This window comes from Pinus tabuliformis, chromosome J (assembly GCF_031772625.1).
Source record: "Pinus tabuliformis cultivar Carrire ecotype Pingquan chromosome J, CPIR1, whole genome shotgun sequence".
Taxonomy (NCBI): domain Eukaryota; kingdom Viridiplantae; phylum Streptophyta; class Pinopsida; order Pinales; family Pinaceae; genus Pinus; species Pinus tabuliformis.
Window position 1 is genome coordinate 297,651,480 of NC_142295.1, and position 144,179 is coordinate 297,795,658.

Below are 144,179 nucleotides of genomic sequence, written 5' to 3' on the forward strand. Positions count from 1 at the left end.
GTAGTCATAAGAAACTTAGCAGCAACCCCATCCCCAAGATTATGAAAGAGGTGAAAAAGGCAATTTTGGAATCCAGCCTTGATGATAAATTAAAAAAGAAATTAATTCCCTCTTGTGAATGCATCCCAAGGATTTATGGGTTACCCAAGATCCATAAAGAAGGAGTCCCTCTTAGACCAATAGTCAATACCATTGGATCCCCAACCTATGAGCTCGCTAAGTATGTTGCTAAAATCCTCAAGCCCCTTGTCGGAAACACTGATTCTTACATCAAAGACTCCCTTGACTTTGTGAATCTTATTAAGAATGAGAAGATAGAATGTGATGACATCCTTGTTAGCTTTGACGTAGTGTCCTTATTCACCAAGATTCCTCTTGAAGAAGCCATTCAGGTTATAAAAGATGTTACTGATCCTGGGACTGCAAGATTGGATGAAATCTGCTTGCAATCAACAGTTTTCACCTTCCAAGGAACATATTATGAGCAAACATCTGGAGTAGCAATGGGATTCCCCCTTTCGCCAATCATCGCCAACTTATACATGGAATATTTTGAAAAGAAAGCCCTGGAATCTTACCCCTTGAAGCCAGCATGGTGGAAGCGATTCGTCGATGATACCAATATAAAATGGACACATGGTAAATCAGAGCTTGACAAGTTTTTTATTCACTTAAATTCCATCTCTTCAGAAATAAAATTCACTATGGAGCTTGAAGAAAACATGAGCATTCCTTTTTTAGACATTCTCATCATGAGAAAAGAGGATGGCTCCATAGGGCATAAAGTTTTCAGGAAATCAACCCATACAGAAAACTACCTCCATGCTGATTCCCACCATCATCCAGCACAAAAATTTGGTGTTCTAAACACTCTTGCTATCAGGGCCCTTCGAATTTCTGACACCGATCATCTGAATGAAGAAAAGAAGCATTTAGTCTCAACCTTCAAGGGTATAGGCTACAAAGAAAATGAGATTAAAAGAGCAATTCAGAAAGCAGAGAAAAGGATGTTATCTCATGAACCTAAGGCCCAAGATCAACCTGAGGGTGGTAGGGTTTTTCTACCTTACATTCATGGGGTTACAGATAAGATTGCGAAAATCCTAAGAAGGAAAAACATAAGCACGCAATTCTTAGCTCCTGGAACTATTAGGCAAGGTATGAGATCTGTCAAGGATAATATTGATAGACATCAACTTAAAGGGGTCTATAAAATTGATTGCTCATGTGGAAAAAGCTACATTGGTGAAACAGGTCGCTCCCTGCAGACCAGACTCAAAGAACATGGAGCTGATATTAAGAATGAAAGGTCTCGTACTTCCGCCCTTGCAGAGCACTCCTCAAAGACTAAGCACCATGTCTGCTTGGAGAGCGCCTCGATTATCGCCAGGGAAGAGCAACACCATAGACGAAAGATCAGAGAAGCCCTTGAAATTATCAAGCACCCGCATAATCTCAACAGAGACAATGGTATGGAGATTAGTGGAAGCTGGCTTCCCCTAATCAGAAAAATCTAACTCGTTTTATTAATTTAAATATTATAATAATAATAATAATAATAATAATAATAATATAATAATAAGATTATTATAAAAATAATATAATAATAATAATAATAATAATAATAATAATAATATTATAATAATAATAATAATTATTATTAATATTATTTCTAATTGTTATTATTAATAATAAATAATGATAATAATAATAATAATTACAATTAATATTAATAATAAATATTAATGATCAAACATTTATTATAAAAATTAAATATTAATACAATATTCTAAGATTAATATTTTTAACATTAATATCATTAATATCATTAATAATAGAAGAAGAAGAAGAAGAAGAAGAAGAAGAAGAAGAAGAAGAAGAAGAAGAAGAAGAAGAAGAAGAAGAAGAAGAAGAAGAAGAAGAAGAAGAAGAAGAAGAAGAAGAAGAAGAAGAAGAAGAAGAAGAAGAAGAAGAAGAAGAAGAAGAAGAAGAAGAAGAAGAAGAAGAAGAAGAAGAAGAAGAAGAAGAAAGAAGAAGAAGAAGAAGAAGAAGAAGAAGAAGAAGAAGAAGAAGAAGAAGTATTATTATTTTAATTTTAATAATAATAATAATAATAATTATTAATATTAATTCCAATTATCATTAATAATAATAATTAATGATAATAATAATATTAATTACAATTATTAATGATAATAATAATATTAATTACAATTAATATAAATATTAATGATCAAACATTTATTATAAAAATTAAATATTAATACAATATTTTATTATAAAAATTAAATATTAATACAATATTCTAAGATTAATATTTTTAACATTAATATCATTAATACTTATTATTATTAAATTATAATTCTAATTATTATTATTATTTACTATAGAATTATTATTATTTACTATAGAAGAAGAAGAAGAAGAAGAAGAAGAAGAAGAAGAAGAAGAAGAAGAAGAAGAAGAAGAAGAAGAAGAAGAAGAAGAAGAAGAAGAAGAAGAAGAAGAAGAAGAAGAAGAAGAAGAAGAAGAAGAAGAAGAAGAAGAAGAAGAAGAAGAAGAAGAAGAAGAAGAAGAAGAAGAAGAAGAAGAAGAAGAAGAAGAAGAAGAAGAAGAAGAAGAAGAAGAAGAAGAATTTTAATAATAATAATAATAATAAATATTAATTCCAATTATCATTAATAATAATAATTAATGATAATAATAATATTAATTACAATTAATATTAATAATAAATATTAATAAATATTAATGATCAAACATTTATTATAAAAATTAGAAGAAGAAGAAGAAGAAGAAGAAGAAGAAGAAGAAGAAGAAGAAGAAGAAGAAGAAGAAGAAGAAGAAGAAGAAGAAGAAGAAGAAGAAGAAGAAGAAGAAGAAGAAGAAGAAGAAGAAGAAGAAGAAGAAGAATAATAATTAATATTAATTCCAATTATCATTAATAATAATAATTAATGATAATAATAATATTAATTACAATTAATATTATTAATAAATATTAATGATCAAACATTTATTATAAAAATTAATACAATATTCTAAGATTAATATTTTTAACATTAATATCATTAATACTAATTATTATTAAATTCTAATTCTAATTATAATTATTATTATTATTTATTATATTAATAATAATAATTAATAATATAAGTAATATTAATAATAACTATCATATTATAGTAAAAGTAACTAATTATTAAAAGATTATTATTAATTAATTTAAATTAATATTAATAAAAAATTTTAATTATAATAATCAATCTTATTTGAAAAAAAAAATTAAAATTAAATTAATTAATTAATTAATTAATTAATTAATTAAAATAATCTGTAACAGCCGACTCTCATCAATCAGATATTGAGAGCCGATTTTCATCTCATTTTACTCTCCTCATTACTATTTAATCTCTCAGCTAAGCTCTTCTTCTATCAAGCATTCAAGTTGTCCTCATGATGGATCCCAGTTGGGATTTGAAACGTTGGCAGAAAATGGTTCTTACTGTGGATTCTCGGGTAACTAAGTCAAAAGCAATAAACCACAGAGGTCTTAAATCCTATGTTTGTTATCTAGCTATATCGTACATCTTGAATTGATAAATTCCAACACAAATTATTAGGCAAAGACATATTCTCATATTAATTAATCAATATTTTTAATTTTTAAGTTAATCTAAAATTTAATATCAGTATAACTAATATTTTAGTTTTTATTTTTTTTCATCCAATCTGAAAATTTTCATAGTAAAAGCAGAAGTATTTACAAAAAAAAAAAATCTGTGATCATCCAAGTTTCTATATACTTGCCTTTTAATATAAACATTTCAAAATAATAAATGTTCATTTGGTTGTTTCCAAGTATTTTTTCTTGTTTTAGTTGCATCACACTGAACATTGAAGTTAGGGAATGACATGAGAAAATGTTTGAATTTGAGTATTTTAGTTGGACATGCAGATTACATTTACTAACATATTATTTTTTCATGAATAATATCATGTCTCGTTTACATGTACCTTGTTCTCAATTTTTTTAGTTTGTGAAGTATATATTTTTGTGTGTTTGAAATTTATTGCACTCTACAACCCACCTCTCTACAACCCAGTATGGGGTAGATGTCAAGCGAAAATGTTTAACATTTAACAAATTTAGCATTTTTTACAAATTTAATCTAATGTCAATGCAAGCCATAATTAAAAATCAATATAATTATTATGTACAAACAAAAGACAAATTCAACATTTGTTTTATAAGACAATGGGAAGTGGAATTTTGTTTTTGAGAAAGGGTGAAATAATTAAAGTAAAATAATTAATCTAAAGATTTTGAATATAATATTTTTATTTTAAAATATAATATAATATTTTTTATTTTTTAATAAAATTACTCATTTTTTATTTTTTATTTTCTCGATTAAGACTAAATCTATTAAGTAAAAAGTATTGTACAAGAGGATACATCCCAAAGATGCAAGAAACCGGCAACCGGAAATGATAGATCTATCAACCTCGGTTTCGGAGAAGGAGGTAAGCAAGCAAGGAGCTACAACAAGTCACTAGAAGCTGAAAGAAATATAGCAAACTACCCTGAGAGGGTAGAGGCTTCAACACGAAGCTTTTTCCCTTTTCGTTTTTTGACTTCAACCCAACCATTTTGTGGTGGATGAGCGATTACAACTTGAAGATTGGGATCCTCCACCGGGGATCCCTCCTTGGGGAAGCCCTCCTTTTCTGAATCCGATGAGGAGGACAGATGGACACGTTTCTGAGCAATAGCTGAGTCAGAGGAAGGCGCCAGACCATCTGTGGAGGGGGCCACGGAATGAGGGGCCTGTTCCAATTCTTCATCGCTGTCTTCATCTTCAGAGCTGGAGGAACCAGGATCCACCACTGGAGGAGGAGAGCAGGGAGTCCAACGTTTGGACTTGGGCTTGGAGGCATTGGCCTTGTTCTTTTTTGCTGGGCGAGATGGGCATGTATTCTGCAAATGCCCAGATTGGTGGCAATGGCGGCACCGAAAAGCAGTATTCTCGTAGTCCAGTGTCTGGGTCTAGACAAAGTCGTTTATCTTAAGGTTGATTTGTTCTGGAAGACCTTTGCTCAGGTCTAACTCTGCGCATAATCTTGCATATGAGTAGAGACCTTTAGCTTCCCGCCATAAATCTCCACTGAGGAAGCTGCCCAAGGTGTCTCCTATAGCTCTGAAGACACGAGTATTCCATAGGTGGGCAGGTAAGTTTGGAAGCCGAATCCATACCGGAGTCTTGGTAATGACTGCAGTAGCTGGATCGAAATCTGGGAACCAAGGAGTCAAGAATAGCCCTGCATTTCCCATGAACCAAGGGCCCTCTTCTAAGGCCTTTTCATAGTGCTTACTGTTATCAAATAGAACAATGAAATAGCCTTTCGAACAGAAAAAGATCTTACAGTGATGAGTCCAGTTTGCATGGATCCATGCGTAGAGATCCTGAGAACGCGGCCACAATCCATTAAATCTGCAGATGATGGCTCTTTCAGCAAAATCTTGAAGATGGGAAGCCAGTTCTTCATGAATGAGTTCAACAAAAGGAACTTCTTCGATCTTGTCGACCAAGAAGACCTTAGATTTAGGGGCTTCCGGAGGTTTGGGGTTCTCAGAGTGGACTGCGTCTTTGTATGAGAAAGGCCGGGTAGAGGAAGATTGCCCCACTGCACCTCCTCTTAAACGAAGGGTCGCCACCACCAAGCTGTTCCTGGAAATGCTGTAAGCAGAGAGAGGAAGAGGGTCTTCAAGTTGTTTACCTTGAGAGAGAAGTCGCAGAAGGCTTGATGGAATCCCCAATCTGCACTCTAGCTTCAGTTTGAGTTCCTGCACCAGATCTGAAGGGCTAACCCATTGCATGATGGTTCTGCCTGAAGGCTGAGAAATTAGAATCTGAAAGGAGTCAGATACAGGCCTTGATCCCATGCCAAGATGAGTAACATCCGCCCCATTCAGCGCCAGAGAGTGCAGAACGATCTCGGCTTCTTTAGGCTGGCTATATCTGTCTGATAGCACACTCTGTACTGGTTCTGTTGGTTCCTGTACAGAAGAGCAATCAAAAAATCTCTCAGAATTTATCTTGCTTGGGCGAGCGGCATTCCTGCAACTCACGGTTGTTAGATCTGGAAGATCATGCTCAGGCCAATCCTCCACTGAGCCTTGTGAGTTATGCCGGAGACCTGCAACCTTTCCAGCACATTCCTTTTGGGCTGAGATAGAGATCAGGCCCCTGTTAAGAAATAAATCTGGGATAAGCATTTTGTCAAACACTTGCCCCGCAACCTTAGTGGTTCCGGACTGAAGAGGTTGCCGAAGCTGGTATTGGATTTCCAAGCTCCTGAGAACCCCCACTCTCCATCTCCTTTCTTTATGGACCCTGATGGTTGCAACAACAACAGGGGCTTCAATAGTCGAATCTGAACAGTTTCGAATGAACAGATCTGCCCTTATGCACGGGATGGCTCTTCCCAGGGAATCCCCTGCCGCTTCTTTCTTCAACCTCCACGAGGTAGAGTCCATCAAAGGCTTCCCGCTGTGATCAGCAATGGCTTTCTCCAAAAGCCCCTTCGAGCCTGCGTGAACCTGCGGGCCAAGAGTGTCGGCGAACAGGGAAGAAACATACGGTATCCTCCATGCGACTCCGTTGAAAACGCATCGAAGGCCATTCGAGCAATCAGTAGAACTTCGAGGGCGGGGGAAGGGGCCATAAGGCCTTGGACCTTCGGAGATCGGATCTGATGCCATGAATCTCTTCACCTGGATTTTCCACCAATTACTCATTTTTTATTGGGTTGAGAGGTGTTCTCTAATAGAGGATGGTAGAGATGTGCAACCTTATAACAAATAGAAATAACCCTATAAATATTAATAATAATAAAAAAATGACATGTGGTATTACGAATCCATAGTATTGACCCATGGTATTCATGTGGAATATCAGGAAGTTGATGTTTTTATGAATATGATCGTACTTGGAATTTGTATGGATCTCTTGGGTGGCCCTATGTCTTTTTGTATGTTTTATTTCTATCATTGAATGGATTAATACAGAATGTGTATATATGCATAGAAGCAACTTCCTAGAGACTATTTGGTGATTAAGGAAGGTGTTTTTAAAAGTGTAAGGTTAAACAAGATTGCACAAAGTACATAACAATAGTTGTTTCTTCATTTTAATGACATTTTTGATAATCACTTTAACATAATATATGTAATATATTCCCTTAATTTATGTGTAGTAATGTGCTATAGAACTAGAGCTTGGATAAATGTAGGACGGTAAGTTTAGAAATGAATAAGCTTAACTATGAAAGTGAGTTGGGGTGAGAGGAGGAGGTGAGATAAATATGAGATAAAATGTAATTACTACATTTTATCTAATATTTATGCCTACCTTCATCCACGTTTTACTAGCTTGCCACATATATTGGTTAAAATATAATATTATAATATTATATTTTACCTAATATTTCCCCTCAATTAGTCCACTTTTAATTGTAATTTTTCTTTATATGAGTAAAATTTAATATTAGGTAAAGTATAAACTATAATATTATATTATATCCAAGATTTCCTCCCACTTGATCCACTTTTATTTTAAAAATCCTTTATATTTGAGGTTCATAAGTAAACTTAACTCCTATTTAAACTTTTGATCCCTATGTGTCAAGACTCCACATCATACTTTGGTAAATATATTCATTATATATATAAAAAAGTTAAAAATTTACATGAGAATATATTTGATAGGGTTTCAATTACCATAGCATGGTGACTATAATATTAAGATTGTATGTACGCTTAATTACATGGTATGATCACTGTTTGATTTTTTGGGTTATCGGATTAAGATTCGAGTACTGTCATTTAATGGCTTCATTAAATATTGCCCTACGTTGGGATTTCAAACCTATCCGTTTGCTATCGGTCTCAGTGCTTATGCATTTAATCTGCCAAATTCTTTACCGCTTACATCTGGCTATGCTTATCCGTGGTGTTGATTTGGTTATGGTAATAAATTCCTGCTCTACCCTGGTACGAGGCACGAGCAAGCCTGTCCCTCCGCAGCTATTTCTCTCGGGCTCCTCATGGCATCAACGGTGGAAGACCTGGGTGTTTGATCCTACAGCTAAGATTTTTCTGGAGGTTTGATCAACCCTACTCTCGGGTGCTACACCTCATTTTTCATTCCTTTTCCTTGGTGTCTGCTCCATTTCCACCTCTTCTCTCGCAGGCTTGTTCTTTATATCGATCCAGAGCTTTGAACAAGATGAAAGAATTACAGGTGCAGGGTTATGGCTTTCCCTCCAATAGATGTGTCCCGAGTAAGTGTTTTTACATCGGAGTTCTGATATATTTTCTTATTACAGAAGTTTATCTGTCACCTATTTACTCGCTCTACAGCTAATAATGTTCACAGTGCACTCTGTTTGTAGGGGTTATGGCTATGAACCCGGGGTCTTCAAGCTGTCAATGCATGGTGGTTACCTTGCATGTCTCCATCACCTGAGGGCTTCCGTGTAAGAATTACCTCTGGCTTGATGCTTATTCGACAAGAGGGAGTCCTATAGTTATTTTGGGGCTAAAGTCTCAGCTCTCAAGAGTTTTTCTATTTTTCTTTTTCCATAATTTGAAGTTAAAACGGAATCAGATATTTGTAATAATATGTCGGTCCATAGTGGTTTAAGAGATGTATGTATTTGTTTTCAGGCAGCGGGTCTTGAGACATTGATCGCGCCGGCATAATTCGATGTTTGAGTTTTTGGAAAAATTTACATTATCTCTGGTAAGACCTGTAAATCTATTTTGACAGTCTTTGTACCTGTAAATCTATTTTGACAGACTTTGTAATTTGAACTCGTTTGGATTTTTCCTCATGTTCTATGGTTCTGGTTCCACATGAAATGTGTTTTTGAACTATTGTTCGAGGTGTGAATGTTTTAAGCTTGCAATCCTTTACATTATGCATGATAATCCTGTTCTTGGTTTCTGTTCGGTTGATGTGGGTAATACTGGCTGTGGTAACCACGAGTCAGGGTTTCCACTTACTTTCTAGCTTACCGAGAATTATATGCAGCTCTCTGATAACAACAATTTAGCAATTGCCCTTTTTGAAATTGGATTATCTATGCTTTTTCGTTTTTTTAGATTAAGTACCTAGAAAACTCAGTTAACTCATTCGAGGGTTATTCAGTTGTTCCGTTACTGTGGGGTTCCTTACCCATGTAGAGTTTAGAGGATCTTACATAGTTTGAAATTTATTTATCGGTCAGCTCCTTTAGTTTGCTAGCCCAGAGTGGCTTTTAGGGTAAATAACCCTATATTCCCCACTACAACGACCCTTCTTGATTGCATCACATTGACTTTCTGGGGTCGAACCTTGGTTTTTAACCATGGTAACAACCCACATTTTTGGGATTCTAGCATTATCTGTAATCTTTCTTTTCTGATATTCCTTCTTTCTGTTATATGGTCTCTTGGTTGCATTTCTAATTTACAGTTCTATAATTTACATAGTCAACCAAATAAATGTTTACCATTTCATTACAACATAGCTCTACTATAATTAATTTACTAAACATTAAAATATTTGTACAGTTCATAACTCCATAGCTTGCATGACCCAGATTATAGAGACTTTCCCATTCCAACAGATAATGTCTTTACTGTAAAAAAAATACTAGTGCTTAAGGTGACTTTTTGGTCCCAATTCTACCATCTTGCTTTCTCTGTTGAAATAAATGCTAATAATTATCCTACTATTAATATTTTCAAGTATCTTTTCGACATTGAGAGCTCCAACTACATCCTTTTAATCTCATAAAAAGACACATAATTTAGTTATGCGCAACAGATTAGTTTCCCAGAGGTACCACTTACCTGAGTCGGGATTCAAAGGAAGAACTCCAGTGGTAGAGATCAATTTTGTTTTCTACCGCTTGTCAACCTCCCCTCCGTGAGATTTGTCTTTCAGGACCAAATCTCCCCCCCAAGCTTGCTCGCAAGACCTTTGTCTTCTGCAAGTTGATCACACACAGGGCTTATGCTATCTGGTCATCACCAGACTTAGCAACTCTTCCCTTACCACTTGACATTTCAGCACAGTTTTTCCTACACCCCACTTCCTTTTCTTTGGAAGCAGTTCACAGTTAGGGGAGGTAGTTAGGGTTTTTCCGGCAACTGCCTTTTTCTAACTTCCTCCTATGAGAAGTTACAAAATATGCTAATACTAAAAATCATTTCTCATTTTCAATAATTAACAATATTATTCAACTCAAACCAGCAATAATAATTATTCAGTTTTTTCTTACTATGGTAAAATATAATATTTACAGCTTTTCCGGGGACATTACATCTCCCCCTCTTGAAATCAAACATCGTCCTAATGTTTTCCGACCACAAATAGCCATAGATAAGCTTCTCTCATGAGTTGTTCATCCTCCCAGGTGGCCTCATCTGGCCCAAAGTGCTGCCATTGCACTTTAACCTGGGTGATGGCTCACTTCCGCAACGTTACTTCTCTCCGATCAAGTATATTTAGCGGCTCAACCAAGAATTCTCCTTCCAGCTCGACCTGTAACACACAATACTTAAGTCAGTTTTTCCTTTAACAAAAAAATTGGTTGGCCTTCCTAAGATATTTTCTTACCTGTATGTCATGCCAACTGACTATGTGCTTAGGATCATAAACGTATTTTTTTAATACTAACACATGAAAGACATTGTGGACCCAAATATGACTTGGCAAGGCAAGCTGGTATGCCACCGGCCCAACCCTCACTAAGATTTGAAATGGTCCACAAAATTGGGGTGCCAACTTGGCGCACCCACTCCATTGTAATGTACTCCTTTTAGCTCGAATTCTCACATACACATGATTTCCGACTTGGTATTCTCTAAAATTCCTCTTTCAGTCGGTAAAGCTCTTTTGCCTATCTTGTGTTTCCTTTAAATTGGTTCACACCTTTTTTACCATTTCTTCCATCTCTTTTAGCATTTCGGGGCCTAGCATTAGTCTGTCCTCTAGTCCTGCCCCAACTGGAGGGTGTGTGGCATTTCCGTCCATACAACACTTCAAATGGGCTCATCTGCAAGGATGTATGATAGCCATTGTTGTACGCAAACTCAACTAAGTGCAGATAGTCTTCCCACTTGGATGGTTGTTGCATCACATATGATCTTAGCATATCTTCTACCACCTGATTCACCCGCTCTGTTTGTCCGTCAGTCTGAGGATGATAAGTGGTACTGAAATTTAATTGAGTCCCCAATCCTTCAAATAGAGTTCTCCAAAAGACTGATGTAAATTTTACATCACGGTCAGAAATTATAGTTTTTGGTAACCCATGAAACCTAAAAATGTTTTGCATAAAAATATTGGTAATCTGTGCCACTCTGAAAGTGGACTATATTGGTATAAAATGGGTTGATTTGCTTAATTTATCTACCACCACCATGATAGAGTCATTGTTTCTCTTGGATTTGGGTAATCCTGTTATAAAATCCATAGAGATGGTTTCCCACTTCCACTCTGGAATTGGTAGCGGATGTAGTAACCCAACAGGGAGCTGATGCTCTATTTTGACTTGTTGGCATTCTAAGCAATGTGCCAAATATTCTGCTACCTCTTTCTTCATTCTCAGCCAGTAGTACTCCTTCCGAAGTGTTGTAATCAGCTTTTGGTACCCCGGGTGTCCTGCATAAGGACTCTTATGAAATTCATCTAAAATCAAGCTTTTAATGTTACCTTGGTTGGGTACATATAGTCTTTTTTTGTAAATCAGCATGTCAGTAGCATCCATCGCGTATCCTTGCTGATATTCGTGGTTGGTTGAGTTTTGAACTTGCTGTCCTATTTGCTGATATTTCAGATCTTCATCTACTGCCTTTTTAATCATCTCATTAAGAGTAGTATGCCCCTCATGGCAAGCAATTTCGTAGAGGCAATGTACCTTTCAACTTAAAGCATCAACTACCCGATTTTATTTCCCCTTCAGATGTTTAATCTCAAAATCAATTCTGCTTAAGAAATCCACCCACTGTGCCTACCTAGCATTTAAGGTAGGCTAGCTAAAGTAACTAGTCAAGTTGTGATGGTCCATCATCAACAAAAAAAGAATTCCCATCAGATAGTGACGCCACATCTTTAAAGCGTGAATGACAGTAGCTAGCTCCAAATCATAAGCAGAATATTTTTGCTCATGCTCCTTTAGTTTCTTGGACTCATAGGCGATTACCTTACCTTCTTGCATTAATACTCCTCCTACTCCTTCCTTACTCGCACCTGTGCACACAACATAGTCCTTTCCTAAGTCTGCTATGCTTAATATGGGCACAGTGGTGAGCAGATGCTTGAGCTGTTCAAAACTATTTTGGCATTCTATGGTCCATTTAGAAGTTTTTCCCTTTTTCTGCAGGGACATGATAGGATAAGCCACTCTCGAGAATCCTTCTACAAACTACCTATAATAACCCGCTAATCCCATGAAGGATCTTATATCCGCTACGTCCTTCGGTACTGGCCATTCCATTATGGTCCTTATCTTCTCGGGATCCACAACGATTCCATCTTTAGTGATAATATGTCCCAAGTACTGAATTTGTTCCTTAAAGAAGTCACACTTGCTATATTTGGCATATAATTGATGTTCCCAGAGAGTTTGCAGTACCAGACTGAGGTGTTCCTTGTGTTCTTCAATATTCCGGGAATATATCAGTATATCGTCAATAAAAATTAACACAAACTTGTCTAAATACTGATGAAATATGTTGTTCATTAAGCACATAAAGGTCACGGGGGCATTGGTTAACCCAAAGGGTAATACCATGAACTTGTAGTGTCCATAGTGAGTTCTAAAGGCAGTTTTGGCTATGTCTTCCTCTTTGATTCTAATCTGGTGGTATCCTGATCGCAAATCAATTTTTGAGAACACGGTTGCTCCTTTTACTTGGTCAAAAAGTTCATCAATACGGGGTAAAGGATACTTATTCTTAATTGTCAATTTATTCAATTGACGATAGTCCATGCACATACGAAGGGTCCCATCCTTCTTTTTGACGAACAACACGGGGGCTCCCCAGGGCGACACACTGGGGCGGATGTAATTTTTATCCAACAGCTCCTGCAATTGCATTTTCAGTTCTGTTAATTCTGGTGTGCTCATTCGATAAGGAGCTCGGGACACGAGGGCTGCTCCTGGCATCAATTCGATATTAAAATCTATGTCTCTTTTGGGTGGTAGTCCTGGTATCTCTTCAGGGAACACATCTACAAATTCTTGAACTACTACAATACTTTCCAAAGTGGCAGTTTTGTCTTTTGAGTTGGCATAACCAACTTGAATGGCATAAACCTAACATCTTTTCTTGATACACTTTGCCAATTGAGAGGTAGTAATTGGCCGAATCTGCACTGGCCTGAAAATACCCTGCATTTCCTACTTTTCTCCTAGTTCATTTTTGTAGCAGATAGTTTTTGTTTTACAATTTATAACGAACCAGCGTCTTTCCAACCAGTCCATATCGATTAGCACATCATATTAACCAAGGGGAAGTGTTTTGAAATCTACCATCAAAGGCTGGCTTGCTATCTTCAATGGGAAGCTATTGACCTTGGATAACACATGCCTCTTTGCCCCTGTTGCCAGCTGTACTAGCCAAGGGTTTTTAAACTTGACAGTTTGTAATTTACATTTTTCCACAACCTTAGGACTAACATAGCTTAATGTAGCTCCAGGATCAATTAAAACAAATACAGTATGATCAAAGATCTTACCTTCAAACTCCACCATAGTCGGCTGGTATTCTCCTTAATGATCTTCGAGAGAAACATTAATTTTCAGTATACTCCGGGCCATGTCACCTACTATAGATGCCTCATGGATTTGGGAAACCTATTCAGTACCCTTTTGGTGAGGACAATTCTTAACGTAATGTGGCCCTCCACATCCCCAACATTGTACTGGGGGTCTCATTGTCCCTTTGTTATCAATTTTACCAGATTTCTCATTGAATCTGGATTTAGTGGGTGGCTTCAATCTGAGCTTGTTTTTAGGCAGGATTCTATTGTTTTTCTCTTTGGAAAATCCTTTGCTAGTACTACCACGATTTCCCTTGGTGCCCACAGCCATCTTATTACCCTTCTTATCAGCCCACCTCTTTCCCAGAATTTCTCCCTTCTGCTTGCTTTGTTGATAGCATATCCTGGCCTTTCGTATAACCTCATCCATCGTTTTTGGGTTATCAAACTCAATCCTTTCCCTCATCGCCAAGGGTAAACTGCTAACAAACCATTGTACCTTAGCCTTTTCCTCCCATATGTAAGGTACATATCGGAGTAGGGAGGTAAATCAGATGATAAAGTCATCCATTGTTTGTTGTCCAAGCCATAGGTCATAGAATTCTCTTACTTTCTCATCATAAAATTGTTCAGTCAAATATCTTTCCTTGAAATATTTTTGGAATGTTTCCCAAGTTATATTTTTTTCACTCACCCCTCGTACAATCTTGACCTCCACCCACCACAAAATGGCCAGCCGCACTTTGAGATTGTGATCATATTAATATAATTGGAAATATTTATTTAAGTTAATCAACCAGGCTTCGGCTGCCTCCTCCAGTTATCCATCGAAGAGTGGCGACTTTATTTTTCAAAACTCCCCTTGTAACTCTATCCACTGCCTTTTTGATGTTGGGTGTTCAGAGGCATTATCGACTTTTCCTCTCGATTCTCTTCTGTTTCTTCCTTGTCTGTGTGGTAGCCCTGTTCTTCTAACACTCGTACCTGTTCAGGGCTGGGGTTCGGCTGGCGCTAATTCTGCTTGTCAGACAGGCTTTTCATGATTTTTCTTATTCCATAGTTGATCTTGCATTGCCCTCCCGTAGGCGGGCCATCTCATTCTTTAATTCCTTGATTGTCTCTAATATCGTAAGATTGGTGTTGCGGGCCTCCTCCCCTAACTACACCCATATTTCAGGATTGTTCCCAAGGAATGTTGTAGGGTCTGGGCGAGTCACATTCCTATGTGGAACACTGTTCGTTCTCCTCATAATCTGTTGTCATCCAGTTTCCTATTTTTAGCAAGTTAGAGGGTTAACAACAGGTAGAAAACAAAAAGAAAAATGATGACCGATTTTTCTCACTTTGTATATATTCCACAGGCCATAGTTTGGTAACCTGGGCTCTGATACCACTTCTCAAGACTCCATGTCATACTTTCGTAAATATATTCATTATTAAAAAAAGAATTAATATGTACATGAGAATATATTTGACAGGGTTTCAATTACCATAGCATTATGACTATAATATTCAGATTGTATGTACACTTAATTACATGGTATGATCACTGTTTGATTTTCTAGGTTATTAGATTAAGATTCGAGTACTTTCATTTAATGGCTTCATTAAATATTGCCGTGTGTTGGGATTTCCAACCTACCCATTTGCTATCGGTCTCAGTGCTTATGCGTTTAATCTACCAAATTATTTACAGCTTACATCTGGCTATGCTTATCCGTGGTGTTTATTTGGTTGTGGTAATAAATTCTTGCTCTGCCCTAGTACGTGGCACGAGCATGCCTGTCCCTCCACAGCTATTTCACTCGGGCTCCTCATCGCATCAACAGTGGAAGACCTAGGCGCTTGATCCTATAGCTAATATTTTTCTAGAGGTTTGATCAACCCTGCTCTCAAGTGCTACGCCTCATTTTTCATTCCTTTTCCTTGGTGCCTACTCCGTTTCCACCTCTTCTCTCACGGGCTTGTTCTATCTATCGATCCAGAGCTTCGAACAGGATGAAAGAATTACAGGTGCAGGGTTATGGCTTTCCCTCCGATAAATGCATCCCGGGTAAGTGTTTTTACATTGGAGTTCTGATATATTTTCTTATTATAGAAGTTTATCTATCACCTGTTTACTGGCTCTATCGCTAATAATGTTCACGGTGCACTCTGTCTATAGGGGTTATAGCTACAAACCTAGGGTCTTCAAGCTGTCAATGCATGGTGGTTACCTTGCATGTCTCCATCACCTGAGGGCTTCCGGGTAAGAATTACCTCTGGAATGATGCTTATTTGACAAGAGGGAGTCCTCTCGTTATTTTGGGGCTAAAGTCGCAACTCTCAAGAGTTTTTCTGTTTTTCTTTTTCCGGAATTTGAAGTTAAAATGAAATCAGATATTTGTAATAGTATGTGAGTCCATAGTGGTTTAAGAGATGTATGGTTTAAGAGATGTATGTATTTGTTTTTTGGCAACGGGTCTTGAGACATTAACCGCGCCAGCGTAATTCCATGTTTGAGTTTTGGGGAAAATTTACATTATCTCTTGTAAGACTTGTAAATCTATTTTGACAGTCTTTGTACCTGTAAATCTATTTTGACAGACTTTGTAATTTGAACTCATTTGGATTTTTCCTCATGTTCTATGGTTCTGGTTCCACATGAAATGTGTTTTTGAACTATTGTTTGAGGCGTGAATGTTTTAAGCTTGCAATCCTTTACATTATGCATGATAATCCTGTTCTCGATTTCTGTTCAGTTGATGTGGGTAATACTGGCTGTGGTAACCACGAGTCAGGATTTCCACTTACTTTCTAGCTCACCGAGAATTATATGCGGCTCTATGATAACAACAATTTAGCAATTGCCCTTTTTGAAATTGGATTATCTACATTTTTTCATTGTTTTAGATTAAGTACCTAGAAAACTCAGTTAACTCGTTCGAGGGTTATTCAGCTCTTCCATTACTGTGGGGTTCCTTACCCGTGTAGGGTTTAGAGGATATTACAGAGTTTCAAATTTATTTATTGGCCATCTCCTTTAGTTTGCTAGCCTAGAGTGGCTTTTAGGGTAAATACCCCTATATTCCCCACTAGGCCCTTCTTGATTACATCACATCAACTCTCTGGGGTCGAACCCTGGTTTTTAACCGTGGTAACAACCCGCATTTTTGGATTCTAGCATTATCTGTAATCTTTATTTTTTGATATTCCTTCTTTCTATTCTATGTTCTCTTCGTTGTATTTCTAATTTATAGTTCTATAATTTACACAGTCAACCAAAGAAGTGTTTACCATTTCATTACAATAGTAGCTCTGCTATAATTAATTTACCAAACATTAAAAGATTTGTACAGTTCATAACTCCACAGCTTGCATGGCCCAGATTATATAGACTTCCCCATTCCAACAGATAATGACTTTACTGTAAAAAAAATACTAGTGCTTAAGGTGACCTGTTGGTCCCAATTCTACCATCTTGCTTTCTCTGTTGAAATAAATGCTAATAATTATCCTACTGTTAATATTTTCAAGTATCTTTTTGACATTGAGAGCTCCAACTACATCCTTTTAATCTCAGAAAAAGACACATAATTTAGTTATGCGCAACAGATTAGTTTCCCAGAGGTACCACTTACCTGAGTCAGGATTTAAAGGAAGAACTCCAGTGGTAGAGATCAATTTTGTTTTCTGCTACTTGTCAACCACCCGTCCTTGACATTTGTCTTTCGAGACCAAATCTCCCCCCCAAGCTTGCTCACAAGAACTCTGTCTTCTGCAAGTTGCTCGCACATAGGGCTTATGTTATCTGGTCGTTACCAAACTTAGCAACTCTGCCCTTACCACTTGACATTTCAGCATGGTTTTTCCTACACCCCACTTCCTTTTCTTTGGAATTAGTTCACAGTTAGGGGAGGTAGTTAGAGTTTTTCCGGCAACTGCCTTTTTCCAACTTCCTCCTATGAGAAGTTACAAGATCTGCTAATACTAAAAATCATTTCTCATTTTCAATAATTAACAATATTATTCAACTCAAACGAGCAATAATAATTATTTAGTTTGTTCTTACTGTGGTAAAATAAAATATTTACAACTTTTTTGGGGACATTCCACTATGGTAGAGATGTTGTAATGTTTAACATTTGACTTGGTGAAAATAAAATAAAAATAAAATGAATAAAATTAAATTAAAAACATAAAATTAACAATTATATTTATAATTAATAATTAAACCAGCCTAAATACATCTTAACTCTAGATCTACCAAGTGCCTAGAGTGATCAAATTTCTAGAGATGCAAACATCTTTTAAACTAAAAAGAGATTTGATCCTCTCGGGGCTTGGTAGATCGGGAGTTAAGATGGATCTAGGCTCTATGTGAGACAAGATAACCTCCTTTGTTTAAATTTTAATTGACTAAATAATTTTTATTTGTATTTATTTATATTTTTATAATTAAATTTGATAATATATCAAATAAATTAATGCTTGCATTTTTAAACTGAGAGTAATTATTTTGTATTTTAACACATAATTGTTTTACTAAACATTTTTTTTTAATATTTTCAACCTTATTCTATAATTCTTTAAATAACTCTATAACACATACAACTATATAAATTTGTTGTTACTGTTTTTCTTTTATTTAAATAATTTAAATAATGACAATGATATTACCTAAAAAGAAAATATCACTATTATATGAAATGATTATACTTTTATCACAAGTATTTTTATGATTTGTTAATAACAAAATATCATCCACATAAATTAACAATAACAAAACATAACTTCTTATGTGAATTTCAAAGAATTTTTTTTGGGTAAAATATAAATTGTCAAACTTTGTTATATAAATATGAATATAATATTTTGTAAAACAATGTCATTAAATAATAATTTTTTGTTACCTTACATATGTAAAAAATTATTATCAATCTTTTCCATAGCATACTAATATCAATTTAAATATCTCTTAGCATTATTTATCTGTATCATGCTAACAACTTCTATATGCAAATTTTGAAACATAATAGTTAAGTTCAATATGAGAGAATAAAAATAAAACACATGGAATAACAAAAGCTTTAACTCAACTATATGTCACCAATGTTATTATATATTTGACTAATTTCATACCAATAAATATGTAATTCCAATTGCCCAAAGTTAAATACACTCATGTATATTAATAAATTTATTAAAAATTTAAAAAAAAATATGTAAAAACATCTTTAAATTTTTCTTTAAAACATCACATAAAATAATTAACAACTCACACCATTACTCACAACACAAAACTACACCTAGAAAACAACAATACATTACACAAATAATTTACAAAGCATAATCATTTCCAAATTTAAGGTTTCACACATCTGCAAAAAACACACTATTTACCAGTCTTGAAAGACCAGTTTATTTATTGTAAAAGAGTTGAGTAATTGAGTTTCCAAATGTAAAGCTTTCACCAGTCTTGAAAGACCAATTTATTTATTGTAAAAGAGTTGAGTATCTCATAAACAAAAACAATGTATATAAAATAATAATGATAATAATATTTTTTTTTAATCATAGTTTGATTAAAGGGGACTATTTTCTACTTAGTAATATCCCATCACAGAGAGGAAAGACATTATTTCTTAGTAAGGAAAGTTGAAGATCGTTCTTTGTTGTCTTCATTCAGTGGAGTTGTTTCTGATGTAGACTCAATTACTGGTTCCACCGCCAGCCTCAATCAGCATTGCCACCACTTCCCTCATTGTTGGTCTGTCAGAAGGTGCCACACTGGTGCAAAACAGAGCAATTTTCAATACCAGGACCATGTTATCCACCACCCTCCTTTGGCTCAGATCTAATCGACCATCAAAAACTCCAGAAGTCAGTAGTGTTGTCTGAATTGAATTCCTTACCCACGTCACAAGGTCTCCTCCCTGCTCAAGTGGTTGTAGTGGTTTTTTGCCCGTAATTAACTCGAACAAAACAACTCCAAAACTGTAAATGTCACATTTTTCAGTAACTTTCATTTTATACGCATACTCTGGAAACCAGAGAATAAACTGCGTTAGAACCTCATTACAGTAATAACAAAATATCTACGTGCATAGACTGAATAATACAACTGGTAAATTCAAATCTGGTGATGTCACTAAATTTTTAGATTTCATCTCTATCACTATTTAGTTATCTTTAATTGTAGATTTTGATTACTATAAAGTGAAATTACAAATTCAAGTATTGATTCTCCTTAACTAAATTGTAGAGTTGGGTTAATGAAGTGTGAAAACACAAATTCAACTATCCACTTTGTGGCTTCCCTACCATGACCTAAATCTACAATTTCCTTGAAGTGATTTTACAATTTCCTCTAAATTTTTTTGTTAAATGTTCCATAAGTTATTTTCCTTCCATTAAAATTATTTGTTAAATGTTCCATAATTTATTTTCTTTCCATCAATGAAGCTTTCCTGATCTACTTATATTCTGTTCCTCAATCAGAAGCTTTTGCTCTCTTTGTTAAGTGATATATTTGAAGTTGATTCAATATTTCACTAAAAACTAGTTATACAAAAATGTTTTACAGCAAAAAATGGCTTATAAATCTAGATTGTAAAAAGAAAAGATATTCTAGTGATCCTGTAAAAAGAAAAGATATTCTAGTGAAGATATTCTAGTGATTCTGTAGTTTTAGTTTTGCAAAAAGAAAAATCATTAGATTTAACTATTAATACCTATGGATCTACCAAATATCAAAAGATAAAATCATAACCACCAAGATCAAATCATAACCACTAAATCTAAATGGTAAAGAGAAAAGATATTTAGAGCCTAATGATTCTGTAGTTTTAGTTTTGCAAAAAGAAAAATCATTAGCTTTAACTATTATGAATCTACCAAACATCAAAAAATCAAATCATAACCACTAAATACATCCGATGGAGTGCTATCTGTAAGAAATCAAAGAATTAATCTCAATAAAAATATATTCAATAATATACTACAAGCTAGTATCGTCATTGTTGCAGTAGTGACTCGTGACATTTTTCTTGAACAACTCAGGCTTACTATGATTTGATTCCACTGGCAGCCTTAACCACATCGATTTTAAAAGGAATCCATACTTTTGAAAGTCTTTGTGCACACACATCAAATAATTATAACAGCCAATATTTGATAATGCTGTTTAAAGTTTATAGTTATTATTCATTTGAATAGTGTATCCTTTACAAACAAACTCAATTACTTCAGCATGATTTGATTTTATTGCTAAGTCTAAGAAGGCATACATACTCTACCTTGTTTTAGTTTTGAACCATTAGGCTCATGAGGAAACACATGCTCTTAACCATTAGGCCCACTCATAAATATTATTCAAAATATTAAACCCAAAAATTAAAAGTTTATATGTAATGTCAATGTAAATTACACTTCCAAAAAAAATAGGACTAGGAAAATGTGCATAGATTCAAGTGTATTGAAAGAGGTCATTGTTGCTTTCTCAAGGGTAATTACTTCCATACCACCATTGAAGTTGTCTATTCTTTGGATGAGTTCTTTTACTCATATCTTTTTATCTAAATTTGTTCTTCTAATTCTTCCATCATAGACATGACAATCTAGTCTTTCTCTCATTAGCTCTATCACATGACTCTACCATACTATATCAACTCCTATGTCTTAGACCTCATATGTTTTGTACATTTCACATCGTACATTCTGCATGAACATTATTTTAGTCAATATGTTCTTGTGTGTGAGTTTCTCGCTTAACAATAAAGGTTTTATTGTTTTCTCTAATTGAAATATGAAGGACATAATTGTCCTTAACTAAGTGTCTTCAAGACTTAGCTTAAATCATACTACTAAGAATATACTTGAGTTAACATACTTTATATTATATATATATTTTATATCAAATCTTGTGATGTATTAAATTTTTAGATTTCATCTCTATCAATATTTAGTCATCTTTAATTGTAGATTTTGAATACTACAAAGTGAAATTACAAATCCAAGTATTGACATTGTGGCCATAATCCAAATTTACAATTGATTCTCCTTAACAAAATTGTAGAGTTGGTTAATGAAGTGTGAAAACACAAATTCAACTATCCACTTTGTGGCTTCCCTACCATGACCCAAATCTACAGTACAATTAAGCTCAAGCCTCCTTTTAGTGAGTCTACAATTTCCTTTAAATTTCTTTGTTAAATGTTCCATAAGTTATTTTCCTTCCACTAAAATTCTTTGTTAAATGTTCCATAATTTATTTTCTTTCCATCAATAAAGCTTTCCTGATCTACTTATATTCTGTTCCTCAATCAGAAGTTGATTCAATATTTCACTAAAAACTAGTTATACAAAACTGTTTTACAGCAAAAAAAAATGGCTTATAAATCTAGATTGTAAAAAGAAAAGATTAGTGATCCTGTAAAAGGAAAAGATATTCTAGTGATTCTGTAGTTTTAGCTTTGCAAAAAGAAAAATCATTAGCTTTAACTATTAATACCTATAAATCTACCAAACATCAAAAGATAAAATCATAACTACCAAGATAAAATCATAACCACTAAATCTAGATGGTAAAAAAAAAAAGATATTTAAAGCCTAGTGATTCTGTAGTTTTAGTTTTGCAAAAAAAAATCATTAGCTTTAACTATTATGAATCTACCAAACATCAAAAATCAAATCATAACCACTAAATACATCCGATGGAGTGCTATCTGTAAGAAATCAAAGAATTAATCTCAATAAAAATATATTGAATAATATACTACAAGCTAGTATCGTCATTGTTGCAGTAGTGACTCGTGACATTTTTCTTGAACAACTCAGGCTTACTATGATTTGATTCCACTGGCAGCCTTAACAACATCGATTTTAGAAGGAATCAAAACTTTTGAAAGTCTTTGTGCACAGACATCAAATAATTATAACACAGGCAATATTTGATAATGCTGTTTAAAGTTTATAGTTATTATTAATTTGAATCGTGTATCATTTACAAACAAACTCAATTACTCCGTAAGTTGGTGTAATATACTCAAGAATGCTCTAATGCTCTACCAGGGCTGAAGAAAGTGTAGATTTGGAAATCTCAATAAAAATTTAGAAATTATTGGAATAATATATAGATATAGATATAAAGTTTTATGAAAGGGATTCTAATGAATGAGCAAGTTTACCAAACCAGGATACATATAGATCAATTTTGAAGGGGATTAAAGATATTTATATTCATTCTAATAAATTATTATTATTATTATCTAATTTTAAGGTCATAGCTAAGGGATTCACTTCCCCATGATTTGACTTTATTGCTAAGTCTACGAAGGCATACATACTCTACCCCCTTTCAATTTTGAACCATTAGGCCCACCAGGAAACACATGCTCTTAACCATTAGGCCCACTCATGAATATTATTCAAAAGATTAAACCCAAAAATTAAAAGTTTATATGTAATGTCAATGTAAATTACACTTTCAAAAAAAATGGGCCTAGCAAAATGTGCATAGATTCAAGTGTATTGAAAAAAGTCATTGTTGCTTTCTCAAGGGTAATTACTTCCATACCACCATTGGAGTGGTCTATTCTTTGGATGAGTTCTTTTACTCATATCTTCTTATCTAAATTCGTTCTTCTAGTTCTTCCATCATAGACATGACAACCTAGTCTTTCTCTCATTAGTTCTATCACATGACTCTACCATACTACATCAATTCCTAGGTCTTAGCCCTCATATGTTTTGTACATTTCACACCATACATCATGCATGAACATTATTTTAGTCAATATGTTCTTGTGTGTGAGTTTCTTGCTTAACAATAAAGATTTTATTGTTCTCTCTAATTGAAATATGAAGGGCATAATTGTCCTTAACTAAGTGTCCTCAAGACTTAGCTCAAATCATACTACTAAGAATATAGTTGAGTTAACATACTTTATATCATATATATACTTAAAAATTTCTATTTTTCCCTTTTCCTTCTCATTTCATTGTTGAAAATGCAGCAAGAAAATGTTAGTTTGACTTGCCTTGGTCAAACTAGAGAGAAAATTTGAATTTATATTTCAGCAAACAACTTGGATGAATTGAATTCGTTTGAGTGACATGGCTTGTGTCACCTAGTTAGCTTACATAATTTGAGTTGGAAGACTTTTGTTTAGTCTAGTATGAGTGATTGTTAATATCTAGCAATCTAAATGAGTAAAATTGAGTTATTGTAAGTTAAACTAGTTCTAACTATTGGAGGAACTCATGGATGGTCTAGTAGTGGGGTGTGACTTCAGTCACAACTCGGTGATCAACTAGTTAACTAATTAATCAACCCAATATAACTATTGCATGCAGAGAATTTTAGATTGAGATCCCAAGGAAGTGTCTTATCAGTTGCAGACTATTATGACCTATACATGTGGTGCATGCAGTCAGAGGATGAGCCTAGATGAAATGTGCAATTCCTCGGATGAAAATTCTTATGAAATAGGGGCTTAATTCCTCATTAAATAAAACAAGGAAGTAGGAACTTGGAGGACACGAAAATTGGCTAAGTGTTGGCCAAAGTTAGTTAGTCAGGCACAGACATAGCTTATACACTTGCAAAGGTTGCTCAGGCTTGAGTAAGCATTATATTTCATCTCTATTCTTTCATTAATGCAATACATATAATAAGGAGGAGTTTTGAGAATTTGTTTTCCCCTAGATAAATATTTGTGTATGTGTGTTTAATCTTGATGCATGTTTATGATTTATGCTTGCTATCGTGAATTGAATTCCGCAAATGAGTAGAGTAGATTTGTGTCTTCTGTTTTTGTAAATTACATGAGCAATTTCATATCTACACATTAAATTTCTACATGGTATAAGAGCAGGATTCACAGGAGAGCAAAGAATTCGAAGTTGCTATTACAGGAGGATGGAATTTGCAAGATCAATTCTTTAGAGCTATCATGATGGTGTTCTATAGTCTAAGGTTTGAGTATACCCTTGAGGGTGGCTCGAATTTTGTTGCTTTGAAGGACTACATGGAGGTGATATTGTAGGACAATGGGTTGAAAGAATTTGTCGAGATTGACATTTCAAAACCAGGATCATCTGATGTCAAAGACATAGCAGAATGGAGGAAGTGTGTAGCTAAGGCGAGGAGAATCATATTGGAGGGTGTAAAGGACCATATTGTCTCCAATTTCCATTGGAAAGAAACCTCGTATGCAATGTGGCATGCACTGAAAGATTTTCTCCAGAACAACAGTGACCACAAGAAACTGGCACTCAATGATAAGCTTCGAAATATCAAGATGCAGGAGAACAATTCTATTCAACAATACTTGAGAAAGTTCACACAATGTCGTGATGAACTTGGTGGAGTTGGAGTTACTATTCAAGAGGATGATTTGATAATCCTAACCCTTCGAGGCCTTTCCAAGAGCTAGCATAGCTACCAAGAGTTGGTGAATGAGAGGGAGAAACTACCAAACTAGGAGCACTTATGCTATGATTTGGTACAAGAGGAGATAAGGTAGAACACCGAAGATGGGACCTCGTCCAAGTATGAGGATGAGGAGAATTGTGCCTTGGTTGGAAAGGAAAAGAAGGGGAAAGGGAAAAAATCCCAATCCAAACCAGAGTCCAATCAAGGGGGAAAGAAGAAGGACTTCTCTAAAATAAAATGCTTCAATTGTCATGAATTCAGGCATTATGACATGAAGTGTCCACACAATAAGACAAGCAAGAAGACCTTAGGAGGAGTGGCACATGAAGCCTTGGATTTACAATTCAATCTTAATTTCACCCTTATCGCATGCCTGATGAGCATAGTGATGGGGAGTGTGTGGTAGTTGGATAGTTGTACCTCGTTCCACATGACGGGAAATAAAGAATTTTTCAGTGACCTGGAGGAGAAATACCTCCATATGGAATTCGAGATGGGAGATGATGGAAGGTATAGTGTGACCGGTATTGGTACAGTTACCTTTCAGAGGGATTTTGGCTCCCCTCTCAATCTCAAGGATGGCATGTATGTTTCGAGCCTAAAAAAAAAAAACTTATTACAGTTTCTATGTTGGAAGATTGTGGCTACGATGTTATCTTCAAAAAAATTGAAAGCATTCTTAACACACATAGCCACGAGACAAGTGAAGTAGATCAAGGTTCATGTAAAGACCTTGTACAAGCTAGACGTGGAAGATTATGTTGCATTAAACACGGAGGTAGAGAAGATGCAGATCCGAGATGTCAGTGAAATATGGCATAGAAGACTTGGCCATTTGTATGATGGCACCCTAAATATTATGCAACAGATTACCATAGACCTCCCCAAAGGATCACTTGATCAACAAGATACATGCAAAGGGTGGACCTTGGGGAAGTACACAAATTCCTCATTCCATGATCGAGATAACAAAGCATATGTAGTCCTTGAAAGGATCCACTCTGATGTTTGTGAACCTTTCTCGACAACTTCCACTACCAGATAGAAATATTATGTTATCTTTGAAGATGACTTCTCACAAAAGTGTTGATTCTTCGTCATGTGGAAGAAGGATGAGAAATTCTCCAAGTTTGTAGATTTCAAAGCACTGGTAGAGAAGGAAACCAACAAGAAGTTGAAGGCTCTCATGAGTGATAATGGAGGTGAGTATGTGTTGAATGAGTTTAAAAATTTGTGCAAAAGAAGGCATTTGACGGGAGTTAAACACCCCACAACCCACAACAAAATGGAGTGGTTGACAAAAAGAACCATAGTTTTGTGGGAGTAGCAAGGGCAATGTTGCATGACCAAGGCCTACCACTTCAATTGTAGGCAGAGTCATGCAACACAGTAGTATACTTTCAGAACCAAAGTCCTCATCGGATTCTAGGAATGATTACATTGGAGGAGGATTTCTCGGAGAGAAGGCCAAATGTGTCTCACTTCAGGATATTTGGAGAATTTTTTATTGCCATGTGTCCAAAGACTCTAGGAAGAAGCTTTATCCAACAACTAAGTTGGGGATATTTTTGGGTTACCTAGAAACTCCTCACAATTACCGTGTGTACCTTCCATCCCTTAAGATGATAGTTGTTCGAAGGGATGTGAATTTTGATGAGGAGAAGGCAATGAGATGTCCTCTTGAGAGGGAGCTTTAGTTGCAGGCAGATCGAGAGCTTTGGCTCTAAAGGAGGAACCTTGGGAAGTTGTGGAGGAGCCACAAGTTGAGGAGCAGAGAGTGGAGACATCCACTCAAGAAGAAACATCCAAAGAAGGAATAAAATGAATCAGAGAAGCTGAGAGGTCGATGCATGATGCTAGAGAGACTATGGGAGCACCCACTTCTCAACGCAGGTAGAGAAGGTCACCAGATTGGTACACAAGCTACATGGCTCTAATGATAGATTTAGTTAAGATTTAGCCATCCTCTTTCGAGGAAGAAGTAGAGCAACTAGTATGGGTTGATGCAATGGTTGAAGAGTATGATTCCATTGTAAAAAAAAATGTTTGTGAAGTGGTCCCAAGACCAACAAACAAATTAGTGGCAGGTTCGAGATGACTTTACAAGGTAAAGCATGCAACAGACGGAAGCATAGAGAATTATAAGGCTAGATTTGTGGCCAAGGGATTCTCTCAAGTTGAGGGAATTGACTATGAGGAAACCTTTGCACCAGTTGAAAGGTATTCATCCATTATATCTATACTTGCTTTGTCAGTGCAGATGGGGTGGAAGATCCACGAGATGGATATGAATAAATCATTCCTCAATGTAGTTATTGATGAAGAGGTGTACATTGAGCAACTAGAAGGTTTTAAGACCTTTGAGTGAGATTCTCATGTGTGCAGACTCAAGCGTGTATTGTATGGCCTCAAGAAAGCAACCTGTGCTCGATACACCAGGATCGACAATTATCTCACAAGGTTGGGCTTCACCAAAAGTGAAGCGGATGCAAACCTTTATCATATTATTGTTGAATGTAAATTATTGATTATTATGTTATATGTTGATGATTTAATTTTAACTAATGATGAGAAGTTGATTAGATCTTGCAAGGAGGATCTTGCAAGAGAATTTCAAGTGAAGGACATGGGGCTCGTGCACTACTTCCTTGGATTGGAAGTATGGCAAAGAGATGGGGAACAGTTTGTCTCTCAAGGAAAGTATGCTAATGAGATATTGAAGAATTTTCACATGGAGAATAACAAACCCATGGAGATACCTCTAGCCTCCAGTTGGAGAAAAGAGCATGCTACTTCAGGTGAACTAGTGGAAGCTAGCATCTATCAGCAACTTGTGGGTGCATTAATGTATTTAATGAACAAATTAATAGATATGTGATATGCAGTAAAGCAATGATTAGGCCTACCAAATAATTTTTTAGGGAAACTAAGCATCTTCTACGGTAACTCAGAGGAACCAACCAGTTTGGATTATTGTACAAATAGATAGAGGGAGTGAAGTTGTGTGGCTTCACAGATGCAGATTAGGCAGGGATTCCATCAAACAGGAAGAGTAAATTAGGAGGAATTTTCAATGTTGGTTCTACAATGGTTTCTTGGTACAATAGGAAGAAAATATCAGAGGCACTCAACTCAGGAGAAGTAGAATACATGGTTGCAAGTTAAGTAGCATGTGGGGCGATCTAGATGAGCATGATTCTTATGGGACTTTTTTGTCAGATGATGGATCCTACTATGATATACTGTGAAAATCATAGCTACATTAAGCTCTCTGAAAATCGAGTCTTTCACAATCGATCGAAGCATATAGATATTTGGTATCACCATCTACAGGATTGTGTGTAGAGGAGGATCATGTTGCTTGATTACATTCCAACAAAGGAACAAGATGCAGATATTTAGACAAAGGATTTGTCAAAGGGTAAATTCGAGTTCCATAGAGGTAGGATTGGGGTATATGATAATCCATTTCTTTCTGAAAGGGACTATTGAAAATGTAGCAAGAAAATCTTAGTTTAGCATGCCTTGGTCAAACTAGAGAGAAAATATGAATTTCTATTTCAGTAGACAACTTTGATTAGTTAGCTTGACTAACATGGCTTGTGTCACCAAATTAGCTTAGATAATTCATTTTGGAAGACTTTAGTTCATTTCAATATGAGTGATTGTTAATTTCTAGCAATCTAAATCAGTGAGATTGAGTTATTGTGAGTTAAAATAGTTTTAATTATTGGATGAACTAGTGGAGGGTCTAGTAGTGGGGTGTGGCTTCAGTTACAACTCAATGATCAACCATGTAAATGATCAATCAACCCATAATAGTTGTTTCATGAAGAGAATTCAAGTTACCCAGTTGAGATGGAGATTCCAAGGAATTGTACTATTAGTTGTAAATTATTTTGAGGTGTCTAGGTGGTGTATGCGGTCAGAGGATGAGCTTAGATTATTTACGCAATTCCTTGGAGGAAAATTCCTATGAAATGGGGGCTTAATTCATCATTGAACAATCCAATGAAATAGGAGTTTGGAGGACAAGAAAATTTATGGCAGTGTTGGCCAAAGTCAGCCAGTCAGGGAGAGAGATAGTTCAAACACTTGCAAGGGTTGCCCAAGCTTGAGCAAGCATTGTATTTCATGTCTATTCTTTGATTAATGTAATACATATAGGAAGGGGTTTTGAGAAGTTTCTTTCCCCTAGATAAATATTTGTGTATGCGTGTTTAATCTTGATGCATGTTTATGATTTATGCTCATGATCGTGAATTGAATTTTGAATATGAGTAGAGTAGATTTGAGTCTTTTGTTTTAGTAAATTACATGAGAAGTTTTATATCTACACATTAAATTTCTACACTCATTTCATTAAAAGATATTAATCTCATCCAAGTTTGGCTTATAAAAGCTTCATCCAACAAGGCCTAGTTATGTAAATTGAAGGACAATGTAAGTCAAACACAAATGAAGCCAAAAGGTTGATGTGAAGAGCATGAAAAGTTAGAAAATTTAAATTGATAAAGCTAGATCTATGCCACCGTCTTAAAAATGCCCTTACCTCTAAGTTCTATGCTAAAAATAGGGACTAAAAAATAAAAGAAAAAACAATATAAAAAAGCGTCGATGTAGTAACTCTAAGTATACCTCCCTATAAAAAAGGTGTGCATGTACAAAATAAAGATTCCTAGTTGTAGAAAACTAGTTTGACTAGATAGGAGATATTTAATATATATGAATTTGAAGGTTAATACATGAAGTTTTTCCCCTTCCATAAGTTATTCCATTGTCTTACCTATTTCCATTGAGTTCCCGAGGAAATACTTCCTTACTTATGCATTGGAGCATGTAATAAGAGTAAGGTTGTACCACCATGGTAAACATATGAAAATTATAAAATTAACTTATGTTATGATGTCGTTGGAAAAGATCACTTATTATGAATTAACTAATGACTTGTGTTGACACTTGATTTACTATTATAGATGGGTCTTCCACATTCAAATCCATGAACTTGCATAAGGATCCATGGTATTTCCTTGGGATCCATGTACCAGCAATCACAAAAATATGTAAACATCAAGATATCCATCGCACTTTTTAAGATCCATGACATTGGATTGGGATATGTTTCACTACTTAAGGATCCATAATAGTGTAATGACATCGTTATATAGGTGTCCACATCATCACTTTAACTCTAGTAGCATATGGATTAAACATGATACTATTGAGGTGGTCATAACATGATATCCTAGCACACATGTGGAGTGCACCTCCTTTGGACCTTTTGCTCTCACATGGGAGTGATTCTTAATTTCTTAGATGGGGTATTTACTTGTCGTGTTTGTGAACACCTCTCCTAGGTGCACTCTTTCTCCTAACTAACATGTGTGAGGTTTTTAAATCCTTATAGAAGGGTGCATTTCATGTTTTATTTTCTGTTCACATGTGTGGTGGTTCTAGAGCCTACCACAAGGGAATGCCTAATATATTACTTTCTTCTCTCATGTGTGAGAGTCCTCTTGGTTTCTCTCAAGGTTTCTCTCATGGTTTTAACTTCACATGTGTACTTTGACCCTTGATTGAGGAGGGTACCCTTATGAATGAGGATTTAGTAACCACTTATGATATTCTCTTTTGGTTTCACTTGGGAACAAGGTATTTGGTTCATGCTTTACTTAAGCACATGGTATGACCACCTCATATTGTTTCAATCACATTGCAATTCATGTATGGGTTTAGGGAGTGCCTCACATATATAAAGTGGTGCCTCCCTCTTTTCTTGTGATTAGAAACTAATTGGAGAGGATTACTTGCTCAATATTTTTGTGGTATATTCTTTATTTTCCTGAGTGAATTTCCTAATGTGATTATAGAAGAGTCTAGTTATGCATATTTTCATTGAAGAAGGAGATATTACAAAAAAATCAATGCAAGGTATGAATTTTTTTTATTTGATTTTTTTATTAAATTTCAAGCTAGGTCTAATATATTGGGGGTGAATATCCCTAGGGTTTAATTCCTTACTTAGGTATATCTTTAAAATTTTAATTTTCATAATACTTATGTTAACCCCTGTATTATTCTTACATAGTTCATATTTCTATGTTAGATGCTCACTAAGTAATATTCCAAGATGTATGGGGAATTCAAACACAAATGATAAGAGGATATTTACTTAAATAGTAGCTTAGACCCCATACATCCCAATGTGTTAGGAACAATATCATATAGAAAAATAAAATAAACATGAATGCCAAAATAAAACATAGACTAAAACAATACAAAGAAAACACCAATATGTGTGGTTCAACCAATTTGGTCTACATCCACGTAAAAATATTGCATCCTTCCTTTTATTCCATACAACAAAATGAAGTCATACAGCTTGCAACACATCAACTACAACATCCTCTTTTCTTTCTCATAGTCTCCTCACTCTCAATGGAAATTCTCTCTCAAAAATAATACAGGCACAATACAAGTTGTTCATAAAAGAAGTGTTTCCCTCTAGCTCAAAAAACCTTAAAATAACTTCTAATGTCACATCTATGACCTAATGATAAATGATCTAGATTGGCTATGAAATTAAAATATTTTATAAGGAAATTTTTCCAAACAAATTATATCTTGGTGTGTTTCAAGGAACCCACACTAGGGAGGGATCTAAAGAATTTTCACCACCCCCCATGGACCCCCTTATGACAATAGTAGTGGAACTTCCCCCCCACATCTACCATTAAGGACTAGGGTACAAGCATGACTATAAAACAATACCTTTAAATCAAGAAGATAATAAGGCTCCTAAACCAATAATCTCCCACTTGGAGACTAATTACAACAATTCCATTGTTAGTGAACCTATTGGACTATGCTTCAGCTTTAGACCTAGCAAGTTTCTCATCTTCACCATCATGCTTGAAGACCAACTAAAATTGAGTGGAAATCTATTTCTCAATTGTTATTTCTTTCATTAAAATTTATACAACATTCTAGCTAGTATGTATCTTTTCCAACTTTAACTATCCATTCATCTTCTAAAATTGATTTTACGATATGGTATGTAATTTGTAAGTTGTAACGCGGGTTACCTTTGTTGGAGGAGAATTACCACCTAGGGTAGTTGTTGGGTCCCTATAATAGTAGTGATTACCCCATTACTATTGTAGTTGTATCCCTTATTAATATTGTTGTGCCCCTATTGTCCCCATATTGTTATTATTGTGCCCCATAGAATCCCTCTATTGTTATTTTTGTGGCTTTATATTATTATTGTTAGGTCGGTTGGGTTATATTTTGACTCCTTAGACTCCTATATATAGAAAGGAGGTTTTGTCATTTGAATCATCCAAGAATTGCTCATTTATGTAATGTAAAGGAGGTTGCCCCCTCGAAGAGGCTAAATTCTAAGGCATGGATCTGTCTTTTCCATATTTTTGTGAGCTGGTTTCATAACATTTGGTATCAGAGCTTTGGATTCTAGGGTTTCACTGCTCCAAATAAGTCATCGTGGCATTTTCGCTATAACTTTTTTTCTGCGATGTTTCAGAAGCTAAAAAAAAAACCCATTTGAGAATAAATCGCGCTAAATCTTGGTTCCAAATTTCAGAGATTTTTGTGCTACATTTGCGGAGATATGATCTAAGGAAATTGGTATTTTTGCAGACTCCTGAATTACATTCCAAATAGGTGACCTGGGGAAAATCGTCATAACTTTCTCTTTGAGCATCAGATTGACCTTCCACAACTGTAAATATGGAAGTGTTGTTGCTCCTATCCTTTCACAACCTACAAGGTTGAAACCACAACAATTGGAAGAAAAAAGAGCAAAAGGGCTTTGTTACAGTTGTGATAGAAAATATGCTAAAGATCTTAAGTGTGCTAAGAATAAATTATTTTACATAGATTGTGAAGAGGAGGATGAAAAGGAACAAGAAACATCAAAAGAAGAGGATATACACTAGGAACAAACCCTAGAGAAAGAAGAAATGAATCTGACCATATCTTGTAATGCATTGGCTAGAATTACCACTCCTCAAACTATCAAGATAGAAGGACTTATCAAGAAGAAAAATGTAATAGTGTTGATTGATTCAGGTAGTACCCATAATTTTATTCATTGTAAGATAACCAAGGAATTGAATTGCTTCCTATATCCAGCACCAGAGTGTCAAGTGATGGTTGCAAGTGGAGGAACCATAAATTGCTCTAGAAAGTGCCATAATATCAAGCTATCCATGGGAGAATATGTATTGAATAACTCAATGATTTCCATTCCAATGGGTGGTGTTGATGTTGTACTAAGAGTCCAATGGCTACAATCCTTGGGTACAATAGATTTTAATTTTCAAGAACTTTTCATGAAATTTTGTTCAGAAGGAAAGGAAGTTGAATTAAGGGGTATCGTAGGGAAACCGAGAAAGATAATCATCTCTAATGGAATGACAAAGCTTCTAAAGAAAAAACAACGAGGCATAATTTCACAATTATGTTTTCTAGAGGTTCCCACATTGAAATCATCTATTTCTCCAGATCTCCAAAAATTCTTGGACAATCATTCCAAGGCATTTGAGACTCCCAAAGGCATCCCACCTATTCTTGATCATGATCATGCTATTCATTTGATTCTAGTAAGTTTTACTACAAACATCAAGCCTTACAACTATCCCTATGCCCAAAGGAGTGAAATTGAACGTATGGTTGCAGAAATGCTAGAGGCTGGTATAATTCAACCTAGTCAAAGTTATTTCTCTACTCCAGTAGTATTGGTGCAAAAAAATGATGGATCATGGTGCATGTGTCCATATTATAGGGATATCAACAAGCTCACTATTAAAGATAAATTTCCCATTCCTGTCATTGATGAATTATTGGATGAATTGCATGGACCAATTTACTTCACCAAGTTGGATCTTCATTTAGGATATCTTCAAATCAGAGTGAAGACTGAAGACATTCTGAAAACAACATTTAGTACTCTTAAGGGTCATTATGAATTTTTGGTCATGCCTTTTGGCCTTATCAATGCACCTTCTACATTTCAAGGTTTGATGAATTCCATTTTAAAACCATTCCTTAGAAAATTTGTCTTAGTATTTTTTGATGATATACTAATCTACAACAAGTCTGGGAAGGATCATGTTCAACATGTTGACAAGGTTCTCAAACTATTGGAGGAGAAACAATTATATGGAAAAATCTCCAAATGTTTCTTTGGAGTATAAGAGGTGGAATATCTAGGTCTTATTGTATCTCATGAAGGTGTTAAGGTAGACCCTAGCAAAATTAAAGCCATTAAGGAATGCAAAATCCCCACATACATAAGTCATCTCCAAGGATTTCTCAGATTGACACGGTATTATCACAAGTTTTTTAAGAATTATGGGAGAATAGCAACACCTCTAACAACATTATTGAAGAAAGATGCATTTTCATGGACTCCAGAAGCAACAAAGGCCTTTGAACATCTTAAAGAGGCAATGTGCCAAGCATTGGTCTTAACTACGCCAGACTTCACAAAAACCTTTATTGTGGAATGTGATGCTTTAGGAAATGGAATTTGTGCTGTTTTAATGCAAGATGAAAGACCCATTGCTCTCGAAAGTCGTCCAATCAAGGGAAAGTTCTTACACAAAGCTATTTATGAGAAGGAAATGTTGGCAATACTCCATGCACTTAAGAAATGGCGACCCTACCTAATGGGAAGACACTTCAAGGTAAAAATGGATCATGATATACTTAAATACTTTTTAGAACAAAGATTATCCTCTGAAGAGCAACAAAAGTGGGTCACAAAGATGTTGGGTTATGACTTTGAAATCATCTACAAAAAAGGAAAGAAAAATGTGGTGGCAGATGCACTCTCAAGAAAGGATGAGGATGTGGAAGCATTGTTGTGCGCCATTTCTATTATCCAACCAGAATGGATAAACGAAGCAAGGGAGGAATGGAAGAATGACGAAGAAGTGTGGGCACTTATTTGAAAGTTACAACAAGACTTCAGTATGTCTGATACATTTAGTTGGCAAAATGATTTGTTATGGTACAAAGATCACTTATACCTCTATAAGAATTCCCAACTAAAACAAAAGATTCTTATGGAATTGCACACTTCTCCCTTAGGAGGGCACTCAGGATTTTTAAAAACTTACCACAGGGTTAAGAAGGAATTTTTTTTGGGAGGGCCTTAAATCAGATATTCAAAAGTTTGTGGCCAAATGTTTGGTTTGCCAACAAAATAAAGTTGAAACAATTAAGACACCGGGTCTATTACAACCTTTATCCATTCCAAGCCAATGTTGGGGGGAGGTTTCAATGGATTTTATCACAGGTTTACCCAAGTCTGAGGGAAAGAGTGTCATCATGGTGGTAGTTGACAGACTTACCAAGTATGCACACTTTTGTGCATTATCACATCCATTTAAAGCCAGTACAATTTCTACTGCATTTATGGAAATAATTCAAAAGCTACATGGAAACCCAAAGATTATTGTAAGTGACAGAGATCCCATTTTCACTAGAAATTTTTGGACAGAATTATTTTCTTATCTTGGTACTCAGTTAGCTCATAGCTCATCTTATCATCCTCAATCTGATGGGCAAACTAAGATAGCAAACAAATGTTTGGAAGGATATCTTCATTGCTTTGTATCTGATAAACATACACAATGGGTCAAATGGTTGCCTCTGGCTGAATGGTGGTATAACACTTCCTTCCATACAGCAACAAAAATGACCCCATTTATGACACTTTATGGATATCAGCCACCATCCATCACATCATATTTAAGAGAAAATTCTAAGGTTCAAGCAGTGGAACATCACATCGAACATCAACAACATGTCCTCCAACTCTTAAAGGATAACCTCGTGTTGGCATAGAATAGAATGAAACAATAGGCAGATCGACATTGCAGTGAAAGAAGTTTTGATGTAGGTGATTGGGTATTCCTACGGCTACAACCATATAAGAAAATGTCCCTCAAGCAAGCTAAGAAGGATAATAAACTATCACCAAAGTATTGTGATCCGTACAAGGTGTTGCAAAAGATTGGTACTATGGCATACAAATTGGAGCTTCCTGCAGCTTCTTGATTGCACCCAGTTTTCCATGTTTCATGTCTAAATAAGGATATAGGTGACAAGCTCCCAGTTTAAACAATATTGCCAGAACTTGAAGAGGAAGGAAAAATTATATTGGAATTAGAAGCAGTCACAGAAACAAGAACTTGATAGTTACAAAATCGATCAATTTCAGAGTATCTTATCAAGTGGAAGAACTTATCCTCTGAAGATTCCACATGGGAGGATGAGAATTTTATACAGAAGCATCTAGAACTACTGAAGCATTGAGGACAACACTTTTTTGAAGGAGAGAGGCATGTTGGGTCCCTATAATACTAGTGATTACCCCATTACTATTGTAGTTGTATCCCTTATTAATATTGTTGTGCCCCTATTGTCCCCATAGTGTTATTACTGTGCCCCATAGAATCCCTCTATTGTTATTTTTGTGGCTTTATATTATTATTGTTAGGTCGGTTGGGTTATATTATGACTCCTTAGACTCCTATATATAGAAAGGAGGTTTTGTCATTTGAATCATCCAAGAATTGCTCATTTATGTAATGTAAAGGAGGTTTCCCCCTCGAAGAGGCTGAATTCTAAGGCGTGGATCTGTCTTTTCCATCTTTTTGTGAGCTAGTTTCATAACAGTAATATACGTTTTGTGTTAAAGGCATGATAACACAATTCCCAAAGGGGAGAGGTGCATTACTACTTGTAAGCACATAAAAAGAAAAACTTTGAGCTAAAACCCTGTTTTTTTTCCCAAGGTAATCTTCTGGAAGTTTGAGCAAGGTCCATTTGATCCTCTCAAAGTTTCCTATCAAAATATCCATGGTATTTTCCCTTGGTATTGGAAAGGGATAGAGGTTATAAAAGGAGAAGAAGATTGAGCTACTAGTGTGTGATTTTCTTGATTTGATTGTGTCTTGTTTCGAATAGGAGTGCACTCGGCATGGAAGGAGGCTCAGATCTATTCCTCAATGAAAGATATAAATAAGATATGAACAAAATATTCAATACTTCGATTATGATTTGAAGATATATTGGTTTGATGAATATTTGAAGGACTTAACATCATGCTTTTGTTGAAGATATGATTGAGAGAATGCAGAGAGCAAAGAGCAACAAAGGCTTGATATCACTATGTTGTTTTGACATTATATGGAGAGATTAATGTGGTTTCTAACAATTTCTATGTAGAGATACAAGTATGCTAGTTTATTTTGTAGAAATTAATGTGTAGATATGAAATTGCTCGTGTAATTTACTAAAACACAATACACAAAACAAAGTTACCGATCAAACGAGAACTCTAGGAAACAACCCCCAAAAAAACATGAAAAAACAAGGTGAAAATGAAAAGTGTTGATGCTGGAATAACATATTTTTTTTCAGAGTAAATTTTCAACTTTTCTTAAAAATGGCAGTAAAAGTTTTTTTTTGTGTGCAAAAGATACCCTTAAAACGAAAGTGTGTTGATGCTAGAATAACATTTTTTTTTTCATGGTAAATTTTCAACGTTTTTTAATAATGACAGCAAGCTCCTCATACTCATGCCTTCTGCTCAAGTATCTTGTGATAGCCTTGAAATCATCATTTGATTGTTCACTGCCAACACCCTCCTAAACCGAAAAACAATAAAGAAGGGTCTTGATACACCCGACTATTTGGTTTTATGGTGGTTGGTTGGGTGTAGCACTACACCATTCTGTCTCCAACACTTTTCCATCCCCCAAATCCACAACTTCCGCAATCACCAAAGGTGCGAAGCCGCTTGTCCCTCCGGGGGCAAGGATCCTTTCACTCCTTTTGCTTCTATTGTATCTTCTTGGCTTGCCTCTTAGCAGAATGACTAAGCCCCTTCTTTCCCAAAGGTGGTTGAGTGACCTCTTAGATAGATGTATCTAAGTCCTACAAATTAAAGATAAAATATCATGACTCCAAAAAACTTCAAATTTTCAACGTTCCAATTATAACATTAAAGATAAAATATCACATCCTTGACAAACCTTAAAATTCTGATAATTTTCAATCATGGTGCTAAAGAAAAAATACTTAGAACTGTTTTCAACCATAGAATTAAAGATAAAATATCATAACATAGAAAAACTTAAAAATATTGCCAATTTTTCAACCATGGAATTTAAACCAAAGATTATGACTACAAAAAAATATTAAGTTTTCAAAAAATTTCAAGCATGAAATTTTGGAAAAAAATTATGACAAAAAAGCTTTAAAAATGAACACCTGAATGAAATAGTTATTATACCAAGAGAAATTTATCTTCTGAATGTTAAATGTATAGTGATATTAAAATCTTAGCCCAAGACAACTTGATACATCGGAACAAAACTTTAAAAATCCACCATCAAATTGACACATTGTTATAGACATATTTGGGCACTGCAACCCCAAACTCATATGTCCATAAACCAAGCACTCCTTAAGTCGCTAAAAGTGTTGTTTCACACCCTAAAGGATCATGGTCAACTGATTACATCATTTCCCAAAAGTTCCACCTGAAAAACTACTCAGAACTAGCCAAAACTCGACCATACACAATGCTCCATGGGCAAGGTGCGATGCATACTCACTACCTAACTGGCCAGGTGTGATGCGTACTGAAATGGCCTTCTGTGGCATGTGATGAGCGAGAATAGACAAATGGAAAAGATAGTTTGCAAGGTGGATGATCATGGAATCTTCTAGAAACTTCTCCTGTGACACTTTCCTCTTTGAATTCGCCCAGGGATGAGTAAGAGATCATGAAATCTCCAAGTGGAACCAAGAACTATCAGTGGAATGACACTAATCAAAAACCTAAAGCTGACTCACACCCTTGCAAGATATCTATAAATGGATCCCTCATCTGAGAGATCTAGAAGTTGGAATATTGTATTTTGTAAGGTAGTGTTGTTGGTTTGTTGGTGAGAAGAGACATTGCATTGTTGGGTGATTTGCTTGTTCATGAGGTGAAGAGGGCTTCTAAAACTAGGAGGATGATGCTGGATCAGAAAGCTGGGTTGTAATCCTCTCTTACATTACTATTAATAAAGTTCTCCGAGTTTTCCTCCATATGATCATGTATTTTTGAAGCTTATTGTTTATGAATGCAATTGTATGGTCAATGTGTTTTTGATTCCGCATTTTTTATGATGTTTTAGATAGAGATGCTTTGATAGTTTGTTGTTACTTTGACTCTACAATTACTCTTTGAAGCGAGACAAGTAGGAGAGGGGTGGCAAATTCTATCAAGGAAAGGAGAAATCAACCTAGGATCAAAGCGGAAGATCCAGGTTGGTCCTCTTTTCTTCTCTTCCATCTATCACACTTAAAGGAACTCTTGAAAATCTTTCATTGTTTGTTTCTAAGATAGCTACCTGTCTTAGTGGGACTAGCAGTTCAAATCGACACTAGTTTTCCCTGAAACAAAAGGCAACTCCGCTAGGGACGAATAGTTTGTTTTGTTTGTTTATTGTTTGCTTTATAAACTACAGACGGAGCCTGAAGTTAGCTAGCTAGCCTTCAAAATGCCTTTGCTATGCAATTGCAAAGTAGATAAACGTTGCTTCAGTCAATCTCTGAGTTGGTTTATGAACTGAACATCTGAATTACAAATCATTCTAAGTGCCCTTGTGGTAGCTCAGAACCTCATCAGATCCTACCCCTATGCTTTGTTATTACTGTCCATCACTACTCAGCCTAAATCACTGAACTTAGCTGCAAGTTTTGAGCAAAAACCAAGCTCAGTTTCACTCCCTAGCCCATTGCACTGTCTGTAACTGTGCAACCTGGATGCATCACACCTCCCGTTTGTTTCAGGTGAGATGCATCCATGTTTCCCTGTGTTGCAGGTGCGATTATTAAGTGATACTATTTTCTTCTCTGAAATTTGGTTTTTCCTCCTTGTTTTCAACTTTATTCAGTAGTTTTGTTGTTCATGATCAGTACCTTCTTGCTGTAACCATCTTCCTTCACATTATTTCAACCTCCATCAATTAGGAATTGTAAATGTTTTTGCATATTTGTCAATCATTTACAGTCTTCCTTTGTCGAAAGTAGCCTAATCAAACTGTCATTTTTGATGCAAGTGTCGTAATTATCATTTTGAATCAAAAGAAGAGTGTCGTAAAGTCTTCCTCTTCTAGATAGTTGATTGTACTTTTTTCATTGTACTTGATTTGAAAATTATTGGTATTTGAAGTGTCGAAAAAAGTTTTCAATTCGAAATTGAAAAGTGTCATCTTAGTCTTCCTTTTAGTTTGAAAAGAAAATTGTTAGTACTGTTTCTTTGAAAGAAAATAGTTTAGATCTGTACTTAGCTTTCCTTTTGGCATTCACACATTAAGAAAGTGGAAAACAAATAAATTCATGTGCATTTGGATTTTGACTGCATGCGAAATTTGATTTAGGAAAGTGCATTTAGTGTGTGTTCTATGCTCTCTGCTGAAAGAAAACCATAATCTTCTTTCCTTTGTAGCTAGGATTTTCATTACTAAAAGAACATAAACGACTGTTTATCATTTTAGATTACATATTTAGGAATTTCACATCTACATCACATGGTGAACCTTGAAAGACAAACTTCTAAGCAAGATCAACTCTAAAATAAACCTCAATGAACATAAAAATGCTTTGGAACCTAACGCAACACATCTAGAAGTCTAGGCTAGAGATGTGTTTCGGCATCGTAAAACCTGGTAACTATCGTTTTCATCGAAGTTTGGGTGATTCCTCCTCTTTGATACAACAAGTGCCAATACAGACTTGTGCTCCCCGTACCATTGAGTACATATTGGGAGACCACAATAGGTTGATATCCTTTATCCTTAGGAAGCCGTGTCTGCCACCCTATTGATTGTAATGCACTGAACACAGCATTCGGGAACATTGATTGTCGTACATAAGTCCTTGGTAATTTCTCTATCATTTATCACCAAGGTGTATTTTGCATTTTTACGATTGATTTGGTAAACCCTTTGTCTAGACTTCCAGAGTAGTCACTTTCGTTCATTTTTGACTTCTTAAAAGAAAAGGTCCATCTAAGCACTTGTCACTTCAGGCTCATTAAAAATTGAAGGCGACTAGAGTCACCTTTAGCGTTTTCTCGACTCTTAAGAATTGAAAAAGCAAGTTGCGTCAAAGTGTCTTTAAAATTTATTTTAATCGGAATAACATCCCTATTCCTTCATCGATCTGAGGTTGAGATAATGGAGTCTACCAATAAAGGAATCCCCCTTGGAGGGAATCCTAGTCCTTTATCCTCTTGGGGAGATATTGGTTCTCCATATATGGCTACATTGTCCCTTCTAGGAATCACAATTGATCTGCCAGTATGGATTTTCTTGACCTCTGTCATTCAAAACACTGCAATTCCTCAACAATCTAATCAGCAACCAGATGATACTGAAGTTACCCCTTCGCCTTCTACTTCATTTGTTTCTCCTTCCCCTTCTTCCTCTTTTCTTAGTGAAACTAGTGATACTAAAAAACAAGTAGCTGAGAATAAAAAGAAAGGGAAGGAGAAGTAGAAGAAGCTAACTAAACAAGGGAACAACAATGCATCATCTGGCAAAAATCCACACACTAAAGTTTCTAAACCAAAAACTCCATGCGTAATTTGCAAGGAGGGACATTACCATCGATATTGCCCTTGCATCTTGTGGATCTTGAAGGAATGGTCTCCCTGGTTTCACCATTCGGTGTCATCAATCCCTGACAGTCAGGTTGACAGCGCACCATCGACTAGTGAAAATGAAGTCAGTAGACAAAAAGGAAAAGTTAGAGTTCCATGTAGGTTATGTGAAGGTGATCATACTCTTCACCATTGTCCTTTTTGGATGAAGCCAAAAGCATTTTGGATAACCATCCTACTTCACTGCAGTAACTTCCACCCAGATACAAGAAACTCTTACCAAGTCCTTCGCTAGTTGTAAACCCAATTGACATAACTCAGTTATCGATCGAATTGCCTATCATTGAAAGTGAACCTTCTAAGTCCATACCGAACCAAACTCAACTGGTCGAGATGGCAGTCAATCCAGTCTTGCCTTCAGAAAATCCACCTTCAGATGATATAGTTTCCAAAGAGAATGAGAACAACACTGTTCAAATTCTTTTTGTCGATACAGAGTTTAATGAACTTGGGGAAAATTTGCCCATTCCTTCACAATAGGAAGAGACAGCCCCAGTTCGTGAAACTTATCTGGACATTTATCCGGCACCTCCTCCAAGTAGTCTAGTTGTTTTCTTTGATTGGAATCAACTAGTGAAACCTCACCTTCCATCTAATGTACCATTCCGAATCATAGTACAAGTTTACAAAATTATCATGTCTAGCACAATCATAGATGAAGGGGCTTCGGTGAGTATCCTTTCCTCAGCTGCTTGGAAAGTGCTTGGTTCACCATTGCTTTTTCCTAAGAAACAAAATTTGTTAGGCTTCAACAAAGGAACCAGTCGACCATTAGGGATCCTTCCAAAGTTGCCGATAACTTTGAGAAAGAAAACCGTTCATTTGAACGTGATGGTAGTCCAAGGTCCACTAGATTACAATCTACTCCTTGGACGTGATTATATATATAGCATGGAAGCCATTATTTCCACATTCTTTCGAGTGATGTGTTTTCCACATGAAGGCAGACTGGTGTAACTTGTCGACCAGCTTTCATTTCCTAATTCAAACATAGCTATAAATCAACCATCATCCCCAAATGGTCTCTTCGCATCAACAATGTCTCTTCAACCTTCATCCCATCCACCTAATTATAGTGAGTAGTTTGGTGAGTGTGATGAAGATTAGGGGGGCATGCACCCCAGTCTGCTTCAGCAGGAAAACCTAGAGGAAAACAAAGATTTTCTTGAAAGGTCATAATACTTGGACCGAATAACATTCCCATATATGTTATGTAATCAGTCTGACGCGATTATTTCCTTTGTATGATTTTGAATGGAAGCTCACAGCATTCACCTTCGTACATTATGTGATTGGAAGCTCACAGCAATCACCTTCGTCTATTTCGATAGACAAAGCAAAGGAAGAGTTTTTGTTTGCTGACAGAAACAATTCTGCCTAATCGCAGGGACTTCCATTTGATAACCTGGAAACTCTCCTTTTACTGAAAGACCTGGGGGCATGCAAACCTTTGCATGCAAGTGAAAAATGACCTTTGATTTTCTTAGTTTGTAGGTCCTCAACCCTTTAACCTTGTAGCTCGGTCATTTCTAGCTTACATAAAAAGGTCATGAGCACATGTTATAGTAGTGATCAAGCTCATTAAAAAATAAATCTACCAAGAGACATTATCAAAAGACCGGTACAAGAAATGTTCCCGCAAGGTTCAAGCTTGTTAAAAAATCAACTTACACTAAGTACATGTTGGCACAAGGTTCAAGCTCACTAAAAAATTAACCTGCCTTTGGTAAATAACCTTTTGTGATTGCTTTGCTATCTGCCCTTTTGAACTTTGGTTGTGTTCCTTCCGTCACCTCCATTTCATTTGGCCGACCATACGCTTCCACTTGATTGTTTACCCTTTTGAGGAACATCTGCGACGAGTGATTCTAATTGCCACCCTTTTCACACTGCCATGTTTTGAGAAGTTCCAAACTTACTCGGAACAAGCTACTACCCAGGAATACTACTCATTCCTAAAAAACGAGCCTCTTTTAAACTCTTTCTAGACTCGTTCAAATATAAAAAGATTATTGAGCTATTGGCCTTTCCAACTCATTAAAGTAAGGGAAATGCTATCCCTCTCATATATTTTAATCTTTTTGGACTTGAGGGATTATTAAACAAAAAGATCGAGCAGCTGTCTTTGTCAGCTCGTTAAAACTATTGAAAAGCCATCCCTTTCGTATTATTTTACATTTTTTCAGACTTAAGATATTATGCCATGAAAAAGGATTGTTGGAGTCTCCTTTTCATCCATTTTCAGACTCTCTAAACATGAAAAGGACCGAGTTATCTTTGTCGTTAAACCTGTTAAAACAATAGCGACAAACTTGTCCACCAAGACAAGAATGAGTCTCACTGATGCTAGGCTCGCTAAACACAAAGCGGCAGGTTTTCCTAAAGGGAAAATTATAGACCAAGCATATGTTATCCTCCTAAGGCTTGTCAAAAATAAAGAGGTACTAGTCAGCAATGACTGGGGAAAAATGGGAAGAAAACTTGAAGAACTCTATTGGTAGCAAGTCGCTTTTGAACATGACACTTTCACTCCATCACCGTGATTGAGTTGGGTTGGGTTTTTTCATTCACCGTCACCATTGGTCCATCGTGCCATCCATGGGGTTGACGCTACCAGTCTGTATCAGTGTCACCAATATGTCTAAGAGAAGTCATTCAAAGAATTCACCATCCACTGCATTACATCCACTCTTCATTTTTCATGGCTGCCATTCCTGAACCTTATATCATCAAATTGTTTTCACCTCCACAAAAATCATTTGCTCCGTTTTGCGTCATAGATGTGGGATATATCAAGGCCCTCCTACAACAGGTCACTTCTTGTCGACATCAACTCATTATCCAAGAATTTGACTTAGAAACAACCCTTTCAGTACTTTGAAGCTTGCATGCCTCAATGGCAAGTTTCTCACTTCCGATGACAGGTTTACATCAATGACCTTCAACTGAAAGACTTTGCGTGGTGTTCGACATCAGCTCATATATTCACACCAAGTGAATTGTATTGTAGTACCTTGAGGGTCATCATCATTATCGGTGACTCCTCTCACGTCTATTAACAGCTTACATCATTGGTTGGTAATCAGCCGATGTCTTTCCATGTTCGACTTCAGAACATATTTTCACATGGATCGACTTGTACATCAGGTGAAGATTGGACGAGTTTTGAAGACCCTGGATCTAGTTTCATCCATCTGGGCTGCAATATATTCAGGAAAATAAAGACATCAATTGTAAAAAGAAGCTACACAGATAGTCATCTAGCCAGGGAAGATGACTCTTCATGCGAAGAATCAGGAGTCTGCAACAATAGACGATTGTATGTCCTATGTACATGAAAATGAATTTATAAAGCTGAGCATGTGAATGGCTGCCTCAGCTAGATCATGAAAATAATATGATGATGATGTATTGTATTGTATCTTATATAGGTCACCTTCTAGTGCAAATACCTCGGATCCTCATGAATAAAGCATTTCACCCGACATCAGAAGATTTACGACCTCATGCTTTAGGGGGCAGTTGTTATAGACATATTTGGCCATTGCAACCCCAAACTCATATGTCCATAAACCAAGGACTCCTTAAGTCCCTAAAAGTGTTGTTCCACACCCTAAAGGATCATGGTCAACTGATTACATCATTTCCCAAAAGTTCCACTTGAAAAACTACTCAGAACTGGCCAAAACTGGACCATACACAATGCTCCATGGGCAAGGTGCGATGCATACTCACTGCCTAACTGGCCAGGTGCGATGCATACTAAAATGGCCTTCTGTGGGGTCCAATGAGCGAGAATAGACAAATGGCAGAGATATTTTGCAAGGTGGATGATCATGGAATCTTCTAGAAACTTCTCCTGTGACACTTTCCTCTCTGAATTCACCCAGGGATGAGTAAGAGATCATGAAATCTCCAAGTGGAACCAAGAACTATCAATGGAATGACACTAATCAAAAACCAAAAGCTGACTCACACCCTTGCAAGACATCTATAAATGGATCCCTCATCTGAGAGATCTAGAGGCTGGAATATTGTATTTTGTAAGGTAGTGATGTTGGTTTGTTGGTGAGAAGAGACATTGCATTGTTGGGTGATTTGCTTGTTCATGAGGTGAAGAGAGCTTCTATAACTAGGAGGATGATGCTGGATCAGACAGCTGGGTCATAATCCTCTCTTACATTACTATTAATAAATTTCTTCGAGTTTTCCTCCATATGATCATGTATTTGTGAAGCTTATTGTTTATGAATGCAATTGTATGGTCAATGTGTTTCTGATTCCACATTGTTTATGATGTTTTATATAGAGATGCTTTGATAGTTTGATGTTAATTTGACTCTACAGGTACTCTTTGAAGCGGGACAAGTAGGAGAGGGGTGGAAAATTCTATCAAGGAAAGGAGAAATCAAGCTAGGATAAAAGCGGAAGATCCAGGTTGGTCCTCTTTTCTTCTCTTCCATCTATCACACTTAAAGGAACTCTTGAAAAGCTTTCATTATTTGTTTCTAAGATAGCTACCCATCTTAGCGGGACTAGAAGTTTGAATCGACACTAGTTTTCCCTGGAACACACGTAGTGTTGGTGAACTCGACCCATTGTAATGAAAATTTAAAGGCCAACCATGAAATTGACACATTGTGAGGTAGACTCTATTCATTATAACGAAAATTTAGTGTTCGTGGACTCGAACTATTGTAATGAAAACTTAAAGACCAACCATGAAACTAACACATTGTGGGCAGACTCTATTCATTATAACAAAAAATTTTAAATCAACCATTAAATTACACATAATGGGATTGGGTTGTTAGTCGAGCATCAACACAGACCCTGCAAATATATATATATATATATATATATATATATATATATATATATATATATATATATATATATATATATATATATATATATATATAGCTATATATATATATATATATATATATAATACAAACGAAAACAAAAATTCAAACACTGAAAAAAAAAAAAAACAAAAAAAACAAAAAAAAAAGGAAAAGAAGAAAAATTAATAACTATGAAAAAATGGGAACAATATTAAAAAAAGAGACATAATTCAAGAAAAAAAACAACAAATTCTTTTTAAAGTTAAAAAAGTAAAAAACATAAAAAATACTCATAATTAAAAAACATAAATAAAATTAAAACTTTTAAATCTAAAACTTAAAAAAAAAAAACAAAACTCGAAAATTAAAAAAAAATTAAAAAACAAGAACAAATTAAATTAAAAACTATTTAAATTTAAATTTAAAAAAAAAAAAAAACAATTGCCCCTAGGTAGCCTAGGTCGATTCCAGGAATCAACCTAGGCCACCCTCAGCCATGGCTACCCGGGACGGGAGGCCTTATCCATGGCACCCTAGGCCATGAAGCCTCAAGCCTGGTCGAGGCGCACGTTCTGCAGCGCCGCCCCGGCTAGGCCCGAGGCCCCGCAGCCATGGCCGCCCAAGGCCGCGGTGCCTCAGGCCTGGCCAAGGTGGGTGTTGTGCAACGCGTGGGGCCTCGAGTGTCATGCCTCTATCATGGCAGTGGTCTTTCAACTACACATAGGCAAGTGTTACACCACTTCCCACTTTCTTTTCACCAATACTTATGAGTACGAGCTACGCCTAACATTCAACACTTAGTTATTTTTCCTTTGCTTCTACTAAGCATTCATCATTTACACAGCAAAATAACATTTACATCATCATCATCATATCATAAATATGCACAATGGATTACTTTCTTTTTAAATGGGAGGGGAAACTCCAAGATTAGAGTTTGACCAGTAATCAATAGTTCAATATTTTACAAATACAATTACAAGTACAACTTTTCTAGGAAACTCCAAATTTACCCTTAGAAAGCTTTCCATCTTTCAGTCGTTTCATCCCCATTGGGTGAAGTCACCCTTCATTCAGCAACGCCCACCTCATGTTGTGTCGTGCAGCTCATTGCACTGTGCAGAGGCGCCCACTCTGACTCGGTGTCGCCCTCCGCATTCAAACTTTTACACTACACCATGCAGAGGCACGCACTCCATCGGGTCGCCCTCTGCATTCAGCTCTGCCCACATGCTATCACAGCTCATCGCACCGTGCCTCCGTGAAAATCCACCCAAATGGTTTAAGTCGTGTAACCACGATCGTGCCTTCCTTTGTGCTCAGAATTTCGCCGAACCTACAGATCGCCGCATCATTCTACCTGCTTGTGCAGACCCACCCAGCCAGGTCATGTCGCTCAGCTGCACCCGTGAGTCGAGTTGCACATCATGTGGCTGTGCCCATTGCAATTCAGGTCGTCAACCTGTTCTGCGTACCCACACCCTTGTTTTTCCGAACCGTCTACTCGCTACTGTGTCACAAAACTTGCCCATGCATTGTTCGCCCAACCTGCAGCTCATTCACCCTTTCCTTGGCTCAGTACTTCGGACCGTCCACCGCCTGCACCATGCCCTGATCATATGTCTCTTCTCTCTTCACCCAAGTCTCTTGTTAATGCTTGATGCTTGAACTTCTTACTTTTATTCCTTCCAACTCGTTCGCCTACTTATACGAACTCATCCATGCATTAAGGTTGGTCGGCCTACCTAGGCTGACCATACAAATTGCACATGAATATATCAAATAGCTCATCGACGAACTGACTTGGGTCTTCTTCCACACATTCGCTTGCCTAGGGCATCCAACTCCACATGTAGGCCCAACTCGTTGGTTTTTTGACACTCCTTATAAACTCGTCATATGTGCGCCCATACTTAGCTAATTTTCCACTTCTCAGTTTTCCAACTCTCCAAGTAACTTGTTGCACTATCGCACAACTCGTCGAGGGAACATTTGACTGAATGCTCCCGCTCGTCATGTCGCCTTTAACTGAACTCATGTGTCATCGCAAAGTCAACTCGTTGCACATAACCGAAGTTTTTCTTCCACCTTTGCCCGTCGCACATGAGCACACTCATCTCGTGGTCGTGACATACTCCCCCACTTTAAACAGTTGTCATCCTCGAAAATACCATCTCAGCAGCGACCATCGCTAAGACTAAAAATCCATATATATGGGTATCCAAATGTTTCCACCTCTGACCTGCCTCATGCCAACAATATGCCAAACTCTACAAGAAAATCATGTGCTGGTACCCCTCATGTTGGTGACTAGTTGGGTAGCTAATCCAACCGTTCATCACCTCCATAAGAACGCATGCTCCTACATCGTCAATACTTATCTTTACATGTTGCTGCCAATCGTGTCCATCTCACCCCATATGTCTACTCAAAACATAGGAGACTCACTGCCATGAGTAGCTAACAATGAGCCTCATCCACATGTTAGTCTAAGAAGAGAGGGAGGGAGTGGAGGCTGAAGGCTCTCCCTCTTCCTTAGCTAATAGCTCAATCCACCTGTTTGGATCTTCCTCCTCCAATCTTTGCATGTATGCCTCCCGTCTCTCCATCTGAATCTCAGGTTTAGCATCTCCAAATCCTTCCACTACCTCTAGTCTACTTGATAGATCCAAGATACTATCAGATAATTCTATAATCACATGTGACTGCTCCATAATTTTTTCCTTTGTAAAAGACAACCTCTCTTAAACTTCTTCATCCTACTTGACTTCCTCCACATTCATCGTTTTCAACTTACACCCATTTGTCGTATTTCCTATGGTTGGTACACCAATGGGATCATCATCACACTCGCCGTAAATGTACAACCTTTTTAAGTGAGGTATTATCATAGCTTAAAACTATTTCATAAATTCCATACCCAGTACATATTCATAGTCATCTATCCGCACAATCATGAAGTTGACTTTCCCATTCCATTCACCTATGCTCACATCAACCTTTTCTACTACACCAATCACTGAATCTAGTGGAGAATTCACTGCTTTCAACTATGCTTGAACTAGTATAAATTTTAGCCCAATCTTCCTTGCAGTTTATTCACTCATGAAGTTATGAGTTGCACCACTATCTACCATAGTGAGAATATTATTGTTCCCAATATTCATCTCCACATATTCCAACTTATTCCTTTCAAGATCTCGTCGTGAGATTGATTCCATAGCTGCTGCAGCTCCAAAAATCTGGATCACTCCAATAGAAGTTTCTTCTTTATTCTTCTTCACATTGGCTTGTGCTACTGCTGCCACTTTTGGTCTTGAAGGACAATTATTCACCGTATGTGGTTCTTCACAAATCCAACACTTCAAAGGCTTCTTCACCTTCGACTTGTCATTCAATCTCGAAGGTTGTTCTTTCATAGCCTTCTCTTTTGGCTTATATGTCTTCTTTTTTCGTTCTTTGGTTCCTTCATCATGATTTTCTACCAAGCGATCAACCATTTCAAATGCTTCCTCTAGTGCCTCAATCTTCTACCTCTTCACCTCATTGCATGCCTAGGGTTTCAATCCTATAATGAAATTGAACATCTTGCCTTTCTCCGCCATGTCGAGTAACTCCAAGATCGCACTCGAGAACTCTTGTTGATATGCTTGTAGGCTTCCTAATTTCTTCATATATTTAATCTTCATCCTTGCATCCTAAGTCTAATCTTGTGGGCTAAAATGAGTCTGCAAATATTTCTTCATGTCATCCCAAGAAGAGAATTTTGTAGCCTCACCATTGGCAATTTGGTCCATCCTTCTTTGCCACCACATCTTAGCATCTTACGTCAAGAATTGAGTAGCTACCTTGACTTTGCCCCAGGGAAAATTTTAAGGATGGAAATTTATCTTAAAGTTTAGAAACCTTGGCAAATCCCACTAGTCCACAATATGAAATCTATAAAATGTTTGGAGATATTTTTATAATATTTTATATAGTTTATATATAATTTTTTGGCAATTTTCAAGGTAAAATAATTTCATTCTATAAAATTTGGGCGAATCATTTTTACAAAAAAATGGAAATTAGCGAATCTTGTTTTTGGAAAAAGTATAGAAAATTGGCCCATGGGCGAATATTAGCCCCTAAAATTTTCCCTGCTTTGGCCTCATCATCAGGTATACCCAAACGCTCGAAGTATTGCTCCCATAAGAAATTGTCAAGAGATTTCACACTCCTCATCCCATCATAATATTCAGGTTCTTTGGCCTTCACATGGGAAACTCCTCCAACAGAACCTTGCCCAACTACTTTCTTCAAAACAACTATCTCATTTCGAGCATCGTCAAGTTCTTTCTACAAGTTTGAGATTTTTGCCAACCTTGATCCCTTGCAGTTCAAATGTCCTTGAGATCTTTCTCTATTTTTTGCATACATCCATTATGTATACTCGTATCAGATTTTGAGGTCTTCAAATTCTTCCTTCAACTTTGTGTGCATCCCCTGGAATTCAACATTCTCGGTTTTCACCAAAGCCACCTCATAAGCTAATTCCTCCATTTTATCCACTACCCTGTCCATCAAAATTGTTTTGGCATTCCTGCTAGATTCCCCTATCATAACTTGAATTTCTTCCACTTGATCATCCATCACTTTTGCTTTTGATCTTATTGAGACCATAAAGTTCTTCTATCATTCAACTTGACCCTTTGCTTGTCCTTATCGAACTTTCCAAAGTCCTGCGGAAAGTCTGATACCACATGTTACCGAAAGATATCTACTTCACTTTAGCTTTCTACAAATCATTCAAAATCCCATGGAATCCAAAGCTTCAACACCAATTGTCACACCCCTATCCTGGTGGTGGTCTTTCAACTGCACATAGGCAAGTGCGAAACTGCTACCCACTTTCTTTTCACCAATACTTATGAGTACGAGCTACGCCTAACATTCAACACATAGTTCTTTTTTCTTTACTTCTACTAAGCATTTAACATTCACACAACGGAATAACATTTACATCATCATCATATAATAAATATGCACAACAGATTACTTTCTTTTTAAATGGGAGGGGCAACTCCTAGATTAGAGTCTGCCCAATAATCAATAGTTCAGTCTTTTACAAATACAATTACAAGTACAACTTTGCTAGGAAACTCCAAATTTACCCTTAGCAAACTTTCAACCTTTCAGCAGTTTTGGCCTACTTGTGTTGGGTCACCCACCTCACCAGGTCAGGTCGCCCTTCATTCAACAGCGGCCACCTCATGTCATGTCGTGCAACTCGAAGCACCATGCAGAGGTGCCCAAACTAGGTTGGGTCATCCTCTGTGTTCAAACTTCTTCATTGCAGCGTGTAGAGGCACCCACTCCATCGAGTCACCCTCGGTGTTCATCTCTTCACAAGCACTGTCACATCTTGTCACACTATGCCTCCATGTAGCTCGCCCAACTAGGTTGGGTTGTGCAGTCGCACCCACACCTTCTGCAACTCGTGCTCCTTTTCACTCAGACTTCCATCAAACTTGCAGCTCATTGCCTCGTTTCGCCTGCTCGTGTAGACCCACCAAGCCAGGTTGTGTCACTCAGATGCACCTGTGGGTCAGGTCGCATGTCGTGTGGTTGTTCCCACCACATTTCAAGTCACCGACATGTTCTGCCTACCTCCACCCTCAATCTACTGAACCGTCTGTCCACTGTCATGTCACAGAACTCACCCATGCGTTCTTCTCCCAACCTGCAGCTCATTCACTCTTTCCTTGGCTCAGCCCGTCCACCGCGTACGCCTTGCCCTGATCATATGTCTCTTCTCTCTTTGCCCAAGTGTCTTGCTAATACTTGATGCTTGAACTTCTTGGTTTTCTTCCTTCCAACTCGTCTGCCTACTTATACGAAATCTTCCATGCGTTAAGGTCAGTCAGCCTACTTAGGACGACCATACAAATCACCCATGAATATATCAAATAACTCGTCGGCCAACCGACTTGGGTCCGCTTCTGCACATTGGCCAGCCCAGGGCATCTAACTCCACACATCGGCTAGCCTAGGGCACCCAACTCCACACATCGGTCCAACTCATTAGTTTTTTAACACTCCGTATAAATTCGTCATGTGTGCTCCCATACTTAGCCAATTTACCACGTCTTATTTTTTCGACTCTCAAAGTAACTTGTCATACTGATGCACAACTCGTCATCACAAAACTCGTCGAGGGTGCATTTAACCGAACGCTCCCACTCGTTGTGTCGCCTTTAACTAAACTTGTGCATCGTCGCAAAGTTGACTCATCACACATAACCGAAGTTTGTCTTCCACCCTCGCCCGTCGCACATGAGCATGTTCAGCTCATGATCGTGACATCGGGCTAGGTAGAGGGGGCATTGTGCAACGTTGTCTTGTCCAAACCTGAGGCCCCATGACCCTGGGTAGCTATGACCATGCTCGATCGTGGCCACCTATGGCCATGGGCATTAACTATGACAAGCGTTGTGCAACGCTGCTCCCACAAGCCTAAGGCCCCATGGCCCTAGGCGACCACAGTCATGCTTGGCCTTGGCTGCCCAAGGCCACAGGGCCTCGGGCCTAGTCAAGGCAGTGCTCCACAACACGCGCTCCTGTAGGGCCCAAGGCCTCATAGCCCTGGGTGGTCTCCGTCGAGCTCAGCCTTTGCTGCCCAGGGCCACGGGCACTTCGACCTGGCCGAGGTAGTGCTACAAAGCACCAACCTTGGCCAGTCATAAGGCCCCGCAACTCTGGTGGCCTAGGTCAATTCCGGGAATCGACCTAGGCCGCCCGGAGGCAATATTTTTTATTTTTATTTTTAAAAATTTCCATTTAATTCCTTTTAATTTAATATGTTTTATTTTTTTTATTTTTTATTTTTTTAATTGTTTTACTTTTCAACTTTTTTATTTATTCTCATTTTCTAATTTTAATTTTTTCTTTAAATTTTTTTATTTGATTTTTTTTAACTTTATATTTTTTAAATAGTTTATATTTTTTAAAATTGTTTTAGTTTTTTAAAATATTTAATTTTTATTTTTATTTTTTCATTTTGTCATTTTTTTTTTTAATTATGTAGTTTTTTTTTTACTTTAAAAAAATGTTTTTAATATTTTTCTTTTATTTTTTTCTTGAATTGTGTCTTTTTTTAATATTTTCCCTTTTTTCATATTTTTTTACTTTTTTTTTTGTTTATAATTTTTTATTTTTACAAGTTAATTTTGTTTTTTTTTTTGTTATATATTTTTTTTGTCGTCTTATTATATATTTTTTATTTTTTATTTTTTTGTCATGTTTTTTAAATTTTTATGATATTTATTATTCTGTTTTTTGTTTAAATTTTTTATTTTTTGTTTAAATTTTTTTATTTTTACAAGTTAGTTTTTTTCTATTTTTATGGTTTTTTTTCTTTTTTATATAATTTTTTATAATTGATTTTTATCATGTTTTTTATTTTATTTTTATGGTTTATTACCGACATGAAAATCAACAACATTTAAAAAATGTATCCATACTTAATACATTAGAAAATTAAAGTGTAAAAAATAAACCCACTAAACAAAGGGATTGATATTGCATCGACACTTTTCAAAATTATCATGAAAATCACTAAATTAAAAAAAAAAATGTTCATACTTGATACATAAAAAAAATTAAAGTGTCAAAAATAAGCCCTCCAAAAAAATGTGTTGATGCTGCATCAACACTTTTCAAAATCAGCATGAAAATCACTAACATTTAAAAAAAAATGTTACATAAGAAAATTTAAAGTGTCAAAAATATGCTCCAAAAAAAAGGTGTATTCTAAATAACCACTTTTCAAAATAGGGTGATTTTTTTGCTACCTCAAAAAAACAGGTAATTGGTAATTTTCTCATTTGATAGGCAACTACGTTTCAAATCTACTCTACTCATATGTGGAACTCAATTCATGATCAAGAGCTCAAATCATAAACATGCATCAATAATAAACACACATACACAAATATTTATCTAGGGGAAAGAAATTGCTAAAAACCCCTTCCTGTTTGTATTGCATTAATCAAAGAATATGGATGAATACATATGCTTTCTCAAGCCTGAGCACAACCTGCAAGTGTATAGTTTATCCCCCTTCCTGACTAACTAACTCTGGCCAACACTTAGCCAATTTTCAAGCCCTCCAAGCTCTTATTTCCTTGCATTGTTCCTTGAGAAATTAGGCCCCTATTAATTAGGAAATTCTTCAATCTAGATTGTGCAATTCCTTTATGTTCATATTTGATTGCATGCACCATCTGTACACATGGGAATAGTCTACAACTGATAGAACATTGTCTTGGAACCTCCACCTCAACTGGGTAAATTGAATACTCTACATGCAACTATTATTTTGGGTTGATTGATCAGTTAATTGGTTGATCAGTGAGAGTGACTGAAGTCACACTGCACAACTTGACCTTCCACTAGTTCCTTTAATAGTTAGAACTAGTTTAACTCACAATAACTCAATTTAACTAATTTAAAGTGCTAGAAATTAGCAATCACTCATGCTCAACTAAACTCAAGTCTTCTAACTCAAATTATCCAAGCTATCTGGGTGACACAAGCCATGTCACTCAATTTAACTCATCCAAGCTATCTGTTTAAATGGAAATTTGAATTTTCTCTAGTTTGACCAAGGCAAGTCGAACTAAGATATTTCTTGCTACATTTTCAACATTCCCTCTCAGCAAGAAATGGATTATCAGATATCTCGATCCTGCTTCTATGGAACTTGATTTTTCCCTTTGACAAATCCTTTGTCAAAATGTATGCATCATATTCCTCTGTTGGAATGTAATCTAGCAACATGATACATCTTTGCACACAATCTCATAGATGGTGATACCGGATATTTATATGATTGGATCGATCATGAAAGACTGGATTTTTAGAGAGCTTGATGAAACTTTGATTATCACAGTATATCACAATAGTAGGATCCATCATCTAACTAAACAGTCCCACAAGAATATTTCTCATCCAGATCGCCTCACATGTTGCTTAACTTGCAACCATGTATTCTACTTCTGATGAGCTGAGTGCCACTGATATTTGCTTCTTAATGTACTAGGAAATCGCTGCGGAACCAACACTAAAAATTTCTCCTGATGTACTCTTTTGGTCTAATGGAATCCCTGCCCAATCTGCATCTGTGAATCCACACAAATTCATTCCCTCTATCCATCTGTACCATAGTCCAAACTAAGTGGCGCCTCTGAGGTACCATACAACATGCTTAGCTTCCCTCCAAAAAAATTTGGTTGGCCTAACCAAAACATGAGTAACTTGGTTGACTTCATAGCACATATTTGGTCTGTGTTCACGAAATACATTAGTGAACCCACAAGCTGCCTACAAATTGTAGCCTCCACCACTTCACCTGAAGTAGCATCCTCTTTCCTCCAACTGGTGGCTAGAGGTGTCTCCATGGGTTTGATACTCTCCATGTGAAACTTCTTTAGTATTTCATTAGCATACTTTCCTTGAGATACAAACAATTCCCCATATCCTTGTCATACTTCCAATCTGAGAAAGTAGTGCATGAGTCCAATGTCCTTCATTTCAAATTCTCTTGCAAGGTCCTCCTTGCAAGATCTCGTCAACTTATCATCACCCATTAAAATCAAATCATCAACATATAAGACAATAATTATAAATTTACCTTCTACCAATATATGATAAAGGTTTACATATACTTCACTTTGGGTGAATCCTAACTCGGTGAGATAGTTGCCGATCCTGGTGTACCAAGCACAAGGTGCTTGCTTAATGCCATACAATGCTCGCTTGATTCAGTACACATGTGACTCTCGATCAGAAGTTTCAAAGCCTTTTGGTTTCTCAATGTACACCTCTTTCTCAATAATTCCATTGAGGAATGTTTTCTTTACATCCATCTGGTGGATCTTCCACCCAATTTGCACTGACAAAGAAAGTATAGATCTAACGGATGAATACCTTGGAACTAGTGCAAAGGTTTCCTCATAGTCAATTCCCTCAACTCGAGAGAATCCCTTGGCCACAAATTTGGCCTTATAATTCTCTATGCTTCCATTTTCTACATGCCTTACCTTATAAAACCATCTCAAACCCACCACTGATTTACCTTCTGGTGTTGGGACCACTTCCTAAACACTATTATTTACAATGGAATCTTATTTCTCTACCATTACATCGACCCATACATAATTCTCTACTACTTCCTTGAAATAGGATGGCTCAGTCTCAACTAACTTAGTCATTAGATCCATGCAGCTAGTGTACTGATTTGGTGACTTTCTCTGCCTGTGTTGAGAAGTGGGTGCTCCCATAGTCTCTATAGAATCACACAATAGCCTTTCAACTTCTCCAGTTCATTTTCTTCCTTCTCTAGACGATTCTACTTGAGTGGTTGTCTCCACACTATATTCCTCAACTTTTGGCTGCTCCACAACTTCTTGAGGTTCCTCCTTTGGAGCCAAAAGCTCTTGATCTAGTTGCAACTGAAGCTCCCTCTCAAGAGAACATCTCATTTCTTTCTCCTCATCAAACTTTACATCCCTTCACACAAGTGTCATTCTGAAGGATGGTAAGTACACATGGTAGTTGTGAGGAGTTTCTGTGTAACCCAGAAATACCCTTGGCTCAATTGTCGGCTCAAGCTTCTTTCTGGAGTCTTTGGAGACATGGAAGTAAAAAAATGCTCCGAAGATCCTCATGTGAGACACATCCATATTTTTCCCTGAGAAAGCCTCCTCTAATGTAATCATTACTAGAATTTGATGAGGACTTTGGTCATGCAAGTATATTATTGTGTTGCATGCCTCTTCTTACAAATGTAGTGGTAGGCCTTGGTCATGCAACATCACTCTCGCTTCTCCCACAACACTACGTTTCTTTCTCTCATCCACCCCATTTTGTTGTGGGTTGTGGGGTTTTGTCAAACCTTGTCAAACTCATTCGACACATACTCACCGCCATTATCGCTCCTAAGATCCTTCACCTTCTTATCGGTTTCCTTCTATACTGGTGTTTTTAATTCTAATAACTTGGAGAATGCCTATCCTTATTCTGTGTGAAGAGGATCAAGCACTTCCATGATAATTCATATGCAAAGATAACATAATATTTATTCTTGTGAGTGGACGTTGTCCAAAAAGGTCCACAGAAATTAGAGTGGATCCTTTCAAGGACTACATTGTGCTTTGTTATCCCAATCATGGAATGAAGCTTTTGTGTACTTCCCCAAGGTACACCCTTTGCATGTATCTTGGGGAGGCATGTTGTTATGTGTTGCATAATCTTTAGGTCACCATGATGAAAATGGCTAAGTCTTCTATAATGGCATAGTTCACTGACATCGTGGCTCTATACCTTCTCTACCTTCGTGCTTAATGCAGCATTGTCTTCCACATATAACTTGTACAAGTTTTTCACACGAACCCTGATCCACTTCTCTTGTCCCATGGCTATGTGCCTTAGGAATTCTTTCCCTTTTTTTAAGATCACATCATAACCACCGTCTTCCAACATAGCAACTGAGATGAGATGAGTTTTAGATGAGATAGAGACTCCCTTGGAAAAGTAATTGTACCAATATTGGTTGCGTTATACCTTCCATCATCTCCCATTTCGATGTGCATCTAGAGGTATTTCTCCTCTAGGTCACAGAAAAAATCTATGTTTCCCATCATGTGGAATGAGGAACCACTTTCCAAGTACCACACGGTCCCCATTTTTGTGCTCACCATGCATGTGATAAGGGTAAAGTCAATCTCTAACTATGAAGCCAAATTTTCACCTGTCGATCCTTCTGATTTTTCTTCCTTGTCTTCTTGTGTGGACACTTTATGGAATAATGCCCAAATTCATGACAATTGAAGCATTTAATTTTTGGAAAATTCTTTCTTCTTGCCCCCTTTACTAGACTCTGGTTTGGATTGATATTTCTTCCCTTTCCCCTTCTTTGCCTTTCCATCCAAGGCATAGTTTTCTTCATCTAGTTTTCTTCATCCTCACACTTGGATGAAGTTCCATCTCTGGTATTCCACTTTATTTCTACCTGTACCAAATTTGACCATAAGCATTCCTAGTTTGGTAGTTTCTCCCTCTCATTCACCGAATATTGGTAGTTATGTCAGCTCTTGGGAAGGCCTAGAAGGGCTAGACTTACCAAATAATATTTTACAATATTAACACCAACTCCACCAAGTTCATCACAACATTGTGTGAACCTACTCAGGTATTGCTAAAGAAATATATTCTTTTGCATCTTGATATTACAAAGTTTATCCTTGAGCGCCAACTTCCTTTGGTCACTACTATTCTAGAAAAAATTGATCAGTGCTTTCCAGATTGCATACGAACTTTATTTCCACTGGATTTTTGATATAGTTTGTTCCTTTACTCTCTCTAATATGATTCTCCATGCCTTGGCTACACACTTCATCCATTCTACTAGATCCTTGACATTAGATGATCCTGGTTTTGGAATGTCAATCCCAACAAATTCCTTCAAACCATTGTCTTCCAGTACCACTTCCATGTAGTCCTTCTGCTATCGGGAAATCTAGTGTCTATGCAGAGCTGCTAGTCCCACTAAGACTGGTAGCTATCTTAGAAACAAACAAACTAAAACTAATTTCGTTTTCCTTTATGAGAAGTAGATAAGAGGGGAACAAAGGAGACCAACCTATATCTTGCGCTTGGTTCCTTGCTTGATTCCTCTCCCTTCTGATAGTTCTTTGCCACTCGCTTCCTCGTCTACACAGATTCAAAGAGTACCTGTGGATCAAAGCAGCATAACACTATCCAAGAACAGAGATCTACTATCATAAACAATATAAGACCAAATATATATTGACCGCACAAATGCATATATCATCAATCATACAAGAATTTGGAGGAAAATTTGAATAGCTTTATTAATATCAAGAATAGAAAAGAGGATTACAACCAATTGTTCTGACCCAGCATCACTCTCAGCAAGAAAGCCCTTATTCACCTCATGAAAAGCTTAGGTCACCCAACACTATGATGTTACACCAAGAAACCAGCAGCACTTCCTTACCAGATACAAAATTCCAGCCTCTGGATCTCTAGGATGAGGGATCCATATATAGTTGATTGTAGGGAGGTGAGTCAGCTTTTGAGATTTGATTAGTGTCCTCTCTCTGATAGTTCTTGATTCCACTTGGAGATTAATGATCTCTTACTCATCCCTGGGTGAATGTAGAGAGGCAAGTGTCACAGGAGAAGTTTCTGGAAGATTCCATGATCCTCCACCTCGCAAATTGACTCTGCCATTTGTCCACTCTCACCCATCACACCCCATAGAAGGGCTTTTCAGTATGCATCGCACCTCCCATGTGCATTTAGGTGGGATGCAGCGCACTTTGACCATGGATTAGGTGAGATGGTCCAGTTTTGACCAGTTCTGAGTAGTTTTTCATGGAGAACTTCTGGGAGATGATGTAATCAGCTGACCTTGTTCTTTTAGGGGATGGAACAACACTTTTAGGGACTTAGGAGCCCTCAGTTTATGGACATATTTGATTGGGGTTGCAGTGCGCAAAAATGTCTATAACAGTTGCCCCATAAAGCATGAGGTCGTTAATCCTTTGATGTTGGGTGAAATGCTTTATCATGAGGATCCGAAGTTTTTTTCCGAGCTGGAAGGCGACCTGTAATAAGATACAATACAATACATTATCTTCATAATATTTTCATGATCTAGCTAAGGTGGGCATTCCCATGCTCAACTTTATAAATTCATTTACATGTACACAAGACAAACAATCGTCTGAGTGCAGACTGATGATTCTGGTAGAGCCATCATCCCTTTGATTGGATGATTATCTGTGCAGCAAAGATGTACATTTGATGTCTTTATTCTCCTGAATATATATCGCAGCCCAGATGGATGAAACTAGATCCGGGGTCTTCAATCTCGTTCGATCTTCACTCAAAGTACAAGTCGATCCATGTGAGAGATGTTCTGGAGTCGAACACGGAAAGACATCGCCTGATTACCAACCAATGATGTAAGCTGTTAACAGGCGTGAGAGGAATCACCGATTATGATGATGACCCTCAAGGTACTACAGTACAATTCACGTGGTGTGAATAAGGGACTTGGCGTCGAACACCATGCAAAATCTTTCGGTCGAAGGTCATTGATGTAAACCTGTCGCCGGAAGTGAGAAACTTGCCATTGAGGCATGCAAGCTTCAAAGTACTGAAAGGGTTGTTCCTAGATTGACTTCCTGGATAATGAGCTCATGTCGACAAGAAGCGATCCGTCATAGGAGGGCCTTAGTGAATCCCTTATCCATGACACGAAATGGAGTAAATGATTTTAATAGAGGTGAAAATGATCTGATGACATAAACTTCACGGTGGCGGTCATGAAAGAATGGAGCGTGAATGTATTGCAGTGGATGAGACACAGGTGAATTCTTTGAGTGACTTCTCTTGAACATATCAGCGACACTGACATGATGGATTGGTAGCGTTAACCCCAAATGTGGATGGTGTGATGGACCAATGGTGATATGACCAGTGAATGAAACAACCCAACCCGACTCGGATGCAGAGTGAAAGTGTCATGTTCAAGAGGGTCTTGCTACCAATAAAGTTTCTTCAAGTTTCTTCCCAATTTTTCCCCAGTCATTGCTGACCAATACCTCTTTATTTTTGTCAAGCTTGAGGAGGATAACATATGCTTGTTCTATAATTTTCCCTTTGGGCAAACCCATCGCTATGTTTTAACGAGCCTAGCGATAGTGAAACTCGTTCTTGTCGGTATGGACAAGTTTGTCGCTATTCGGTTTTAACGAGTTTAACGACAAAGATAACTCAGTCCTTTTCAATTTTAGAGAGTCTGAAAGGGGCGTAAAGAAAACTCCAACAATCCTTTTTCATCATATAATCCCTTAAGTCCGAAAAAAGTATAAAATAATACAAAAGAGATGAATTTTTGGTAATTTTAACAAGCCGAACAAAACAAGCACTCAATCTTTTTGTGTAATAATCCCTCATGTCCAAAAAGATTAAAATCTAATGGAGGGATAGCACTTCCGGTCACTTTAACGAGCTGGAGAGGCCAATTGCTCGGCAATATTTTCATATTTTATGAGTCAGATGAAAAGAGCTTAAAGGAGACTCGTTTTTCAAGGAACGAGTGATAAATTCGGGTAGCAACTAATTCCAAGTAAGGTTTGGAATTTTCCAATCACGGAAGTGTCACAAGGATGGCTAACAGGATCACTCTTCGCAGCTGTTCCTCAAAAAGGGTAAACAATCAAATGGAGGTGAATGATCGGCCAATACAGAGTGGAGATGATGATGAGAACCGACCAAAGCTTCAAAGGCTGATGATAATGCATTCACGATGGTTATTTACTGGAAATTGGTTCATTTTTTAATAAATGAGCTTAAACTCTAGGGGAAACATTTGCTCACTGCTTATGTTTAATTTTTAACAAGCTTGAACTCCACAAAAAAAACTACTCGATCCAGTCGTATAATAAGGATGTCTCATCTAAGATGGCATTTCTTCAAAGCTTTGCCCCGCATCCTTTCTTTATGCAAGTTAGGAAATGACCAATCCTACGAGTTTAAAGGGTTAGAGGACCTACAAATTTAAAAAATAAATGGTCTCTCTTCGCTTGCATGCCAAAAGGTTTGCATGCCCTTAGCTATAGAGAAGTAGAGTTTCCCAGGTTACCGCTCAATTTGCAGACAAAACATTTGTTTTAACGGGAAAGGCCTACCTTTTATAGGTTACCCCTCAATTTGCAGACAAAACATTTGTTCTATCGAGAAAGGCCTACCTTCTGACAGAGGTATCTTATTCCGGTCTAATCTCATAAACCAGTCATATATCCTCCGCGGAAATCTACCCTATACCCAAGGTTTTCCTGCCGAAACAGACCAGGGTGCATGCCCCCTAGGTTTCAGTAATGTCCTCCCGAATCACTCACGCTCTTTGGGTGGACGAACTGGGGATTGATGAGACATTCCTTGTGTAAAAAGACCATTCAGGGATGGTATTTGACTATTTTCTATGTGTGAGCCGGGGAATGAAAGCTGGTCTACGAGATTGACCACTCTTCCTTCATGTGGAAAACACATTACTCTAAAGAGCGAGGAGACAATGGCTCCCATGCAATAAATATAGTCGCGTCCAAGGAGTAGATTATAATCTAGGGGTCCTTGGACTACGATTACATTCATGTGAACGGTTTTCCTTCTCAATGTTATCAGCACATTGGGAAGGATCCCTAATGTTCGACTGGTTCCTTTGTCAAAGCCTATTAGATTTCTCATCTCAAGTAAAAGTGATGGCGAACCAAGCGCTTTCCAGGCAGTTGAGGAAAGGATACTCACAGAAGCCCCTTCATCTATGATGGTACCGGCCATGACCATTATGTATATTTGAGCAATGATTCGAAATGCTACACTAGCCAGTAAACGAGGTCTGCCTAGTAGATTCCAATCGAAGGAAACAACTAGGTTGCTTGGAGGTGGGACCAAATAGACGGTCGGATATGACTCTGACGAACTTCCTTCCTATGGTAAAGGAACGGGTAGACTGCCCTCATGTTCATCGGAGTCTGTGTTTACAAAGAGAATTTGAACAGTGTCGTTCTTGTTCTCTCTGGTGACTGTATCATCTGAAGATGGACCTTCTGAAGGCAAGACCGGGTCAACTACCACCTCGACCTTTTGACTTTCGTCTGGTGTGGATTCAGATGGTTTATCTTCAATGATAGACGCTTCGACCGACCACAAGGACATGTCAGTCAGATTTTCAACTAGTGATGGAATTGGCAAGAGTTTCTCATATCCAGGAGGAAGCCGTAATGGTGAAACCGGACAGTCGTCCAAAACTCTTTTAGCCTCATCTAGGAAGGGACAATGGTGGATGGCATGATCGCCTTCACATAGTTTATAAGGGAATTTACTTTTCCTTTTCTGTCCCGACGTTTCGCGTTCACTAGTTGACAGTGTACTTTCAACATGATCATCAGAGGTTGTCGACACTGGATTGTGCAAACGAGGAGACCAGTCCCTTAATATCCGAGGGATGTAGGGACAATCTCGATGATAGTGATATCCTTTGCAAATGACACATGGAGATTTAGGCTTTGACAGTGTAGTGTGTGGATTTTCACTAGATGATGCCTGGTTGCCCCCTGTTGTCTTTGGCTCCTTCCTCTTCTTCTCTTTCCTCTTCTTCTCCTTCTTCTTCTTAGTTACTTGACTTTGGGCTTTACCAACCCCATCAAGCGAAGAGGAAGGAGGAGAGGGTGAATCAGCAGAAGTAGAAGGTTGGGGGGTAGCTTTGGTATCGTCTAGTTTCTTACTTGATTGTTCAGGAGTCACAGTGTTCTAAACGACAGAGGTTGAGAAGAGCCATACGGGCAAGCCAATTGTCAATCCTGGAAGTGACAATGTGGCCATATGGGGTGCACCAACATCTCCCCAAGAGGAGAAAGGACTAGGATTTCCTCCAAGGGGAAATCCTTGGTTGGTGACTCCATTTTTCCCAACCTAAGACCAACATAGGAAAGGTGATGTTTATTTCCGATTAAAATAAATTTTAGACGCTTTGACACAACTTGTTTTTTCAATTTTTAAGAGTCGAGAAAAAACAAAAGATGACTATAGTCGCCTTCGATTTTTAATGAGCTTGAAGTGACAAGTGCTCAGATGGACCTTTTCTTTTAAGGAGTCTGAAAAGGAACAAAAGAGACTATTCTAGAAATCTAGACAGAGGGATTACCAAACCAATCGCAAAACTGCAGAATAATTTTTACGGTACGGCAGTCAATCTTCTCGAATGTTGTGTTCAGTGCATTGCAATCGATAAGGCGGCAGACACAGCTTCCTATGGATAAAGGATATAGCCTATTGTGGTCTCCCAATATATACTCGACGATACATGGGAGCACAAGTCCGTACTAGCACTTATCGTCTCAAAGTGGAGGAATCACCCAACTAGCAATGAAAACAATAGTTACCAGGCTTTACGATGCCGGAATACGTCTCTAGCCTAGACTTCTAAATGTTGTGCGTTAGGTTCCAAAGTGTTTTTAGATTCATTAAATTTATTTTACAATTGATCTTATTTAAGAAATTTTCCTTTCAAGTTCACCGCGTGATGTAGATATACAATTCCTAAAATGCAATCTAAGATGATAAACAATCGTTTAATCTTCTTTTTGCAATGAAAATCCTAGCTACTAAAGAAAGAGAGATGATATTATTTCAACATAGAGCAGAGAGCACACACTATATGCACTGTCCTAAATCAAACCAACAAACAGTCTAAATGCAAATGCATGTGCATGTATTTGTTTTCAGCCTTCTTAATGTGTGAATGATAAAAATAAAGCTAAGCGCAAATCTGAATTATTTTTCAAAGCGACATTACTAACAAGCTTCTTTTCAAGACAAAATGAAGACAATGACGACACTTTGTGATTCGAAATTGAAAACTTGCTTTTGACACTTGAAAAACTACTAATTCAAATCAAATACAAGAGTAACAGTGTAATCGACTATCAAGAACAATCGTATTCTCTTCTATGACTGAAAACGACATTTACGACACTTCCAAATCAAGAAACGACAGTTCAATTACGCTACTTCTTTGTAAAAGAGAACTAAAAAAAACTCACAATACATAAAAACATTTACAGTTCTTTGCACAATGGAGGCAGAATAATGGCAAGGAAGGGGGTTCCCACAGAGGTATATTGATTACAGACAGCAAAATTCATGAATAGAGCTGAAAAGAGTGAAGAAAAACCAAAGTCTGGAGGCAAAATTAGCCTTCTTTGATCAGCGCACCTATTACACAGGGATTCCAGTATGCATCCCACCTATAGCACACGGGAAGTGTGATGCATACTGATATCCTTGAAGAGAGGGTGCGATGGTACAGTGCGAGACTTTTGATCCAGTTCTTGATCATAGTTTGCAGCACAGTTCAGGGATTTAGTCCGAGCAAGTGATAATCAGTAAATAAATCACAGGGGTAGATCTAAGGAGGTTACTAGAGCCACCACAAGGGCAATTAGAGAGCTTGTAAATTGATTGTTCAGTTCATAAACAAAACCTAGAGATAGACTGAAGCAGCATTGATCTACTTCGCACTTGCATAGCAAATGCAGTTCGAAGGCTAGCTGGCTTGACTTCAGGCTCCGTCTATAAGTTTATAAAGCAAACAAATATAGACAAACAAACAATCTATTCGCTCCCCAACGGAGTCACCATTTTGTTATCAAGAAATATAGTGTCTATGCAGAGCTTCTAGTCCCACTAAGACTAGTAGCTATCTTAGAAAGAAACAAACTAAAACCACTTTCATTTTCCTTTATGAGAAGTAGATAAGAGGGGAACAAAGGAGACCAACCTCTATCTTGCGCTTGGTTCCTTTCTTGATTCCTCTCCCTTCTGATAGATCTTTGCCACTCACTTCCTCATCTACCCAGCTTCAAAGAGCACCTGTGGAATCAAAGCAGCATAACACTATCCAAGAAAAAAGATCTACTATCATAAACAATATAGGACCAGATATATATTGACCACACAAATGCATATATCATCTATCATACAAGAATGTGGAGGAAAAATTGAATAGCTCTATTAATGTCAAGAATAGAAAAGAGGATTACAACCAATTGTTCTAGCCCAGCGTCATCCTCTCAGCAAGAAAGCCCTTCTTCACCTCATGAAAAGCTTAGATCACCCAACACTATGATGTTACACCAAGAAACCAGCAGCACTTCCTTACAAGATACAAAATTCCAGCCTCTGGATCTCTGGGATGAGGGATCCATATATAGATGATTGCAGGGAGGTGAGTCAGCTTCTGAGATTTGATTAGTGTCCTCTCTCTGACAGTTCTTGATTCCACTTGGAGATTGATGATCTCTTACTCATCCCTGGGCGAATGTAGAGAGGCAAGTGTCACAGGAGAAGTTTCTAGAAGATTCCATGATCCTTCACCTCGCAAATTGACTATGCCATTTGACCACTCTCACCCATCGCACCCCATAGAAGGCCTTTTCAATATGCATCGCACCTCCTGTGTGCATTTAGGTGGGATGCAGCGCACTTTGACCATGGAGCAGGTGAGATGGTCCAGTTTTGACCAGTTCTAAATAGTTTTTCATGGAGAACTTTTGGGAGATGATGTAATCAAATGACCTTGTTCTTTTAGGGGATGGAACAACACTTTTAGGGACTTAGAAGCCCTTGGTTTATGGACATATTTGACTGGGGTTGCAGTGCCCAAAAATAACACCTTCCAAGCAACAAAGTTTGATCTTACCTCAAGGGAATACTCAATTCTTAGACAAAAGAAATACATTCGTCTAGATCTGAAGAATTTATCCTGCAATTTCGATCCTCCTGCAATAAAAACTTAAAATTTTCTACTCTACTGTGAATCCTACTTTGATACCATGTAGAAATTAATGTGTGGATATGAAACTACTCATGTAATTTACTAAAACACAAGACACAAAACTACTTTACTCATTAGTGGAATTCAATTCACGCGCAATATCTCAAATCATAAACATGCATCAAGGCTAAACACACATACACAAATATTTATCTAGGGGAAAGCAACTGCTCAAAACCCCTTCCTGTATGTATTGCATTAATCAAACAATATGGATGAATACATATGCTTTCTCAAGCCTAAACACAAATTGCAAGTGTATAGTCTATCCCTTTGCCTGATTCACTGACTGATTCTATCCAACACTTAGCCAATTTTCAAGCCCTCCAAACTCATATTTCCTTATATTGTTTCTTGAGGAATTAGGCCCCTATTAATTAGTAAATTCCTCAATTTGGATTGCGCAATTCCATTAGGCTGATCTCTGATTGTGTGCACCACCTGTACACATGGGAATAGTCTACAATTAATAGTACATTGCCTTGGAACCTCCACCTCAACTACGTAACTCAAATTCTCTACATGAAACTATTATTTTGGGTTGATTGATCAATTAACTGATTGATCAATGAGTGTGACTAAAGTCACACTGCACAACTTGACCTTCCATTAATTCCTCTAACAATTAGAACTAGTTTAACTGACAATAACTCAATTTAAGTGATTTAGATTGCTATAAATTAGCAATCACTCATGCTCAACTGAACTCAAGTCATCCAACTTGAATTATCTAAGATAACTAGGTGACACAGACCATGTCACTCAAGTTAACTCATCCAGGTTGTCTACTGAAATGGAAATTTGAATTCTCTCTAGTTTGAGCATGGAAAATCAAACTGAGATTTTTCTTGCTACATTTTCAACAGCTTTATGTAGATATATGATATTTATTACTTTCTATGACATAAGTGTGTGAATTGCATTGTGACAGGTCTTGATACGCAGAGATACATGAATAGTTAGGTTTCACAAAGATCTGAGATTAGTATGTTGCATTGATAGTGTGTATGTTGAGATTGGAATGAGCTTTGAATGGTAGAGACTCGTGTATGCTTCTTGTCCTCAATTGTTTAATTTGTTAACAAAAGTGTGTTTTAGCATCTAACTAATTTTAGATGATTGCCATGAGGGTTTACAGAGATCCTCTTAAATTTTTCTTATTGTAGTAACGATGACCTATCATGTTGGACATATACTTGTTGGCTTGGTGATATTAAATTGAATGATGAGATTAGCATGACAAATATCGGTGATTTGTGGACATAGCTCTATGTATGCATATGTAGAGATTAGTGTGATAGAGTGGTTCATGTATTCTTTCCCACTAATGTTTGATTTGATATAGATGTTATATGGGTAAGGTTGCTTGAATTTTAGGGCTTGTATTGCTGACAAAATATGTGACTTTTATTCTTGATGTTTTTCTTAGCTAACACAATATTTTCTACAAAATATTGATGATAGTAAGACTCTCTATCAATTGAGCAACATGTTGGTAAGGTTTGTATGTTGATACTAGTACTCACGAATCAGAACTTCATGTTGATGGTGACATGATGTGTCTATCTAGAGGTATTTGATGTTTCAAGTTTGATGTTGTTCATAAATTTGATTTGTAGAGATTGTATTTTCTTAGAAACAGTTTTGGCATTGATTGAGTTACTTGTGGCTTGAGGATGGTATTATAGAGATTTATATGTTATGATTTTTTGCTTCATGATGATGGTTCTTTGCTGCTATTGGTCATTCATATAGATTGAGATTGGTAGATCTTGTTGTATCCTATATTCAAAGAAGGTTTTTTATGGCTCGATGTATTGATGAGTAAATAAGATGATTTAAGGATAATGACTAGTTTATGAGGGATTCGGTGCTAAGAGGTTTTTTGCTTTGTTGTAATTTGTTTCAGTGCTTTATGAGTATGATTTGAGTTTAACGTAAGACTTGATATTGATGAGAAAATTGTTTGACTTGGTGTTTTTGAGATTTGGCTTGATTGATGAGTGATTGAATTTAGAGAGGTTATTGGCATCTTGTTATTTAATTGTTCAGATTAAGAATATTATTGGGTGTGGATCCAATGTGAAATATTTTGAAATATGGTCCACAAAGATGTTGAGTGTTGGAGCCTTCTATGAGAGAGTAGGAGCTTCCTTCTAGTAGGAGTCGATAAACTTGATCAAGGAGTAGTATCTTTGTTCCTATCATAGTTGGACAAAAGAGGGGGTGGTAGCCTCCAGCAAGTAGGATCTTGTGTTCTAGTAAGAGTTTTCACTAGTACAAGAAGTACAATATTTTTGCATAATAAGAAAGAATGCATACACAACAACAATAGTGGTTTTCTCCCAAATTGGATTTCCACCTAAAAAATCTAGTGTCCCTATGTTTTGATGTGTTGATGATATGTTGCATTCTATGGTTCACGTGTTCTTATGTTCAATGTTAATCATAATTTACTAAATATTATCATATCTATAACATATTTTGTTGGTAATGAAATAATGGATCAGATGAATTTGAAAATGAAAAGTATAAACTGATTCACCACCCCCTGGTCTCAGTATTTATAACAATTGGTATCATAGTAGGTCTCTCCAGGAAAGCTTAACCTCTTGAGTGTAGATTAGGGACCATGGGAAGGAAGCACAAGAAGAATAAATCTCAAATAACGAAGTCAGTCCCAGAAAACTATGATAGTGGTAGTGATGTATCCAATGTCAAGGAAATATCAAAAATCATAGGATAAGGACAATCTGTAGCGAAAAAAGTCAAGCCATAAAAGATGGATAATAAAGGTATGCTAGTAACTAATGATGTTAATTATTAGGATTGGAAAGAAAAGATGAATTATAGGAAAATATCCCTTGGATATAATGTTTGTAATTTATTATGTAATGGTTATACTAAAACCCCTCCATCATGAAAATAACTCTAGAATAATAGTTAGGTATTAAGCGAAATATTTTGTAACGTACCCGATTTAGTATTAGAGAAAATTATGCATTATGAAACTATAAAGAAGGTATGGGATACATTGTAGGCCACCGATGAAGGAGAAGGAAAACTAGTAACAAAGGAATTTTATTCATCAGGTAAAATGACAAGTAATCTTGTTTATGAAACATTAAATGAACTAGAAGGAAATCTTAGCTTATCAGAAGATGAGAGTGACTGTAACACCCTCCTCCCATGCTTACCCAATCGTACTAGTCCATTAGGGTAAATATGTGATGAAGAGTTATTATGATATGATTGGACCTCCTAGATCACCTTAAGGAAGTGGAACCAACATACCAACACTTTATAGACCTCCCTTAGGTGCTACAGGACTCCCAGGAGCTAACCAACCACTCCAGGTACCCAACCCCTGAGTTAACTTAGCCTTTTACTGAACTAAACCTCCAGTCACTCCCATGACAAGGCATCCATGTGACTAAAACCCTCTAGTAGTTCCCATAGGTCTTCCCAGTGACTATAGTCTTTTTTAGCCATTTTTGTGCTAGGAAATATAGTATTTAACCCACGTTTTCAAGGCTAGGACCCAAGCCTCTGCCTAGAACTTGATGAAACACTTAGAAGTGATAATTAACAAGAAGAAAATGCCTCTAATACAAAACTTGAACATGTACCTAGCCTGACTCATCCTAACCATGACAGGAATTTTGTCAAACACATCATGGACATGTAATGTACAAGTCATAAAAGCACATTTGAACATAGGGGCCTCATACTTATCTGAGATTCCTCAAGAAGGTCTGATTCCCTCTCACAATAGTTACATTATCACCTATTAGGTTGTTCGTTCATTTACATTTAATTTACTAATCAAAACATGATATGAGCCATAACTCAAGTCTATCATAAGCCATGCTTATAACCAACATATAACCAAAGAAATATTAATGATAGAACAAACATTAAAGAAACATAATAGCAAGTAAATTTACACATAGAGCACAAGAGGAAAAGAGCTCTTATTAACATATGCAAAAGCCAACCAAGTTAGGAACATCCACATACCACACAACCATAGATTGGGCTGAACCAAATATTTCTTTCAGCCAATCACCCTCATGCCATATTGAAAGCATGGATGTGGGACTCACATAAAAACTAACCATGCTTCTAAGGCTTTATTGTATATCTTGCAAAATCGGTCAAAGATTTCTAGGCCCGAAGGAAGAACCTATACAACCAGGCTTTACCATACATCTTGCCAAGAGATTCCTAAGCCCAAAAAAGAAACATACACTACCAGACTTTACGACAATTCCACCATATATCAGTCTAGGGATCACTAGAATTATAAAGGTATGGATTCCCATATATCTCCACCTAAACCGTGAGGAATTTTTCCATCTCCACCCTCAAGCTTTATCGCATACCCCAGCTTTACCAGTCCAGGGATTACTATGCCTTTGGAAATTTTTCTAAGACCACCTCACTCAGTTTTGAAACCATCATGCAATCCAGCTCAACTAATTAAGAGAACCCTATCACACCATGGCTATCCATAAACGATAAGAAAAGGCTAAAACCACTGTCACACCTAGAAAAAACCATGCCAATGACAACAAGAGAATCAAATACACATATGCATGTACCATGCATCCCAAAACTAGCAAGGAAATCATACATGAAACTCAATATTTGCAAGTAAGACCATTGTATCCACTTGATCCAACACTTCCTTTCTTGATCTTTGCTTCCCTTTGCTTTCTTGTCCTTCCTTTGCCTTCCTTTCTCCAAAGTTAGAGTGCTCCAAGAATGCTCTAAGTGTGCAAGAGCATGAGAGAGTATAGACAATAGCTAGAGCTCCAAGCTAAAACTGACAAAAGGTTGTGAGGTGATCCTAAGAATCCTTTTTATCATTGAGGCCTCTATTTTCTTCAATTTCCATTATTCTCCTTCATTTTTCAACTCACATGTAACCTATGACATTTCACCTTCCTTTTCTCCTAATTTCCTTTATTTTCATAAATAAAATGCCAATTAATGTATCTTTCCTTTCCAAATCCTTTTCGATTGCATGTTCAAATTTCCCCTTAGCCATAATAAACCAAATGAACACCCATGAGGATGTCTTTCCCAACATTCATCTTGGAATACATGTCCCATCACCTTGGTCTTATTCTGCCTTTATTTGCGTCATTACATGAACTTTTAACCTGAGGTTATTATAGACCCCTCCCCCTTAGGGGAACACCGTCATTGATGTTAAATGACACCTACAACCATCAAGACTGCTGAAAAGCACAACATACTTCCCATGGAGCTTTATAACTCAGCTTAATGAAATATTTACAATTATCAACCTCCTAAAAAGTAAATCAACATGACAAACATAGCAACATGACACCCATACTTCTTACTGGAGCTTTATAACACAACTCATTGCGATATCTATATATATATATATATATATATATATATATATATATATATATATATATATATATATATATATATATATATATATATATATATATATATATATATATATATATATATATATATATATATATATATATATATATATATATATCAAAAGTGCTTTGCCTCAACTAGAAAACAATGAAGGATACATAACCCACATATGATCATCCATCTCCCATGTAGCTTCATCGGGCCTAAAGTTCTTTTGCTGCACTTTAACCTACTCGATTGCTCAGTTCTAGAGCATGAGCCTCTTTCTCTCCAAAACGCATTAAGGTTTCAGCTAGAATTCTCTTTATGGATCCACCTGCAATACAGACCAATCAATAACATGATCATAATTATTTACATATATTTTAAGCAATGAAACATGGAAAACATCATGGACTTTCACTATCAGAGGCAGTGCATGTCTGTAGGCCACTGGTCTAATCCTCTCAAGGATATCGAAATGCATGCAATACTGAGGTGCCAACTTTGCACATGACCCAATCCTCAAGGAGCTCTTCTTGTGCTTGATGCATAAATACACATGTTCCACAACCTGAAACTCCTTAAATTCCCTATGCTAATCTGCATAACTCTTTTTCCTATCTCTTGTTGCCTTCATATTCTTCTTAATAACCTACATTTTATGTTCCATGTCCACTAATGATCTAGGTGGATATTGGTGGCCACCTGCTTATTCCACTTAGACCTTCAGTCGGTTTCATTTGTTTCCTTGTTTATTTCAGCATTTACTATTTTTATCAGTTTTTCTGGTCCTCAACTTCCAGAGCAGTTTTGACCACCTAAACAATGTTTTTTTAGGTCCGTTGTAGGCCTGTAGCAATAGTTATCGCAAATTTTTTAGTAATTAGAGAGATATTTCCAACAAGGTATCGTACATGCCAAACAGAGATAATATGACCAAGTTATGACCCCGAGAAGTTGGTTTCCCAACTATCCCCAATGAGGCCCACAAACTCTTGGCGTTACATCTCCTAGGGTTAGCATTTTGGTTGTTAAGGGTTTTATCTTGTTGCTCAATAATAAATAGGCCCTTGAGGCTCATTGTAACACAGTTAGCAGGCATGTAGCTGCCACATCTCTTCTCAGAGATAAGCTACCATCGCTTGAGTTAGCTTATTTCTGTTCTATTTGTAAGCATAGTTCACTATTTTTCTATTAATGAAATGAAGTGTTTTTTTGTTGCATCTTTATATTTATGATTATATATGTAATTTATTGTCTTCAAGTTTAAGTTCAAACCAGTGATATCAGAGTATTCTACTCTTTCTTTATTTTTTCTTTGCATGTTCCTAATGAGGTCAGGGTATAAGGAGTTAGGGCTCGATTTGGTTGAACCGTTGTTAGATCAGCCTAGCAAACCCCAACGGCCACCCATGGTGGAAGAAAAGAAAGACAAGGGGGCAGGAGATCATTTCAAAATGTTGCTCGAGGAAGCCCTCGAGTGACAAAGGAACACAATGATGGATAATTTTTCCTAGATCCTTCGACGGCTACCCACACGTGACACATCTTGATCCAGTAGCAACTTTGGAGGTGCTACTCCTTTTAAAGTACAAGTTAACTTCAATATTCCCATATTTGAGGGATAGATAGATGTAGACACCATAGATAAATGGTTAAATCTGTTGGAAGGATATTTTTCAGTTCATGACTTTTCCAATCGGGAAAATATTAAATTTGCACTTCTCAAAACCACCCCACACATCAAGAACTGGTGGGAAACCTACTATGAACAAAATGATGAGAGTGGACCCTTGTTGTTTTCAGCAACACCCACTTGGGATTCTGTCTGAGATGCCATCAAGGAACAATATTACCCCGTCAGGATCTATGAAGATAAATACATAAAGTGGACCATGCTATGGCAGGGGAGGGACCAAGATGTTTTGGAGTTCACAAATGTTTTCCATACCCTTCACACGACACTGGGTATCAAGGATTCTATGCAAACTTTGGTACTCAAGTACTGCGGTTATCTACACAAGTACATCCAAGACGAGATGGAGTTCTTGGACATTTCCTCGCTCTACACAACATATGGATACGCTGTCAAGATTGAGTAGAAGTTTAAATTGAAGAAGCGAGACTTTGGATCTGTGAATCCAAAGCAAGGAAAAGGCACCCCCAAACCATAGAGCAAATGATAGATCCAAAGCGGGGCTACCTAGGACAACCCACCAAAGCCGAAAGAAAATAACAACACCACGAAGACAAAGAAGGACATAGGAAAATGGTGTGAGTTCCATAAGAGCTCCACTCACAACAAAAGTGAGTGTTAGGCCAAGAAGTCACTGGTGGCCAAGCTAAAGGCCTCTGAATGAGGCACATGTTTTGAATCTAAGTCAAAACCTGATAAGAGGAATGACAAATGGAAGAATATCATTGATGCAGAGCCTAGTGACACCGTGGCCACAACCAAGATCTAAAAGATTGAGCCTGAAGATCTAGAGGAGGGGGAATGCCTCTTCCACTCACTGATGTGGGTGAAATGTTCTTCGGTGTAGTTCATTTTCGACAGTGGGAGCCAAAAGAACCTCATTTTAGTAGAGGTCATGAGGTGGTTGGGCCTAAAGACTACAACACATCCACAGTTGTACACCATCAGGTGGCTTCACCAAGGACGATATCTCTATGTCAGCCAACAGTGTCACCTTCCCTACAACATCAATCCCTTCACGGATGAGGTACTATGTGATGTTTCTCCTCTTGAAGTTTGTGATGTATTATTAGGACAAACATACATGTGGAAGCACCATGTTGTATAAAATTCTAGACCTCTCTATGTGATTATTAATTTGGCCAATAAGTTGTACATGATAATGGAGGTAGCCCCGCCTACCGCCATCTCTTTGATCACTCTAAAGCAATGCAGTGAGATCATTTGCCAGACTAGGAAATTTATCTTCCTTATGATCTGTCCTCAGGGAAAGAATAAGGTTGTGACCATGGCTTCCAGGTAAGGCTCCTCCGCATAGTAGCAGTAGATCGACATGGTCATGGAAAAATATAGGGAAATTTTCACCTCACCTACAAAGGTAACTCTGCAATGTCAGGTCAAGCACTCCATCGATCTGACCCCAAATGCGCTGCTTCCCAATGGACCAATCTATCGATGCTTTATTCTAAAGAATGATCAGATCAAGAGGTAGATTCAGGAACTATTGTAGAAAGGGCACATCAGGCCAAGCTCATCACCCTGTGGGAGCTCAATTGTATTGGTAGAGAAGAAGAATGGGACCTGGAGACTCTATATTGACTATTATGCGCTGAAAAAGATCATTATCCAAAATAGGTACCCAATCCCACAGATTGATGACCTTTTGGACCAACTCAAGGGGGGAAAATATTTCAACAAGATTGAATTAAATTCAAGTTATCACCAGGTGTCTATCAAACCCTCTGATGTGTGGAAAACTGCCTTCAAATCTAAGGAGGACCTTTTCGAATGGTTGGTCATGCTGTTCAGATTGACAAATTCCCCTAAAACCTTCATGAGATTGTTGGAAAACATCTTGTGGTGGTGTATTTAGATGACATCTTGATCTTAAACTAGATTTTGGAAGAGCATCTCCACCATATTCGACAGGTCCTTCAAACCCTGCGACAACACAAGTTGTGTGCTAACTTGGAGAAATGCACTTTTGGCCTAACCCAAGTTAAATATTTGGGGTACATAATTGATGAGTAGGGTGTGCATGTGGACCCAGCCAAGATACAATTCATTCGGGATTGGCCAACCCCAACCACTCTAACAAATCTCCACAAATTTTTGGGTCTTTCCAATTTCTACCGCAAGTGCATGTTGGGTTCTCTCATATCACTTAACCTTTTAAGTCAAGTCACCAAGGGTGGAGTGAAAGAAGATTTTTTTTGGTCTGAAACCCAATGGCAGGTGTTTTCTGAGTTGAAGCATCACCTCTGCTTTTCACCAGTGCTCACATTACCAAACCTGCAACAACCATTTGAGATTGAGACAAATGCCTCTAACTATGTTCTTGGTGTGGTTCTTACTTAGCAGGGGAATCCAATGGTTTACCATAGGGAGACACTTTTAGACACAATTCGAAGGTATCCCACTTACGACAAAGAAATGTATTCCATTGTGTAGGCCTTCCGTCAATGGAAGCATTACATTATGGGGAAGGAAACAGTCATCCACACAAACCACCGACCCCTGCATCTCTTACAGACAAAAGGGAAGTTGCAAAACGATTGCCATCAGAAATTGTCCACCTACCTGTAATAGTTCCATTTGAACATTAAGTATCAGAAGGGAAGAACTAATAATGTCATTGATTTCCTCAGCCGACCACTAGTCATGGTGCTGATCACTATGCTTGACTCTTGTGGGCACGAGACTTCAGGGTGGCTTCATCTTTACCAAAGTGATCCAGAATTCAAAAACACATACTAGACACTCCTGGAAGGGAAGAAAGTTCCAAATTTTCGCCTTCAGAATGCACTGTTATGCCACCTGGGAAACACTAGTATTCCTTTAAGCGAGCATTCCAAGATTATTTTTGAGGCGCACTATAATCAGGTCACTGGACATTTCAGAGTAGAGAAAACAGTGGCAGTATTGTAGAAGTATTTTTATTGGCCGAAACTTCATCAAGATGTTGGGAAGTACATTAGATCCTGCACCGCCTACGCCATTTCCAAACCAAGCATCAAGAAGAAAAGCCTATATAATCCTCTACCTACTCCTAATCGTCCTTAGGAATCTATCTCCATGGATTACATGTCAAGCCTTCCTTCTTCCTAGCACGACAACGACTGTATTTTTTTGGTCATCGATAGATTCTCCAAGATGGCCATGATGGTGGCCTACAAGAAGAGTATCACAACAGAGGCCAATGCTAAGCTCTTCTTTGAGAGAGTGTGGGTACACTTTGGGATCCCACAATCCATTTTATCATATCGGGACAACAAATTCCTGAGTGCATTTTGGTCAAGTCTATGGTCAATGCTTAATACAAAACTTACTAAGTCCACAACTTTCCATCCCCAAACTGATGGGCAAACATAGGTTGTCAATAGGATGATCATACACATTCTACACATGTACAACTCTAAACATCCACACACGTGGGATGAAATTATACCTTATGTCTAGCACAGCTACAACAAAACTCTCCAGAACTCAACAGGCCATAGCCCCTTTCAAGTAGGGTTGGGATTTTAGCCATTATGTCCCACTGATGTGGCCATACCATTTGCAGCCACTCAAGAATATTCAGCTCATGTCTAGTCTGAAGTTGATAGGGCTTAAAACTTCATTGAGCACATTCAATACATTCGCCAATAAGTACATGATATATTGGATAGAGCCAATGCTAAGTACAAGCAGTGCCATGATCAACATCGAGTGTTGCACAAGTTCTAGGTGGGCGACAAAGTTTGGCTACATTTCCAGAAGGAGTGCCTTGCTGGACCCCACCACAAGCTTCGGACCCTTCAATATGGACTATACACCATCACCAAGGTTTTTGGTGACAATGCCTTCTAGATCAGCATCCCACCGTTCCTTGGTATGCACCTAGTGTTCAATGTAGAGTGCCTTCGGCCATACTTTCCACCATTGTTGGACACATCCGACATTGAAGAACAACTCACACCAATAGAGCTCAACCTAGACTGCATGGAATATGCCACAACTAATTAGATCATGGACATGCATATCAAAAACACTCACCAACAGAGGATCTAGCTGTATCGAGTTGTCAAAGTAGGTCAACTCCTTCACCAGGGCAAATGGTTCACCAAGGACCAGGATCGACAGAAATTTCATCACCTCATGGAGGCTATGCACGCAATAAGGACCATTGTTTCCTAAGGGGGGAGGAATGATCCAGGTGGATATTGGTGGCCACCTACCTATTCCACCTAGAGCTCCAGTTGATTTCATTTGTTTCCTTGTTTATTTCAACATTTACTATTTTTAGCAGTTTTTCTGGTCCTGAACTTCCGGAGTAGGTTTAACCCCCTAAATGACGTTTTTTTGAGGTCCTTTGTAGGCTAGTTGCATTGAAAATATTGTAGTACTCTAAGAGACCTTTCCAATAAGGCATTGTATGCACCAAATGGAGATAATATGACCAAGTTATGACCCTAGAAAGTCAGTTTCCCAACTAACCCCAATGGGGCCCACAAACTCTTGGTGTTACATCTCCTGGGGTTAGGGTTTTGGTTTTTTAGGGTTTTATCTTGTTTCTCAATAATAAATAGGCCCTTGAGCCTCATTGTAACATAGTTCACAGGTAGGTAGCCACCACATCTCTTCTCAAATATAAGTGACCATCACCCGAGCTAGCATATTTCCATTTTCTTTGTAAGAATAGTTCAATATTTTTCTATTAATGAAATGAAGTGTTTTTATGTTGCATCTATGTATTTATGATTATATATTTAATTTGTTGCATTCTGTTTAAGTTTGAATCAGCCAACATGTCTAGTCCTATCAACACCTTGTTCACTAGATCACTCCAACTAATGGGAGTATTATGACTTTGCCCATAGAGTGCCTAAAACGGAATCATCTTTAGTGACTCTTGATAACCATTGTTGTAAGTGAACTCAACCAGTGGAAGGTACTTTTCCCATTTTCGTTGCTAATGCATAACAGACATTCTCAACATGTCCTCTAAAATCCTATTGACCCTCTCTATCTATCCATCTATCTGTGGATGATAAGTTGTGCTAAAGGATAAATCTATACCCAATCCTACAAATAACTCTTTCCAGAACCTAGAAGTGAGCTTAGCATCCCTGTCTAACACAATCTTCCTTGGAACACCATGCAGCCTCACTATCTCCCTTATGAAAACCTGTGCTACATCACTAGCTGAATAAATAGGCTTCACCGAAACGAAGCGTGCTACCTTTGTCAAATTGTCCACCACAACCATGATGGAATCATGTTGGCTAGCTGTCCCTAGAAAACTTGTAATGGAATCCATGGAAATGACCTCACATTTCCACTCTAGAATTAGAATCACCTATAGTAGACCCCCTAGATGCTTACACTCTACTCTTACCTATTGACAATAAAAGCACCTAGCCACAAACTTTGCCACTTCCTTCTTCAGATTTGGCCAATGGTATAATCTCTTAACCATTATCAATGTCTTTTGATATCCTGAACGACCTAAATATGGCTTAGTATGAAATTTCCTCAAGAAAAGCTTCTTGAGCTCACTGTTGTGTGGCACATAGATCTCGTCCCAAAATCTGACCAAACCATCCATGGTGAGACGATAGTCCACATATTGATCACCTATGCCCTGTTGTTGTAACATGTGCCTAAGCCCCCTATACTTTTCATCTTATTATCCTTCTTGTAAGATATGCTCTTGTAAATCCTTCCCATATGAGCTCATAATCGTTATATGATTTACTTGTACTCTTCTTATAAAATCATCTACAACCATATTCTCCTTTCCCTTAATGTACCTGATATTGAAGTCAAACTCACTAGTCGTGGCCAACCATCTAGCTTGTCTAGCATTCAGATTCGGTTGCTTAATTAAGTATCTAATTCCATTGTGATCACTTATCAAGATGAACCTCCTACCAAGAAGATAGTGTCTCCACATCTTCAAAGCATGGATGATCATTGCCAACTCAATATCATGTGTAACATAATTATGCTTGTGCTCATTAAATTTTGTTGATTCATAACATACTACCTATCCCTCTTGCATCAATACTCCACCAAGTCTTCTCTTGCAGGCATTTGAACACACCACAAACTCTTTTTCAGATATACGATCTTTATAACTGGAGCATTTGCCAACAACTAATTCAACTGTTCAAAATTTTTTACACATTCCTCTGTCCATTCATATTTATCCCCTTTTCACTGCAATGATGTGATAGGATATGAAATTTGCAAGAAGTTCCTAATGAACCTCCTATAGTAACCTGATAACCCCATAAATGACCTTACCTCATCTGCATTCCTAGGAGCTTCCCATTCCATGATAACACTTATCTTTTTCGGGCCCACTGCTATGAATTCCTTGGAAACAACATGTCTTAAGTAATGAACCTTTGTTTGTAAGAAACTGTATTTTCTAAGCTTGGCATACAACTAATGATCTCTTAGAAATCTCAATACTGCTACTAAGTGTTCAACATTCTCTTCCTCATTTTTAGAATATATCAATACATCATTAATGAACACAATAACAAACTTGTCCAAATAAGGACACAACACACTATTCATCAAGAACATAAAGGTAACTAAAGCATTAGTCAAAGCAAAATGAACTTCAATAAAATCATAATGCCCATACTTGGTTTGGAAAACAGTCGTGTAGATGTCCTCTTATTTAATGCTCGATGGCATCTTGATTTCAAATCAATATTCAAGAACATTGTTTCTCTCTTCAACTAGTCAAACGAGTCATCAATCCTCAACAACTGATACCTATTCTTGATGGTTACCATGTTCAACTATCTACAATCAATGCATAACCTGAGAGTACCATCCTTCTTATTTACGAACAACATTGGTGCACACCAAGGTGATACACTTGGCCTAATGTATCCCTTGTGAAGAATTTCCTTCAACTGCAACTTCAATTCCACTAACTTTATAGTGCTAATCTTGTATGGTGCATTTGATGTTGGTGTTTCCCCTCATACCAACTCAATAGAAAAGTCCACTTCCCTGTGAGGTGGAAACTCTAAAATATTTGTCAGGAACACATCCTAAAACTATGGTAAGATTAGATACTTTCTAAATACCTCTATTTCCTCAACTTCCTTACCTTTATCACTAGAAATATGTGCTACAAACAATACACAACCTTTTATGCAACTGCATTTGGCCTGCATAGTTATAACCATATTCACTGATGTTGCCTTATTCTTACCTTGTAGGATTATTTGTTCTCCATTGTCATCTAGGAACTTGAAAGCCTTATCATAAAAATCTACCTTAGTCTTGTGAAGTTACAACCAGTCCATACCCAATAGCATATTGTATGCAAATCCCAATGTAACTACATTTAGATGCATTGATGTAGGCATACCATTCAACTCAAATGCACAAGCTCTTACACGAGGATGGACTATTTTCTTTGTACCTATAGTGTAATGTCCCTTCTTAAATTATTTTGGAGCATGATTTATTTCTACATTCTGGGGGCCAATTTTGGTGAAGACGGGAGCCATTTGAATTTTGATAGAAGACTTAGGAGTTAGAGGCAAGTTAATTTTATTTTGTTTTATTTTTTTAATGATATGTGGGGACCACCCACATAAGAAATACGCACTCCCTAAGCCAATGATTTGAAATGCATGAGAGAGAAGAAAAGGAGGGAAGAAAAGGTGGGAAGAGAGGCTCCACGAAAGTTATAAAAGGAAGGCAACACACTTCATTTGGAATTCTTGGCTATTGAAATTGATTTTGTTGCTCGAGTTGTTTAGTCGGGCCACTTGTTGTTTATAAAAAGTTTTCCAAGTGGAGCACTAACACTTTCTTTGGGGGACTTTGAGTGCCACCCTAGAGAGGTTCATCCATTATCATCAAGAGGATATTTGTAGAGAGATTTCCAGCATTTGTATTCAGTTCGCACTAGCAGTACATATTTTTGGAGGACGTAACAGTGTATCAAGTGTGGCCATTGCAACATTCTTTTGGAGGGCTATTTCTTACCGAGAGAAATAAGGGAAGTATTGGTGGAATTGATTGATACCTTTCTAGAGTGTTTGAGAATTATTATGTTGGTGTATTTGTAGATAGTGTGGTTCAACAGATTTGGAGGGCGTAGGGCCTTTTGGGGACCGATTTTGGATGGTCAAAACCAGACTAAACTATTTTTGGGTTATTTTGGGTTTTTGACAAGGACCTCAGATATAAATTTGCAGAGTTTTCTGAGCACCAAAGGTGGGGTTTTCAGTCATATCTTTGCAGAAGACAACATAATTATTGGGGACTACGCATTACCTTTTGGGGGTTGATTTTGGGAGGTCAAAATTAGGTCAAACCATTTGTGGGTTTTTGTGGGTTTTGTGAGAGGAGTTTGTGGCTATATTTTCATAATTTTCTGGGCGATATTCGGGCCTGAAATCCTAATTCTTATGAAAAGGCGAATTACTAGTTAGTTGGGGAATTTGCACCATTTTGTGGGTTCGACTTTGACTTGGAGATAGTAAAAACCATTTATGGGTTTTTAGGGGTTTTGTTGGAAAGATTAAGACTAATTTGGAAGAATTTTTTGAGCACTTTTGGAGGATCAAACAGGGGTTTCTTCCAGGCCACATTTGTAGAATTTCTAGGGCCAACGCAGAACATTGAGGAGAAGTCTTTCCTTTGCCCCGGGCAACATTTTTCTCACCTAGGATTGTCTAGCTTGCTTTGATAGGCTAGGTGCACAAATTACATGCATTGTGCTCTCCTTTAATAATAAAATGGCTCAATTTGGCGTAGTTATAGTGCAATTTTATAGGTGTTGAATTGTTGTCTTAATTTTTCTGTCATATGTGTATTTTGCTTGTTTAGCACTGTTATTTCCTTTTTGGGACATTACAGTGGTATCACAGCATGATCTTCGCCCAACTGCGGGTAACCAATACGATCATGGAAGATTCGTGTATGTAGACATAGTAACGGGTGAAACCATAGACAAATCTGTGGCTCAAGAGAAATTCAGTGTACACAAATTATGGGGTGGAATCCATTGGGACAATGAGAGGTTGGCCCAATTGAGGAGGGTGATAGACCAAACCCATCATCATCCTTACAACTGAGACACTAGTGGTACACAAACCATGGGGGTGCAACCATCTACACCATGTGGGGTAAATGGGTAGACTCAAGACACCAGATCTCTTCAGAAGGAGCAGATAGGACAGGAACAGTTTAAAGGGTGAGACTAGGGAAAATTTTAGGGGCTAATATTTGCCCATGGGCTAATTTTCTATACCTTTTCCAAAAAAAATATTTGCTAATTTCCATTTTTTTGTAAAATGGTTCCCCCAAATTTTATAGAATGAAATTATTTTACCCTAAAAATTGCCAAAAAATTATATATAGACTATATAAAAATATTATAAACTTGAATATTTTTAAAAAATATCTCCAAACATTTTATAGATTTCATATTATGGACTAGTGGGATTCACTAAGTGTTGTGGGGAAAAATGCCTATGCAGGACGATCCTATCCACCTAAGGTGTGACAGTGCCTTAGCAACAAACAGAGACAGCTATTCTAATATTTCTCCCTTTATGAATTAAGAATGAAGAGAGATAGATGGACTAACCGGTGTCTTCCATTTGTCCCTCGATCCGGTCTCTCTTCTCTTTGGGAGTTCACAGCTACTTGCCTTCTTGCTCGTCCAGCTTCAATAGATTCCTGCAAGATCACAAGAGAACAGCTACTTGCGATAAGAGAACAGCTACTTGCGACAAGAGAAGAACACTACTCAAAGACAGATATTCACATTCATAACTGATTCAGGATTAGAAATAAACCAAATACACTAATGCAATCATACATCAAAGATACATCAGTATATAGGAGAAACCAAGATAGCTTTATTGATGAATAACAAGGTTCAGGAAGAGATACAACCCAGAGGGGTCCAATCCAGCATCTCCTTCCCAGCGAATGGAATTCCTATCTTCAACTCCCTTCAAAGCATTAAGCACCCAATGATCTCAGTCTCAAACCAGCAGCAATTCTTTGCAATAACAAAATTCCAGCCCCTAGATCTCATGGAGGAGAGATCCATATATAAATGTTTGGAGAGAGGATGAGTCAGCTTGAGATCTGACTAGTGTCCTCTCCCTCTGTCAGTTCTTGATTCCACTTGGAGGTTTTTGCTTCCACTTGGAGATTTGGAACCTCTTACTCATCACCAGTCAAATTCCCTGAGGCAAGTGTCATTTGGGAAGCTTCCTGGGTTCTGACACCTTGAGAAATGAACTTGCCACATGTCCACTCTCGCTCAGCGCAGGTAGCCAGTGTTGCCTTTGACATTCAGCGCAGGTAGCCAGTGTTGGCTTTGACATTCAGCGTAAACAGCTAGTGTAGCCACTGAAATGATCCTGAATTGACTTGTTTTTGAGCAGTTTCTGGTGGAGAACTTCTGTGAATTGCTGTGGTTTGTTAGCCTTGCTCCTCTAGGGGTAGGAACAACATGTTTAGGGACTTTGGATCCCTTATATTATGGACATTTTATGCTCAATGCTGTAAGGCACAAAAATGTCTATAACAGTTGCCCCCTAAAGTATGAGGCTGTTTATCGGGTGAAATGCTTTATCAGGGGGATCCGAAGTTCATCCAATGCTGGGAGGAGACCTGTAATAAGATACAATACAATAAATTATTTTTCATACTGCTTTCATGATCTAGATGAGGCGGGCATTCCCATGCTCAGCTTTATAAATTCATTTTTCTGTACATAGAACAGACAATCGTCTGATGGTAGACTGATAATTTTGATGAAATTATCATCCTTTGAGTAGGATGATTATCTGCTGCAATGATGTACATGTCAATGTCTTTATTTTTCCTGAATATATATCGCAGCCCAGATGGATGAAACTAGATCCAGGGTCTTCAAACTCGTTCGATCTTCACTCTAAGTACAAGTCGATCCATGTGAGAATTGCTCTGAAGTCGAACATGGAAATACATCGCTTGATTACCGGTCAATGAGGTAAACCGTTAACAAGCGCGAGAGGAGTCACTGATAATGATAATGACCCTCAAGGTACTGCAGTACAATTCATGTGGTGTGAATAAAGGACTTGGCGTCGAACACCACGCAAAATCTTTCGATCGAAGGTCATTGATGTATACCTGTCGCCGGAAGTGAGAAACTTGCCATTGAGGTATGCAAGCTTCAAAGTACTGAAGGGGTTGTTCCTAGATCAACTTCTTGGATAATGAGCTGATGTCGACAAGAAGCGATCCATCAAAGGAGGGCCTTAATGAATCCCACATCAGTGACACGGAACGGAGCTAATGATTTTAATGGAGGTGAAAACAATCTGTGACATATGATTCAGGGTGGCGGTCATGAAAGGATGAAGGATAATGTATGGCAGTGGATGGGACACGGTTGACTTTTCTGAACGACTTCTCTTGAACATGTGGCGACACTGATGTGATGGATCAGTAGCATTACCCCAAATATGGATGGTATGGCGAGACCATGGATGTGACCGGTGAATGAAACAACCCAACCCGATTGTGGTACGGAGGAAAAGTGTCATGTTCAAGAGCGACTTGCTACCATCAAAGTTTTCTTTAGTTTCTCCCAATTTTTCCCTAGTCATTGCTGACCAGTACCTCTTTATTTTTGTCAAGCTTGAGGAGGATAACATATGCTTGTTCTATAACCTGCCCTTCGGGCAAGCCCATCGCTATGTTTTAACGAGCCTAGCAATAGTGAAACTCGTTCTCGTCTAAAGACAAGTTTGTCGCTATTTAATGATTTTAACGAGTCTAACGACAAGGATAACTCGGTCCTTTTCATTTTTAGAGAGTCTGAAAAGGTACATAAAGTTAACTCCAAAAGTCCTTTTTCGTCATCTAATCCCTTAAGTCCGAAAAAGTATAAAACAATATAGAAGGGATGAGTTTTCGATAGTTTTAACGAGCCGAATAAAACAAGCACTCGATCTTTTTGTGCAATAATCCCTCAGGTCCAAAAAGATTAAAATCTAGAGGAGGGATAGCTCTTCCTATCCCTTTAACGAGCTGGAAGGCCAAGGACTCAGCAATCTTTTCATATTTTACGAGTCAGTTGAAAAGAGCTTAAAGAAGACTCGTCTTTTGAGGAACGAGTGATAAACAGGGTTAGCAGCTGATTCCAGGTACAGGTTGGAATTTTCCAATCACGGCATTGTCACAAGGATGGCTAGGTGAAATCACTCCTCGCAGCTGTTCCTCAAAATGGGTAAACAAACATATGGAGGTGAACGATCGGCCAATGGAAAAGTGGAGGTGACGGTGCAAACACGACCAAGGCTTTAATGGCTGATGATATTACATTCACTGTGGTTATTTACCGGGATAGTTCATTTTTTAACGAGCTTAAACGCGGGTGGAAACATTTGCTCGATCTTATGTTTATTTTTTAACGAGCATGAACTATGTGCTAAAACTGCTCGGATCTTGCGTTTATTTTTTAACGAGCATGAACTGTGTGCTAAAACTGCTCGAATCTTGCGTTTATTTTTTAACGAGCATGAACTGTGTGCTAAAACTGCTCGAAAATCCAGTCATATGATAAGAATGTCTCATGTAAGATTCCATTTTTTATGGAGCTTGCGCCTTACCAAAGCTATGCCCCGCATCCTTTCTTTATGCAAGTTAGGAAACGACTAATCCAAAAAAAACAGATAAATAACCGCTCTTTGCTTGCACTCCAAAAGGTTTGCATGCCCCCAGGTATAAAATACGACTTCAAGGTTACCCCTTCTTATGGCCAATAAAACATTTGTTTTACCGGGTGAAGCCTACCTCTTTCAGGTTACCCAAAGATTGTTCTGTTAATCTTTCAAACAAAACACTTCTTCGGCGATGTCTACCGAAATAGACAAAGGTGAGTAACAACGAGCGCCAAACACATAACTTTGACAAAAGAATCTTATTCTAGAACAACCCCTCTTCCAACCACGGACAGGGTACGGACTAGTCATATTCTTCCGCGGAAATCTACCCTATACCCAAAGTTTTCTCTGCCCGAAGCAGACCAGGACGCATGCCCCCTGGGTTCCAGTCATATCCTTCCAAATCACTCGCGCTCATCGGGAGGACGGACCGTGGGTTGAGACATTTCTTGCGTGAAGAGGCCATTTAGGGATGGTATATGACTATTTGCAATGCGTGATCCGGGAAATGAAAGCTGGTCCACGAGCTTGACCACTCTTCCTTCGTGCGGAAAACACATTACTCTAAAGAGTGAGGAGATGATGGCTCCCATGCAATATATATAGTCTCGTCCAAGGAGTAGGTTATAATCCAAGGGTCCTTGAACGACCATCACGTTCATTTGAACGGTCTTCCCTTTCAATGTTATGGGCACATTGGGGAGGATCCCTAAAGGTCGACTGGTTCCTTTATCAAAGCCTGATAGATTTCTCATTTCAGGCAAAAGCGCTGGCGAACCAAGCGCTTTCCAAGCAATAGAGGAAAGGATACTCACAGATGCCCCCTCATCAATGATGGTACCAGCCATTACCATTCTGTATATTTGAACTATAATTCTGAATGGTATGCTGGCTGGCAACCGGGGTCTGCCTAGTTGGTTCCAGTCGAACGAGACAACTAGGTTGCTTAGTGGTGGGACCGAATAGACGACCGGATATGACTCTGATGAAGTTCCTTCCTGTGATAAAGGAATGGGCAAATTGCCCCCTTGTTCGTTGGAGTCTGTGTTGATGAAGAGAATTTGGACGGTGTCGTCTTTATTCTCCTCTGTGATGGTATCATTCGAAGATAGAGCCTCTGAAGGCAAAACCGGGTCAACTGCCATCTCAACCTTTTGACTTTCGTCAGGTATGGATTCAGACGGTTCATCTTCAATGATAGGTGCTTCGGCTGACCACCTGGGTGGGCCAGCCGGGTTCTCAACTAGTGAAGGACTTGGCAGGAGTTTTTGATATCCAAGAGGAAGTTGCGCTCGTAAAATCAGGCGATCTTCCAGAACTCTTTTAGCCTCATCTAAGAAGGGACGACGGTGGATGGCATGGTCGCCTTCACACAATTTGCAGGGAAATCTAGCTTTCCCTCTCTGTCCTGTGGCTTCACTTTCACTAGTTGACGGTGAGCAGTCAACATGGCTATCGGAGGTTGATGCTACCGAATTGTGCAAACGGGGAGACCAATCCCTTAGTATCCGAGGGATACAGGGACAATCTCTGTGGAAGTGGTCTCCCTTGCATATGACACATGGCGATTTAGGCCTAGTCAGTGCTGTGTGTGGATTTTTGTCAGACGACACTTGTTTGCCCCCAGTCGCTTTTGGCTCCTTCTTCTTCTTCTCTTTCTTCTTCTTTTCCTTCTTCTCCTTAGGAACTTGGTTTTTTGTTTTACCAGTTCCATCAAGCGAAGAGGAAGGAGGAGAGGAAGAATTATATGAAGTAGAAGGCTGGTGGGCAACTCTGGTCTGGTCTAACTGTTGACTCGATTGTTCAGGAATGGTGGTGTTCTTAATGACATTGGTTGAAAAGAGCCAGACCGGTAGGCCAATTGTCAGTCCTGGAAGCGACAATGTGGCCATATGGGGCGCACCAACATCTCCCCAAGAGGAGAAGGGACTAGGATTTCCACCAAGGGGAATTCCTTGGTTGGTGTGCTCCATTTTTTCAACCTAAAGATCAACGCAGGAATAGGGGTCATTGTTCCGTTTAAAATAAATTTTTAACGACGCTTAGACACAACTTGCTTTTTCATTTTAAAGAGTCGAGAAAAAGCTAAAGATGACTCTAGTCTCCTTCGATGTTTTAACGAGCCCGAAGTGACAAATGCTCGGATGGACTTTTTCTGTTATAGAGTCTGAAAAAGGCCAAAAGGAACTGCTCTGGAGTTCTAGGTAGAGGGTGTGCCAAAATTTTCGCAAAACCGCAGAATACTTTTTAGGGTACGGGCGGTCGATCTTCCTGAATGCTGTGTTCAGTGCATTGCGATCAGTAGGGCGGCCGACACGGCTTCCTAAGGATAAAGGTTTTATGCCTATAGGGGTCTCCCAATATATACGCGACGGTACGTGGGAGCACAATCCGTACTGGCGCTATCGTCCCTCAGGAGGAATCACCCACCATCCACGAGATCGACAGTCACCAGGCTTAACGACGCCGGAACACGTCTCTAGCCTAGACCTCTATGTTGTGCGTTATGTTGCAAAGCGTTGTTAAGTTCATTCAATTTATTTTAGGTTGATCTTTTTAAAGTTTGCCTTTCAAGGTTCACCACAAGATGTATGATACAAATTCCTAAATGCAGTCTAAAGATGATAAGCAAGCTTTATATCTTTTCAACTTTGAAAATCCTAGCTACTAAGGGAAAAGAAAGACACCATCTTTTCTCAAAGAGCAATCAGCACACTCTAATGCACTTTTCCTAAATCAAGCATGCAAACTATCAAGATGCAAATGCACAATGTAGGTGTTTTTTTTCTGCTTTCTTAGTATTGATGCCTACAAAGAAAGCTTTTTGTACAACTTTGAATTTGATTTTAAATGACCAATACAAACAAGTTTACTTTTTCGAAATCAGAGAGGGTAGAAGAGATTACAACACTTAACGATTTTCGAAATGAATACTTGTTTCGACACTTAAAAGATACAAACTCAAACCAATAAGCAAAAGCAAATGTATAATCAACTGTAAACAGCCAATGAACTCTCTCCTAAGATCATAATCAACAGATCTGAATCAAGGGCTACAGGATGACTATTTCACTCATGTAAAGGAAAACTGTAAATGACGTCACAAACACATAAAAACACTCACAGTCTTTTTGTACAAAAGGAGGCGGAATTTAAGCAGAGAAAAGGAGTTATCAGACTGGTACCTATGCTGGTTACAGGCTGCAAAAATCAAAGATCAAAACAAGGCAAAACAGAGCAGAGAACCCCAGCTGCACAAGGGTAAACTGGTTCAATGCAACCTCAACACAGGGGTTTTGACATTCAACGCAGGTAGCCTTCACGGGAACTGTGTTGAAATGCAGAATCCCTTCACTGGGTCTGCGCTGAAGGAGAAACTCTCGTTTCCCATAGGTTCTGGGTCACAGATTGCTATTTAATTCACTGTTTCAGGCCAAATAAAAGCAACAAGCAAGGTACAATCAAAGGGATGCTTTGAGGGAGTACTAAGATCTATCACAAAGGATCATCAAATCATCTATGAATCCATTGTTCAGATCATAGACAAGTCCAGTGATTGGATCAAAGCAGCGACTGTCTACTTTGCATCTGGGAATAGCAGATGCAGTTCAATTGTTGCTGTCAAGTCTATGAAACAAACAATGATAGAAACACAAATAAAATGACTAAACAGATCTCCCCAGCGGAGTCACCAATTTGTTGTGGGGAAAAATGCCTATGCAGGACGATCCTATCCACCTAAGGTGTGACAGTGCCTTAGCAACAAACAGAGACAGCTATTCTAATATTTCTTCCTTTATGAATTAAGAATGAAGAGAGATAGATGGACTAACCGGTGTCTTCCGTTTGTCCCTCGATCCGGTCTCTCTTCTCTTTGGGAGTTCACAGCTACTTGCCTTCTTGCTCGTCCAGCTTCAATAGATTCCTGCAAGATCACAAGAGAATAGCTACTTGCGACAAGAGAACAGCTACTTGCGACAAGAGAAGAACACTACTCAAAGACAGATATTCACATTCATAACTGATTCAGGATTAGAAATAAACCAAATACACTAATGCAATCATACATCAAAGATACATCAGTATATAGGAGAAACCAAGATAGCTTTATTGATGAATAACAAGGTTCAGGAAGAGATACAACCCAGAGGGGTCCAATCCAGCATCTCCTTCCCAGCGAATGGAATTCCTATCTTCACCTCCCTTCAAAGCATTAAGCACCCAATGATCTCAGTCTCAAACTAGCAGCAATTCTTTGCAATAACAAAATTCCAGCCCCTAGATCTCATGGAGGAGAGATCCATATATAGATGTTTGGAGAGAGGATGAGTCAGCTTGAGATCTGACTAGTGTCCTCTCCCTCTGTTAGTTCTTGATTCCACTTGGAGGTTTTTGCTTCCACTTGGAGATTTGGAACCTCTTACTCATCACCAGTCGAATTCCCTGAGGCAAGTGTCATTTGGGAAGCTTCCTGGGTTCTGACACCTTGAGAAATGAACTTGCCACATGTCCACTCTCGCTCAGTGCAGGTAGCCAGTGTTGCCTTTGACATTCAGCGCAGGTAGCCAATGTTGGCTTTGACATTCAGCGCAAACAGCTAGTGTAGCCACTGAAATGATCCTGAATTGACTTGTTTTTGAGCAGTTTCTGGTGGAGAACTTCTATGAATTGTTGCGGTTTGTTAGCCTTGCTCCTCTAGGGGTAGGAACAACATGTTTAGGGACTTTGGATCCCTTAGATTATGGACATTTTATGCTCAATGCTGTAAGGCACAAAAATGTCTATAACACTAAGGTTTCTAAACTTTAAGATAAATTTCCATCCTTAAAATTTTCCCTCGGTAAGACTAGGAGGAACTTCTATTGGTGGAGACCTAGCTTTAGATATGAGCGGTCTATGGATGAGATTGAGCATGTAGCAGAGGACATGCAGGAGTGTGAGGAGCACATCGGTATACCCAGTGTGGCACAAGAGACTATATTGTTTGAGACCTCTTTGATAACATCATTTGACACCTTAGGGGAGAGAGTAGAGCATACACCCATAGGGCCATCCATTAATGAGGTGACAGGAGACACATACATATCCACCGTTGAGGAGGTGACATTTGTTGTTGAGGTATCCATTGATGAGGTATTTGTGGTCGTGACTGATTTTTTAGGTGATAGTAGCACATGACAAGATGTTGAGAGGTCGAGAGACATCACCAACCTTGACGAGGAGCTGATAGGTACAGAGGCACCCAAATCTATGACAAAGTTGTGGGATGATAGTCACCTACAACAACATGAAGAGCACATAGAGGGGTGTGAGCTAGTCATGGAGGGGAAGTTTGTGACTCATGTTGAGCCCATGGTGGAGGAGGATGAGCACTCTTCTTTAGGGCCAACCAATGACTTAGAGCAGATAGATGCATAGACCGTCAACAAAATTATAGAACTTCTAGATATTATCTCTCTCTGGACTTATATAGATGGGGCTTGCAACATTTCTAGACTACCTTTGTACCACACAGAGAGAGATGCAAAGACTGCCCAACAAATTTTATGTGTTGACTAGGATGGTCAGTTGAGGCGACATGAGTTGCATAAGGTGCAACACTCACAGGATGGAAGGCTTGTTCTATGTGTTGGAGTTTGTGAATTTTATCCCTCTCTTGGGGTTGGATGGCAAGAGATCCTAAGTTGGTACCCAGTGGAGTGGGCTAGACTCATGGACGCTTATCGTAGTCTTGAGTGAATCTCAGTGGGAGCTCTCAGACATCAAGGGTACCAAAGACCCAAGTTGGCATTGGGATCTAGGCAAGGCTTCCTATCTTATATCATAAATGTGGGATGGATATGGCATTGATGAGGTAGTCAACCCAGTTCCTGAGTGCATGCATTCCCTAGGGGAGTTCTAGTCTAAACTAGTGGGCAGGTGGTTTGTGAGTAGACTCCATTGATTGTTTTGGCCTGTTGGTTGCATATGGGGGCGCAAGATGATTATCATTCTCTGGCAGGAGCTGGTTGGAGGAAATGGCATGGGTTGGCCACTAGACCAGATATTATATGGAGACAATGTTATTCCATTGAGGTTTAAGGCTCATGGGTCACAAAGGATTGACATAGTAGAGATATCCCCTCTAGCATGAGTGGAGCTAGGGTGCTCAAGTCTACCAGGATGGATGAGAGGACATGACGCATGTCATTGTGGGGTCACTAGCAGAGTGGTGGACACTTTGGCATAGGAGGGATACCATATGTTACAGGGTGGTATGACAGTAGGAAATGGTACAAAATACTACACAGAGTTAGGTTGTATGGTCCAACGTTATATAGAGGGATGTGGCATGATGCATACCGACCCAATTCTATGCCATAGAACCTAGTGGCGTGCAGGGCTATGTAGTGAGGAGAAGTGACCTGCAAAGGAGCATGGAGATGCATGGTGCTATATCAAAACATGCTAGTTTAAACTCTAGGGTAGTAGGAGTGACTCACATCGCATTGAGGATGTGCAGGGATTGACATGTGCAGTGACACAAGTAGGACACAAGATGGTACAAGATGGTATGACCATAACCAGGGGTATCCAGTGGTGCACAAGGACAGGTTATAGTGTATAGTGGCATGTTGAGGAGTGCAACAGTACTTGGTGGTATGCAGTGACACATGATGCGGTACAACAGGATCTTGGAGTGTTTCCTCCAAGGAGACTTATGGATAGGGACAGTATGTGTACCATTGGATGCAACTCACCTAGGATCGATGAAGACATTCTTGAGCATCTAAGGACACCATGTTTAGTGGAGACAGGGCCTCAAGTGGGTTATCAACAAATTCAAGGTGGGGAGAGGGTCATCCATAGGCTTACTCTTAAGCATTCTGGCGGACTCTTGATCATATTCTTTGGGACACACCCACCCATCATCCTCCAGTGTTGCGTACAGTCACAAAGGGTTTGGTTGTTGCCCTTTGACACTCTCCATTCAGGCAACGGGGCATGGGAGGCTCACCTTAGGCAGTTGGATGAGACACCACGTTTCATGGGCCGTGAGGAGACTCTATAGTTGAGGCACTTGGTAGGTGCATGACTTGATGGTTATAGGCTTAAGGATGGCATGGTTGACTGTCGAGATAGGATATGTTCCACCCCTAGGCTCACACTTGGGGAGGTGACTAAGAGGAAGTTACATTGTGCTTTTTCAGCTGGAAAGCTCGAGATGTTAGGTGAGCATGAGGTGCATAGGATGGTACTCCTTGTTGGAAGGATGATGCCTAGGCTTCCAATAGTACCTGGGCACATCATCAAGAGTTGGGATAACAAATATCGCCATGTGATGTGGCAGGCAAAGAGTAGATGGATATTCACGACACAGGTTCCTAATGCTTGGTGCCTACCAATTGGATACCTAAAGGAGGTAGATACGGGGCACATAGGGGTCCCAACAACTAGCAACATATCACAACGACAGGAAGAGAGGATTGGGGGTTGTGGACCGCTAGTATGGTTATGGGATCCAGTGGATTGGTGGGATACTCCACTCCTGAGTGATCATGGTAAGGATAATAGGAAGACACATGGGGGATCATCGAAGCAATCACAATAGGATGAGGAAAATTGTTGCTCAGGACTGGGGCTAGCCATGGAGTGATAGGCGTTAGCATTGTTGAGTCGCTTTGGCAAGATTGGCCTAGCCTTAATCATTGCATAGATTATGGCCAAGAGTTATGGGAGGGAAGGCTCAAGTATGAGCATGCTAGGCAGTCAATCATGACCAAAGTATCACGATGTCAGTAGGATAGGTTCCTTCTACGATGGCCAGGGGATTCTAGTATAACAGGGCTGAGTAGTTCAGCTACTCGTAGAGGTGAGTTGGTTCTACAAGGGAGGGTCATCTAGATCTTCCATTTGGTTTTAGTGATTCGTTAATGGTGTGGGGCACTTCACCGGTGTGGCAAGGTGATTGAAAGGAGGAGATCAGAGGAGGCCTGGCTAGACAAGGGTTCAATCCCACCATGATTGGATTACATCTTCAGGATTTTACTCTTGTAGTGCATGATATGGATTACTCAGTAGGGAAATTTCATGGGGAGTTGGGCAGAGTCCAACATTATTATGATGCTCTACTTATTGCTAGCATGTAGAGGGCTTCTGATACTTGTAGTTGGTTGGATAGCGAGTGGATCAAGGCATGCTTCACATTGATTAGGATGGCTTGGGATCTTGGTGTCGAGGGATTCCTTCATGTCGGGATAGTGCTGAGATTGGGGATGACTCAATGGTACATTTGGAACTCTGGTATTATTGGTGGTTAAAGTGGTGATCAACAGTCAGAAAGGGCACTTGTTAAGGCATTGCTTGAGGATAAGAAATTTTTGGCGAGGAGGACTATAATGTCCCTTACTAAATTATTTTGGAACATGATTTATTTCTACATTTTGGAGGCCAATTTTGGTGAACATGGGTCCCATTTGATTTTTGATAAAAGACCTTGGAGTTAGAGGCAAGTTAATTTTTTTTTTTTTAATGATATGTGGGGAACACCCATATAAGAAATACGCACCCCCTAATCCAATGATTTGAAATGCATGAGAGGGAAGAAAGGCTCCACGAAAGTTATAAAAGGAAGGCAACACACTTCATTTAGCATTCTTGGTTTATTGAATTTGGTTTTGTTGCTCAAGTTGTTTAGTTGGGTCACTTGTTGTTTCACAAGATTTTTCCAAGCGGAGAACTCACTCTTTCTTTGGGGGACTTCGAGTGCCACCCAAGAGAGGTTCATCCATTATCATCCATAGGAGTTTTGTAGAGAGGTTTCCATCATTTGTATTCAATTCACACCAGCAGTGCTTATTTTTGGAGGATGTAGTAGTGTATCTAGTGTGGCCATTACAACATTCTTCCAAACGGATATTGTTTGCCAAGAGAAATAAGGGAAGTATTGGTGGAGTTGATTGATACCTCTCCAAAGTGTTTGAGAAGGATTTTTCTATTGTATTGGTAGGTAGTGTGCTTCGACAGATTTGGAGGGCGTAGGGCTTTTTGGGGGTCGATTTTGGAAGGTCAAACCATTTCTGGGATTTTTTGGGTTTTTGACAAGGACCTCAGATATAAATTTAGAGAATTGTTTTAGCAATGGAGGTTGGGTTTTCAGCCGTATCTTTGCAGAAGTCAGTGTAGAATTACAAGGGACTACACAATGCCTTTTGGGGGTTGATTTTGCGAGGTCAAAATCAGGAAAAACTAATTCTGGGTTTTTTTGGGTTTTGTGAGAGGAGTCCATGGCTAAAATTTCAGAATTTTATGGACAATATTCGACCTAAAATACTAATTTTTATAACAGGGCGAATTGTTAGTTAACTAGGGAATTTGCACCATTTTGTGGGGTTCGACTTTAACTTGGAGATAAGCCAAAATCTTTCTAGGTTTTTTTGGGTTTTTTGTGGAGAGCTCAACATTAATTAGGCAGAATTTTCTAAGCACTTTTGGTTGCTCAAACAGGGATTTCTTCCAACCTGCGGTTGTAGAATTTCTAGGGCCAATGTAGAACATTAAGGATAAGTCTTTCCTTTGCATCCATGCAACATTTTTCTCACCTGGGATGGTCTAGCTTTCTTAGGCAAGCCAATTGCATACATTTCATGCATTGTACTCTCCTTTGATAATAAAATGGCTTAGTTTGGCACAATTCTGCTGCAATTTTATGGGTGTTTAATTATTGTTTGAATTTTTCTGTCATATGTGTATTTTCTTGTTTAGCACTATTATTTACTTCTTGTGACATTACATGTAGCCAACTACACTAACCAATATTCGACATGTACTTCTTTTTTCAAATCACACTTATCCACTAAGTCAAGATTAACATAACTATAATTAGATCCAGGGTCAATCATAATAGAAACAACTTGATCACAAAGCTTAACGTCTATCTCAATGATGGATTCTTGGTGATCTGCCTACCCGCTATCTAATGTTGCATAGATATGAGGAATTATTTGCCCAAAATTCCCAAGTTGTCTGTGCTTCCTATGCATTATAAATCTGAGGTCTACCACCTTGATTTTGTGATCAATCGTTCTTAAGATGCTCCTTACCACATGTCCAACATTGCAACTGTCTCATTACATCATCTCTATTTTGTTGTTCTCCAGGCTGAGATCCATTAAACTTCTTGTAAGGTGCAACATTATCTTTCTCACCTGCATCCTGGGGCCTTGTTCTTTTCGGCTGAAATTTACCTTTAGTCTTGTCTTTCACTTTCCAGCCTTGTTGAGATTTTGTCTTACACTTTGATTGCTCATAGCAGTGCTTAAACATCCCAATTACTTCTTCAAGTGACTGAGGCTCATCATACTCAATCCAATCTTTAAATGCTAAGGGTAATCTAATGACAAATATTTGAACTTTGGCTTTCTCATCCTTAAAATACAGTACATGCCTCAACAATTCTAGGAGGTTGGTCATATACTCCTTATTTGTCATTGATCCCATCTTTATCTCATAGAACTCCTTAGCTTTACTGTCATAGTACTTCTCTGGAAAATATTTCTTCCTAAAAAGTCTCTTGAATTCATGCTAACTCAGCTCCTATGTCTTGATATCTCTAACGCGCTTCACATCTTCCCACTAGATGTCTTATTTCCCTTTAAGGTTGAAGATATCTATTCTAGCCTTCATATTTTATGTGTAATCATGCATCTCAAAGAACTTATTCATCACGAGTAACCATGCCTCTACATCTTGCGGCTTCTTCAAATATCCATCAAAGGTAGGTGGCTTGGCTTTCTTGAACTCATCTAGAAATATCACCTGTCATTCCTACTATAAGGATGATAACAATGATGACCATGGTACCTTTCAGAACCAAAACTAGAATATAACCTATGTCCATCAACTCTCCCATCTGACGTATCCAAAAACCTGCCATATTTGATCTTGTCATCTATGTCCGACCTGTGCTCACCATAATACTTGCTACCATATGCCCCATTAGTCTTGTCCTACCGTCCATGATTGATCCTAAGCAGTCTACGTCTTTGCAAATATCACAAACTCTAAAGGATAACTACATTAACCTATGCTTATTTCTCATGTGCCTGAATGATTATGTCATTATCTTCTTTGCAACTTCTTATTTCTACCTTCAAACTTCTCAATGTGTTTGCTATGTCAGGAGAGTACCCATCATCATGCTGCTCATCCCATCTATAGGGGGAATCTCGTGAACTGTAATCTACCATCTTGCTAGTCATCTTTGCTCTTCTTCTTCCAAGTATATCATGTCAACTAAACCAAAATATATACATAATCAACATACCTCAATATAGTTCGGGGGAGGATCTCTTGTTTGCAAGATCAACCAGATTAGCATGATACATGTATAATCATATAGCAATATATAAACATCATCTCAGTAATTATCCAGTTACCATGCATGACAATACCAACTGTATACCATAACTTCATGGGAACTATAACTGTGACAATGCATGCATACATCCACATAGACAATAGTGATACACAATGAATGCATAATCAACTGACATGCATTCATGCCAAACACATCCCAACAACAACACCTTCAACTTCTACATGACAACACAACTGCAACAATGACCATCACCACGCATACACATCAAGCATATAGACAACCTACATGCATGCATGACAAACACATTCTGCCCATCTATTCCAAGGGGTGAACTTTGCTCTAGTACTACTCTATGGTATCAGATATCACCAAAAGAGACTAGAAACTAGATGTCACCCAAAGAGAATGGAACCCACTCTGATGCCACTCTATAAGACCCTCCTCCCACACTTACCCAAGCTTAACGATACACTGGGGTAAATATGTGATGAAGAGTTACTATGATATGGTTTAACCTCCTAGATCACCTTAAGGAAGTGGAATCGGTGTACCAACACTTTACAGACCTCCCTCAGGTGCTATAAGACCCCCAAGAGCTAACCAACCACTCTAGGTGCCCAACCCCTGAGTTAACTTAGCCTTTTACTAAACTAAACCTCTAGTCACTCCCATGATAAGGCTTGAATGTGACTGAAAACCTCCAATTTCTCCCATAGGCCTACTTCCCAGTGACTGCAGTCTTTTAGCTAGTTATGTGCCAACGACCGTGGAATTTAAGCCACTCTTTTAGGGATAAGACCCAAGCCTCTACCCAGAACTTGATGAAACACTTAGAAGTGATAATTAAAAAGAAAACAAGGCCTATAATGTAAAAATTAAACAAGGACCTAGCCTGACTCATCCTAAACATGACATACATTTCGTTAAACACATCATGCACATGCAATGTACAGGTCATAAAAATGCATTTGAACATAGGAGCCGCATACTTATCTGATATTCTTCAAGAAGGTCTGATGCTCTCTCACAATAGTCGCATTATCATCTATTAATTCATACATTCATTTACATTTAATTTACTAATCAAAACATTATGAAAGCCATAACTCAAGTCTATCATAAACCATTCTTATAACCAGCATATAACTAGAGAAATATCAATGATATAACAACCATTAAAGACACATAATAAAAAGCACATTTACACATAGAACACAAGAGGAAAATAGATCTTATTAACATATACAAAATCCAACCAAGTCGAGGACTTCCACGTACCACTTGACCATAGATTGTGTTGAACCAAATATTTCTTTCATCCAATCGTGCCCATGCCATATTCCAAGCATGAATGTGGGACTCACAACAAAACTGACCATGCTTCTCATGATTTACTACATATCCCGCTAAAACCGATCAAGGATTTCTAGGCTCAAAGAAAGCACCTATACAACTAGGCTTTATTGTATATCCTACCAAGGGATTCCTATGCCTAAACAAGAAACATACACTACCAGAATCTACCGCAATCCCACGATATATCAATCCAAGGATCACTAGGCCTATACAAGAATGGATGCCTTTGGATCTCTCCATCTAAACCATGAGGAATTTTCCCGTCTCCACACTTAGGATTTGTGTCCAAGGATTACTAGGCCTTTGGGATTTTCTTGAGACCACCTTACTCAGTTTCGAAACCATCCGACAATCCAGCTCAAACGAGTAAGAGAACCCCATCACACCATGGCTATCCAAAAATGGCAAGGCAAGGCTGAAACCAATGTCACACCTACCAAAATTCGTGCCAATGACAACAAGAGAATCAAATACACACATGCATGTCAATGCTACAAATTAAATCATACATGCAACTCGATACTTGCAAGTAATCCCATTGTAGCCACTTGATCCACCTCTTCCTTGCTTGATCATTTCTTCCCTTTGCTTCCTTGTCCTTCCTTTGCCTTCCTTTCTCTAAAGATAGAGTGCTCCAAGAATGCTCTAAGTGTGCAAGAGTATGAGAGAGTAGAGAGAATAAAGAAATCTCCAAGCTAAAATTGGCAAAAGGTTGTGAATTGATCCTCAAAAGAATTTTTATCATTGAGGCCTCTATATTCCTTCATTTTCCTCCTCACATGCAACCTGTGACCTTTCACCCTCCTTTTCTCCTAATAAATTCTTGTATTTTGATAAATACAATGCCAATTAATGTCTCTTGACTTTCCAAATCCTTTTCCATTGCCTTTCCCAATTTCCCCTTAGCCATAATAAACCAAATGAACACCCACTAGAACATTTTTCCCAACATTCAGATTGGAATACGTGTCCCATGACCATGGTCTTATTTTTCACTTATTAACTTTATTACATGAACTTTTAACCCGGGGTTGTTACAGGGACCATGAAACAACCATTATTATATCAGATGGAATTATTGGTTTGGAACAAGAAAGGTTAAAGGAAGTATTTAACCTTAAAAAAAACTTGTTTTTGCTTTGAAAAGGATTAACAATATTGAGAATAAGTTGCAGTTATATGAAAATAGTGACCATGATTAATCAATAAATATTGCATTAGTAACAACAAAAATTAATGAAAGGAAACAATATTGTGAAGGACCTGAAGTTGAGATCATCTCTCTATGATTGGATATGGAAAAGTCAAACAAATAAAATCAGGATCTACTTCAAGTATTTGAAGAACAAGAGAATGGGCTTAAAGAAGAAATTATTGAGTTAAGAATACAATTGCACAAAGGAATAAAATTTGAAGAAAGAAAGAGGAATCAATATAAGGAAAGCGAAGATCAGTGTCAAAGAGTAGAGGATGAGCTAAGTATTATAAATGGTAAATTAGTAGAAAGGGAAAAAAAAATTGAAATTTCAGGATAGTACCAAGATATTGGACAATATTCTCAATAGTCAAAGGCCCCCCACCATCAAATTATGCCTTGGCTTTCATGAAACTGTTAAGGGAGAATCTAGCTCAATAGATTGTGCAAGAAATCTTGAGGTTAACAAAGAAAACTCTGAAAATCTTGGCAAAGAATTAAAAAGTCAACCAAACCAGCAACCGAGAAAATTGAATTTTCAAAGGAAATATTTTACCCCCAATAAGTATGACAAAAATATGAATACAAATCCATTCTCTCCTTTGGTCAATGATGTTGAATGTTTTATCTGTCATAAATTTAGACACATTGCCATTGATTGAAAAAGTAGATTGTATAGTTTCTCCACAGCTATATCATCGGCTTCTAGGTACTCAAGTTTCTTTAAGGGGTATTTTTTACATGCAGTGTATTTTGTCAGAAATTTATTGATTGCAATGAGAGAAATATGAAGCATAAATATTATGATTCTCTTGTCCCCTTCTCTAGTCACGTAAGGTGTTATACATGTAATAAGTTTGGACATGTACCAAAAGAATGCAAGATCAAGTCAATGAATTCATACACATATTTTAGAAAACAAGTAGATTCCATCCAAAGCAAGAAATCAGATAAGAATATTGTTATCAAAAGACCTGAAAAAGATGAATCCACCAGAACTTCTCATATTAAGAAAAAGGAATAGGAACAAGTGAAGTGTGGCCTTTCTCAGTGCACATTTGAAGAAGAAGACCAATTGTATGTTGATAGCGAATGTTGTCATCACATTTCTAGAGACAAGAGAAAATTCATTTCTCTGAAGAAAAACAAGAGTGGTAAAGTTAGTCTTGGAAATAATGCACCTAAAAAGGTGCTAGGAAAGGGTAGTGGTGATCATGATGTTAAGATTACAGAAGCTACTAATGTATTATTGGTTGAAAGTAGAATATTCTAAGTATAGGAAAAATAGCTGATAAAGGGCATATAATTGTATTTACATCAATTGGAGGAAAAGTTATAAAAGAAGATGTTGGAAAAGTTATAGAAAAAAGATTCATAAATAAAAATCTAGGCATAAATAAGAATTCAAGTTCATCCTCTTCATATTTAGAGTAGGGAAAGATATTTTCCACTATGGTATATTATATACCATGCTTATTTCTAAAAGTATTGCAGAAATTCATGTGGAGCATATGATAGCTTGATGACAACTAGGTCTATAAGACCAATGTTGCATGATCTCAAGGGGAGCTATGCATATGTTGTATTTGACTGGTTCAACTTTAATGATGACTCCATGTGTTATTATGATGATCATTCTTTTGATGATACTAATGTTTCATTTGGTAAATCTATTATGATCATGATGGGTGATGGAGCCTTCACATAGGTCCAGGGGGAACTTCTCATGAGCTTCTCATAATTCATTATTGGCGTTGTATTTCCTTAGTACCAAGGAACATTGCAACTACTTATCTAACATTGGTGTACTGCAAACTATTTATGATTCCTATATGGTGTTTGGAATTATGATCTATGATGAATTCATATTATTGTTGTTTCTTTTTAGATGAGTCTTCCTACAATCCTTATTTGATGCATCTTCATTGTTGAGGAGGAAAGATATATATGTTGCTTGGGTTGTTGCTATGGAGTGTTCATGTTGTTGATTAGTCTTATCTTGCTTGAAATATTGTAAAAGGTCTTGATTTATACGTTGATAGGAACTTCACATATGTTGCTGCTAAGATCCTTGTGATATCATATGCCATATTTTTATTGTATGGATGTCATGTATTTTTTATAGCCATGTACCATCATTGTCTCATTCTTTTGGTGTATTGGTCAAGAAGTGAACCATGTTGTAAACATTATAAAATTCAATCATGTATGGGCCCTATCATGTCATCTCATGTATATAGCCTTGTTGCTTTGGATGATTGATGTAAACTTGGGATGACAGAGTATTTGATTGTGTTAGTCATGCTTATGGGAAAGATATGATTATGCAAAACCATGTATTTACTTTACAAAGTCCTATATTTATAGTGTATATCAGTAGAAGGCCCAATAAATGCTCAAGGGGAGCCTGGTCAGGCCATGGTGTTGATTAGAGTGATATCTTGTAGCTAAGTTCTTTGCTTCACATCAGCAGATCAGATTTATAGTGTTGATCATTGCAAGGGGATTACTTCTCTTGACTTGGTTCTACCCTTTTCCCTTCATATCAAAGGGGGAGGGGGAACGACTTGGTCTTTTGCAAGAGGTTGACATCAAGTCCAAAGGGGGGTATTGTTGGCATTATGACTAGTGTGTTGTAGTTGATGTCAATCTGGATGTCAATTTGTCCATTATGTCATGATTTTCTCACATTATGATACTATTGGTATGCATGAATAATTGATGTGCCTAGCTAGGTCAAGGTTGGAGAATGTTTCCTCATAATTATAAAGGTATTACAAGTGTCCTGATGATTACATAGGTGTCTTAATTTATTACATATGAGTTGCACAATCTATCCAAGGTTTGGATCAATTGTAGAAGAATGGAAAAGGATTGGAGTTGTTTGAAGGTAAAGACAACTAAGGGGACATAGGTGGCTAATGGAAGAATTTTTAATTACTTTTTTGAGGTGTTATTGAAGCCTTATTAAAACTTGACATGACCCCTAGGATTTGGAAAAGGCATGTTAGAATTTCGAGAAAGTTTGAGCAAAGTTTAATTGTGTTTTGACAGCTTTCAAGGCATGGAGACAGAGTAACACGAGTTAACTTTGTTGGAGGAGCATTACCACTTAGGGTAATGCAGGTTTTGTGTTCAAGGCATGAGTTATAAATAACTTCCTAAAGGGGAGAGGTGCATTACTACCTATAAGCACGAAAAAAGGAAAAATTTAAGGCTAAAACCCTGGTTTTTTCCCAAGGTAATCTTCTGGAAGTTCAAGCAAGGTCCATTTGATCCTGTCAAATTTTCCTATCAACAAATCCATGGGATTTTCTCATAGTATTGGAAATGGACAGAGATTATAAAAGTAGAAGAATATTGAGTAGTTAGTGTGTGCATTTCTTAAGTTTCTTGTGTCTTGTTTCAAACAGGTGTGCACCAAGGTGCAGGAGGAGGCTTAGATTTATTCCTCAATGAAAAATTTAAAGGATATCTAATGGATGTCCTAAATTACTTTCTTATTACTTGAATATCTATTGGAATGATGAACATTTGAAGGACTAAACGTCATGTTTTTGTTGCAGATCTAATTGAGAGAATGAAGAGAGAAAGGAGCAACATAGGCTTGATATCAGTGTGTTTTTTTATAGTGTATGTAGATATTGTTGTGGTTTATAATAATGTATATGTAGATATCAAAGTATGCTAGTTGATTTATGTAGAGCTATGATATTTATTGCTTGCTATGACAGAATTGTGTGAATTGCATTGTGACATAGGTCATGATATGCAGATATCCATGAATAGTGAGGTTTTGCAAAGATCCAAGATTAATATGTTGCATTCATAATGTGTATGCTGAGATCAGAATGAGCATTGAATGGAAGAGACTCTTGTATTTTTCTTGCACACAAGTGTTTGATCTTTTTATAGAAGCCTTTTGTAGCAGCTAGATGATTATAGGTGACTATCATGAGTGTTTGCAGAGATCCTCTCAAATTTTTCTTATTTCATTAACACTGACCTATATGTTGGACATATACTTGTTTGCTTGGTGACAGTAACTTGAATGATGATATTAGCATGAAAAATATCAATGATTTGTAGACATAGTTTTTTGTATATAGATGCAGAGATTAGTGTGACAAAAAGGTTCATGTATGCTTTCCCACTAATGTTTGATTTGACATATATGTTGTATAGGTAAGGTTGCTTGACATTGATATTATATTTTCTGCAAGACTAGATGTAGACGTTATTACATTGCACCAGGCACTATGTGGGAGTCGCAAGGGGGCGACATTCCCCCCTGCCACAAGGTTTCTACATAAGATTCAAGGCAGTGCCCCGAAATAATTTTTTTGAGGTTGACCCAAGGATGGTTGGGTGGACCAAAGGATGGGGGCAGATCCAAGGATGGTTTGGCAAACCCGAGGATGGGGGAAAACCCAATGATGGTGGGTAGACCCACCCATGGTTTTTCGCATGGTTTTTTATGCATGGTTTTGGGCATGACGGTTGTCCCATGGTATTTTGTTGATTTGGTCAAGGAAACTATGGTTATGTTCTAATATAGGGTTAATGGATTAGGAGCTTATGAATGTTTTAGAATGTACATAATGTATTGTAACATTGAAAGGAATATAATGAAAATCAATCTAGTTTTCACAGTTTTAGGTTCTAGAAGAAAAATCTCTAGGTATATTGTCTTCTTTGACCATTATATATTTTCTATTTTTTTAAGCATTCATTTGTAGGTAATTTCTATACAAGGTTAAAACCTTCACTCTTCTATTTTAACATTGCATAATATGCTACTTGGTGTTGTTAAATAATCAAATTGTTCTTGAAGAATGTTGTTTTTGTCCTTGGACAAATATATTTTATCATATTTTCAATCCTTAAATAGATATATTTCATCCTATTTTATCATTAGATTGTATAGGAGTGAAATATGTCCTAGAAAGGAATGAAAAATATTTCAAAAATATGACTGCCCCAAAATTTTTACCCATATCACCAATGAAAGGGGGAAATAAAAACACTAGCCAAAAACATTAGCATACACTCCATACGTTACAAGTAACTATATAATAATGTTCTATATTTGAAACAAATTATAATATTTGAAGTCATAATTGGAAAATGATGATAAGGGTAGAGGTTAAATTGTCACTAAAAAATTGCAAGTTTAAATTTTTGGTAAATGTCACATGAAACATTCCCTTAGATGATTCCTACCGAATTTGAGAATATAGTGTACAACGTAGAATGTATCAAGATCACTTATGAGAAATTTGTTTCTACAACAAAATGGATTTGATAGTATAATCATTGTAGTCACAACCCTGTGCAAGGAATATGTATAGTATAAAATTGAGAATTTACATTATCAAAATATCTTATTAAGGAAAATGTGGCGTAGGTGCCACTCAATGTAATGTAATTTTGATTTTGATACAAAATGCATAATTTGTCTTCTTGCATGTAATTTTCTATTGTTCTATCAACTTTTGGGTCATATATTATTAATGGTTTCTCATTATAAAAACTATTTTATCTTGGACTCCCTTAAAAAAATTAATGTGCTACCACCTCTCCAGCATCAACATCAACAATATTAGAAGTTTTGGATTGTTTACACAATAAACTAAATTAATTAATCCATCTATGGGTATGGAGAACTAAATAGGGTAGAATGGGAATATTCATTTCAAATTCTTAAGTACACCAACGTTTCATGTTGTAGATATCATATCTATGACATTCTAAAAATTCTAATGTGCAGACGCTTGGTTTTTGTATTTTATTTTTAGATAGGTGAATATGATATATTCTAGAATACCAATATATAGTGTGATTCCCCTCTAATAATTGGTCTAAATGTACGCCCTATTTTTACATAGTTGTAAATACAATTAGAGTTGTCATCCTTAGAGTAGTTCTGGCTGCATGAGATGACACGTGTACTTAACAATAAAAAGTATATACAATTCTCAAACATGGCAAGCAATTAGTTATTAATAGAACTATACTTAAAAGAAAAGGTTTCAAGTTTGGAGGGTTATGGCTTGATAGATGGATGGCATATAAAATTTCAATGAGTTTTTTATAGAGAAAAATCTACAGAATTCATGTATTGATAATGTTATTATTGCTATAAATTTATTATTATTATTATCACAAATATGGTGGAGATGAGTTTTTAAACAAACTAAATCCCATTTTTCTCTACGGTGTTTCAAGATTTCATTCCTACTTGTAAGTTCCATCAAATGGATAGCTCACTCATAACTTGTAAGAAATGCATATCTTTCTCTGAGAAACAAAGTCTGAGAAAGTGTGAAACTCATACTTGTGGTTGATCATCTTGTAGGTGCTTTAGGTATAATGACAAGCTAATGGAATCATGCAATCTAGAATGCTTACTCAAGAGAAGTGATGCTTAAAAACACTAACTCTTTCGATAAATCTTTGAAAAGTCCACCCATAACTACCAACACTAACTTTTGTATGGCCTTTAATCATGGACACATTTTGTTAAGCATCTGGTGTGCATCCTTTAAATTCATGCAAGCTACATACATAGTTATAATGGTATTTCTTATATGTGTATGAGACTTAAACTTGGTTCTCATTACATAGACATGGATCTCTTTCCATTGTGAGAGAGCTAATAAACCAACTCAAGCCTTGAGAACATGAGAAAATATGTAATAGTCCAACGTAATGCCTATCAGTTACTTTTGGTGATAAAACATGAGAGATTTCTCATTTGGTGATAAAATTAGATGGACATCTTCCAAATTACCACATTTAGCATAGTATTTATAATCCTATTAGCTAAAAGGATTTCTTGTTTAATTGCAAGTGAAACTATCAAGGAATGGAGACACATGGCTTGTATGAGAATCATCTTGTTCGCATATGCTGGAAAGAAATAGTCGCATATGTGGAATTCAATCTCAATACCCAACGCATTCACATAATGTAGGTTGTTCAATGCTTCTTGCATGTTCCCATCTTTGCACAGTTTTCTCATTTATGAATTACTATTATAATGTTGGATCACATTTCCTACTATTATTACCTTTCTTGAAGTTATATCTCATGTAAAGGGTATTTTAAAATATTTGCAAACTAGTTAGGCATTTCATATCTGTGTTTTTCCATGGTCCTTGCACGCCCAATGTTCCAACCTACACTCTAATACCACTTGTAACATTACTTGGCTACCAATCTTGGGCATTGCCACTTATAGTGCTATTGATATTGTAATAGAAAAAAATAACATAACCATAAATAGCATAAACAAGTTTGAGAACACATTTGCTAAAATTCACCGACTAATGCAAACTTTGGATGCACCACCCATCCATATACCATGTTGTTCCAGTTCTCTAAGAAATGGGTCACCCCCAAGCTAGGGTCATGACTTAACAATGTCAATGGCTATCCAAGCTAGGTACACGTCCAATATTGAATATGAATAGGGCCAAGGTACCAAAACTTAGTAGCCTCTAACCAATAGGCTCACATTCCCCACTAACCCACACAACCTAAAGAACTGCACCCCCTTCTCTGTACTCACAGTCCATTAGGTTGTGCCACTACCCTTTAGGGTTTCCAAATCGGGCCAACCAAGTACGTCTCAGAGCCCTATGGCTTCCAAGAGTTACTACTACCATCAGGATTTTCATGTACCCTATAGGACCTTGCATAGGGACACATGTCCCTCCTGATAAATCTCCCATTGAATTGGGGAATTCCCCTTTTATAGACATGGGGCCCCTTACTTTATATTGTAGTAATATATTCTAATATTATATTTTTATATCAATTCACTTTACCTTTATAAGATTGGCTAGGGATAACATATTGTTTTCTTGGCTTAGCCCCCTTAATAAGATCCCTAACTTCTTTTCCTTTCCCGTGATTTAGTCTTAGACCCTATACTCATTTTTCCTTTGGTCTATAGTCGTGGTGTTGTTTTATTAATCTTAGTATGCTTACATATCATTCCCACTAAGTTCATTGGCTTATTAACACACATGCTCTTTGGTTTGTCGACACATGCAACCTAGCCTTAAAACACATATGTGAATTGGCCCAATTGCCTAACACATTTATACACGCAAAAGCATGCAGGCCTCAATAGAATGTAATTCACTATCCTAAATATCATATGTACATTTACAAGACCATTTGGGGATCATGCGAGGGATATTACAATGTGGAGGGATGAGCTATGCCATCAATACCTAGTCAAGGGTGCTTTGTTGGTCAAGGATGCCTAGTATTTTCATCATATATAGTATTATGTTTTTATTTTAATTTCAATCACTTCTAGGCATAGGTTATAATTTCCATTGTATATACACTTCTAGTTTTTCAAATTTCTTTCTGTAGATATTTTTATGTAAATATAAGACATATTTTTCAAAAAAAAAAACAAAGTGTTTAGTGGGCCTCATTTGGTAATACCATATAGTGGAATGATTTGATGTTACATTCAACGGCTTCCATACCTATAGTATTATTAACTTTGATGAGCCCTTTTGACCCTATTACATCACTAAAGAAGATCCTACCACTCAATCCTCTTTTGAGAAGCATTGTACTCAATACATGTACCTATGATGTACATCCATAAGCCATGATTCCATGTACAAATGCTAACCTCAATGTTGAGAGTGAAGTAGTCCAAAAAGTGTGTCCAAAAGGGGTTGATTCACAAGCCAAGGTTCCATGTGCTAGTGGTGCTCTCCACATCCAAAATGATTTCAACTAAGATATATGTCCATAAGGTTGAATACCAATTACTGCATAGTTTCTATTATATAGCAAAATCTAAATTATTTTATTCATGATAAAGAGAAACTATATAAATCCCTCCTTGGTCGAAAAGAAAGGAAGCAACATAGCTCAAAATCCTAGTTCTTTCTTTATCCCATTGCTCTCAATTTCAGCCAATACAATATAATCATAAATATAAACTCAAAATTTATCATACCACTCTATTATAAGGGAGAAAAAAATAACTCCAAAGTTGTTACATAACACCTGTTTTCACTATCCTTTTAAAAGTACATAAAATCATAAAGTTAGTGAATATTAATTATTATCTCTACACCATAAAATGAATCATTAATACATTATTAAAATAAATTCACTACCTCCAACTAAGGCACATATAAGGCCCCAACAGAAATCATCGTTTCGCTCTTAAGAAAAGTACCATTGAAAAAACATGAAATGTCACCTCAAACTAGTTGCAACCATCTCAATCTCCATTGTAAATAGTCACATTTCTATATGGTAATTTACAAACCGTTTAACTCATACTGCTACTATTATCTCTCTTGGTGCACCTTCATAATGAATCCATCTATGGCATCTTCCCCTCTCCTTATGTTGCCTATGTGCAGTATGGGTGATGCATCCTCCTCATCTCTAGTTACTCTACTGAGAATCTCCCATGATCATCAATCCATCTTACCATAATATCAAAAAGCTAATTGTCTTACTAGAATATCGAAGTGTTAATTAAGGCAACCACTAGGTATATAAGAAATAATGTTGAATACAAGGCTCATCCCTCCATCCACCATTTCAACCATGTAAAACCTCTTGCAACTCTAAAAAAGTAGTGTTGACTTCAATCTAACCAAGATAATAACTAATACATATTTGTGAATCTAATTAAAAACTAACATTAGGATGATGACCCCTTGTGATAATTTGACTCATTTGACTTTCACCCAATCGTAGTGATGTCCTTGGTATTTTTGTTATTTCCATCCCAACTTTACTCCAATACCATGCAATTGTGACTTGGTGCCACAAAAGAGGGATCACATGTCCCACCATTAATCCTCATATATTTCAATGCATGAAGCATTAAAAAAATTTTAAAGAAAAAAAATAAACCTCAAAACAAAAAAGTGTATTAACAAAAGCAACTTCGTAATAAACCATAAGACTGAATATAATGATATATTAATTTTTTTTTAGCTATATTTTTTTTTCTTTTTTAATTTTTCTTTTAACTATATTTTCAACTTATATTTAGTAAAAAATATAAACACCTTTTAAATTCAACATTTAATAAATAACCACTCAACATAGTCATGAATACACCCACCCTATATAAAATTAAAAATATATATTAATAAAAAACACATTTACTCTATATAAATTTTTCCTCATATTTATTAAAAATATATAATAATTAAAACATCCAATAAAAATTAAATAAATAATATCATTATATTTTTTACTTAAAAAAATTATAACTCCTATTTTATTATTTAATAAAAGTTTTATTTGAATAATCAAAATTCATCTCACTTTCTTGATAAACTTTGTAAAAAATTAAACACTCATAATATTTCTCCATCCCTTTTCATTATTATTATTTTAATAAAATTTGCATTTGAGAAATCAAAATTCCTCGAACTTTCTCGTCTTTTAAGAAATAAAAGACTGATAACATTTCTCAATACCTTTACAAACCTTTTGCAGAAATAAAACGAACATTTGATTAGACTCTAAATATTTAAAAATAAAAACGCGTGCACCTTCAACAAATGGGACTCAGTGTGACACGTAGACGCAATGCAATATAAAATTAAATTTATAATTAAATTTGAATTTCTTAACTATGATCTCCAGCTAACAATATAAAAAAATAAAGTTGGAGGAAAAAAACTATATATAGATTATACTATAACAAAATTTAGACTGTTTTATTCATAATAAAGCCAAACCTTAGATATAACTAAAAACCCTAGTTCCCTCAATACTGTACATATGACACATAAATATAAATCTATTCTCAAAATCTTTTTCATTTTCAAAATTCTCAAAATCTACCCTATAAAAATTAAATAAATAAAACATATGTAAATTAGATAAAAAAAAATTAACTAATAATCTTTTTAAAATTATATAGATTCATAAAATAAATTATACTATTAATTTTTTTTCTTAAAATATAATATAATCATTAACCACATAAAAATATAAATATAAATAACACCTTGACCTTTTCTTTTAATATTAAAATTAAAGTGTGATTACCTATATGGATGTGTACATACATTTATCATTATGACATATGTTAAATTAAATATGTTATTTAAAATACTCATCGAAATTATAAATTTAGTATTTTTTTTATTAACTTAATAAAATAGTATATAATAAAAATATATTCAACATAATTAAAAAGGGAATGTATTCCCGAGATTTATTATTATTGAAAAGGATTCCTATTATTTTGTTTTATAAAAAAATAAATTCAAACAAAAAAATAAATTCAAACAAAAAAAACTAAAAGTAATAATTTTTCTATAAACTAAAAATCATCTTATATTATATTTTTAAATATATATTTAATGTTTTTTTATATGTGTTTGAAATTTTAAATTATTTTCTGTAATTAAATTTATAAGTGGATTTATTTTAAAATAAGATTTTCATAAATTTAATTTAATTATTAATAATTATTAAATAAATGATAAAAATATAATTCCATGGAACATGTTAGAATATTGATAACATTATTCATAAATTAAGAAACAAGATTCATCTCTAAATTAGTTATGCTCTTTTACTTAATTAAAGAAAATGTCATATCAATACATGTTATATTTAGCATGGTGTATTGATTATAAAGCCTGATATCTTAACAAAAGTTAAGAATTTTGTGACATGGATCTTCATAATTAAAATATTATTACATGATTTTGCATGATTATATATATATATATATATATATATATATATATATATATATATATAACAATGTTATTTCTTTTTTATAGTAGAAAAATCTATGATATAATTAATAACCAACCTAGATTCATCTTAATTCTAGATTTACCAATGGTTGAGAGGGATCAAATGTCTTGAGATGCAAACATTTTTTAGGGTGAAAAGAGATTTGATCCCTCTCAGTGCTTAGTAGATCTAGAGTTAAGATGGATCTACGCTGCTATAATTTATGTAGTTGACATTTAAATGTTTTATTTATAATTCACATTCTCCATATTAAAATGTTAAAACACGCTCCCTCATATCATATTTTTGTCGTGTGTGCATACATTTAATTATTTTTATTATTAACATTTTCGAAAATATTGCATCTCAAATCGATATTAAACATTGAAAGAATTATAAATATCTCTCATACATTGAATTAGAAAACAACAATTAATGGAATAGAATTTTGTCAATCTTTCTCTTTATATATGTTCCATGTTAAAATCTTTTACTGAACTTATGTATTAAATATTTTATTTATAATCTACGCTAAACTTTTCTTTGTTATTGATATTTTTAAAATCTTATAAATCAACTCCATATTAGAAATAAAATAAATTACACATCTCCCTAGTAAACAACAATTAATGGAATAGAATTTTGTCAATCTTTCTCTTTATATATGTTCCATGTTAAAATCTTTTACTGAACCTATGTATTAAATATTTTATTTATAATCTACGCTAAACTTTTCTTTGTTATTGATATTTTTAAAATCTTATAAATCAACTCCATATTAGAAATAAAATAAATTACACATCTCCCTAGTTATAAAAGTGAAAATATAAGAGATTTTTTAATTTAAATTACTTTATTTTCCTCTATATAAAGTAGATATAAAATTATCTTACTTGATATAGACATTGATAGTAAAAAAAAATTGTTTTAAATATCACATGTAATATCAATAATACTATTTATTATCATTTCCATATTAAGTAGTGAAGAAATTACATTTCTTCCTCATAGTAAAGGTAAATTATTTTTTTCACTCATCTCCATATTAAGTAGTGAAGAAATTACATTTCTTCCTTGTACTAAAAGGAAAATTATTAATATTAATGTTTTTTTACTTTTTGTTACTTTACATTTGTTAAGTTATATAAAATTAAAGTGCAAATTGATGTATTTTAATTATGGCAGACATTAAACTTGTTGTCTCACTATTTTAAATTTATTAATTTAAATTATTATTTTACTATTTTTAAATATAACTTTAACTTACAACATCTATTCCATACTAGGGTTATAAAGGGGCGCAACAATACTAATTTAAAATAGGGTTATAATTTAATTAATTTTAATAAAAAAAATAATCTCAATCATAAAATAAGTGTTTTGATATTTATCATTTATTGATACCTATTAACTAACTACTACCACAATAACTTCTAAATAAACCAATATCTATAAACACCCGCATAAAACATCACAAAATTTAAGCCCCACATCTTAAATTAACACAACAAGGCCATACAAACTACACTCCTTGAAGCGATTAAACTATCTAGGATTATAATTACCTTCTTTTATATTTTATTAAATTCTTTTATTTATTAATTAATTAAAAAAATTGGTAAACTGTATGCTGTAAAACTGCTTCTGCTTGGCTAAGAGCTCGTCTTCCTCGGACGTAAGGAAACAGGTTAACGTCCCAAGACCCAGAGGCATCTGACAGGAGTGAAAGCCTGCTCCCTTAGACCACGAGCGGGTTATTACAGGTGGCGTGGTTTTCCTTGATAACAGTGATGAGTCCTCACTGTTGGTTTGACACCTGAGTTTGATAGGTTTTGCCACCTTCCAAAAAAAAAAAAGAAGAAGAAAGAAAGAAAAAAAAAAAAAGAAGCCTGTGAATGAACCAAGTTTAGAAAAGAGCCAAAGAATATTGGAGCCCATCACCAGATTTTAACATTATTGTAACATTGGAATGCTGGATATGCTAAATATTAATCTCACTGCAACTTTGAAACAATCATTCAATTAAAAGAAATCAAACTTATTTCCGATGTACAAACCCTACTTTCGTGGCTAATTCTAACCTGGTCTCCTTGCGTAAAAAAGAAAAGTGGTAACCTGAATGAAGATCATAAACCCTAATTTTGTTGTTAACCCTAACCTGGTTTGCCTAAGCATAGAAAAAATAGAAGAATCGTGCATGGAAGCAATATTCATGCAGTAAAAACATATCCATGCATATTCTTGAGTAATAATGGTGAATTATATGTCAGGGCATGGAAGGAATATCCATGCACTAGAAACTCATCAGATGAAATAGCATGTTTCTTAGTGAAAGACGGAGAAATAGTAAATATGATTCAGTCCGGGTGCAGACATAACGTACCTGGAGCAATATAGCCTTATGAGCCAGCAACAGCAGACATTGACAGTGGATTTGGAACATCAATCAGCTTTGCCAGTCCGAAGTCTCCCACATGCGCTTCAAAATCAGCATCAAGTAGGATATTGGTGGACTTTATATCTCGATGAACAATTCGTGGTATGCAATCGTGATGTAAATATGAAAGACCTTCTGCTGCTCCTCTGGCAATTTTGTAACGAGTATCCCAATCTAATATCCATGAACTTCCATGAAGCAGCTCGCCCAAGCTTCCTTTTGGCATATACTCATACAAAAGAAGCTTTGATTCTTGGTGATAGCAGAAACCATACAGCTTCATGATATTGCGGTGTCTGATTTTACCAAGAGTTGATATCTCAGCGTTGAAGCTGTTTTCTACATGGTTTCCTTGGCTTTGAGAAGCCATCTTCTTGACAGCAATAACTTGTCCAGAATGCATGGTGGCTTTATAAACTGTTCCACGTGCTCCTCTTCCAATCACAGCTGTCTCAGAGAAATTATCCGTGGCTTCTATTAGGTCTTGGGAAGTAAAGCCCTCTGTTGGGAAAAAGTAAACAATATATTCTTTTGGAGAAACAGCCACACGTACTGGCTGCTGCTGGGAAAAACAGTAGATGGCCACCAAAATAATCAATGAAGACCCCCCTACCACTCCAGCAACTATGGCCACAATTTCCCCTGTTGGGGTTTTCGTCTCCGGCCAGGCAGGTGAAAGGGCCGATGGCCCTACATTTAAGAGTTGGCATGAATCTGGTATTGGTTCTCCACAGAGCCCTTGATTTTCAATGAAACATCTAACAGGCATGTTGCGAAATATAGTTATATTAGGCAGAGGCCCAGTAAGGTTATTGTATGAAACTTTGCACACGATCAAACTGTTGAGATTTCCAAATGAAGCAGGAAGTTGACCAACAAATTGATTGTTATTGAGATATATAGATTCTAACAAACTCAGGTTGCCCAGTTCAGCCGGTATTTTTCCTGAAAGCCTATTCAAGCTCAGATTTAGAGCAATCTGCAAGCCTGTAAGATGACCAAGTTGTGGTGGGATAGGTCCTGAAAACTTATTCCCACCCAGTTGCAGTTCTGTCAAATGGGAAAGCCCTCCAAGAATACCAGGTATCCGCCCTGACAGTTTGTTATCAGAAAGCTTCAGTAATTCCAAAGCAAGAAGATTGCCCATCTCTTCTGGGAGACTGCCACTAAAAGAATTTCTGCTCATGTCAAGTCGTTGAAGTCTTACGCATTCGCCAAGCTGCAGAGGAATGCTTCCTGTAAGTTTATTTGATGAGATATTAAAAGTCACTAGTTGCGAAAGATTCCCAAGCTCGGGCGGGAGGTGACCCACCAAATAGTTATTGGACAAGTGAAGCCTCTCCAGGCTTTTGCAGTTCCCTAGCCCTGGTGGAATTAATCCGCTGAACTGGTTTTGATATAATTCAACAGTAGTCAAATTTACAAATCGGCAAAGCTCTACGGGTAGGCTACCAGTCAGTTTGTTCTCTCCCAGACGCAGCTGCATTAGGGATTTGCAGGTCTTCACACCATAAGGAATATTCCCCACCAGCTGATTGGACCAAAGGTTTAACAGTTGCAATTTTCCAAGCTTGCAAACATGACTTGGTATACTCCCACTGAGAAGATTTTCTGACAGATCAAGCACTGTTAGTCTACTGTAAATTCCGATCTCTGGAGGAATTATACCATTCAGGGAATTATCAAAAAGTTGTAGTTGTTCCAAAGAAGTCAAATATTGGAATTCAGTTGGGATACTACCATTAAGTTGATTGATGGATAGATCCAATCTCTCTAAATGTCTTAACTGCCCCAGTTCTCGAGGAATATTTCCCGTAAGTTGGTTCTGAAAAAGTTGAAGCAGCCGCAAACCTTTTATGCGACTAAGCTCTGAAGGAATGTTTCCTGTCAACATGTTTTCAGAGAGATCAACCTCAATTGCAGAAGCACAGTTTGCTAGCTGCCATGGGATTGTTCCATTCAAATTATTCCTATACAGATATAGTCTCTTTAGATTTTGCAAGTTTCCAAGCTCCACTGGAATCCTTCCAACCAAATTGGTTTCATACAAAGCAATCATCTCTAACTTGTTGCAATTTCCGAGCTCATTAGGAATTGAACCCGAGAATCCGTTCACCCACAATCTCAATGTCGTTAAGTTACGAAGCTTTCCTAACTCCTTCGGAATTTCACCTTGAAAATTATTGTGAGTCAATCCAAGAACCTGCAAGCTATCACACTCGCCCATTTCTGGGGGAATTGGACCTGACAGCATATTCTGCCCGGCTCGGAAGACTTTCAAGTTCTTGAGATTCTTAAACGATGTAGGCAATGAACCAGTAAGATTATTGGTATAGATAAGAAGCTCCACAAGAGATGAAAGGTTACCAAGCTCTTGTGGCAGATTTCCACCAATTTCATTCTCAAACAAATAAAGTTTTGTCAAGGACGACAACTTGCCTAACAGCGGAGGGATGTTACCTTGCAAGCTATTGGTACTCACATCCAGAATCTCCAGCTGCGAGCAGTCCCCAAACTCTGGCAGCATCTCACCCGACAGCTCGTTCTTTGAAACGTTAAAAACTCTCAGAGAAGTCAAATTTGCAATGTTGGGGAACAATCTCCCTGTTAAATTCATACCACTGAGATTGAGGGACCATACTCTAGGATTACCGGTACTGTTTATGCACTTTACACCCTCCCAATTACAGGGATTCTCATCGGTGGACACCCAACTTTTCAATTTACCGAAGCGGTCATTCAGGTCTCTTTTAAACTCAAGAAGACAATGCCCTTCTTCATTAAGCCCATCAAGGTGAACCACCAAAAGGGCAACCACAATTGCCCTCAATGCACTGCTCTGGGAATTTTCAGGTACCCTCATGTTGTTGGGCGTCTGCTTATCTTGACACAATGGACTTGTGGTGTCTGTTATGAATAGGGGGCGTTCAACAATTCAAATACAATCCTAGAATTGCAGTGCAGTTGGAAAAAACAAAAGGGAAAACCAACAAAATCAATTCTCTCCTGCAAAGCTAATGGCAATGAAATTGTCTTAATAAACAATACTAATGTGAATGCCAATGCAATTGAGTCAATGGTTTGTGGATTGAATACCAGATAGTGCACATCTCGACATTCCAGCCTTCAATCATTGGGTCCAACTGCATCTGTTATCAGCCATTAGGACAAAGAACCGGAAATTTCGTGTAAAGAAAGGAAAAGGAAAATGAGGGAGTCCACTGTAATCCACACATAAACGTCATAATTAGGTTGACTATCACAAGTCCTTGTGCTTCTGGATCCATTTTCTCGCTCGACAGAACTTTTATCACAAGCCCTTGTGCTTCTGGATCCATTTTCTCGCTCGACAGTTAGTCGCCACGCTTACTGCAACCCCTTTTCTTTCTCTCTTCTTTGACTTGGAAAGGAAAGAAGGAAAATTGTGAAGAACAGTTACAGTGAAAATCAGAGAGACTTAAATTCAATAGAAATTGCAAATTTAAATTGTAATGAAATCTTTTATTAAACCCGAATAATTGAAATTTTCAATTTTGGGATATAACAATATGAAATTCTCGAAAAACACCCAAAGGATGTTGTCAAAAAATGAGATGACATGAATGCCCCCTGTACTATACCCTCGTTTATCCTTGGATTCTCTGGTCCCGTCGCTGTGCTGATTCAATGCATTGGGAGTTTTTTTTGGTTGGTTAAATCAATTCTTGCTTTCTTTTTTTGGGGTTCATGTCAAAAATCTCAGTCTCTGTAATAATTTTAACAATAGTGTACAAAGAAGTGTTTTTTAGTTTAGTATGTAAGTTTTCAGTTTATGTTATAATTTTAACAATAATTGTATAGAGAAGTGTTTTCTAGTTCAGTATGTAAGAGATGTAATGTTTTGTCCTGTAAATATTTTGACTTGATTTATGAGAATCCATGGTATTTTTCTGACTCAATATGTAAGAGATGTTGTAATGTCTTTTTATGCTTTCCATTTATAAATAATGAAAGTACATAGTTCAGAGAATACATAATCCAGGGAAGACTTTATCCATGTATTAGATTAACTTATTGTCACGTGCAAAAAGCAAATATTGTAACCTCCATGGCAAACTCATTAGGACAAAACATATGACTTGCTTTATGAGAACCCATAGTATTCATGTGGAATATAACCTAATTTAAGGGGAGAATTAAATCTTTTGAGATAGAAATATCTTAATATGCAAAGAGATCTCTCTTAACACTTCGAGATTTGATCCCTCTTGACACTTGGTAGATCCTAATTAAGATGGATCTAGACTAGTCTATTGTTTATTTAAATATAATCTTATTAGAAAAGAGAGCTTCAAAATTTTAGATTTTTTATTATTATAAATATTACATAATTTTTTTTACTATGAATATTATGTATATATTCAAAATTTAGTAAGACATTTTTTGGTGTTACAATTTAATGAAAAAATATGATTAAATTTATTAAATAACTTGTATTTTAGAAATCAAAATTTATAATTATTTATGTTATTAAAAAGTTTTTTTTATAATTATCTTTTTAACTTACATCAATATCCTATATTCACTAATCATTTAATTTATATAGTTAAACTAATTTAATTATATTACAACTTTAAATTAAATTATCATCATCATTATATAAAATATTATTTTACTATTTTAACCAATAAAGTTACAACAATATTTTCATCATGAGTTGCCTCACTAAAATGACACATCATTAGAAAAATAAGTAATTATATTACAACTTTAAATTAAATTATCATCATCATTATATAAAATATTATTTTACTATTTTAACCATTAAAGTTACAATAGTATTTTCATTATGAGTTGCCTCACTAAAATGACACATCATTAAAAATAAGTAAATTTAGCAGAAAATATACTAGCAATTGCACCAAGAGGTGCAAAGGAGTGGGATGAATGTGGAAGGAAATAATTAAGTAAAAAGTATGGACAATGAAATGCAATCAAAATTTGAGTTTCTATATATCTTCTAAAGAATGTAGTAGGAGGTTAAATTTAAGAATTACATTAACATAAACCTCCTATAACAATGACAATCCTTGCAGGCACAACTTACATAACAACGGAGTTCAATTTCTTTAGTTATTTCAAAATGGCATGAAATATTTTCTAAACATATATCAAAGTGCTTAAGGGTTGGGCATATGCATCCAATGTTGTTGAAAGTGGTTGGTTTAATAGAAACGGTGAAAATGAAGTGGCAACATTTGATCTTAGTGGAGATATCTATGAAGGATTGTGGCTCGCTTGAAAGGAGGCAAGGGTCCTTTGCTATTACACCCAAGAGTTTAGTTGCAACATCATTGAAAGAAACAACATTTTCCACATGGCCAATGTGGTCATGCAAGTCAAGATGGAATACATAGTGGTAGTCACATTCAAGGAAGGAACTGTTGCATTTCATGTAATGCCACATGTTGTTGGATTGTTGGACAACCTTTTTCATGCATTTCATCCCATCAATGATAAGGGGGCATGTAAAGAAGTAAAAATATTCCATGTTAATTGTTGTAGTAGTAGCACATATGACAGTCCATAGAGCTTTCTCAAAGAGGGACATTGAAACAAGTTGATCAATTATTATTTTTTAAGGGCCTATTAGAGACGCTTGTGTATTTTGGACTCAATGAAGGTGAGGATGACCTCAATGCGGTGTTTCCTGAAACCGTTGTTGGAGTTGGTGTGTTTCAACAATATTCGGGTTTATAAGAAGGCAAGTGGTGGGGATAGTTCCAATAGTCCTTCCATTGAACTGAACAACACAACCCCCTTTGATTTCAGGGACAAAAGTGGTTCTTAAGGTGTGAAGGTAAAAATGTTTGCCCCTCCAGCATGACATTGCACACCCCATAAGGTGACATCAATGTTGTAGCCTAACATGTCGCGCAAGGCCAAATTTTTATTGGGATTTCCCAAGCCATTACACTAACGTATGATGGATGTAGGAGAAGTTGAACTAATAGCACCAAGAACATCAACATTTGAGTTGATAATTGTAATGTTGATTGAACATTTTGGCGTGAAATGAAAGAAATGGGAAGGAATTGATTGATCATCATGTATGCACTAAGACACCGTTGATGTGAAGAAAATAATGATTTCAAATGAGCTATTCAGATGGTTGTAGTTGGGATTATGATTATGAAGAGAAACTATCTACTTCGGTGGTTGCTTACTCGCTCATGAAACTTTTGCATTGCAACATTTGGTTATGACCCGAGTGAGATGACTAATGGAAAACTGTGCAAGTAAATAGCTAAATGACCACAAAATTTATACAATTCCTTATTTAATTATCTTATTATTGAAAAAATTGTTGGTTTATTACGTTGACATGTTGGTGTGAAGATGAAATGAATTAGTTTTCACACCTTTGGTTTGACGAGTTGGGTCATTGCAATGGAGAGGACAACTTCAAAGAGCTAGACCAAAATGTTGCAACTTAAATGTTCCATAGAAATGTTGGCAACCATTGGGGAAAAGGAGGAACCCTTAGTTGTACCTTCAATTTGTTCATAACAAGATCCTTTAAAGGTAAGAAAAGTGGAGATAAGACAAATTTTAATGAGGTTAATTGTTTCAAGATCGACGAGTTTGAAGACAAGATTTAGAGCTTCTATAATGCGAATTTTGGTGAATAAATAAGTTATCTCAAAACTTTGCCATGATGTCATGCTCATCAAAATTTAAGTGATTTTTTTAAATAATGTATAAAAACATTAAATAAATAGAAGAGTTTTTTTTATCCACAATGATAAATAAAGTGTCCATTCAAAAATATTAAACATCTCAAAAACTCCTACCATCCATTTTAAAAAATTATTAAAAAAATACAATATTAATATTAATAAATAAATAAATATGTTGTTTACATTAACAAACTTAAAATACTATATAATCACTATATTAAAAAATTACTAATTTCTTTCACATATATAATAAACCTACTATATAAAATAACATTACTCTATCACATTATAACATTACTCTCTCAAATTATTTTTATTATTTTTATTTATTGTTATTATGTATATGTCTCTACCAAAAGTTTTACTTCCACAACTCAATTTAAAAACATTTCATATTATCAGTATTTTCCCATCTTTTATTATGTGATAAAATACCGTTCTCCCATGGGAACTAATGAATGCATTGATAAATGACCATTTTATTAAAAAAGTGTACCCATATACACACCTTTATATTCAAAGTCCCAAAATGCCATCTATAATCAACCCACCCTTCCTCATGGTTCTATCCAAGCTCTCCCTCATTTGAAGTCACCCACTTGGTAATTAATACTCTGGTGTTATTTGATGTATTACACTTTGTTTTCGAGAAATTCCACATATTAATTAATGCTCTAGTGTTATTTGATGTATTACATTGTTTCAAGATTTTTCAGGACACTGAATATATTAAAAAAAAATATTTTAAATAATAATTATTTATTAAATTGAAAAAAACCAATCTAAATATAAAAGAATTAGATTAAATTTAAAAAAAAAATATAAATTCATAAAAATTAAAATTCTAAAAATTAGATTAATCTTTAAAACCAAAGCTAATATTGCCTAAATTTTATTGTAACTCAGATCAGAAATGCAATATCACAAGAAAAATTAATAAATTTCAAAGTTATGAATATATAAAAAATTGGCATACTAACTCAAACCAAAAATGCAATATCACAAGAGAGATTAATAAATTTCAAAGTTATGAATATATAAAAAATTGGCATACTTCTTTGTATTTACTAAAATAAGGAAGGAGGCAAAGTAAATGAGAAGAAAATTACTAACTTTTGAAAATTACATTAATCCTGAAAGCCAGCTCCAGCCTAAATTTTATTGTAATTCACACCAGAGATGCAATATCACAAGAGAGATTAATAAATTTCAAAGTTATCAATATATAAAAAATTGGCATATTGTTTTGTAATTACTAAAATGAGGAAGAAGGAGGCAAAGTAAATGAGAAGAAAATTACAATTTTTTTTATTTATAAACAGATTAGTAGTACCGATAAAATTGAACATATTTTTATTCTTTTGAAGTTTGGCAAGATTATATCTTTATCATTTTTTTGTAAGTTTGGCAAGACTACATTTTCATCATGTCTAATATATCGCCCTGGCAGGGGATTGAACTTGGGACTTCACATGGAATTGAACTTGGGACTTCACATCAAGGAATGTCTTAACAAAACTCCCTATCACCAGACCTGGTAGACAAAATCAAACATACTTGATTTCTAATAATCAACATCAATATTTTCCAATGAAAAGTTCTTGCGTGGAACTAGGACTACTAGGTGCATGTACAACTTGTCTATATATTATTCTAAGACATCACTGGATGCAAAAATAGCAGAGAACACAATATAAATCCCAAAAGAAGCTAGATTTGAAACTAAGTGAAAAAGTTGGCAGCAAGGCACAAATCAACTTTATTCACACCATGAAAGATTCAGCTGAACTATTACTGATAGATTCAGCTGAACTATTACTGATTAGACCTAAAAGAAAAAGAAGAATATGAAAGTGTGCCATGGCACAAACTATTGTGGATCAATTCTGCTTTGGGTCCCTCCCCAGCGTCTACAAGAGCAACATGCAATGGTTAAAAATGATCTAGATTGAGGGACCCTACTCTAGGGTCACCAGTGCTGTTTATGCACTTTACACCTTCCCAATTATAGGGATTCTCATCGGTTGACACCCAACTTTTCAATTTACCAAAGAGGTCATTCAGGTTTCTTTTAAACTCAAGAAGATAATGCCCTTCTTCATTAAGCACATCAAGGTGAACCACCAAAAGGGCAACCACAATTGCCCTCAATGCACTACTCTGGGAATTTTCAGGTACCCTCATGTTGTTGGGCGTCTGCTTATCTTGGCACAATGGACTTGTGGTGTCTGTTATGAATACGGGGGTTCAACAATTCAAATACAATCCTAGAATTGCAGTGCAGTTGGAAAAAACAAAAGGGAAAACCAACAAAATCAATCCTCTCCTGCAAAGCTAATGGCAATGAAATTGTCTTAATAAACAATACTAATGTGAATGCCAATGCAATTGAGTCAATGGTTTGTGGATTGAATACCAGATAGTGCAATCATTCCAGCCTTCAATCATTGGGTCTCCTCTTTCCTAGAATTCCAATTTCCAACTGCATCTGTTATCAGCCATTAGGGCAAAGAACCGGAACTTTCGTGTAAAGAAAGGAAAAGGAAAATGAGGGAGTCCACTGTAATCCACACATAAACGTCATAATTAGGTTGACTATCCATTTTCTGGATCCATTTTATCGCTCGACAGGACTTCAATGCAGCGTTCTAGACATCTAGACATTCCATCCTTCAATGGGTTGAATAGCTGATAGTGCACATCTAGACATTCCAGCCTTCAATGATTGGGTCTCCTATTTCCTCAAATTCCAATTTCCAACTGCATCTGTTATCAGCCATTAGGGCAAAGAACAAGAACTTTCGTATAAAGAAACGGAAAGGAAAATGGGGCAGTCCACTGCATTCCACACACAAACGTCATAATTAGCTTGACTATCACAAGCCCTAGTGCTTCTGGATCCATTTTATTGCTCGACAGGACTTCAATGCAGCGTTCTTGGACAATCAGTTGGTCGCCACGCTTACTGCAACCCTTTTTCTTTCTTCTCTTCTTTGACTTGGAAAGTAAAGAAGGATAGTCTTAAAGGTGGTCGTCAGAAATAAGAACATGAATGCCCCTGTACTGCACCCTCTATCCTTGGATTCTCTGGTCCATTCGCTGTCCATTAAACGCATTGGGAGCTTTCTTTCTCCTTTTAATATCATTTTGATTGGTTAGATGAAAATGCATCCAGTCTACCACAATAATCTATTGTTTATTTACATCCAAAATCTCAGTCAACGACAATAATCTATGGTTTATTTAAATATGAATGCATCCAAAATCTGTCTGCCACAATAATCTATTGTTTATTTGAAAATGATTGCATCCAAAATCTCATATATTGTTTATTTGAAAATGATTGCATCCAAAATCTCAGTCTACCACGATAATCTATTGTTTATTTAAATATGATCTTATTAGAAAAAGAGATTAGACTCTATATATAATTCAGAAAAGGGACTATTCCTTATCCTCGTTAATAATAAATTATCATATAATAACAAAAGCAGAGGACTACAAAAGGGCATGGGACTCTTTGTCAAAAGGAAAGGATTATTCCTTATCCTCGTGTATGTTAAAAGCCCACGCTCTCAAAGAGTCCATAAGGATTGAAACTCATGCCCTTAGTGCAGCTGTCGAAACTATCCATGTAAATATGAGATTATGTTTTAACATTATTTCACGTTTTTGGAAAAGGATATATTGTTATAGTTTGAAGTCAACGTAGTTTTTATAAGGTTTTTATATACTTTAACTAAATATGTACATTATATTCTATGAAGCAATCGTTTACTTAAATCTATTTTATGTTTTTATGTTTACTTAAATCTATGTTTTATATTAAATTAGAGTAAAACTTACATTATTATTAATCAATTTAATTAAAAAATTGATCAAAAGATGATTAGTAATTTGAACAACATCTTTTAATTAACTTCTTATTCTCTGTTTTTTGAGTGTAGTCTCCAGGTGCAGGCCACACCTGAGAGCTACATCTCCTTCTTTTCAATTCTGTTCACAATTTATCTTGGTATCAGAGCGCAGATTGGGTGAGCCTGATCTTTTGTCACCTTGGTGGCTGAAGTGCCTTTGTAGCTAGCTTGCCTGTGTGGTAGAATTGCCTGTGTGGCTTGAAGTGCCTTTGTGGCCGCGTGTACACAAGAGCTCTATGCTCAATTGAGCAGGTGGACTGCAGAACACCTGGCTCGGACTCGGAATTTTTTTTCCTGAGTAGAAGGGAATTGGCGCGCTTTTCGCGCTGACAATAGCGCCAGGAGGCGGAATTGCGCTACTGTTTGGGGATTAATAGTGCCAGAGCGCCAGAATACTGATTGGCGCGGAATTTAAGGGGAAAATCGCGCCAGACATTTTGCCTCGCTCCGTTTTAATCTTGGCGCCTGATTTACGCTCGGAAGAGCTCCAACTCACCTTCAAGGGGATTTGCGGGAAGCCTCATCTTTGTTTGGCGATTTGCGAGGGGTGCAGATCAGCGAAGTTGCAGATCTATCCGAGAGAGGCAGATCGGATCAATCTTGATGAGATGAATTCTTCGGCTCTATTGAAAACGCCGAATTTGCTCAGTGGAGTGGGATTGCCAGACACTGTAGATCGGTGGCAGAGGTAACAGATCGATCTGACAGGTATCATCTTTTGTTGTTGGGTAGATCTGATCAGAATGAGTAATACGATGGAATCATACCTTCACGAGTATGGTAAACTTAATGGATCTAACTTCACGAATTGGAAGTTTAAGATCCAGACCTTGCTTGAGGGTGCGAATGCTTGGTCCATAGTTACAGGCGATGAGCAGAAGCCAAACGCAGGGCCGCAGGAGCAAGACTGGGATAAAAGAGAGAACAAGGTGAAAGTTTTGTTAAAATGTCTGTGAAGGACAATGTTATTGCGCACATCAGAGATTGTAAAATGTCCGTGGAGATCTGGACGACCATCAAAAATCTATATCATACCCAGAACACAAGCCGCGTCTTGGCACTTAAAAGCAAGCTATTTTCGATGAGGATGAACGAAAATGAGACTGCTGTTGCATTTATTGCGCGAATCAAGGATGTGAAAGATGGATTGGAGAACATTGAAGTGACGGTGTCTGACTCTGATCTTGTCGCAATCACACTGAATGGGATGCGAGATGAATTTCAAACGTTCATCACTGGATTGTCGGCAAGGGAGAAAGTGCCCACATTTGGTGATATCACAGGGATCTTGCAACAAGAGGAGGAGCGGTGGCAGAACTTGAACCCCCAGAGTGATGATCTTGCGCTGATGGCGAAACTACGATCATTCAAAGGAAAGCAGTCATAGCAGCAATCAAAGCAGAAAGGAGAAACATCACATAAGAATTCACATTCACATAAAGGTATGCTTGCAAATCATTCTGAAAAGAAATGTTATTATTGTGGAAAGAAGGGTCATATACAGAGTGAATGTTATAAGAAGCAGGCTGATGATGCAAAGAGGAGGCAGGCAAATGCAAAGCACAGAGGATACTTTGTTGAAGAAGATAAAGACTTCAGTCATGAATTTCGACTGTTCACAGTCAACTGTACCCTTTCAGCATCTAATGAGGACGATATTTGGTATGTCGATTCCGGAGCATCCTCTCACATGATAGGTAAAAAGGAATTTTTTGATAGTCTTGAAGAAAGTATAAATGGATCAAAAATCTACCTAGGAGATGATAGTGGATACGAGATTAAAGGTTATGGGGTGATTTCAGTTAAGTTACCAAATGGAAAAATTAGTCACCTTAAAAATGTTTTATATGAACCTGGAATTAAGAAAAATCTGATATCTGTATCCATGATGGTTGATCAAGATATGCAATTCGAGTTCTTTAAGACTCATTATGTGACAAAGGATTGCAGGAATGAAATAGTTGCAACAGGCATGCGAGTTGGAAGCCTATATAGACTAGATGCAAAAAGTATACCAAAGCAAGCCATGGTTGCAGGAGGATCGACAGCCGAACAACTCTGGCATTAGAGGTCCGGTCAATTGAATTTGCAGGACCTTATGTTATTACAGAAGAAAGGTATGGTTGAGGGACTCCCTATCTTTCGTAATATTCAGTTAAATTGTGATGGTTGTGCCTTAGGAAAAATGCATAGAGAACAGTTTTCTGTGCATGATAGGAGGAAGGAAACAGATATTTTAGAACTAGTGCACACTGATGTATGCGGACCTATGCAGACAAGGTTGCTACGAGGAGCATATTATTTTCTGTTATTTACTGATGACTGCACTAGATATTCATGGGTTTATTTTTTGAACAAGAAAAGTCAGACTTTCCAGTGCTTTATAGAATTTAAAACCTTGGTGGAAAAACAGTTTGGTAAGAGTATAAAAATTCTCCGATCTGATCAAGAGGGAGAATACAAGCTAAGGGAATTCATGAAATTCTGCAAATCTCACGGGATTGTTCAGCAGTATACAGTGCCACACACACCACAGCAGAATGGAGTTGCAGAGCGCAAAAACAGAACCTTGGTGGAGTGCGCAAGGAGCATGCTACAAGGTAAGGGTTTGTCTAATAGTTTTTGGGCAGAGGCTATCAACACTGCTGTATATTTGAAGAACAGAAGTCATACCAGGTATCTTGGCTTCAAAAACCCTTTTGAAGCTCTATATGGATTTAAACCAGCAGTAAACCATCTAAGAGTATTTGGGTCAAAAGCATTTGCCCATATACCTAAAGCTGATAGGAAGAAATTAGACCCTAAAGCAGTTAGATGCATCTTTGTTGGTTATGGCACAGAATTTAAAGCATATAAATTATTCAATCCTGAGTCTCGTAAGACATTTGCAAGCAGGAATGTAGTGTTTCATGAACAGGTACAGGAAGGGAAAGATGACGTTGGTGATGATTGGCACATTCCATTGTTGTTGGAGGAAAGCAGCAAGGATGAAAGAGAGCAGGAGCAGAAAGAAGAGCAAAAAGAAGAACAACAAGAAGGTGATAATGCAAGTCCAGTTATAGCAGAAGAAAACAAATTTGAGGTAAGTCCCCTACCAAGGAGATCAGGTAGGAAGACTCAATTACCATTAAAATTGAGAGACTATGCTTTGATGTCAAAGGTTTTGAACATTGTAGAACCCGCTAATTACAAAGAAGCTAGTTAATTTAAGGAGTGGAGAGCTACAATGAATGAAGAAATGGAATCAATTCTTACAAATGATACTTGGGATTTAGTTGAGCTACCTAAGAATAAAACACCCACAGGATGTAAATGGATGTTTAAACCAAAAATGAAAGCAGACGGAAGTATAGAGAAATTAAAAGCTAGGCTGGTTGCAAAAGGATATTCACAGCAGGAAGGTATAGATTTTGATGATACTTTTTCACCTGTAGCAAAGTTAAATACAATCAGAATGCTTATTGCTTTAGCTACTAAATGTAATTGGGAATTACACCAGCTTGATGTTAAATGTACATTTTTAAATGGTGATGTAAAAGATGAAATTTACTTAGTACAGCCAGAAGGATTTGTAAAGCAGGGGCAGGAACATCTTGTTTGCAGATTGAAAAAGGCTTTATATGGTTTAAAGCAAGCACTCAGGTCTTGGTAAGAAAAGGTTGATTCTTTTTTTGTAGAGCATGGCTTCAATAGAAGTTTAAATGACCCAAATTTGTATACCAAGTACAATAATCAGGGGTAGATTATTTTGATTTCTTCGTATGTGGATGACATGATTATAACAGGAAGCGCAAATGATTTAATCAGAGGAATCAAAAGGCTTATGGCACAAGTTTTTGAGATGAAATATCTCGGAAGCCTTCACTACTGTCTGGGATTAGAAGTATGCAGAGATACTGGGCAAACTTTTCTTACCCAAGGGAAGTATGCCAGAAATCTATTGGAAAAGTTTGGTATGGATCAGTGTAGATCAGCAGTGACACCTTTGCAGCAGAATCTGAAGTTGAGCAGTGATGATGGCACTAAAGAGGTTGATGATACAATGTACAGACAGCTGGTTGGCAACTTGATATATCTTACAACAACCAGACCTGACTTGGCATACTCTGTTAGTGTGTTGAGCCAATTCATGTCGAAACCGCTTGAAAGTCAATGGGTAGCAGCAAAAAGCGTGTTGATGTATCTTTGTGGTATTGTTAATTATGGTATTTTATACATTGACGCATCTGATGTTACTCTAGCAGGTTTTTCAGACTCAGACTGGGCAGGTAACTTGGATGATCGAAGGTCCATCACAAGTTATGCATTCAACATAGGATCCGGGGTCATAGCATGGAGCAGCAAGAAGCAAAGTATTGTAGTCTTGTCATCGTGTGAAGCTGAGTATCAAGCATTGTGTGCAGCAACGTGTGAAGCGATCTGGTTGAGAAGGCTTCTCAAAGATGCAGGAAAAGGACAGAAGAATCCCACTTCCATCAAAAGTGACAACCAGAGCACCATTAAATTAGCATACAATCCAGTGTTTCACAAAAACACCAAACGCATAGACACTCAGTTCCATTTTGTTAGAGAGAAAATACAATCAAAATAAATTGCTATTGAATATTGTAAAACTTGTGACAACTTGGCTGATATTTTTACAAAGCCACTTGCACGTGTGAAATTTGAATTGTTTAGAAGGATGCTAGGAGTCCAGGAGAACCCTTTCTCCATTAAGGGGGGGGAGTTGAAAATAATTAATATTATTTTGTATTAATGGAGAAAATTGTTACATTGTTGTAACATTCTCCCTAGTTTAGGATTAGTTCCTAGTATTTAGGGGTTTGGTTGCAACTTCCTAATTCCTAGTGTTGTATTTAATGATGTAATCTTTCATTGATAAATAATAGAGTGTACGAGAGTGATCTCTCTATTTTGTGAGAGTAGTCTCCAAGTGCAGGCCACACCTGAGAGCTACATCTCCTTCTTTTCAATTCTGTTCACATTTTATCTAAATGATATGTGTAAAGATTAAATTATTTGAAATAAAAAGAGACTTCATTGAATATTTATATATTTCAAATTTCAATTACATTTTTACATCAAAGTGAATCGATAAATGCAAAGAATTTTTAGCTATACTTGACTTAGAAATGTAATTATTTGAAAATGATTTTAGATGATTTATTAATTAAACTTACATAATTTGACTAGTCAAATATAAATCAAATATATCCTTAATATCATTAACTAAAGGTTAATAAATATCTATAGAACAAGATTTTTTTTGTGGAATTTTTATTTAAAAAATTTGGAAATGTTACTAGTTTTCCTAATTAGAACATCTTTATAATCATATCAATGTTCCATTCAAAAAAGCCTAAAAAAATAATATTAATGTGAATGCCAATTTAATGGCAATGAACATGTCTCAAAAAATAATTAGGCTTAATGGGACTAAAATTGAAGCCTAAGAGACTAAAATTTGTAAGAGCATTTTATTACTCGCAATGTTGTTGAACCCAGAAAAAAGTTATCCATATTCTCATACCAAAATTATCCATCTTCTCATACCAAGCTCTAGGAGCTTGTTTGAGACCATACAAAGAGTAGAAAACTATCCATCTTCTCATACCAAAATTATCCATCTTCTCATACCAAGCTCTAGGAGCTTGTTTGAGACCATACAAAGATCGCCTAAGCCTGCAAACAAGTGAATAATCCTGCAAAAAAAACCAGGGGGTTGCTCCATGTAAATCTCCTCTTGTAGATCACCATGTAGAAAAAAACTCTTAACATCCATTTGGTAAACTGACCAACCTTGGGAGGCTACAAGAGAAAGCACAAGACAAATAGAATCCATCTTGGTGATAGGAGAAAAAGTCTCAGAATAGTCAATTCCTTCAACCTGTGAAAATCCCTTAGCCACAAGATGTGCCTTATGTTTGTCTATAGATCCATTTGTTGCATATTTAGTTTTGTAGACCCACTTGCAACGAACCAACTTGCGTCCCTTTGGAAGAGGAACAAGATCCCAAGCTCTTCTGGCATGGCAACTTCCTACTCACGTTTTCCAATAGCATCAAAAAATTGTTGTGGATCCTCCGAAATGACATGACTCAAAAGAAAGATTCCTTAAAATATCCCAAGTATGATTATTCATCAAAGAAGAATACTCTTCTGGCATGGCAACTTCCTACTCACGTTTTCCAATAGCATCAAAAAATTGTTGTGGATCCTCCGAAATGACATGAATCAAAAGAAAGATTCCTTAAAATTTCTCTTACGAAGACTCATCCTCAAGGAATTATCCAGAACAGGGTGCTGTTGTACAAGTACTGATGGAAGATTTTCTTCTATTTGGGGAACTTCAATAGAGTTTTCTTCCTATGCCAAATCTTTAAAAGCATCACAATGATTAAAACCATAGTCAACAATTGAAGATGAAGTAGTAGGGGAAGAAGATGATCCGGGACTGATATTTTCATGAAAATGAACATCTCTTTGGAACAAAACTTCCTTGGAGTTAAGATCAAAGAGTTGATAAACTTTCATGTCTTCACAATAACCAACAAATATCAATTGTTGACTTCCATGTAACAATATTCGATTACTCACAATCTTATACTAGAACGTACAGGCAAATCTCCAAAAGAAACTACGATTCTACAACAAAGATGTCATAGAAATCTTGATGCTAAAGTTGGCGTGGCGGAAATGATAAATTCGACATGGTAGAAAAAACATGTCGTCTAAAATGATAACCTTCAACTCCAAAGGGAGAGCGAGTGTAGACATGATGCTACCCACATGCCCATAATAGCTCGTGTTGTTCATTCCAATCTCATCCAATCATGGGCATCATCATCGTAATCTTGGTCGCTTGAGAACCTCTTACCCAAATTCAGAAAATGTAAGAAGATCCATAATAATAAAAAAATTAACAGAGGAAGAAAAAATTCAGCAGAGCAAGAATCACATGCTTTGATACCATGTAAGAGCATTTTATTACTCACTATGTTGTTGTGTACAAGTACATAGAAGACCTTCATTATATAGCAATGGAGGTAGTCACATTGTCTGTTAAAAATAACCATGACAATTGGAAAGATGCAAGTCCCTATGTAAACTTACAATTCACCATACTTAACTCATAGAAAAATAAAGCGTTGAAAAAACCAACTCTAACAAAATTGTCCTTACCCATACAAAAAAAATTTGAATACCAATGCAATTGAGGCAATGGTTTGTGGATTGAATACCAAATAGTGCACATCTCGAAATTCTAGCCTTCAATCATTGGGTATCCTCTTTCCAAGTTCCAAGTGCACCTGTTATCAACCATGAGGAGAAAAAGCCGGAACTTTCGTGTAAAGAAAGGAAAAAGAAAATGAGGCAGTCCACGGTATCCACGTACAAAAGTCATAATTAGCTTGATCGTCACAAACCCTCGTGGTTGTGGATTCATTTCCTCGCATTCCTTGAATAATCAGTTGGCCACCAAGCTTACTACAACCTTAGGAAAGAAGGAAATCTATGAAGAACTATTACTGTGAAAATCAGAGAGACTTAAATTCGATACAAATTGCAAAGTTAAATGGTAATGAAATCTTTTATCAAACTTGAATAATTGAAATTGCACTTAAATTCGATACAAATTGCAAAGTTAAATGGTAATGAAATCTTTTATCAAACTTGAATAATTGAAATTGTAAATTTTAAGTATAGAATATGAGTTTAAGAGATCAAATTTTTCCCGGTTCAATTTTTTTTAAAGTGCAAAATAAATATAATATTTTTAATTGTTTAAATTGTATTTTTGAATGCTAAATAAAATATATATAAGACTAAATAGAAAATTTAACCATAATTTTTTTTTCTATATATAAATATATATGAAGTTGATATTGACTTAAATTAGTTACACATTTTTTTAAATTTTAATTACTTTATAATGTATTCATTTTTTTTAAAGAGCAAGAATAGACGTAATAGCTTACACATTCCCTCATACTGAGATGTAGAATGAGGATTTTACACATTCCCTAAGATGTAGAATGAGGTTTTTACACATCCCCTCTACTGAAATGTAGAATGAGCCTCTCAGCTCAATAATCTATTGCTTATTTAAATATGATCTTACGATCTTATTAGAAAAAGAGCACTTCAAAATTTTGGAATTTTTTTACAAACATTCTGTATTCAAGATTTAATAGAATATTTTTTAATGTTGCAATTTAATAAAATGTTGTGATTAAATTTACTAAATCAAATGTATTTTATAAATACAATTTTATAATTATTTTGTCATTTTTTTTAATAATATAAATGATTTCCAATTCTCAAATTTAAATTCTTACTAACCCCTTATCATAATTATATTTCTTACTTATATTAATATCTTAAATCTATCAATATTCATTAATCATTTAATTTATATAACTTAACTAATTTAATTATATTACAACTTTAAATTAAATTATCATTATCATTATTATATAAAATATTATTTTAAATAAAATTTTATAATATAATTATTTTTTTTATTAGTTAACCAATAACGTTACATAACTCTTTTCATTGAGCAGAGAGGCTCATTCTACAACCCAAAATGATGTGTAACTAAAAAAATCCAGAAATCTAAAAATTAAAAAAATAAATCAATAACTATACAAAACATTTAAATAATGTATGTTCATAAAAAAAAATTCAAATGAAGAAATTAGATCCCTCTCGGCTCATGTCAGATCCATATTTAAAATGGTGTAAGTTTCCTAGTAAAATGACACAACATTAGAAAAAAAATGACAAGTGAGGTCATCAAAAGTAAATTTGGCTCAGAATATGTAATCTCGCATCATTCCAAAGAAGGTTTAATATTGCATATAACATTTAGGATGATGTGAATTTGGTAAGATAAACATTGATCATAGAACCTCAACTAAACAAACTTAAGTTGGACCATATAATTTCTAGAGAAATTTTGACATAATTAAACATAATTTTTGCTCAACTATGGAACAAGTAAAATATAAACGAATAAAACCCCTTCTCCTAGTATCTTGGTAATTAACATAACCCAATATCCATCTAGGGTTAAAGGTTTGACTTCTTCCACCCTTACTATGATAAGTTTTTGGATCTTTTATAATCTTGTAGAAAGCCTTTACATGGTTAGCCCCACATGTGCTAGTAAAAGGGATAAGGTAGCATCCACTGATACTATGGTGGTCAATTAGGTAGGTCAACTTGCAAGAGGAATAACTTTCACATACAAACTCAGCTTGAGGGTGATCTTTACACCATTGGAAAGGTCTCGACATGTAGATAAATGTGAAGGGTGTATGCACAATTTTTAAAGCCCACAAACCAAAAATACGTTATTGATACCTCCAAATTGCTATATAAGATTTCAAATTGGATATTTCCACTAATATGGGCCCTACAAGCGAATCCATCCAAGTTTTCCACCCAAATAATATCGATATGGATGAAAATAGTATGATGATTGAATTTAGATCCTATGTGCTCAATGAGGAATGTTTTTTTATCTCCAAATTCTCTATTGAATGAGGGAATGAACTTTTTCCTTTTCCTTCTCCTTGAAGTACCATTTTTCTTTTCTTGGAAGTTGTATTTTCAACCCAATCTACCAAAGGTCATATCGCTCTTGTCTTCTAAGTTTGAATTTATTGTACAAAATTGTGCCTTTTATAAGCTATGCCTAAGCATCTAGGTAAGTCCTCTATAGTAGGTACACTACAAAAAAAAAATGACATTGGTGAGGGGCGAAAAATGTCACCATAAGCTCATTGGTGACGGTCAAAAGAGCCTTCGTCACCAAAAATTGAACGTCACCAAAAGTGGCGTCGCCAAAAGTATAGGTGTTGTAGTAACATTCAAAGTCTGTCACCAATAACGATTTATAATGATGGATAGTTGCTATCACCATTTCATATGAGCAATGGTGACGGACCATAGCCTTCGTCATCAAAAATTGAATGTCACCAAAGGTGGCGTCGCCAAAAGTATAGGTGTTATAGTGACATTCAAAATCCATCACCAATAATGACTTATAATGACACATAGCGATCGTCACCATTTCATAAGAGCAATGGTGATGGACCATAGCCTCCATCACAAAAAACTGAACATCACCAAAGGTGGCATCACCAAAAGTATAGGTGTTAAGGTGACATTAAAGGTCTGTCAAGAATATAGATTATAATGACGAATAGTGACCGTCACCATTTCATATGAACAACAATGATTTATTGTGATGGATATTTCATGACCATCACTATTGGTGCATATATATGGTGGCGTTCGTTGATCCTCACTAAAAGCAGCATTGCCATAAGTATAGGTGTTGTGGTGACATTCAAGGTCCATCACGAATAATGACTATAATGACGGACATCAACCATCACCATTTCGTATCAACAGCAACGATTTATGGCTATATACCTTTGAGGTTCGTCACTATTGATGCATATATATGGTGGCGTTCGTTGACCGTCACCATCTCATATTTTGGTGATAGTTGAAAAATGTCACCAAAGCTCATTGGTGATGGTCAAAAGCTCATTCCATATGGATCATGTCAGGGCACGATGGAACCGAACCAACAACCTCCTACTTGTAAAGAAAGTGCTCTTCCATTGAGCTAGCACCCTTTAAAGAATTAGACTTTTAAAATTAGACCTTGAAACTTCATAAATTGTAAATTCTACAATTTTCAATAAATTAAAGTCTCGACAATATTTTACTAAACAAGCAAAGAAACATCGAAGCTGCAGGTACCTACCTAATGGTTATGGAAGTTATGAAAAGTGGTTGGAGGGAAAAATAATTATGTATAAGAGAATCAATATGTTTAGTTGGACACTTAATTAGAAGTGAAAGTCTGAAGACATTTATAATCTATAAATGACCTATAACTAGAAAATGCACCAAATATTGCAAAGGAAATGTCATAAGTTGATAACATATGGAAGGAGAACATTGATGAAGACATATGCAATATGTTATAGGTTGAGTGAAAGAAAAATCTCAATGTTGTTATTGTTTGGTGTTTAGATATCTGAATGATATCTAAACTTCTGTGCAAATGTAACACGGATCTCTGGAAACCATGAACAACATATAATAACAAATATATATATATATATATATATATATATATATATATATATATATATATATATATATATATATATATATATATATATATATATATATATATCCCCTTTACATAAACCAACATGCAATTTGGAATTTCACAAGTCCACACTCAAAACATGATAGCAACCAACAAATAAAAGAAATTGACTTGGACAAAAAGAAATAGCTTCACCTTCATTCTTGAGTTGCTTATGTTTATTTGAATTTGACTCATGACATTCTTTATTTGACAAGGAATCAAAATCATCACTAGTATTAAATTCATCCAACATGGACTTTGGATATCCCACTAACATCTGCATTTTTGTTGCCATGCCTGAAAACCATGGAGTTTCTTGCTGATAGTAGAATAAGATGTGTTCCTGCTACTCAAGAACACATTCCTTATTAGCCATTGTTACCTGACAAAAACCAAAGGGACAACACAATATCAGCATACACAAAATCCCCTACCGAAATATAATCATAACTTAACAAAGAAGTCTAAAAGATGTTCTTAATTAATAAACTTTGTATTTGGAAATATTGTTTCTTTAGATTTAAAAAAGACTATGTTGTACAACACTTCTGTCTATTTATCCAGGCAATTATATCATAACATATGTCACACAGTAGCAATCTATAGTACCTAAAGTAAAAGACAAATTTGCTCAAGAAAATAGATTTAGAAAAGAGATTTGAAAACTATAAGTTTGTCATCAAAGCTTTACTTAATTTAACAACAAACTAGTTGGAGTTTGAAAATCAAAATCATTCATAGGAAATGAATAGGACAATGGCAAAAGTTATTATTCGTACAAATAAAGCTAGAGTCAATATTTCCATTGTAGATAACTAAAATTTGGGCAGTAGTCTAACAATTAGAGCTTATTTTCTGGGAAGACTCGTCAATACCATCATTTTTTTTCCACAATCTGTTGTGTCTCTAGATCCAGATCAGATAGCTTGCCATTATCAAGTTCTACCTTTCAAGTACTAATTTCTGGCTCACCCTTTAAAACACAATTCTACCACTCCATTTTATTTTGTTTTGTCAAGAGAATTGGCAAGACCTTCCCATCCTCTGTTTTACATAATTAATAACCATCCATCAATGATATAAAGAATAACATATACACAACAAAGGCCAAAGATGTTCTTGTTGTATACCTATGTTCTAGGACTCATCTGACCTTACTGGTGCAAAGAGCTCACCCTGAAAAAATACCATCTACGTGGAATTTAGAAAAAAAATTAAATCAAGCTCCAAATAAACCAATCAAAATATGAACATCCTGTTAATCAATAAAATCTCTGACTTAAAATAAAAGTGGCCTAGAATTGAATGTTATATCAACCATGTCAAGTAACTAACATCGGGTGAGAAATACAATCCATGCATATTGGATTAGTGAGATAATTGATCTATTAAAGCTCAAAAACAGAGGAATTAGAGCTAAGAAATGCAAATAAATGACTTAGAACTAAGACATGAGGTTGCCCTCTCAACCCTATTGTTAAATGACTCTTCTTTATGTCACTTACCATTAAATTTTTTTTGATACCAGGTGGAAGTGGTATTGTAACATTAACGTCTCATAGTCTGTTTCCATGACTACTTCTCAAGATCCGCTCCATTACCAACATTTGGGGCTAGATAAGATACATGCAAAAACCATCAACGTGAAAATCAAATCTACATCCTTGTAAAAAAATGGGAGGAAAAAAAATATCCACAAATTGAAATAGACTGTAGGATACCTCATTCCTGCAACATGATTATCTTGTCATGAACAATAAAAAAATACATCAAGAGAAATGTAATTTTTGCCACATTTTGACAATAAAATATTTTGCATATTATATGAACAATTGATGAAAAAGGTCAGCTAAAGCTTGTCAGCATCAGGATTATAGTAAAACATAAAGGAACCGCTCACACATATATAATCCTAAACATAAGTATCTATACATATAAGTATTTATTGAGGACATTGTATTTTGTGAAAATATGGAAGTCAAATCTTTGAAATAACATAATTTATGGTACCACTGCCTTATGAAGTCCATTCATTCGAGTATTTATGAAGTCCATTCAGGAATTTATTCAAAGTTCAAAGTTCAAACAATTAACATGTAGCCTAAAAAAAATCAGATTTGAAAAGGAGATAACCCAAAGATGTAGAGTATATATCTCACATTTATATATCCTAATTTCCAGACATTAAAATGACACTTTTTAGCATACTATTGTGAATTCAGCCCAAAATGCTAGAAAAAAATATTGATGGTTATTTTGCTAATATAGAATTTTTATACATGCATTTATTTAAATAGTTAGCTTGCAATGTCAAACATATCTAAGGATGCACACAATACGTTGCATCTTTAGCGCTGGTGTGTGAACTTGAGACAATGAAGTCCAACATTAACAGTTTGCCTACAATATGCACTAGCAGAACAGGTGAACAATAGTATTGTAGGTATGTGTTATGAATATATGTATTGCAGACCAATAAGAGTATGGTTGGAGCATTCACGTCCAACCCTTCCAATTTTGCCTATAATTTTCACTGGTCTAATAGGTGAACAATAGAACTGTAGGTGTGCATTTTGTATCACTTACCCAAATCCAACACCTTCAACATAGAAATTTCAAAGAATATGTCCAGAACAAGTAGGTAATTTGCAAAATGAAAGAGTTGGCTTGATTGTTTCTGGAGAAGACTAGATTCTTACATTGTTAAATGTAAATTCATGACACTTTTCCAAGCTTAGATGGAACAAAAAGGAACCAATCTAGAAGGTTATTTAAAGAATCCTTACTTAGCTAGGGTAAAATGTTAGCCCTTTTTTGTTAAAAAGCATAAATGTAAAAACTTTAAGAAATTCAGTGAAGAGACTATAGAAATGTTCTTATCAAACCACTAACGTAAACAAAGCTAAGAAATATTTCTTTGTAGAAGAGATATTCATGGTCAAATTAACAAGAAAGTGACCTTTTAGCATAATTAATGCACTATTGCTCATGTCATAGTGTCCTAGGGCATGCTAGGGACTACAGGGAGTGCTCATGTACATCTAGAGAAGAGGTGGAGAGACATCGAGCTGTAGTCAGGAGGACTACAAGCGATGAGGGGCAAATACTTGAAGTACCCAACCTATTGGATTATACCTTGCTACGAGAGCCCCAAAGAGAGAGTAGCAGGATTGGCGGATGTGGGTAGAGATGGATGTGGGTAGAGATGGATGTGGATGAAGCAGCAGAGAGTGCTACAGTGGAGGAGTCCCCGGGCAGTGCGAGGCTAGCAAGTTGCAATAGTGCGAGTCCTAGTTGCAGTCACAAAGGAGCCCTAGCTGCATTCATGAAGGGAGACTTAGACGTAGTCTTGAAGGAGCTCTAGCCATAGTCAAAAAGGAAGCCCTATCTGCAATAAAAGTGAGCCCTAACCGCAGTCAAAATGAAGCTTAGCCACAACAAGAGAGAGGCCTAAGATGCAATCTAGAGAGAGGCCTAAGATGCAGCCAAGAGAGGCATAAAGACACAGTCAAGAGAGGCCAGATACGCAGCAAAAGGAAGGCTCTTATCCACAGCAAAGGAGGCCTTAATCCATAGCAAGAGGGAGGCCCTTATCAGTCATCAAGAAGAAGCATATAGTCATAGTCAAGGAACGTATAAAGCAGCACTCAGAGAGGCCCTAGACGCAATCAAAGGGAGGCCCTATCCACTGTAATAAGGATCCATAAGACAACAAGAAAGAAGCCCTAGAAGTAATGTGGAAGTATTATGTTTTCCTGTAGGTACAACGTGTGAAAGAGAGGTTGTTTTTGAGTGTTTATCTTGGGTGCTCTTGTAGGGAGAAGGGCTGAAGTTTGAAGTTTAAGATCACAACAAGAAGAGGCATTCAACGTTGGTTAAATAGGGTTGTTCTGTAGCTATTCCAGGAAGACTGAAGGGTTGAAAAGAGGCTGAGTATCTTGCTTGAAGCTTCAACTAAATGATGAAACTCAACTAAAGGATGACTTAGCTTAATAAAGTTCATGATGGCCTTTTACAATCATATACTTATGAGCAAACCCAACTCTTATTATTGGGACTTATCCTAGTGTCCTGAAAGCATTCCTCCCACCTTGAAAATCAAAAGGGGACATAATGAATTTCATATAGACATACTTAATAGATATATATTCCCAATCTCTTCCCATCTACTAGTTGCGCCTGCTTGAGCTAGGCTCAAGAAATTAGTCAATCAGAGCATGCATATTCCTACTTATTCTCCACACGCTTCTGGGTGGATCTCTTTATCCTTGTAGTGCCAGTAAAACGGTTTGGGTATGGTAAGGGTTGTAGCTAGTTTTTTGAACCTTTGTATTTACATCTATTTTCGTCTAGCCTTACCCTACTCTCATCTCTATGTATTCTCAAATTAAACCAATTACACAATCAAAAAATTTGTTCTTGTGTGGTATCTCAAAATACTTTTCAAACATAAAATTACAACATACTGTCACAAGGAGACTAATCATGGTTTAACAGATCAAACTTGACATCTTACATTAACAATTTCCTTTTATGTGATGCCAGTCTTCTGCCCAGGCCTTGGAACCATGCCTAAAGGGGTGTACTACATGACCGAGGGTTTACACTGCCATTAAAATTAATTATAACTAATTATGAGAACAAGATAGCATTGTTTATGTACCAAATTGCTTAAATTAAAGTTTAGCTTCCTGTATGAATTACAGTCCACTGATAGAAACAGAGATAGTTTCCAACAAAAAGCACCCAAAAAAGTAGCAAAAGTCATAGGAGACACTTATTTTGCTTCTTCGATGTTGGTCTTTGAAGACCTCCACCACCATCATCACTTCCACATTCATCCTCCTACACCTCAAGAGTTGTAGGTACCACTCTACCCCTGTTTCTTGAAATCTCTCTAATAGGAGTCTCTGCAGCCTTCTGAGAGAAAGGAATCATAAGTGGATTGGTTCTATGAGGCATCAACTCCTCACCACTTTCAACAACTTCCATCATCAACTTCCAATTTTTAAAATAAAACTGAAGAACAAATTGGCTATAAGAAGCTTCTCCAGATGCCATTTCTATAGCTCTGGGAGCATTTTTGGGGACAACAAAATGTTTTACATTTTCATCGACATTTATTTCAACTCTACCATCCTTTACTAGAAATGATAACGCAAAGCTATTTTTTACTATATGGGAAAATGATATTCTATTTAGAACCAAATTCTCTAATCTTACTTTCTTTTGTTTTCGCAAAATGTTAAATATGCTTGCCATATTCTTGTCCGTTTTTTATTTTTCATCTTCCGGGGACTCTTTCACTGCTTCAGGTTAATTGCTTTCTATTGGCTTAGTCTGTTTTCTTTGTACTATATCTTTCCTTTGCTTGGGTTCATTATCCATTGGTCTAAGAATTGTGCAAATTCCTTCCACATGCTAGAAAACAGAAGCAGTTAAAAGCCCAATATTTCTCCATGATATTTGGGTTTGATCGTCATTTCCCTCCAAAGACCTGCTTCCATATGCCTGGTCACTATAGTTTCTTAGAATATCACTACTAATAAAATCAACTGAAATATCACCATCATTGTTTCATGATATGTTAATAGTAGCGAGGAGTGTGGATGTGAGATCAAAGAGTGTATCAACATCTGTAACTTGCTCATGAGGTCTCTAAAAAAAATTGTGCAAGCTTTCCACTTTGCTAATTATAGCCTCAAATTTTCCAGATTCTACTTTCAAAATATTTTCTCTCTCCTCAACAATCGAAATCATGAGGGGATGATAATGGTACCTTAATATACAGTGTTGCACCATACTCTGATTGTTACCACTACATGTAGTATCATCTTCTTTCTCTCTTGAGGGCTTACTGTGGCCTTGTTGTGATCCTTTTAGCCCACGAGAGGAATCTTCTAGTGTCTAACTCAATGTTTCTTCCTCTTTAACTCTAGCTTGGGTACCAAGCCTTCTACCCATCCTTTCTATCACCTGCTTTTAGAGTTGATAGAAATGAAAATATTCAACCAAAGCTAGAAGGAAGGGCTTGAAATTGAGATTTCTGATTGAAGAACTGCCGTGAAATGGAAAGAGAGCAAGAAAAGATTTTCGTGTTGCATTGAAATGAGGGAGGGAAGGGAGTTGTGATTTCCCCTACCCTAAGAAGTCTGCTTTGTAATAGAAGAGGGATGAAGGCCCACTACAGTGGATATAAAGTACCAAGACATATGCATTGTCGAATGAAATGCGTAGGTGCAATGTGCCAATTAAGCGTGAGGATTGGGAGAAGTGACACATGTGGGAGAGTAGCCATATTATTGAACAATTGTTTACATTGAGGAAGGACACCATTTGAATATGGTAAGAATGTCAATTCTAACGTGGAGAGTTTCCAACACCACTTTCTCATCTACATGAGGGAGTTTACAATTTGTATATCTTTGTCTCAGTCCCATAGTGAATATTTTAGTGTGAGGATCCATTGTTTCATGATCCATATGTTGGATGCTTTGCTAAACTTGAGCTTTATAAGTAAATCCCTTTAGATATCCAAAACGTCTCAAAAATTTATTTGAACAATTATTGTCTTGCAAAAATGTTTATTGATGATAAATTGCTTGGTAATGTACACATGCATAGAAGAGTGTGATTGATGGCATCGATACTCAGTCTTTCAAGTCGAAATGGCCACCTCTAAAGATAATATTTGGAATATCCTTTGAGCCTTTCTTTGAGATGGCATCCAAGAAGTTGGAGTGAAGACATCAAGGAACTCTATATTTTGACATATTCCAACTGAATCACCAAACATGCAAGAGAAACTAAAATCAGGGGTTATATAAGTAATAGCCCCAGTGTATGGGAAATCCAAGCTTTTAGAGGAATATTTCCACATTTAATAATTTGATGAGGATGAATATTTCTGTTACACTATGTTTTGTTATTGATATATTTGGACATTTTGGGTGAACACTTGGCCCATCTTCAAGAACATCCAATAACGTTCGAGTCCAAGACAAATTTAAAGAGATCATTTTTCAAATTATTTGTCCATCTATGAAAGACAAACAAGTTTTGGAAGAGATACATCCAAGTGCTATCAAAGCAAATTGTGGACCATGTTAGGAAATGGATCAAAAAAGTTTTCAGAA

The 144,179-nt window shown here is 36.6% G+C and overlaps 1 protein-coding gene across 1 annotated transcript; it reads right to left on the reverse strand.

Moving 5' to 3' along the window:
* Nucleotides 1-19,510: 19,510 nt before the first annotated feature.
* Nucleotides 19,511-118,088, reverse strand: LOC149226933 (uncharacterized). The gene is given in 2 exon segments (XM_089380359.1): nt 19,511-19,842; nt 115,172-118,088. Coding segments are annotated over 2 exon segments (3,249 nt in total).
* Nucleotides 118,089-144,179: the final 26,091 nt, after the last annotated feature.